Below are 142,752 nucleotides of genomic sequence, written 5' to 3'. Positions count from 1 at the left end.
TGTGAAAGTGCTGGTGAGGGGAAGGAGCTCCTGCCCAACCCCTCACGGAAAGTGGGGAGGTTTGGTGTACGAGAATCCCCAAACCCAACAAACCCCACATGTCCCAGAGCATGAGGTGGTTGTGTGGCCTGGCCCTGGCCACCCAGGGCTCTGTGGGGATGGAGCTCTCTCCTGGGAGAGGATGGGAATCACTTTCAGCTGATTTATAAAGGTTTTTGTTGTTCCTTCTGTGGGATGTTCCTTTCTGTGTGTGCCATCAGTGATGCTAAGTTTAATTTAGAAAAAACTTGGGCTCAGGTTTCCTTGCTTTGTCAGTAACAGAATTTAAAATCTGCTGGTGAAAAAATCCCACCCAACCCCAAAACCCCAGGCCACCCCTGCCTCTGGTTTGCTTTTGGTGCCTTGAGAAGGCTGACCTAGAACAGAGGCTGGATAGAGTTAAAGAATAAAGAAGGGATTTATTAAAAGGATCTCCTCCATGAATCCACCTTGGGCAGCACAAGAACTTAGCCAGGGCTGCACCCAAGATGAACCAAAATGGGCACAAAATGAACTCAAAATGGTCACAAAATGCACAACTGGTCACAAGGTCTCACACTTTTGTAAGTTCCAGTTCATTTGCAAATTGCAGTTCATTGTCCAATTCCAGCTTTAGTCCATCCAGTGCCATCCTGCTTGTTTTTCTCTCTTCAGCCCACGTTGTTTGTGCTCTTGGGCCTGAGATTTGGATCATTTGTCCTTGGTCCCCAGCTGGAGCAGGAATTGTTTTGTCTCCCTGCTCTGTGCACAGAGCTCGCCATCCCTTAATGTGAAGCTCCGACCCACACACTAAAGCAGCACAGAATCTGAAAAATATAAAAGCTAAACCTGAGGCATCACTTTCCTCTGTCACCAGAGGGCCAAGCAGGACTCTGTGCTGAGCTCCCTCCCTGCCTGATTTTTTTACTCCTCCTGTCCCTAAACCCCTCCCCACCCTCCATCTGGAGCTATTGTGCAAACCACCCCAGCTCAGGGCTGGAAACACCTCGTGGGCTTCAAGGACAGGCACTTGTCCCTTGGCTGCTGGGCTGAGGGTTATTATGAATGAGAAGCTTGACTAGGCCAATATTCAAGCAGCAATCAATTTATTATTTAATATGGTAAAGTATGAGCAATACAGCGCTGGGTACAGTGGGGGAAGTTTTCCCTCCAACTGCACACCGATAATTGATGGTTACAGGTATTTATAGGGGTACTCATCAGCTTTCTCAGCAGTTCCTATTTCCAGTTTTTACTCATCAGCAGTTTCTATTTCCCAATTTTTACGTCACAATTCTATACACTATTGTGATTTAGTTTTTCTCAGGATGTATCTCAAAGGAGTATCCCCAGATGGTGACAGTCCAGTTTCTGAAAGAAGAAAGACGAATCCCATCTGGTGGAGTCCAGCTCCCCAGATGTGGATCCACCTTTTAATTACAGAGACTATAAATCTCATAACAGTGATGTCCAGCTTCTCTTGGTTGAAACCATAAATCCTTGAGGTGATGTTCATCTTCCTTTCTCAAGCTGTTTTTCTCTGCTTTATTAAGGTGTGAGATAAGCATGTTTCCTTTATATATATTCCAAAGCTATAGTTTCAAGGATACAAGTAATATTCTAAAATTATACTTCTAAAGGTTATTATTGCAGAGCCGTTTATGGATTAAATGCAAGCGAAAAGCAACATCCTTAAAGCTTTAATTCCAATGCTCCTAAATCAAGCAGGGTTAATTGCAAACAAAAGAGAGGTTCAAAGGCCTTTTTCCATGCTTTACTTTCCTCAATTATTAGAATTCACAACTGTCCCACGGTCAATCTCCACACATATCGCAATCACAAATACACACGTTGTCTGTATGTACCTGACACGAAGCACAGCTTTGTGTTTCACAGGGTGGCAAAGCAAGGAGGGGTGGCCGTGCCATTGCTGCTGCCATGCCTGGACATGGATCTGCCTGTGGAGAGCCTGGTTCAAGCATGGCTTAAAGAAAGAGGCCATGAAGGTATACAGCTGATGGGAAAGTAAAAGGCAGCTGTAAAGCGGCAGTTCCCAGGCTTGATTTTGTAAACAATTAGGCTCTCAAGCACCACTTTATAAACAATAAGATTCTCAGACAGTCTTCCCATAACAGGCAAAACATTCTGTCCTTGGGCTCTCTGGGAACAGATAGCTGCTCTGGGAACAGATATGAAGGTTTTGAGAACTTTTCATATCACAGTGAGAACGCTGGTCCTGTTTTCAATAAACAAACCACAGGTATTGTAAAACAAAAGGAGGGGTTAGAGTTTTCTCTGTAACCTATCGTGAGCTCGAATTTTGCAATATGCATGAAGTTAATTAACACTGTTATATAAAGTGGCTGATTTGGTCAATAAATCGGAGTCGACGCTGATCAACAACAAGATGGGTCGTCTCCCTTTGCTTTCAACATCTGCCCAGGCTCCCTGTGTCCCCTCAGTGCCCCTCAGCTCCTTTTAGTGAGGAAAAGCCTGTCCTGGCTCCAGCTGTGGCTGTCCTGGCTGCTGGTGAGGAGCTCACATGTGGGATTTGTGCTCAGAGGGATTTGTGCCAACAAAATTTGTGCTGCCCTGGCTGAGGGGAAAAGCAAAGGCCTTGATGTTTTCTGGATCTGATGTTTTGTGGACATCTGGAGCTGGGGGATCCCAGCCTGGCTCCAGGGCTGCCCTGCTCGCATTTTCAGGCTGTTTCTTTGAGGACAGCCAGGCTTTCTGTGCTGCTCTGTGGCTCTCTCTGTACCTCTGGGCCTCTCTCTGTGCCTCTGGGGCTCTCCCTGTGCCTCTGGGAGCCCCTTGGGCAGGGGGAATCAGCCACTGGCTCTGGTTGAGCCAGCCCAGCCTCTCCTTGCACCTTGGCCTTGGCCTCCACCCACCATCTCTGGGCTCACCCCGATGTGGGGGTGTCCCAGTAGTCCCTGGAAACCCAAATCTGGGTTCTGCATGGGGCTGCAGCCTCCCCGATGCTAAGCAGAGGGGATTATCCCATGTGGGGGTGTCCTAGTAGTTCCTGGAAACCCAAATCTGGATTCTGCATGGGGGTACAGCCTCCCCAGTGCCAAGCAGAGGGGATTATCCCCTCTCCCAGCCCTTGCATGTGCAACACATCTCCTGTGTCCTGAGTGCAGCCCGAGGGCCAGGTGTGGCATCACCCTTCCCAAAAGTGGCCCAGCCTGCCCAGGAGGAGAGGAGAGGCTCAGGAGGTGGGGCAGGGGCTGGGGAAATAAGGGGGCAAGAGCCCACAGCTTGTTCAGAGAGGCTCGAAGGGGAACGGGCATTCTGGGAGAGGAAGGACCTCTGACGGACCAGGAAAGGCTCTTCAGGCTTCCTGCAAGCCCAGGAGGGAGATGAAGGTGAGCCTGGAGGCCAGAAGCTGCTTGTGAGGGTATGGGGACCCCAGACCTGGCCTAGCCCCTGTTCCCTGTGGGCATTCCTGCCCACACCCTTGTGGGGTCTGGCTTTGGGGCATTCTGGGGACAAGGAGAAACTCTGTGCACCTCACAGCCTGTCCCTGCTCTGGTGGCAGCAGGGGACACCAGGGACAGGGTGAGCACTGCAGGGAGCCACGGCCTGAAGGTCCTGAGCTGGGCTAGGGAGGGATTTTGGGGAGATCCCCCCATCATCATCCTTCAGGGTGGTGGGAAGGAGCAGGTGACCTCAGAGAGTCACTGGAATATTCCATAACATTATTCCAGGACCCTCAGAAGGTCACTGGAATATTCCATAATATTATTCCAGGACCCTCAGAAGGTCACTGGAATATTCCATAATATTATTCCAGGACCCTCAGAAGGTCACTGGAATATTCCATAACATTATTCCAGGACCCTCAGAGGGTCACTGGAATAATGTTAAATGCCCAGGCTGTAGTAGCAGAGAAGCTGAGGGAGAAGACTCTCATCATTTCTGTCCATATCATCATTTCTGCTGGGTCCTTTTCTTCCTAGGTCAGCTTGAAGATTAAGCCCTCTTTGCTCTCTGGCACTTCTCAGCAGGGTTTTTGTTCTCTTTTCTCGAAGGAATGCCCAACTTTGCCTGGCCTGGTGCTGCCTGAAGGGTCAGCCAGGGCAGGGAACTCCTCACCCAGCATTTTGCCACCTCTCTGTAGCTGTCACCAGACCCCCTCCTTCCTCCAGGACCTGGGCTGGGTGTGGGGAACAGCACCCAAAAGCTCCATAATTAAATAGAGCCCTTGCAAAGTGCCTCATCCTGCTCTTTATGCCAGCATTTAAACCCAGGAAAAATCCCAATGAATGATTCTGCTGGTGAAAACAACAACAGATGTGTGTCTATTTTCAACTGACAGAGGAAATATTTTGCTCAAACCACCCCAAATCAGGGTAAGCAGGAGGCTGGGGTGGAGATGGAGACCCCAAAGGTCCCTTGCCACCACCACTGCTCTCCTGGCAAGAGGAGAGGTGGAGGGGCTGGAAAATCTGCTTAAAGGGGCTCATGGACTCCTGGGGGGCTGATTGTCCCCCTGCCATGGGAGATTTGCTGTGCACCCTTTGGATTTCCCCTCTTGGGATGTCCACACTGACAAAATCCAGCCAGTGTCTCAGGCAAGTGGCATTTCTTCCTCCTCTCCTGAGATTTGTCCCTTTCTTTTCAACCCAGCCCTGGTGCTGACATGCAGAGCTGACCCTTTAGCTACACCTGGAAATCCAGGATGAGCAGCCTGCCTGGCACCCCCAGAGCAGAGACAAAGCAGCTGGAACCCCTCTGCCGAGGAATGCCAAAAATGCTGTCCCAGCTGGAGAGGACACCACAGGACCTGTGTGTTCCCAGCGGTGGGGACACGTCCCAAACTTTGGGATGTGGCTTTTGGGGTGCAGTGTCTGAACCCCTGAGCTGTGTGGCTGGGCAGGGCCAGGCAGGTGTTGATGGACAAGTCCCAGCCTCTCTGGGTGTTTTTATAAGCCAAGGACTGGTTCCCTCAGTGCCACCAACCCCAACTGACTGCACGGAGAGCCTGAAGCAGAGGGTCAGGTTGGTGTTCTCCTGTTCTCCTGTTCTCCTGTTCTCCTGTTCTCCTGTTCTTCTCTTCTCCTATTCTCCTGTTCTCCTGTTCTTCTATTCTTCTGCTCTCCTGTTCTCCTGTTCTTCCATTCTCCTGTTCTCCTGTTCTTCTGTTCTTCTATTCTCCTGTTTTCCTGTTCTTTTGTTCATCTATTCTCCTGTTCTCCTGTTCTTCTATTCTCCTATTCTCCTGTTCTATTCTCCTATTCTTCTGCTCTCCTGTTCTCCTGTTCTTCCATTCTCCTGTTCTCCTGTTCTCCTGTTCTACTGTTCTTCTGTTCTCCTGTTCTCCTTCTAGCCCAGGCTATTGCTGAAAGGAAGGATCCCAGCTGAGTTGAGAGGCCACTTATTATAACTAATAACTTCCAGCTAATACCTTAGTTATTGCCACTCCAGCTGAGCTTTTGATGCATGGAGAACTTGGTGGTTAGGCATTTTCCTGGGTATCCATCCATTTTGGCTCTGTGAAAGGGATGAGGAAGGGGCTGGGTTGCTTTACCCGGGGGAGCAGCAGCTTTGAGGATGAGCTCTGCTCTCCTCCATCCTGGCTCCCCATGCCCAGGGATTCATCCTTCCTTCTCTGCCACATCTTGGGATACCAGGAGGAGTTGCTTCTGTCACTGTATTTCCTTTTTAAGATATCGATGAAATCAATACCTTACCTTTGAAAGCTGCTTCTATCTCTCAGCAGAATGAAGCTAAATAATAAAGAGTGTGTAACATTTATATTGCAGTTATAAGACAGAATGCTTGAGGTTTATTGCCCAGGAAGGATTTTCATCCTTCCCACCTCACTTAGAAAGTCCTTTCTTTTTCCTGTAGAGCTGACTGCATGTGTAGATATCTCATTTTCCAGACTGTACATCAGTAAAAATGTGTGAGGGCTCTGCTGGCCATGGAGCAGGGGAAGGTTCCCTTGCACATGGTGAAGGGCAGATCTAAGGGAGATGGATAATTGTGGGGGTCCCAGTTGTTGGTTTCTCTGGATCTGGACTGAAGGCACTTGAGACAGTAGTTCATGTTCAGACTCAGGTGTTTATTATTTCTTATCAGTAAAACAGTCTCACTGCTGTGAGTTCAGCAGCTTTTCATTAGAAGGCACCAAATGGCCAACAATCTCTTGGTACAAAGTCTTTTAAAACTAAACTGTCAATTAAGAGCTGACCCCTGGATTATTTTCCCTTTTAACCCAATAACTGATCCCACAGAGCTGCCATGGGGACTTTTCCACCCAATTACAAAATGCCACCCAAACCCATGGAGAAGGAGGAAGAAGCAGCATGAAGAAGAAACCCAGGATGACACCCTGTGCCCCCCATCTTGCTTCCATCCACAGCACACTAAAAATCCCAAACCCTAAATTTCTTACCAATTCTTCAGTTTCTTATTTCTTACTCTCTATAATCTGTTTCACACTTTTGTGTGTTCCAGTCTATCTTGAAGTCCAGGAAACTTTCTCCATGAATGAGAGTCAAAGTCAGTGCTGCCCTGGGGGTCAGGGCACCCCAGAGCAGACAGAGAAACATTCCCAGTGCTCTGGGTTTCCACAGACAGAATGGGGACAGAATCTGGCAGGGATTTGCCACCTCTCTGGACAGCCCCAAGGGAAAAAAGCTCTTTCCTAAGTGACCAGCTCAGCCTGGGGATGCAATTGGTGTGAAACTCCTGTGGGTTTAGCAACAAGCAAACAGCACTGAGGATCACATTGTTCTACCTGGCATCTCCTGATTCCTGAGCAGGCCTGGCTTCTCCATCCCCTGTAAGCCTCAGTGCTCACTGAAGTGGTGATTTCAGCAATTGGCCAGGCTCTGATGTCTGTGGGCAACTAAGCTGGGAGAGGAGCTGGCCGCTGCAGCTCCTGCTTTCCTGCTCTCCTTTCCATCTTCATTCCACATTCAGGCTGAGGGGCTACAGGACTAATATCGCCTAAAAGAGGTGATTTGCACTGAGTCCAGCCTGAAGTTGTGGGGTTGGGCAGCTGGGCAGGACAAAGGGAGATCAGGTTTAGTGATGTGGCTTGCCTGGGGGATCAAAGAGCAATCCAACCTCTCCTTCCCTCAGCCATCTCAGCAATTTAAACCCAGGACGTCCCTTCTCACTTGCATGTGGAGATGGAGGCACTGAGGTGCTGCTGGTGGGCTTGAGTTGGCACTTTGTGTTTGAGTGAGAGGGAGTTTTTGCTGTGGCCTGTGATGGTGTTCACAGGGGTTTTTGGATGAGGGAAGAGATGGAGATCTGACTCCATGTTTCAGAAGGCTTGATTTATTATTTTATGATATATATTACATTAAAACTATACTAAAAGAATAGAAGAAGAGGTTTCATCTCAGAAGACTAGCTAAGCTAAGAATAGAAAAGAAGGATAACAAAGGCAGCTGTCTCGGACTCTCTCTCTGAGCCAGCTGGGCTGTGATTGGCCATTAATTATAAACATCCAAGATGGGCCAATCACAGATGCACCTGTTGCATTCCACAGCAGCAGATAATCAATGTTTACATTTTGTTCCTGAGGCCTCTCAGCTTCTCAGGAGGAAAAATCCTAAAGAAAGGATTTTTCATAAAAGATGTCTGTGACAGTGGCCCACACGGAGCTCTGCTGTTTTCCTGAGCAGCCCAGGAAAACTTTCCATGCAGTAAGGCTGCTGGGAAAACACACTCTGGGAGGCAGAGAGCCACCTTTAGCTCCTGCAGCAGGATCAGCAGGGAACTGGGCTTTGCTGGATGTGCCCTGAGTCTGGAATGCCTCGGGCTGGGCACTCCAGGAGCACGTGGCAAGGGGCTGTAAAGCATCCAAGGCAGGGATGGAGCTCTGGCATGACCCCTCCTGCTTGGGGAAGCATTCTTCTCCTGAAATGCTTTTCCTGAAAGCTCAAGGATTTCCCTGATGCTTTTCCCAGGCAGGGGGTGGTGGGAGGCTGCTTGTCCCACACTTACAGCTGCACTAGATGACAATGGCCAGCAAGAGGGGCTTGGGGTGGGCTCCAAACTGCACAAGGGGTGGCAGACACCCGCTCCCTGTGGCAGGATCAGGCTTTGGCTGTCCCAAAGGGTTCCTGGAGCGCTCACAGCCTTGTTATCCCCCAGGTGCTGCAGGTGGGTGAGATGTGGCTGCTGCTGGTGGCCCTGTGCCTGGCCCAGGGGCTGGAAGATGCCATCCCAGATGATGAATTCTTCCACAACCCAGAGACGTTCATGAACATTGTAAGTGCTGGGGGAGCACCTCACTTCTCCATGGGCATGCCCAAAATCCTTCCAGCTGGGACCAGCTGGGCTCACCCCTTCCCTGCATCTGCACCTGGCCTCTCTGGGGGGTTTGGGGCATCAATAATCTCCCATATTTTCATTGCTGGCACTCACCCCATGCCCTCAGCTTGAGCTTGGCCTCTCCCTGCTCTCCCTGTGATTCCTTTGGGCGCAGGTGACACCAGGGACACCACGTGGGCGGCGGCAGTGGGGGAAGCTGAGGCAGGCCCAGGGCTCTGGGTCACCCTCTGCCCTCACGCCCCTGTCCCTGCAGAGCGAGAAGATCCTTTACCATGGCTATCCCAGCGAGGAGTACGAGGTGATGACAGAGGATGGCTACTTCCTGAGCCTCAACAGGATTCCCCATGGCAAGGAGGGCACCAGGCTCTCAGGTGGGCTCAGCCTCACCCAGGGGACACCAGCTGTGACCCTGGCCCTCCTGACAAGAGGAATGCCTGTGCCTCCAGGCATGGCTTGGGCAGCTGGGAGAGGGATGAGGAGCTTCTTCCTGTCTGCCTTCAGGAGCTCAGCATTGTGTTGTGACCAGCAAAGCCCCCAAAGTGGGTCTTTCCCTGCAGCAAAACCCTGCTCCAAGGCTCAGGCTCAGGGCCTGGGGTGGCAAAAGCTCCCCAAACACAAAAAAGCACCAGCATAACCAGGGAAATAAGGGGAGAAGGGAATTTTTAATGTGCAGCTTGCATGAAACAGTACCAAGGTGTTACAGTGGTGTTTTATTTCTATGTGGGAAAGGTGTCTCTGAAATATGAGTCTCCTTGAGCCAGGTCTCACAAGCTCTTGGAGATCTATTTCACACCCAAGATAGCTCAGCTACCTTAGAAGGCATAAAATCAGCAGGATGGCTTCTGTGGCAGTGTAGGAAACAAGAAGGTCTGAATAAAAGGCAAAATAACAAAACTCTTTACAGAGAAAAACTGAGCCAGGTGCCCGAGGTTCTTGTTACTGGTAAAACACCTCACAAAAGAGATTTGTTTCTTTGTTCTCTTCTTTTTCTAGTGAATTGCTCAGGTGGGACTTTTGGCTCCTGTCCAACTGGCTATCCTTAAGTTTGAGCTGAAGCCCCCCAGATCCTATGAGGTGTTTTTTCACCTAATTGAGGAGAGAAACTTCTGGCCTTATTTCCTTTTTGAGGGGACAAAGGATGATTTTGTCACTCCATCAACAAGGAGCACATTCCTTCTTCTGCCAACTACCTCCCATCTCCTCCTTCAGGAGCCAGGACCCCCGTGCTGATAGTGCATGGGTTTTGCCTGGATGGTGGTGACTGGGTGGACAACTTACCTGAGAACAGCCTGGCCTTCATCCTGGCGGACGCGGGATATGACGTTTGGATCGGGAACAACCGCGGCAGCAGCTGGTCCCGCCGGCACCGCAACCTCTCCACGGCCTCCGAGGAGTTCTGGGACTTCAGGTCAGGGCCACCAAGGGCAGCTGGGCTGCAGGGCTGCCAGCGCTGAGACCCTGGTGGGGTGGGTGAATGGGAGGTAGGAATCTCCTCCAGGCTCTCCCTTTGCCGCGCAGCTTCCACGAGATGGCCGTGTACGACCTGCCGGCCATGGTGGGCTTCATCCTGATGCAAACGGAGCAGAAGCAGCTGTTCTACGTTGGCCACGCTCAGGGCAGCTCCCTGGGTGAGTGATACCAATGTCCATCTGTCTTGGTTTGGAAAGACAGGAGTCTGCTAAGGAAGGCAGGAGCCTCCCCTGAAATGGAGAATGTAAACCCTCCCCACCCCTCCAAATTGCTATAAATTTTAAATTAAGGGGCTCTCAGGCAAAAAAAAAAAAATATATAGGAGCAGGAAATAACAGTTCTTTAATAGGGAAAAGGGAAAAAATAAAGGATAAAATAAACAATGCAGTACACCAGAACAACACTGACAGAGTCAGAACCCAACCTGACACCCTGTGGGGTGTTGGTAGCAGTCCAATTGGAAATGTGGCTGCAGCCCTCCTGCAGTGTCAGGGGTGGTTCTGTTGGAGCAAGGGGAATCTGTAGAGAAGGATGTATTCTTCCTCTGAAGATCCAGTGGAAGAAGAGACAGCTGCTGTTCCTCTGGGAAATCCAGTGGAGAAAGCCGTGCTGCTGTCTCAAAAACCTCTGGATTATATCTGGGTAGCAATGCTTGGCTCCTCCCTCTGGGCAGAGCATCTCCCAATGGGATGTTATAGTTCTTATCAGCCATGCAGTGACATTCAATAGTCTGTTATCAGCAGATGTCCCCTCCCGAGGGAGGTGTGAATGTGGTCACTCAAAGAGAGAGATAAAGCAAACTGCCCACTTGACAAAGGTAATCTGCCATACAGATGGTAATAGAAAACAACTTGCATTGCAACTTTCAACACCATCCCAAAATGGACTCTGCTGGGAGCTGCTGTCCCCTCCTGCCTTCCCAGCCTTGTGCATGGGAGGGGTTTGCCACATCCTGCCCATCCATCCTGGGCTGTGCTGGCATCCAGGAGCATTTTTTGTTCAAAAAAACCCTCAAACACAAGGCCTGGGGTAAGCTGGGGTTGTGTTGTTCTCTCATGCTGCTTTTCAGGTTTCATAGCGTTTTCCAGCTTGCCACAACTGGCCAAGAAAATCAAACTCTTCTTTGCCTTGGCTCCCGTGTACACCTTCCGCCACGTCCGGGGCCCTGTGTTAAAGCTGGCCTTCCAACCAGACCTGCTGCTCAAGGTACAGGAGGTGTTTCTGGGTGGTTACTGCCAAAATCCAGGAATTTCTGGCAATTCCTGCCCTGTGTTACAGCTAGCCTTCCTACCAGACCTGCTGCTCAAGGTACAGGAGGTGTTTCTGGGTGGTTACTGCCAAAATCCAGGGATTTCTGGCAATTCCTGTCCCCTGCATTACCACTGTGTGCTGCTCCTGCACCTGCGGCAGGCCTTGGAGCTCCTAGCACCATTCCTGACATTCCCTCGTGCTCCTGCAGGAGATATTTGGAACCAGAGAGCTGGTTCTGGTGCCAAGGAAGGAGAAGCTGTTCCTGGTTCACAAGTGCAGCAGGCCAATGGAAGCTGAAGTGTGTGCTGACAGCATCTTCCTGGTCGGAGGCTTTGACAGGAACAACTTGAACATGGTGGGTGCACCAGGCTCTCCAGGTCACAGCCCTCTCTCGTTTTCCTATACACCTGGAGATGTCTAATGAGGCACAGCAATGAGTATAAACCTCCAAAATAAGGTGTGAGAGGCAGTGGTTATTTGGAGATTCCCTGCAGTGGTGTGGGGGTGTTAAACCCAATGGAGTCTTCGGTAAGAGAAAATCGCTTGTGGTCTTTGCTCTTAGGAAAGGAAACTCCTGCCTCATTTTTGGCTGGCACACAACAGGTTTACAGAAGAAAATAACCAAAGAATGACTAGATCAGTTGCATTTCCATTTTAAGTGTATTTCCATTGATTAAGTGGCTTACCTTTGGAAGCTGCTTCTAGCTCTGAGCAGAATAAAGCTGCTGAAGAATAAAGAGTGTATAACAATTATATTGCAGTTATAAGACAGAATGCTTGAGGTTTTTTGCCCAGATGGATTTTCATCCTTCCCAACTGACTTACAAAATACTTTCTTTTTCCTGTAGAGCCGACTGGACGTGTACCTATCTCATTTTCCAGACTATACATCAGTAAAAAATCTTGTGCACTGGGGACAGGTAGAGATTCTGATTTTATAAGTATTTTAACTTTCTTTTAATCTGTGAACGTGGTATTTTCAAATGCTGCTGGAAACAGGTAAAGGAAGTGGAATCAAAGAGATAAAAGGGATTTTTAAGCTGCTGCTTTTTAACCAAGGTGTCCCAAAAGGTGTGTCTGTCTGGGGAGGCTGGTCCAGGATGTTACCTGGATTAATTCTTTGCTTCTGCCTTCCAGACTGCAAAAACTGCCGAGTTCAAGCAGTTTGACTATGGGCTGAGAAACATGGAGAAGTACAACCAGGTGAAGGGGCTGGCTGGGATGGGGATGGGGGAGCACACCCCACCCACCAGAGCCCCAGGTAACAGGAGTGCTTTCCCCCTGCCAGCTGAGGCCTCCCTCTTACGAGATCGAGGGCATGCTGGTGCCAGTGGCCGTGTGGAGCGGGGGGCACGACTGGGTGACCCCCCATAAGGAGACCGAGCGCTTGCTGTCCCGCCTCACCCACGTTGTGCACCACGAGCACTTCCCCGACTGGAACCACTTCGACCACCACTGGGGCCTGAACGCCCCCCAGCGCATGTACCAGCGGATGGTGGCCATGATGGAGGAGAATCCATGAACCCATCCATGCATCCATCCATGGTTCCATCCATCAGTCCATCCATCAATCTGTTGATGAACCCATCCATGAATCCATCCATTAACCCATCCATGAATCCATTGATGAACCCATCCATGAATCCATCCCTGAACCCATTCCTGGATCCATCCATGGATCCGTCCATGAATCCATCCATCCATCAATCCATCCACAGATCCATTTATCAATCCATCCATGGATCCATCCACAAATGCATCCATCAATCCATTGATGAACCCATCTATAAATCCATCCATTAACCCATCCATGAATCCATCAATGAACCCATTCATGAATCCATCCACGAATCCATCCATCAGTCCATCCATGAATCCAATCATCAATCAACCCCTCCATGAATTCATCCATGAATCCATCCATTGACGAATCCATCCATCGATGCCTCCATCAGTCCCTCCATGAATTCATCCATAAATCCATCCATGAATCCATCCATCCATCCATTCATCAATCCATCCATCCATCAATGCATCCATCAACCCATCAATGAACCCATACATCCATGAATCCATCCATAAATCCATCCATGAATCCACCCAGCCATGAATCCATCCATTAATCTAATCCATGAATCCATGAGTCCGTCCATCCATCCATCCATCCATCCATCCATCCATCCATCCATCCATCCATCCATCCATCCATCCATCCATCCATCCCTGTGCTGCCCCAGGATGGAGGAGCTGCCTGTTCCCATGTGCCTTGGGGCACGGGGTTTGAGTGAGGGATGCTCTGCTTAAAAATGTCCCCTGTTCCCCTGTCCCCGTGTCCCACACTGCATGGCTTTTAAATGCACTGCTGTGATTTCTGCCCGCCCCTGTGTCTGTAGAGATTATTGCAATAAAGTCTTGCATCACAGCCAAGCTCCAGCCCATGGCTTGCAGGAGATCTGCTGTGTTGGGGTTTTCTTTCCAGCTTTTCTTTCCAGCTCACGGCAATCCAGGAGTGAAATTTTACTCCAGGAATCGAGCACGTGCTATGGTTTGTGGGTTCAGGCACAGGAGGGGAGGGAAGTGACCTTGTGACAGCCACTGGTGGAGAGAGGGCACATCTGGCCCAGGGGGCTCTGAGCTGGGCACAGGAGCAGGAGATTCTCCTCACCAGATCCTCCTCACTGTGCAGAGTGGAGTTGAAACCTGGTGATTTGCTGGTGATGAAATGTGCAAGGAAAGGCTGAGCCCTTTCTCACCTCACAAATCCACCCAACTATCCCTCTCCAATCACACGGCTTCTTGCCAAGCTTTTCTTGCTCGTCCTGTTTAGCTCCTTACTGTTGAAATTAAAAAGAAAGTCATGACTAGAGGAGTGAATTTCAGCCACTCTATTTACCCTGGAGAGGTTGACTCGCTGCTGATTCTCTGGAATCAAAGCTACAATCTTTTTTCCCTACACTTGTGCTGCATTAAACAGGGCAGGAATTGGTAGTGCCATGACTGAGTTTCAGGTTCTGGGGACATCTGGCAAAGCCGAGCATCTCACTTTCCGGGTTCCACCTTACCAGCAGGACTACTCAGAGAAAACCCCTGCAACACCCAAATGCCAGCTTGTAGGAGCAGAGCAGCCCAGCACCAGGATGGATGAGCCCTCTGCAGGTGCCTCTCACCTTGCCAGGGATGGGAATGGCAGAGTATTGCCAGAGTTGACACCAGAAATTTCATCTGCATCACCAGGGCATCCTTGGTGTGGCCCAGTGACCAGGACTGAGCTATTTCTACCTTGTCACTCTGGAGAAAAACCTCAGTGTGAAAACCTGACCAGGTGGATGATGTGAAACAGCAACTCAAGTTTTTCCAAGGAACAGGCACCAGCATCTCCCCACCTCCCCAGTGACTGCCCAGCCAGCAGAGTCGCCCATCAGCTGTGGTGGGCATGTGTAGGAACGTGGTTTCTGTTGATGCAGTGACAAAACTGTCTTTTGTCTCTTCAAAAAGGAAAGAAGCTTAGAAGTTTCTCTTTTTGATTAGTGAAAAAGCTGCTTCACAGGCTCAGGGGACTTCACCTCAAACTTAAGGATAGCTAATTGGACAGAAGGTAAAAAGTCTTGTTTGGGCAATTTCCTAGAAAAAGAAGTGAACAAAGAAGCTAATTGGTTTTGTGAGGTGTTTTATGAGGAGCAAGAACCTCTGGTACCTGCCTCGGTTTTTCTCTGCTTGTTATTTTGCCTTTTATTAAACCTTTTTGTTCCCAACACTACCACAGAAGCTATCCTGCTGATTTTCATGCCTCCAAAGGTAGTTGAGCTATCTTAGGTGTGTTATAAACCTCCAAGAGTCTATGAGACCTAGCTCAAAGAGGCTACTCTAACAGACATGCTCATTATAGCAGCCCCATCTATTTATTACACGGGATTCACTTATTCTGTTTATTGCAAATTATTTATGACAGAGCCACCTTTCTGTTGCATGTGCTGGCCAGCAGCTGTGTGTGGGGTTGTGCAGGATTCTGCCTGCAAGTCCCTGCACGTGGCAGAAGACACCCACAGCAGAAGGTTTTAGGACCTCCAATCCAAAGAAAATAAAAATGCTGACGGTCCGGGTGGATTAAACCTCAGCGGGATTAATTTGCAGCCTCTGCATCCCCCGCCTTTTAATAGAGAGATAAATATGTTTAAAGGATAAAGCACTGCTCTCTAACCCAAACTGACGTCAGCTGAGCAGCTTGTGGGGCTGCAAAGCTGGGCTCAGGGCATCCATCCTCCTAAGGAGGCATCTGGTGGTGCCACCAGCACCAGCACCAGCCCCACCAGGGTCTCTGCACAACACCGAGCCCACCAGGGCTCTGCAGAGATGTCCCAACCCCTGACCTGCATCTGGAGAGGGAAAGGAGAAGGATTGAAGCCAATCTGTCAGTGCATTGCCTAATAACAGGTTGGCAGAGGTGAGGAGTTGGCACAGGGCGCCGGAGGCTGCTGCCAGCGATTTGCAACACAATGCTGGGGCTGCTGAGGGTGGGTCACACCCACGATCCGGGCTGCGCCTTCGGACAACACCTCCAGCGCCTGCTCCAGGTGAAATAACGCCAGGCTCCTGTTATTCCACCCACAAAACTCTGAGGACCTGGAGCCCCGGCCACTGTTTCAAATTTCTTTCACAAAAGAATCAGAGGAGCTCAGCAGCCAAGGGCCAGCAGGCCTGGGTGTCACTGGTGCCACATCAAACCTGGCTCACTGTGCCAGGAGCCCACGAGCCTGGTGGCAAATGGCTCTTTATTTGTTTGTTTATTAAGCTTTTAATTTGGGGACGTGTTTGCCTGCCAGCCAAGGGACAAACGTGCTGGCTCAGCAGGCTGGGGAGTCTGGCATGGCACAGCCTTTCCCACCAGGACAGCAGGGAATGACAGCGGGACATGGAATGAGAGGGGACAGTGGGATGTCCTCATGGGATGATAGAGGACAATGGAATGAGAGGGGACATGGGATGTCCTCATGGGATGGCAGGGGACAATGGAATGAGAGGGGACATGGGATGTCCTCATGGGATGGCAGGGGACAATGGAATGACAGGGGACATGGGATGTCCTCATGGGATGACAGGGGACAATGGAATGAGAGGGGACATGGGATGTCCTCATGGGATGGCAGGGGACATGGAATGACAGGGGACATGGGATGTCCTCATGGGATGGCAGGGGACATGGGATGACAAGGCACAATGGAATGACAGGGGATAATGGGATGACAGGGGACATGGGATGACAGGGGACAATGGAATGTCCTCATGGAATGACAGAGGACATGGGATGACAGGGGACAATGGAATGACAGAGGACAGTGGAATGACAGAGGGCAATGGAATGTCCTCATGGAATGTCAGGGGACATAGAATGTCCTCATGGGATGACAGGGGACAGTGGAATGTCAGGGGACAATGGAATGTCCTCTCCCCGTGCAGGGTGGCGATGGCCTCGGGGCAGTGCCAATGTCCCCTGAGGTCCCTGGTGCCCTCCCAGTGCTCCCAGCAAGGGACAACGGGCCAGACAGGGCAGCTGGGCAGGAGCAGGGTGGCAGCCCGTGGTGGCAGTGGCACAGGACCTCTCCCAGGAGCAGTGGTGGGGACAGGTCCTGGTCCCCTCATCCAGCTGGGATAGGACCATCGGGATGCCAGGCACTGCTGGAAAACAGCACACAGGAAAACCCTGCCTGGGAATTTGGGAATTTTGGTGTCTCCCAGCTGGTAGCAGGGGCAGGGAAGGCTGTGTCACCCCTCTGTACCTTCCTGACCCCAGGGCACAATTTGGGTGTTCTTGACTCGTTTATTTCTGCACCTTCTGGGTGCTGCCATGTGCCACGAGTCTCATCTGCAAATGTCTCCCGCTGCTGGCAGCTGGTTTATTTTCATTTCAGCCAGGATTTGGGTCACAGCTTTGTTTCAGGGTTTTGAAAGGGAAAGAAAATATTTAGGCACAGGGGAAAAAACAAAGCAATCAAGGAAAAGCCCTTTTGTCCCCATGGCAAAATACCAAGTGAAGCCACATTTAAAATATTTTTTTTTTTGGCTTTGGGCAAATTGTTTCTGCAGAACTGGCAAGAGACTTAAAAAAAAAAGAAAAGAAAAAAGCTGTGTTTAAACAGGATTGACTTAAGCAAGAATTTGCACTACAGAAAGATGCTTAGAGAATCTCCTAAAGGCAGAAAAGCAAACAATATCCAAATCCAATAATCTGATCACCCGATAAAATTCACAAGCAATTTTCTTAGCAGAGAGAAGAGTATTTACTGGAAATGGATGGACTTGAGCAAACTGAATAAACAGATTAGGTGAAGAGCATTACCTAAAAAGACCATTTTACAGAAAGCTTCTTGGAATGAGGCAGAAACTACAGATATAGGAAAAAAAGGGGTGAAAAAAGAAATAAATCATGAGTTATTTACTCCAACCAATGTGGCTGCGTAATACTCCAGGAAACTGTAAAGAATGCAAGATTCTTTTCATAAGTAAATGCCATTAGATTTTCATTTTGCTTGCTGGCTTTGCCCTTCAGAGGAGAAAGGCTTAGACAGGACAACGAGGGAAGCAGCAGGGGCACAAACACGTCGTGGGCGAGAGGCACCCTGGGAAGGTTCCCCCAAAGCCACTGCAGGGGAGAGCAAGGACAGCACAGGGACACCCAGCAGCAGGGAGGGAGCTCTGTCCTGCACTTCTGCCAAATTTTAGCCAGGAATTATTTTATATAGTAATACACCGACAATAGAAATATTATATTATATTATATTATATTATATTATATTATATTATATTATATTATATTATATTATATTATATTATATTATATTATATTATATTATATTATATTATATTATATTATATTATATCCAATATATATGATATATGATATATTATATATTATATGTTGTGTATTATGCTATTGATTATAATTTATTGTATTATATAATATATGACAATATAATATATATTAATATGATGTATATAATATACTATATATATAATAATATATAATATATTTTATCTTAATATATTATATATTAATATGCATTAGTTATATACATTATATAATATAGTACATATCTATTAATATATGTACTATATATTATAAGATATTATATCTTAACTATATTAAATTATATATTATATTAAACTATTATATAATAATATATATTATACAATATATTATATTTAAAATATGATATTATATGATATAATAATATAATAATATAATTTAATGTATTTTATAATATATAATACAATATTAGAATATAATAGATAATTATATAATGTACATAATATAATATATATAATATGATAATATATGATAATATATTATCTTAATATATTATATACATTCTGTATAATATACATAAATATAATGCTACATATATAATTATATAATATATATTAATATAGGTACTATATATTATATTATAATAGATACTATTATAAAATATATTATTATAATATATTTTTATAATAAATTATTATATATTGTTTTATTATATGATAGCATATATAATCTATAATACAATGTATTATAATATTATATATATAATATAATATAATATAATATAATATAATATAATATAATATAATATAATATAATATAATATAATATAATATAATATAATATAATATAATATAATATAATATAATATAATATAATATAATATGATATAAATAACCCACAGCAACACTTGGAATGACTGCTCTCCCCCAAAATTATTTCTTCACCTCCCACAAGCCTCTGACTGATCTACTCTGCTTTTCAGGGTGATGGATATCTTCCAGGGAATTTTAAAGAAAACTTGACAGACTGAAAATCTGACTGTACTCCAGTGCATGGTTTTGAGCAGTTCCTCCATGAAATATTGCTTTGCCTCACAGCTGGATTCTCCCTCCCTGAAAGAAGCTGATTCTTCTGGTGCTTGCAACACTGACATATTTATTGAGATTTTCTGATGGGCCTCAGGATTTTGGCTGATAGAAGCACCCAAATTTTTTATTGCTATAAAACGACTGCCCTTCATTCAGGCTAAATAAAATAACCATCAACGCATCACAGCACCTCTGAGATCACTGATCAGTCTTATTACCACAACCTCTCAGATAAACCCTAAGATAAGCACTTTATGAAAACCCTTAAGCCCCTTTTTATTTGGATTTTACACATTCACCACCAGAATCACACACTGGGCTGTCTGACTGGAAATTTCTCTTCAGGATTTATTCATTTCTCACCCCTCAGTCACGGAAAGGAAAAAAAATAATGCCCAAACCCAGCAACATTAAAAATGTGATTAATTACAATTTTATTGAATTCAAAACCACTAGGACTGCTTTTTTCTAGGGACATGTCCTTCTAGTACCTGAAGGGAGAAAGATGGAAAGAAACTATTTACAAGGGATGGAGGGACGGGACACAGGGAATGGGTTCCCAGTGCCAGAGGGCAGGGCTGGATGGGATATTGGGAATTAGGAATTGTTCCCTGTCAGGGTGGGCAGGCCCTGGCACAAGGTGCCCAGAGCAGCTGTGGCTGTCCCTGGATCCCTGGCAGTGCCCAAGGCCAGGCTGGACTTTGGGGCTTGGAGCAGCCTGGGACGGTGGAAGGTGGATGGGCTTTGAGGTCCCTTCCCACCCAAAACAATCTGGGGTCCTAATTCTGATGTTTTTCACCACAGATCTGTTGGGTGTCTTATCCACCTTGATGGTTTTAGGCATAAGAGTGGCAGACCTGAGACAGCCACAATGAGCTTTGTGTCACTGATGAAGGCACAAAAAAACCCCCAAAAAACAAAAAACTCAAAACAAAACCAAACAAACAAAAAAAAAACTCCTCCGAAACCAAACCAAACAAAAAAAGGAAAAAAAGGAAAAAAAAAGTGAAAAAAGGGGAAAAAGGGGGAAAGAAGGGGAAAAAGAAGGGGAAAAAAGAAGGGAAAAGAAGAAGGGAAAAGAAGGAAAATAAGAAAAGGCAATGCAGTGTCAGCCAGGAATGGCATGAAGGCTCCTCTCCCCACCCTGTCACTACTCCAGTTAAAAGCTGAACATTTTAATCAACTATATTCAGGTGGTCCAAACAGAGATTAAAAAAAAAAAACTTTCAAAAGATTCAAAAAATTCAAAAGATTGAAAAGAAATTTCAAAATCCTGCGGAGGCAACACTAAAAATAAAAAACGTATCAGGCAGAACCAGCATCTTTAGGGGTGCTTCTTCATGATGTCCAGGATTTCGCGGTACAGAACCTCGTTGGCGTCGAGGCCCAGCACGAAGTCCATGTGGTTCCAGTGGGGGATGAGCTTGTGGTGCACCAGGTTCCTGACCTGGGGCAGCAGCAGCGCCGTGTCCCGCGGGTCGGCCAGGCAGTCCCGGCCCGCGTTCCAGATGGCCGTGGGCACCTCCATGTCCTGCACGTCGTAGAACGGGGCCCCGGTCTGGGAGCACAGGGAAAAGGGATTCGCAAAGAGGAGATGGAAAAGGGGCTTCACAAGGAGCAAAGGGAAAAGCGGTGTCACAAGGAGCAGATGGAAAAGGAGCTTCACAAGGAGGAGTTGGAAAACGGGCTTCACAAAGAGGAGATAGATGGAAAAGTGGCTTCATGAGGAGAAAGATGGAAAAGTGGCTTCACAAGGAGGAGATGGAAAAGCAGTGTCATAAGGAGGAGGTAGAAAAGGGGCTTCACAAAATGGAGAGGGAAAAGGGGCTGCAGAAGGAGGGGAGGGAAAAGGGGCTTCAAAAAGAGCAGAGGGAACAGTGGGTTCAAAAAGAGGAGATGGAAAAGCGGCTTCACAAAGAGCAGATGGAAAAGGGGCTTCAGAAGGAGGAGATGGTGAAGGGGCTTCAAAAGGAGCAGATGAAAAAGTGGTTTGACAAAGAGGAGTGGGAAAAGGGGCTTCACAAAGTGGAGATGGAAAAGGAGCTTCACAAGGAAGAGATGCAAAAGGGGCTTCACAAAATGGAGAGGGAGAAGGGATTTCACAAGGAGCAGATGGAAAAGGGGCTTCACAAGGAGGAGAGGGAAAAGCGGCTTCACAAAGTGGAGAGGGAAAAGGGGCTTCACAAAGTGCAGAGGGAAGAGTGGATTCACAAGAGGGAGATGGAAATGTGGCTTAACATGTAGGAGATGGAAAAGGGGCTTCAGAAAATGGAGAGGGAAAAGGGGTTTCACAAAGAGGAAAGAGAAAAGGGGCTTCAAAAAGTGGAGATGGAAAAGGGGCTTCACAAGGAGGAGATAGATGGAAAAATGGCTTCACAATGAGGAGATGGAAAAGGGGCTTCAAAAGGAGGAGACAGATGGAAAAGGGGCTTCACAAGGAGAAGATAGATGGAAAAGGGCCTTGACAAAGTGGAGGTGGAAAAGGGGCTTGATAAACAGGAGATGGAAAAGGGGCTTCACAAAGTGGAGGTGGAAAAGGGGCTTGACAACGTGGAAAGGGAAAAGGGGCTTCATAAAGAGGAGAGGGAAATGTGGCTTCCCAAGGAGGGGATGGAAAAGGGGCTTCACAAACAGAAGATGGAAAAGGGGCTGCACAAAGGACAGATGGAAAAAGGGCTTCATGAAATGGAGAGGGAAAAGGGGCTTCACAAGGAGGAGATGGAAGAGGGGCTTCACAAAATGGTGATGAAAAAGGGGCTTCACAAAGTGGAGGTGGAAAAGGGGCTTCACAAAGAGGAGAAAGAAAAGTGGCCTCATGAGGAGCAGATAGATGGAAAAGGGACATGACAACAATAAGATCAATGGAAAAGTGGCTTCACAAAGGAGAGGGAAAAGGGGCTTCACAAAGAGGAGATGGAAAAGGGGCTTCAGAAGGAGGGGATGGATGGAAAAGTGGCTTGACAAGGAGAAGATAGGTGGAAGATGGACAAGTGGCTTCACAAGGGGAAGATGGAGAAGGGGCTTCAGAAGGAGGAGAAGAAAAAGGGGCTTCACAAAGTGGAGAGGGAAAAGGGGCTTCACAAGGAGGAGATGGAAAAGCAGCGTCATAAGGAGGAGATGGAAAAGGGGATTCACAAAGTGGAGAGGGAAAAGTGGCTTCACAAGGAGAAGATGGAGAAGGGGCTTCATAAGAGGAGATGAAAAGGGGGCTTCATAAGAGGAGATGGATGGAAAAGGGGCTTCACAAGGAGCAGAGCAGAGGGTAAAAGGGCTTAAAAAAGAGGAGATGGAGAAGGGGCTTCAAAAGGACCAGATGGAAAAGGGCTTGACAAGGAGGAGAGGGAAAAGCAGCTTCAAAAAGAGCTGTTAGATGGAAAAGTGGCTTCACAAGGAGAAGATAGATGGAAAAGGGGCTTCACAAAGTGGAGATGGAAAAAGGGCTTCATAAAGAGGAGAGGGAAAAGGGGCTTCACAAGAGGAGAGTGAAGAGGGGCTTCCCAAAGAGGAGATGTTGCTGGAGTGCAACAAACTGTGCACTGTTGCTACTTTTTGGGAAGAGGGGGGAATGAAAACTGGAACTCCTTTCTTCTAGAAAGGAGAGGAACTACAGTAGAGATGCAGCATAACCTTACATGCTATGATTTAGCGAGGCAATTTAATTAAAATTAATTAGAGAATTGGTTCTGCTGGGCTAGAAATTCTAGTTCTGATTCTACAGATGGTTTGGATAAGAAGGCAGAACTTCGGCTGCCCTGGTTTAGTGCTGTTGGATCATCCTGACCTCCACAGGTCCCTCCCAAAGTTCTTTGTGGTGACACTTCCCCAGCACTTCCTTCAGCGACACCAGGGAGGTGTTTGGAAGCAAGTTTTTTGAATTAAAACATTTCTGGAGGGTTGGTGTCAGCTCCACACCCTGAGGATTTGCCATGAGGTGATTTGCCAGCAGCATCTCTCATTACCTGCAGTGTAATTATTCCAGTTAAGAAGCATACTGCTTTCTGAATGATACATTTTGTTTAAGGAATAAAAAAAGTTTTTTATTTTTCTTTTTCTTTTTTTTTTTCCTGTTCCAAGGCTTAACCACTATTTCAGAGAAGAAATTTTTCCTACTATTCAGCCCAGTATAACTTGCGACCATTTCCCCTTATCCTATGGAAAGTGGAAAGTCTAATTTAAAGTGTTTTATTCCATCTAAAATATATTTGCAAAATCGAGTTGAGAATGGAAAATGCTGTTGTTCCAAGCAGAGATCCTGACTTCCAGTTTGTGAAGGGAGGAATACATTAAGGGGAGACAGAGCAGGCATGGATGGGAAGAGAACAAGGAAAGGGAAGGCCGCAGGAAGCACCTCACCTGTCTGTAGTGAAGGCTGTTGTACATGTGCCCCCCATCAAAAGCTCTCAGTGCCCCACCGTGGACTCCCTGCAGCAAATTCAGACGTGCAGTGCTCTGAGTGAAGTCACAGCTCTCTGGGGGTGCACTCAACCCTCAAAAGTCTACCCTCAAAAGTTAGCTTTCATCACTGAACTGGCAGTGACTCACAGGCCTGGCCCTAGGCCCAGCACAAGTAATTATTGTCATGAATTTGGACAAATGGGCAGAGATTATGTTTCTAATGCTTGTGGATAACACCAGGATGGGAAGAAATGAAAATGGTCTGGAAAATGGGTTTAGAACTCTAAGTATTCCTTGTGGGCTGGAGAGTGGGCCTGAAATGGCACGGTCAGAGATGGAAGGAGCCTCTGAGCATCTCTTGTCTAATCGGAACAGGACCAACAGCAATACAAGGTCAAGGTGGCCTCATCCCTCCACTGGGCAGCAGCACTTCAGAAAATGGGATGTGTGCTCTTGCTGCAAACCCCCCAAAGTCCTTTTGGGGTCCCTGAGCAGGAATCCCACACACGGAAGGAGCTGTGCCCTGAGCACAGCCCGTGGCACACACCTCAGAGAAGGCAAACAGACAATCTACCAAAAATGTGCAAATTTTTAGCTTGGGGAAGAGAAAAGGAGTGCAGCAGAGCACAACTGCCGTGTCAAAGGGCTCTGGTGGTGACTGTTCTCATGCTCACAAAGGGAAGAAGGAGAAATAATCAGCTTTATCAGTAATGAGCTTAATTGGCTGCTGTCCAGATGCCACTAATGGTGGCAGTCGGGTCCAGTCTGACCACTAATGGCACTTGGGCTGCAGGGCTGGGGCTGGTTTGAAACAAGAGCCCTGGGATGTGCCTGCTGTGGCTGCAGGGCCCTCAGCTCCATGACAGATCCACCACTCTGGCTCCAAAACCCGCCAAGTGTTTTATGGAGGGGTGGAAACAAAACCCACCAAAGACCTGGCCGAGGTGTGTCTTGCAGCCAGCAGCACAGCAGGCTGCCCACAAGGGACCAGGGACACTCTGTGGGGCATGGAGGGCGGCTGGGGAGGTTTACCTGCAGCCAGTGGATGATGTTCTGCACGGAGGAGCCCGCCGGGTTGTGCCCCATGTACACATCGAACCGGCTCTGCAAGGACATCAGCACATCCCACATTTCACCTGGCCCTGCAGAACAGGGCATGGCCAAGGCTTTGGCCCTCAGGAGGACCCTCTGCAGGTCCATTCCCACGTACCATGTTTGTGTTCTTCCAGTTGAACCCGAAAATTGAAGCCAGGATGTGCTTGCAGACCTTGGAGCAGGAGCAGAACCTGGAGAGGACCACCTCCCCCAGGGCAGTGTGGGGCAGGAACTCCCTCGTGCCAAAGAGCTCCTGTAAAATCCCAAATCTGCTATCAAATAGGAAGTCTGGTCATGCTTTTCCCCAAAGCACTACTTTACAACTTCTATTTTATCCCCCCATTAAGGTTGCCCATAGTGAAGCATCCCTCGCACCCCATTAAATGATTCAGCTCCTTGTTTCTTATGGGCATGATCTCCTACATCCATTAATGCTCTTGTGTTAAATGCTAGGGCTCAATTCACAGCCTCTGCATCAGTTTTATTCACCAGAATAATTCATTTTAGGGAGTGAATTCAGGACAGCACTGAAAGGTTCTGCAGTGAGATGTGTTTTCCTTCATAATAAAACAGAGTGCAGAGCTCCCCTCTCTCTAAATGACTTGAAATACTCCATAGATAATCTCACAATCCCCATAAAAAAACCATTTTGGCTGTGCAGAACATAGTGCAGACCAACCTTAAGCCCAGAGTCAGAAAAGACTGAGAGTTTTCTAAATGGGCTCTGAGAAAATATCACCGTGGTCACAGGCGAAAGAGCAATGAACACCTTGATTTTCTGAGCCAGCTCAGGCATAGTGGAAAAAGCTATAAAACCTGGTGGGGGGGGAAAAAAAAGTAGAAAAAAAAAGGTTTAGACTTTTTTAGTCTTTCAAGGCAGTCATGCACATAGTTTAATTTCAGTGAGTAATTTTACTAATCTGAGAGGGGATGTTGACTTCTCGTGCTGCCATCAGCAGGACACACTCACCTATGGTGGTGCCTTGGGAATGGCCAATGTAATAGAGCTGTTTCTGTCCTGTTTTCTGCTCAATGAAGCTGATCATGGCTGGGAGATCATATTTAGCCATCTCATCAAAGCTGCAGAAAGAAGAGGAGATGTCCTGCTGAGAGGGGCAGCATCAGCAAACCACTAAACCAGCAGGAGGACAGGGCTGCCCCACAAAACTCTTCATCCTACTGAGTTTTCACTCAGAATAATTGGATGAGCTTCACTCCAGCCTGGTTCACTCATCCCCCCAGCTGGAGCAGCGTGACCCTGACAGAATTCAGCTGTTTATGAGACCCTAAACCCCGCCCATTTACCTGAAAGCCCAGAACTCATCCTGTGTGGTGGTCAGCACCTGGTGCCTCCTGGACCAGGTGTTCCCTCTGCTGTTTCCTATCCAGACATCGTAGCCAGCATCTGCCAGGATGAAGCCCAGGCTGTTGTTGGCCAAGTTGGCGAGCCAGATGCTGCCTTCTGCAAGGAGACCATGCTGCAGGAGTGCCACGGGCCTCACACCTGCAAGACAGGCAGCATCATGACTCTCCTCATTTTTAATGATGTTTGTCACCTTTTGAAACGGTTTGTAAAGTGTTATCCCCATGGCAGCCAAAATCCGTGGAGGTTTGTGTTGGTGTTCCTCTAGATTTCATTTTAAAATTCACCATTATCTTGGACTTTATCCCCAGAATCTCTGGGGGTGTTGGCAGAACTTGGTGTTGGCAGAACTTGGGCTGCCCAGGCAGCTCTGTGGGCAAATGTGGAGGAGCCTGGGGATGTGACAGGAAAAATGCAATTTTCATTTAGATAGAATGATCTAAATAGGATCTAACCACTCACAGGACAAGAGGATCCCCCGGGAGAACCAAACCAGTCTGTTCATCCATCAAATGGCAGCAGGAGCACATTTTGGGAGCCAGGCTCTGGAGAGAGCCCCAGGTGTGCCACCAGGGATTGCAGACTGATATTCAATGCTCAGGGGTCCATGAGGGGTGAGGAAACATCCCTGGCAAGGCATCAGCCTTCCTGGCAAATTCTGATCCATCAAAACCGATGCCAAGCCACAGGGAGCCCTGAAAACCCTCTTGCACAAGCCCTGCTATCCCAGTGAGTGCTCAAGGTGTGTGTGTGTGTCCTGTGTGGCATCAGTTTTACCTTGGCACCCAGAATTCCCTTTGCCATGAGGAATTCTGTTCAGCTGAAGGATGTAGCCATCTTCTGTCACCACGTCATACTCCTCGCTGGGGTACCCCCAGAAGGAGATCATTTCACTCTGCAACAAGAAGAAAGCCAATAATTGCCAGAACCCAGGACATCCCTCTGGCTGTCCTGAGCAGCCAAGACCCCTGCCAGGGGGCTCAGAGACCCTGGAACAGAGCCCAAAATGCCTGTGTGGTTTTGATTATGACCCATGGAGCAAGGTACCGACCGTAGATGAAGATCTGCAAGCCACACAAATTAAGTAGAATGACAGTGAATTTATCATGGGGTAAAAAAGTAGATTTTGGGGTTTCTAGAATGGAGGTTCAGGGGGCAAGATGGAGGGATCTGGGTGCATCCAGCCTTTCTCCTTCTTCTTCTTGGCCTCCATCTTCTGCTGTGATGGTGGCACTTTTAGATTGGTTTAGAGTGGAAGCTCAGAGTCTAACATAGGTGATAGGTATTGGGAAGTAATTGTAAACCTTGTATCTGTAGTTTTTAGTATAAAAAGATAACACCACCCCAGGGGCAGGCAGAGTGTCTCTGACTGTCTTGCTGAGCAGACCTCAGCTGGACAGCAGAAAATATTTTATAGATACGAAACAATAAACAACCTTGAGAATGAGAACTGAAGAGCTCTGATTCCTTCTTCAAGTGCCAGGCTGGGAAAAGAGACTTTCTAACACATCTCAGGGTCACTGTGACCAGCAAGAGGCCCCGAGAAAAAATTGTTGCAGTAATGTAGAAAAATCATAGAGAAAGGCTCCATGAAATCAAGCCTGCTCTCCTGGAATCAGTGGCTGGCCTGGTCAAAGCCAGCATTGTGCAAGTGCCCATGGGAAAGCAATCCTGGTGTGAGCAGTTAATGAACATAACAAGCTATTCTTACGTAAAAAACAAATTCCACCTGTAAAAACTGTTTTTACACTGCTAGATAGAAAAATTAAAAGTATCACTCACAAACTTCCCTGCACTTAGACACTGAGAGTTTGAGTGACCAGTCAATACAGAATAACAATTTGTTAATGACCAATAAAAGCAATAATTGGCAAGAAAGCTCCTGACCAATTGGTGTCCCACACAAGGTCTGTAAAACTGTATAAAAAGGAATTATATCCATAAAGAATAACCTTTTTCCCACCATGAGGAAAATGGAGTAATATATGATTTATTCCTATAAGTAATAATGTTTTCAAGGCTCCTGCGAGGAAATCCCTGAATGTGATATTTCACTGTAATTTTTTAAATGGTGGCTGTTTCCTGGACACTTCCCACCTCCTCTCCAACGCCATCATACTCACAATGTTCATCCTTGCCTCTGGATTCTTGGGATATGGGGAATTCAACAAGCATTCCCCGGCTGCCATCCCATGGAGCACGGAGAGCAGAGCCAGAGCCAGCCACATCCTCGCTGCGCCTGGAACAACACAGCCACACACTCAGTGCCAGGGGCAGCAGGGCAGGGAAACACCCCAGGCGGGACCCAGCCTCAGCCTGGTGCCCTGGGTGACCATCAAAAGCATTAATGACCATGGGGTGGCTCAGGGAGCACATCTCAGCAGGGATAATTCCAGGGAGGTGGGACAGACTTTCAGGAATTCCTGTAAGACGTGAGGCAGCAAACCTTGTGGTGCTGTACGCACCACTGGGAACTGCAAAGGGTTAAAATCACAGAATCACAGAATGGTTTGGGCTCATTCCAGCCCCCTGAGGTTGCTCAAACCTCAATAAAATTGAGCCATTCCAATACACAGAGGATGTCGGGTGTTGTATGTCCTGTCAGTGACCATGCAGTGCCACTGCTCCAGTCTCCCTTCCAGCAAAGGGACAGCTCTGTCCCATCACCCTGCTGTCTGCAGCACCTGTTAACACTCCAAACCCCAGGAGGGACAGAGAGGATGAATAAATTCCAGCACTGCCTTCCCTCCTTAAAAAGAAATAAAATAATGAGAAGAAAATCTCTAACTGCTTGCCCTTCTCCTTGAGCATGGTGTAAAAGACAAGAATTGGTTACATTTCATTCAGAGAAGGACATTTTGGAGTGCAAATCTATATGCAAAATGGGGAGAGATGTATCTTCCAGCAGATCTAGACATCCCTTAGTGATACTGGATTTAACACAGCTTAAAAAAACCCCTCATTCAATGTGCTGGAGAGTGCAGCTGCCACAGGAGCAAGCTTTGCACGCAGTTATGGGCAGGAGGCATCACAGACAGGCACTGAAAGCTCTGGCCAGCATTGCTCCCTCCAACAACCACAACGTTGGACACCACAAGAAAAATTGGGCTGGAGCAGCCTCTAGAACTGAGCCAGCAAATGAGATTTAGGTGCCCTGTTCTGAGGGCTGGAAGTGCCATGAGTGGTAAGTGCTGTTCACAGGCAAGTTTAGAATGCTTTTCCCCGTCCAGGGGACCTGTCCACTGTCCTTTCCCCTGTCCAGGCTCTAGCCATGCTTTCCCCACACTCACCTGTCCAGAAGTGAAGGCAGCCAGCCCAGCTGAGAGGTGGCACAGCTCCTGCAGGAGGTGACAGGGATGTGTCAGCCCCTGGAGAGGATGGGCAGAGCAGGGAGAGATGCCCGGCCTGGAGGAGATGGAGATGTGGCAGTGCCACAGGATGGGTTCTGTCCCCTGGCTGGGGCACAGAGACAGCCCTATTTGAACTGGCTGCAGGGTGGGGTGGCAAGTGTAAACACCCTGGGATGCAGGGCATATTCATCATTAGGTAACAGCACAGTTTAGAAAGTGCAATTCCCCAGAATTTGTTTGTGGAGGCCGGTTAAATATTGTTTAGGCAGAGTTTGGAGGTGATTTCCATTGAGTGGCTTAATTGGTGTTGCTGAAGAAAGTTTCCAGCACCCCATTTCAATGGTGGTTTTATTTATTTGTTACAAGAGACATAATTAGGTTATTGATTTCCCGTCGCTGTGGTGTAGAAATGAAATGATGATGCTTCTTGTTATACAAAGGTGCCACATGTGAGATGGAGATTAAATCCCAGGCAACAGACTGAAAACATCTGTTCTGGGTCGGGCTGGGATGGAGCTCCCTTTGCTCAGGGATGGGCCCCTGCCCAGCTGCCATAGCAACACTCCATACCTTGTCTATCGCGACCCAGTTTTCCACTTCTGCTCTCCCAGTTCCCTCCACCTGCCCCACTTTGGGCTGGGGATGGAGCTGTGCCAGCCCACCACAACATCCCTGCTCCTCACACCCTTGCAGGAAGGTATGAGGAGCACCTGAGTGCCCGGTCCTGCCAACAGGGAGAGTTCTCCCAGGGCTGGGGCTGCCTCCTGCCCTTCTTTCCTAGATTGTTTTGCTGTGGGAATCGCGGTGAAAGGTCAGTAGGGGAAGGTGTCTCCTGTCTGTCAGCCTGGAACGGGCCTGAGAGGTGTCCAGCTAGGTCTGTCAGTTTGTCCCACTTCTATAAACACACACTAGAGCAGGGGGTTGTCATTTAGAGGTTTGGAGGTGAAGGGTTGTCGCAGACATCTTTTATGAAAAATCCTTTCCTTGGGATTTTTCCTCCTGAGAAGCTGAGAGGCCTCAGGAACAAAATGGAAACATTGATTATCTGCTGCTGTGGAATGCAACAAGTGGATCTGTGATTGGCCCATGTTGGTTATTTCTAATTAATGACCAATCACAGCCAAGCTGGCTCAGACAGAGAGTCTGAGCCACAAGCCTTTGTTATCATTCCTTCCCATTCTATTCTTAGCTGGCCTTCTGATGAAATCCTTTCTTCTATTCTTTTAGAATAGTTTTAATGTAATATATATCATAAAATAATACATCAAGCCTTCTGAAACATGGAGTCAGATCCTCGTCTCTTCCCTCATCCTGAGACCCCTGTGAACACCGTCACAAAGGGTGACTTTGGTTTTGGGGTACTGAAGCTGAGTAAGACATCTCTGGCTTCCACCTCCTGAGGAAACAGAACTTGGAAATCTGCACTACAGGGAAAGGGCAGAGCAGCTCTGGCCATACTCATCTGGAGGCACTGGAAGGGGCAAGATGAAGGCTGTGCCCAAAACAGTCCTGCAGCACTTGGAGAGCAGGACATTGCCACAGCTCTTATAAGATGCTCCAGCCTCTTGAGAGTCATGTGCAGCTCCTGCTGAAGCACCACCACTGCAGAGACTGGATGGGATTGATGCCTCAGGTTTAGCTTGTATAGTTTTTAAATTCTGTGCTGCTTTAGAGAGTAAGTCCAGGCTTCACATTGAGGGATGGTGAGCTCTGTGCACAGAGCAGGGAGAAAAAACAATTCCTTCTCTAGCTGGGGACCAAGGACAAATGATCCAAATCTCAGGCCCAAGAGCACAAACAACAGTGGAATGAAGAGAGAAAAACAAGAAGGATGGGACTGCATAACGTGAAGTTATAATTGGACAATTAACTCCAATATGCAAATGGAGCAGAACTGATCAAAGTGACAGACCCCATGACCAGGTGTCCATTTTGTGCCCATTTTGGTTCACCTTGGGTGCAGCCCTGGCTGGGCTCTTGTGCTGCCCAAGGTGGATCCATGGAGGAGATCCTTTTAATAAATCCCTACTTTATTCTGTAACTGTCTGGCCTCTGTTCTAGCTCAGCCTTCACAAGATATAAGGATCAAGGAGAGCCCCTCAAACTTCCCTGCATGGCCAGACCCAGCAAACTCAGCTCCATCCACCTCCTGCTGCAGGTCACCGACAGCTCCTCAGCCTCTGTGGAGCTCACCATCCTCACATCCCTCTCACCAGGCATTCCACACTGGACACAGCATCCAGATGTCACCTCCCCTGGCAGGGCTGACACCAGCCTGGTGCCCCTTGCCCTCTCCTGTGGCCCAGGCTGGGGTTCTCCATCCTTGCAGGGCGAGCACACTGCTGGCTCGTGCCCAGGGTGGTGCCTGCCACCCTGCCCAGCTCCTTTCCAGTAAGGCTGTTGTGCCACAGCTCCTAATCTGTGTCCTCATCCAGGGCCACCTGCCACCCGCACATACTTGAGGTGGGTGTTTGGCCCGAGAGCAGGAACGTGTCACGCATCCAGGGGTTCTCACCCAGCTCCTGCAGCCCTCTCTTGCACCACCCCTGCTTTCCTTGCTGCCAGTCCCCACCTGCTCATCAGGTGAGCACGGAGCTTTTTCCATTGCAGTGGAAACTTCAGCACTACCCATCATGCTCAAGTTTAAATCATGGAGTTTTCTACAAAATTACTGCCAGGGATTCTGTCTGAATTCTTGGTGTTCCTCTTTTTAGCGTAATAATGTCTTAATACTGTTCTGAGTCTAACAGGTGTTAGAAAGGATTTAAAGGAGATGATGGGGAAGGGTTTGGAGGGTCACACAGGGGCTGGCTGAGGTCATTTGGTTTGTTCAGCTGAAGCAGAACATGCTGAGATCAGACCTCACCAAGGGCTGCAGCTTCTTCTCTCTGGGACAGGGACAGGACCAGGGAATGGCTGGAGCTGGGCCAAGGGATGTTTAGGTTGGATTTCAGGGCAAGGTTCTTCCCCTAGAGGTGCTGGGCACTGCCCAGGCTCCCCAGGGAATGGGCACAGCCCTGAGGCTGCCAGAGCTCCAGCAGGGTGGGATTGTTGGGGTGACCAAGAGCTGGACCAGCTCGGGATATTCCATGGTTCTGTGACTCTGTGACTGCTTTCCTGCCTGCTTCCACATCTGAGAGACTCTGCTGAGCTGGCAGTGACAATCCAGGTGACCCCTCAGAGCCACCAACCATTCCCAAGCACATCTCCCACACAGAACCATCCCGTGGCCAGTGGGCCAGGTATTTATGAGGTTTGAGAAATCTCTGTGGTGACAAATGGTGGTGGCAATCCCCTGCCCAGCCAGGCAGAAGTGCAACCCCACGGGTCCTCTGAGGAGAAACAGCATTCTGAATGATATGTACATTTAATTAATATGTAGAATAAGCAAACAAAAAAAAAGTATAATAAGAATATCTTTAAATTACTAAATCTTCTCCTGCTTTCACCTTTATACCTTCCACATCAAAAAGTCAGGCTTCAGTTATAAAGTGTATTTCAGTGAGAGAACCTCTTTAAAGAAAGCAATCCATAATGATGAAAGACATAACCAAATTTCAACTGATAAAACAGCCCTTCCTGGGCCTGCAAGCAGAGATATTTTAGACCATTTAGAAAAGGAAGCGTTAGTGAACAAGTTCTTGTATTGAAGTGACATGTGACACATAAATGTCTCACATTTAGTAGAGAAGAAATGGAAACTAAACTGAGAATCTGGAGGGAGGGAACAGGACAAGGTGCCAACCCTGCAGGAGGTGCTGAGGAGGGGACACAAATCCTGAGGCTTCTTTTTGGGAGGTAACAGTGTGGAGAAGAGAAAACCTCCCACAAATGGGAACCCACACCTGTAAACTCTCACAGGTTGGATGCTCAGTTATACAATATTTTATTTATTTTTCTTTAAAGAAGTGCCAAACTGAGCACATCTCCTCCATGAAGGCCCCATAACACATGGGGAGGGGAGACAGGGGCTCCCACCTCTCTCCAGGAAAAGCCTATTAAACAACACCGTCACTCTGATTTTTTAAGATTTTCTAAGCCTTCCGATGTTTTACATTTTTGTAACAAACTTTCTGACACACTTCATGTAAATAACTTATTATTTTGCATTATTTTATGGAAGAGAAAAATTTAATAAACTGTCAGTTCGTCCAGTGTCATTGGAGAGGTGACACTTTCACCCTCCAATCTATTGTCACTTTTAGAAATCTATAAATGTTAGAGTCAGAAATTAAAAAGTCTCTTTTACCTTTGTGAAAAATGTGTATTTTATGATTGGCTTTTTGCAAATATTAAAATGAATATTATATGTGTTGTGTTAGGAAGCAATGCTGTATTAATTCTCTTAAGTAGTGTGGTAAATATAGTTTTAGGTTGTAACAAAATGTTAAAATAGAAATTATGCTGTGTAGGATGCTTTTTTAAAGAAAGGACTGGCAGCAAGATAGCAGCCACAGGACACCTGAATCTTTCAGAGAAAAATAATTTTTTGCTCCATTATCAGGAGAGACGAACTTTTTCCTGCTTCGAAGGAGCTGTCAGGATTCAGAGGAAGAAGCTGACACTGCCCAGACAGAATCCTGAGTTTGAATGGAATTTATGCATCATGGATGAGGTGTAGGAATATGCAACAGGCTGTTGCTTTTAAGGGTTAATCCTCTGTTAACGTGGGTCCTTTTACAGGCTTATTTTGCCCAGAAAAAGGTACCCGGATGTCCATAACTCTTTGTTTCTATTGTCTCATATCGTCCTAATTCAAATTATGCAAATTATTATTACTCTAATTGTATTAAAATTTTTATAATTCTTTTATTGCTATTAAATTTTTAAAATTTTAAAAAGAAGTGATTTTTCACACCTTGAGAAGAGCAGCGTGCGCGCTGTGTCGCGTTGTTTCGTGTCACAGCGCCTGCCCTGAGGTCGGCTCGGAGCTCCCTCTGGAGAGGAGCATCCCCAGCGCTGCAGCGCCTCACGCCTCTCTGCTGATAACACCTGTGCCAGAAGTGTCGCCTCCTGGTGTCCCCCATTCCACAGCCATCCTGTCACACGGTTTCTGGAGCATCTCCTCCCAGCCCCGCAGCTGGGCAAGGGGAGCAGCCCGGATCCTCCCCGGAGCTGCCCACTCTCGGGGCTCTGGGGACGGGAGGATGTTTTCCTGGGGCAGTGTCACCGCACAGTGTCACCACGCGGTGTCACCACGCAGTGTCACCACGCAGTGTCACCACCCCCCAGCCCTCTTCGCTCCGGGCACAGCGCCCCGCTGTCCTCACAGCCAGGCGTTGGGGGCGATCCAGCTGCACCTTCTGGAAGGTGTCACAGTGTCACACCGCCCCAGCGCCTGCTGGGTGGCACCTCCAGGTGGGCAGGGTTTGTCACACACAGGGGAGTGTGACATAGGTGTGTGTGTGACACAGGGCGGTGTGACACAGGTGTGTGTGTGACACAGGGGCGTCTCTGTGTGTACAGGTGTGTGTGACACAGGTGTGTGTGTGACACAGGGGCGTCTCTGTGTGTACAGGTGTGTGTGACACAGGTGTGTGTGTGATACGGGTGTGTGTGACACGGGTGTGTGTGACACGGGTGTGTGTGACAGAGGGGTGTGTGACACCGGTGTGTGTAACACAGGTGTGTGTGACACAGGTGTGTGTGTCACAGGTGTGTGTGTGACACAGGTGTGTGTTACACAGGGGTGTGTGACACAGGGGTGTGTGTAAAACAGGTGTGTGTGTGACACGGGTGTGTGTGTAACACAGGTGTGTGCGTGACACAGGGGTGTGTGTGACACGGGTGTGTGTGTGACACAGGTGTGTGTGTGACACAGGTGTGTGTGACACGGGTGTGTGTGTAACACAGGGGTGTGTGTAACACTGGGGTGTGTGACACAGAGGTGTCTGCGTGTGTATAGGTGTGTGCACCAGGCAGGCTCGCACGTACGGGTCTGGTGTGTGTGTACAGGTGTGTGTGCGTGTGTACAGGTGTGCACATACAGGTGTGTGCCCAGCCCAGCTGTGCCCATACAGAAGTGTCAGTGCAGATGTGTGCCCAGGTGTGTACACCCAGCCCAGCTGTGTCCATACAGAGGTGACAGTCCAGATGTGTGCCCAGCACAGATGTGTCTGTACAGAGGTGCACGCCCTGTCCAGGTCTCTCTGCGGTTTCCCGCGCGCACCCGTGCCGCCTGTGGGCGTGGCCTTTCCCCGCTCCGCCCATGGGCGTGGCTCGCACCGGGGACGCGCAGCGGCGCAGAGGCCCCGCCCACCGCGGGGCGTGTCCTGGGGCGTGTCCTTGTCCGTGTCCGGGGCGTGTCCTGGGGCGTGCCCGTGTCCGTGTCCGGGGCGTGCCGGTGCCGCTGTCGCTGTCGGTGTCCGGTGCCGGTGCCGGTGCCGGTGCGGCGGCCATGGCGCGGGTGCTGGTGGTGGGCGCGGGGCTGACGGGCGCGGCGGGCGCGGCGCTGCTGCGCGGGGCCCCGCGGGGACAGCTGGCCGTGTGGGACAAGGCGCGGGGCGCAGGTGGGTCCGGCGGGCCGGGGCTGGGAGGGAAACCGGGCCTGGCGTGTCTGGTGTGGTATCTTGTGTGGTGTGGTGTGTGTCGCGAGTGTCGCGGCGGTCTGTGACCCGCTGTCGCGCAGGGGGCCGCATGAGCACGACCCGCTCCGATCACGGTAGCGCCGACCTGGGCGCGCAGTTCGTCACCTGCGAGCCGGAGCTGGCGGGGCCGCGGCTCAGGTGAGACCCGCCCCATCCCATCCCATCCCATCCCTCCTCCATCTCGCCCTCATCCCGCTCCATTCCGTCCCCCTCCCATCCCCATCCCGCCCCATCCATCCTGCCCTATCCTGCTTCATCCCGCCCCATCCATCCCGCCCCATCCATTCCTCCCTATCCCGCTCCATCCCGCCCCCATTCCGCCCCATCTATCCCGCCCCCATCTCGCTCCATCCCACTCCATCCATCCCACTCCATCCATCCCATCCTCATCCCGCCCCATCCATCCCGCCCCCATCCCTCCTCCATCCCGCCCCCTCCCATCCTCATCCCGCCCCATCCATCCCGCCCCCATCCCTCCTCCATCCCGCCCCCTCCCATCCTCATCCCGCCCCATCTCGCCCCATCCATCCCGCCCTATCCCGCCCCCATCCCGCCCCAGCGCTTCGTTCCGCCTCCATCCCGCCCGTCCCGAGGTGTCGCAGGGGTTGGTGGCCCGTGGGGACACTTAGGGACCCCGCTGCTGGCGCACAGCTGCTTTAACCCCCGTCATACCCAGACCCCCGCAGCCGCTCCCTCTCTGCCCTCCCTGCGGGATTTAGGGCAGGAATGCAGGGGTGAAAACCGGGAAACTTCGCGTGGGTTGGGATGAAAGGTGTAGGGGTACCGTGGGGAAGGGGACGGAGGTGTTGCAGCGCTCTGAAAATGCAGAATTTTGCCTGGAAAGCAGCGAAAAGGCAGGAAAGCAGCGTTTCAGGCACCTGGAATACTCCTGCGCTCCTCAGTGGCTTTGGAGTTCGTGGTGATGTTAAGAGATTTAGGGAACCGCTGTGTATTCCTCTGCCTCCGGGTCTAGCTGCTGAAAGTTCCATCACAGATAGCTTTGCTGTCAGGTAAAAGGCCAGGCCCAATGCAATTAGCAAGGTAATTTGTTTTTTTTATTGCTGCATTTATGCATAACCTGCCTTGAAACGCAGCCTGTTAAAATTCAGGCTGGTCTTAACTTCGATTGTGAGAAACGGAGCCAGTTTTCATGTGTATTTCCGTGCATTCATCTGTGCGTGTCTCAACCCATTTCCTTGTGGATTTCTCAACCCATTTCCTTGTGGATTTGTCCCTTTCTAGCTTCTACGAGGAGCTTGTCACCCACGGCATCCTGAAGCCACTGACGGCTCCCGTGGAGGGGCTGGTGGAGAGAGAAGGCTCCCGCAATTTCGTGGCACCCCAGGGCATCTCCTCGGTTGTCAAGTACTACTTGGAGCAGTCAGGTAATGCCTTTGGGTGCCCTCGTGTGAAGGGAAAGGTTTTAATGGCTGTGTTTTTGGCGGTGCCTTTGGGATTTACATCCCTGGTGAGGATGTTTGTGTTCCTGGTTGGTTTATGTGTGCCTGGAAGTCGCTTGGGTGGATGAACGTGTCTGTGAGCTCGGTGAATTTCTATGTCCTGCAGGTATAAAAGTCTTTATGCAAATAGAACATCTGATGTGTAACTGGGGGCAAAAGGGTGAGCAACACCCTGTGTTTTGGGGGAAGGATGTGAGCCTGCTGGGTGGAGCAGGAAAATGAGTTTAAACTTTCTAACTACTACCTTGGATGGAAAATAAGTTAAAACTTTCTAACTACTACCTTAGATGTCATGTGCCACAACCACATGTACAGTTCAATGACTAATTTAAGCCTGTTTAGCAAAGTTTGAGCCATGAGAGCAGTCAAACTGTGATCCCTTTATGCAATTGTTTTAATTTTTATTTTTAATCAGCTGATTGTTTTAAAACCCTGATCTTGCAAATAACTAGCTATAATCGCAGTGGGAAGCCATTCCCCCTTGTCCCCTTTGCAATAACTCTCTCTGTGTGCATTTTCCCTGTGGAATTCCCTGCTCTGAGGTATTTATCTGCTGCTTTTTCCCCCATCCAGGTGCAGACGTGTCCTATGAGCAGCACGTAACTCACATTTCCCTGCGGGATGGCAGGTGGGAAGTCTCCAGGAAAGCTGGGCCCCCGGAGCAGTTTGATGTGGTAATTCTCAGCATGCCTGTCCCACAGATTCTCCAGCTGCAGGGTGACATTGTCAACAGTAAGTTCAGCCCTCAGCATGGCAGGTGTTGAATTTAAAATAGCATCTGAGCATCTTGTGAAGCAAAAAAATAACACTCAGCAGTCTGAGCTGCTTAACTATTCCATCAGGACAGGCTGGAGAATGATAAGAGGTGGGTAATTTCAAGGCCATGTATGTAACACTTTGACAGCATAAAATATCTAAATGGATGAGTCAGTTTTGAATCTGATCTTTGATTTTTTTTTGCTGACTTCCAAAGCAGGGCTTGTCTTTGTGCAGCTTGCAAATAGTTACTGAATTGCACAGGTTTTCTTGGGCATTTCTATAAAGAGAAGTGTCTTCATTGCAACCTCTGATTTTAAGCTTTGAGCCTAAATGGGTAAATATTCTGTGAGAACAGGATTTCTCTGCTGGTTGCTGTTTTATGAGGCCTCCCATTTACCCTGGAAAATAATGGTGAGTTTGGCCCAGGTGAGGTGGTCTGGTTAATAGTGAAAGAAATTTAAATGAAATAAGAAATAGCATAGAAAATTAGAAATAAAAATAGAAGAGGTGTAGAGGGAGTGTTTTTTTTTTCAGAGCCTTCCCAAGGTTCTGCTGTCTGCACCTCAAGGCCTTGCTGAGCTGGCACTGATGTCTTTGCAAATCGTTTTTCTTGCGGTAATTAAATAGTTTCTTGTCCAGAAAGCAGGCAGCTCCCCTTCAGAAGGTGTAATTAAGGTGAACAGCTCATTTCACTTGCTCTTGGGAGAGCTGGAGCTGCCAGATGCTTCCCACAGCATCCTCTCTTCATAATCTCTGTAAGTGCAGGGTTGACTTCTCTCTGAGGGAATCCAGCAAGTTTTGTCTTCTCCTCCCCTTCTTCCTGTTTCTCTTCCCCTGTCTGCCTGTTCCCTGGGTGAGCCCAGCTTCCAGATGTCCATCCAGCTGTTAATTCTGCATCTCAGGCTGCAGGACTGACGGACATCTCTGACTCCCCCTGCCCCAGAGCTCCTTGGCATTGGCATGGATGCCACGGGCATCTTTACCCCTGGTTCTTTATGCTAAGAGCTGAGTGGGGGTAAGAGCAGATGAGGAGGGTGTTTCAGAGCCTGAGCAGGGTGCACTTTCAGCTCTGTTTTGGCTTGCAGAGGCTCGGGTGCATCGCTGTGTGTAAATCTCAGGGATGTTTTGGTTGTTTGTCAGAGAGCCGAGTTTTGCTGGCAGAGGAGGGAGCTTTCCATGGATTCACCTCGCCTGGCATTTAAGGTGCAATTTCCTGTCAGCTGCTGGAAGGAATAGGTGTTCTCTCCCTTCCACACTGACACTTTTTAGTCATTTTTATGCTCTGCTTTCCCAAATCCAGGGGCAGAAATCGGATTCTTGCAGGAGCCATGTTTGTGCGCTCCCTCCCGGTAGCGATTCCAGCTGCTCCTGGAAGGGGAGGTCCCTGCTGCCTGTTGGAACTTCCCTGTGGCTGTCACTGCGGGTGACAGGGCTCTCTTGCTGCCCTGGGATGGAGCAGGAGATGTGCAGAGCTGGAGGAAGGGGAGGGCTTCCCCCTGTGTGGCCAGCCAAGGGTCTCGTGTGGCCACTCATGGCTTAAAGGTGTCAGGAAAATTAATCCACAAACACCAGAGGTTTATGTCCAAAAAGGAGACAGAGGAGTGCTTTTACTTTATTCCAATAAAGGGAGAGACCATGGGGCATTCCCCTGGGATCTCTCAGATTTCTGGAGGACACAGCTTCCTTTTTATTATTGCTGACAGGGGGGTTATTTACAGACCACGGAGGGGACAGGGCTGCTGGGAACGTGCCTTGAGCTGTTTTGTTTTCCAGCATCAGCCTCATTACATGGTTATGACAATGGGAAGATGCCAGCAGCTCACATCCCAGGCAGCAGATCCAGAACTAAATGTTACAACTCACTTTATAAGCTTCTTGACCAATCACACAAAGCAAAAGCACATTGACAGTAGTTCCATCCAACCACTATAAGCACAGGTACCTTTGGTTAAAACAATTCTTGCTTATTTCAAATACAATACCTGCTTGTAAGCCTTAAAACACAACACACAGAGCTCCATTATTAAGCTTTAACCTTCCTAATATCTTGCTAGATAAACTTTTCTGCAGCTTAGGGAGTTATTCTAGACAAGTGTTAATACACAGACCGTTATCCTATTTGTCCTTACTTTTCTACAATCTAAATAATTTTTCTGCTGACCAATCTCATGGCTGCTGCTTAGCTCTAATCACAGTTCTGGTGTCTCTGGGGCCTGCCTTTTGCAGCTTTCCCAAAACCCTCTGATTTTGTGGATTCCCACATTTATCCCAATTTCCCAGCCACATTTCCCTCTGAAAGTGGTCACAGTCAGGATTGTGAGCCCGGATCTGGATACTGAGAGTGTAAAGGTGGAGGAAATGCAGCTGAATGAAAGATTGATTACCTAGTACAAAATTGAAACTCAAAAAACCAAGAAGTTAATGTTACAGCTGAACTCTCTGCTGGAGTATGTCTGTAATAATAACTGAAGAAAACCACCAAACTGGCAATCTGGATTTAAAAAAAAAACCAAACCAAACATATGAGTACTTAAGAAACAAAAATACAGGATCCTGAAGAGACACGTGTCTTGTAAATGATCATATAAAGAAACAGTAAAACACATGAAAGCTGGCTGTAAATACTACAACAATACCTTAATAATAATTCTTACCATAAAAATCCGAGAACTCACATTATATAATCAATTTATTAACAGGAAGTGTGTGAAGGGATTAAGACGAGCTTTTCAAAGTATTCATATAACATTAACAACAATCATTATTTATCAGTATTACTTATAAAAACCAAAAATAACAAAGGTTACAAACCCAATACCAACAATCCCTAAAACTCAGAACCCCATTACCTGAGGTATTTGAGAGGTACAGACTTCCCAGAATGCCTGATCCCAAAGATTTCCCTCTAATGTATAACCCTCCCTTTTAATGTTTAATGTTTAATTTAATGTTTTAATGTTTAATTCTTATGGATTTTAGGGGTTTTTTGCCCATTTCTGAGGTACTTGAGAGGTTCAGACTCCCTGATACGCCTGATACCAAATATTTCCCTCTAATATATAACCCTCCCCTTTAACTTTTAATTCTTATGGAATTTAGGGGTTTTTCTTCCCCATTGTTTCTTTCATCTTTCATACCTAATTTCATTTATCAGCCCACCTAATGTTTATTTGTAAAAGCAAATCTCTTTTTCCATTCATCAATCAGTGGGATCCTTCCCATTGTTTCTTTTATCTCCCAGTGCTGGTTTTACCTACCAGCAGACCCACAGCTTGTTTGTAATGACAAATCCCTCATTCCTCTCAAAGGAAAAGGGACAGGATTTGGGAATATTCCCTGCTGCTCTGGAAGGCCCTTATTTTATAGAAGAGGGATTCTGGAGCTAAATAATTTACCATGCTGGAATTCACCATTTTCCTGTTTGAGGGAGGAGGTCTTTTGCCCCCCAGTGTGTTTTTTTTTTTTTTTTTTTTAACAATTTTCACTTATTTACACCATATTTGGAAAATTAATATTTTGAAACAACCCCTCAAATTTCACATTGCTATAAAATATCAATTTCACATTGATATTTTTTGTGTCCTTTAACCTCTTAGATGAGCCTGAACATGATGTCCTTGTGAAGCTGTGTGTGTTTAGGAGGAGACAGAATTAAGTGGCCTTTGGCAACCTAAAATTACCATTTTGTATGGGCTGTGTGAGAAATGAATGCTCCAGATTTACTTCTCTTGTGAGGGAAAAGCCAAGTCTTAGATTAATGGAGAAGGTAGTGTGTAATTTAAAAAAAATAGATATAAAATAAATAATGCAATAAATGGTGTGTGTCTATAATATAACATAATATAATATAATATAATATAATATAATATAATATAATATAATATAATATAATATAATATAATATAATATAATATAATATAATATAATATAATATAATATAATATAATATAATATAATATAATATAATATAATGTAATGTAATGTAATGTAATGTAATATAATATAATATAATATATACATATATTAATATTATTTAAAATAGATATAAAATAAATAATGTAATAAACAGCGTGTGGTTTTACATATGTGTATATATATATATATATATATATAAATATATATATTATATATATATAATTCACCTTAATTTTCAACCTTTATTCATTCTTTCTACAATTATCACACCCAAATAGATGCTAATTATACAGTTGCATATTTATTTGCATAATTATTTGCATATTTAGCAGCAGCAGAGGCATAATTATTTCCAGCATGATTTCCAGTAGCTGCTGGATAAAGGGTTAACTCCTTGCAACATGTTTGGAACAACAATAGGTGGCAGCAATCAAATGATGTTTGGGACATTCAGCTTGAAGAACTAAATTAAATTCACTGCACTGATTTGGGCTTTATGTGTTCTGGTAGTAAATACTGGGGTTGTGCAGCAGATAAAAGGGAAATGAATAAATGTTTCTGAGGTTTGTGATGTCAGTTCATGGAAAGGAATAAATTTACTTAAAAGTAGGATCTTGGCAAATTAAAGGACAAGATTTTGCAAATTGTTCATTGTCCAACAGTATTTCAAAGGTGCTGGGCTGTTACACAGGCTGCTGATGTTAGAAAAATCCTGGATTTATAGCCCAGATTCCATATGATCACTGAGCAGTGTAGTTATTTCTGTGCATTTTCATATCAGCTGGAGAAGCCTTCTTATCAGTTCTGTTTTTTAGTTTAAGGCATTTGGCAACATGGCAATTTAGGGTAGCAGCGATTTGCAGTAGGTTTTTTTATTTTATTTTTTTATTTGTGTGTTCAGAATGTTTTCATTATGTTGCTTTCCTTGGAATTTCAAATTACAGTTCTGCATGTTTAAGCTGCTAATAAAACAGGATGGCTTGGCTTTTGTTTCCAGCCTGACCTATTTTTTTTTTTCCCTTTTCCATCTGTGTGAATGTCCCACATGTTTTAAATAATACAAGCTGATGAGAAGATACAAGTGAAACAGGGCTGCATTTGTGTGGGAAGGCTTTATAATGTGAGTTAGGAAAGCACAAAACCCTGATAATTTTTCACGAGTCACAAGTCCTTGCTGAGTGAATGTGTTTATTTTTGGATAGCACCACGATAAATTCGGAATTCTGTGGTTCCAGTTCCAAGCAATCCGAGCAGGGCTTATCCAGCTTGGAGCTCTCATTACCTAACAGATCTGAAATGTCCACTGTAAACATGTACACTGATTTGTTAGTTGCTTATCAAGGAGCTGAGGCCTCAATGTGGAAATATTTGGGCTTTTTTGGAAACATATTTGGAGGAGTTCTTGGTTGGGCTCCTTTTAAAACCTGGAGAGCCCCCAGTGCTGCCTGAGGCTGTGCAGGGGAAGGGTCAGTGGTGAATTTGGGGAATCCCTGGCATGGGGGTGTCAAAGACAATATTGGGGCTGCAGCAGGATGTGGAGTATCCGTCCCTGAGCAGGAAACGCTCCTGTCCTGCTTGGATTTGGGGCAGGATTCACCCCTGGGCACTAAGGGTGAGTGCAGTGCCAGGCTGCCCATGCCTGTGTCCCTCTGCTGCTGCCAGCTCTGCCCCAAACCTTGCCCAGCAGCGTTTTAGACCCTCCTGAGAGGAGATCCCACCATTCCAGCAGGGAGATGGAGATTTCTGGCATGAAATTCCTGAATGGTTTGGGTTGGGAGGACCTTAAAAACCATTGTGCCATGGGCAGGGACACCTTCCACTGTCCCAGGCTGCTCCAAGCCCCAAAATCCAGCCTGGCCTTGGGCACTGCCAGGGATCCAGGGGCAGCCACAGCTGTGCCAGGGCCTGACCACCCTCTCAGGGAACAATTCCTAATTCCCAATATCCCATCTAACCCTGCTTTCTTCCAGTTTGAAGCCATTCCCCCCTGTCCAGGCCCGTGTAATGTCTCCATCTTTTTTGTCGGCTCCTTCAGGCCCTGCAAGGCCTCAATTTGGTCACCTCAAGGTTTCTCCTCTCCAGGCTGAACAATCCCAGCTCTCCCAGCAGAGCTGCTCCATCCCTCAGACCACCTCCATGGCCCTCCTTTTGGGAGGTTGTTTTGTTTTGGTTTTGGTTTTGGGAGGTCTTTTTTGTTGTTATTGTCCATTCCATGGCCCTCCTCTTGGGGGGTTGTTTTGCTGTGGTTTTGGGAGGTCGTTTTTGTTGGTTTTGTCCATTCCATGTCAAGGATTTGGGATTTTGTCAAGGGTTTTGCCCTTGGGATGGTGTGGCAGGCGTGAGGGAGGCAGGAAGGAGAAGGTGGCGCTGCACACGTGGGGAGTGTCTGAGGAGGAGCAGGTGCCACCAGAAGCTCTGTGCCAGCCCTCAAAGCAGGGCACAGCTCCTCTGGGCTCACTGCAGCTCGGGTAGAGCCTCTCTGAGGGAGTACTGCTAAAAATAAAGGCTGCCAGAGCTGGAATTGCACATCAGGAGAAGAAAAAAAAAAAAATATCAAAGTAGGCCGTGTGTGTTCTTCAGTGTGTGTTTGGCTCAGCCTGTTTTTAGGTGGGTTTTTTAATATCTACAGTGATTATAATGTTATAATGGGCTTATCCTGCAGTTATTGAGCACATTGGAAACCTGGTCTTGTTTCAGGTGTTTTTAAAAATATTTACAGTGATTATAATGAGCATATTGTGCAGTTGTTGAGCACATTGGAAACCTGGTCGTCCTTTAGGTGTTTTTTTTAATATTTACAGTGATTCTAATGGGTTTATTCTGCAGTTATGGAGCACATTGGAAACCTGGTCTGCTTTTAGGTTTTTTTAAAAATATCTACAGTGGTTATAATGGGTTATCCTGCAGGTATTGAGCACATTGGAAACCTGGTCTTCTTTTAGGTGTTTTTTAAAATATCTATATTGATTATAATGGGTGTATTCTGTAGTTATGGAGCACATTGGAAACCTGGTCTTCTTTTAGTTTTTTGGTTTTTTTTTTAATAGCTACAGTGATTCTAATGGGCTTGTCCTGCAGTTTTTGAGCACATTGGAAACCTGGTCTTCTTTTAGGTGTTTTGTAAAATATTTACAGTGATTCTAATGGGCTTATCCTGCAGTTATGGGGCACATTGGAAACCTGGTCTCCTTTTAGGTGTTTTTTAAAATATCTACATTGATTATAATGGGTTTATTCTGCAGTTATTGAGCACATTGGAAACCTAGTCTTCTTTTAGGTGTTTTTTGAAATATTTACAGTGATTATAATCATCTTATCCTGCGCTTATTTGGCACATTGGAAACCTGGTCTTCTTTTAGGTGTTTTTTAAAATATCTACAGTGCTTGTAATAGTTTATTCTGCAGTTATGGAGCACATTGGAAACCTGTCAAACACACTGATGCCAGTGGCCCTCTCCATGTGGGGAGTGTGGGGAAGAAACCCCACGTGTGTGAGCAGAGAGGAGGCCTGGAAAGGAGAGTGAAATCCAATCTGTGTTAGATAAAGGGCTGCTCTGCATTTTGGTGTTGTCAGCTGAGGCTGCCTGCCTTGGGTGGAGAGCTGAAAGTCTTTATTTGACAGATGTCAGGGTAAAACAGAAGGAAAACCAGATGCAATGTGCTGGAAGAGGAAAATATGCAGCTTCTTCTCTCCAGGCTTGGTTCCCCCTCCATGGCTGCCCATCCTTTGACCAGACCAGGGTACCAGCACTTCAGAAAGTCACCTTGCAGAGAAAGTGAGTCCTGTTCTGTCACAGCGTCCCCGTGCAGTGCCTGGGGACGTGGCAGAAGCATTTTCTCCAGCAGTCCCTGCCCCAGCTCCAGCTGCAGCAGCACAGCTGGCTGTGGCACCTCAGACACACTCCCCCCACCCTTTCTCCCCCCAAAAAAGGGTGGGGGAGTTATTTTTAGCAGCCTCAGTGGTGTGATCCTCAGCTCACCATGTGGCCCACAGACTTGCTGGCACATCCTGCTCCTCCAGCAAGGGCAGGGAGCAGCTCAGGGGCTGGAGAGTGGCTGAGCCCTCTCAGTGAGTGCTGGTGATTCTGTGGTTTGGGTCCTGAGCTCAGCTTTCCTGTGCAGTCCCAGGAGGGATTTCAGAGCACCTGCACCTTAAACTGGCAGCAGATTGTGCTGATTTAGCTGGGCTGGTTTGGGAAAAAAAAAGGGGTTTTTTTTGTGTGCTGACACTTTCAAGTCTGCCTGATGTGGCTGTTTGTAATTCCTTAAACCTGGATGTGCTTCTCCTGCCACTGCAGCCTGGGCTGGCTTGGCAGGGTCCAGCAGCACCAGGGCTCTTGGTCACAGATTTATCTGATGCTTTTTTAGCTCTTTTGTGTCACTCCAATACCCAAAATAGAGAACGGGACCACAGACACATGGGATCAGCTGAAGGTGCACAAGGATCAGCCTTGTGCACAAAGTGGGGTTTTATTTTCTGGATAATAAAGGTGATGGTATTTGAGCACAGGACATACTTGGAACAGAACAAATAAATGCTCTGAAGTTTGTTTATCCCAACAATAAACACAGATACCTCTCAGTTTTTTCCCAGTCTTTGGTTCTCTCCAGGGGTTAGGCTCAGATGGAGAAATCTTTCCAAAGCTGCTTTTTCTGCCATGAGCCTAAAAGGAAGGGGGCTGGGGAAAAAAAAGTTCCTTGCCAAAAAATGAGACCAAACTGAGCAATTCTGAAACTTCTCTATTTGTGTCTTGTGGGACATGTGTTTAATGAGCTGCTGGTTTCTGTCCTGTAGGAGGCTGGGATGTGCTGTAAGATCTCATTCCTCAGGAAGTCCAGTTAGGGCAATTTTACCAGCCTTGAATTTTCAGATCCTGAATCTAAAATGATTCTTGGGTTTATTTTTTTTTTTTTTGAAAAATATATTTGGAAAAGCTCTCTCTGCTTTCCTATTACCAAACCTTCTGGGCACACTTGAGAGACAGAAATGTGCAAAGGTGACCACAGGCTGATTTGGACTTTACAGCCTTCTTTTTGATGTGAAATCTGCCACTCAAACTGTGGCTTTTATAGAGCTGCGAACCCTTGAAAAGTCTGGTGCAGGTTTGCAAGCAGTCCTTACATTTAATTGCTTGCTTTGGGATTTATTTATTTTTTAGTGCTGCAATCAAGTAGGCAGACTAAAGCCTTCACTGGACAATGTTTTTTTAAATGCATTCTCATAGTTTAGGCTGTGCCTCTGGACTGGATGGGGTTTTGTGGATTTCTAGAGGATTTTTTAATGGTTGCTGGCCACTCCCATCACTGTAATTGAGACCATTCTTTACAAAGATTATCTTTACCTCCCACGGACATGTCTGTGACCTTTTCAGTTATTTTTGCAGTCCACATCTGGATTAAAGCAGAGGAAAAATACTAATTTTAAACCTAATGAGGTTTTGGCTGCATTGAGTCAAACCTGAATTCTTTGTGGAGCCTGCTGTCAGCTTTCCCCAATTTCCAGGAATGTTGGTGTGCTCTTGGATTAAAGAAGCCTTAGGAATAACTCAGACACCTTTTGTAGAAATCAGAAATGATTTCCTGAGCCATCAGGTGAGATGTTACAGATGGTTTTGGGTTTACCTGTGCTGCCTTGAAAGCCTGAGTTCACTACTGGTGGCCTTGCTGCTCCTTAGGGTTTTAATTCCCTCCTCTCCCCACCTTGCCAGGGATGCTCAAAGCACTGTAACTATTAAAAAAATTATTTAAAAACAAACTCTGTTGAAGGGCTGGTGTAATTTAGGAAATGGTGTGATTGGCCACCTTTATCGACTCAGCTGATGAAGCACCTCCTGTTGCAGCAGGCGACTCTGCTGCCACAAATTATTTCAAGTTTAAAGAACCTTGCTAAAATGGATTAAAGCTATCTCTTCACTTGATTTATTCCACAGAACAAGGGACATGCAGATCAGGCTTCCCAGAGTCAGCACCAGGAGCCTCCAGTTCTATTCCCAAATTAATCCTTCAGAAATAGAGCTCTGCCAGGATGTGAGGCTCTGCACAGGCACAGAGGATGGGTGTGCACCTCTGCTTGAAGAAGGATTTACTGCTCCCTTCCCAGTGCATTTGTACTTTAGGGAGAACAGGCTGGATGCCTACGGAAATTCAGGAAAATAAATTTTATTCAGTGAACTGTGTGCAGGTTTAAGTGTCTCACAGGCTCTGGAGTGACTGCAGAACAACAAGGTTTGAAAAGCACAAAAGAAATAGATTTGCTGTCTGTTTCCCTGTCCATTACTCTCTGGCACCACAGTAGGAGGTGTGTTTAGGATCACTGATGAGAGACCTTTTCATATATTCTGATTTAAGCCATGCTGCTTGCAAAACCAGCATTCACATTTTCTAATGGGAATTATGCTCAAAACCAACTTAAAAGCAGGGAAAAATATTAACTCTGAAACAACCACCTGGTTTCAAGTCGCTGAATCACAGCTAGGATTTGTGCCCAAGTCCATGGAAAAGATGCATCCTTTCCCCTAAGACAGAATTTAGCAAAAACTGAGTTTTCTAGATGGAAGAAAACACCACATAATTCTTACTGAAACAAGGAAATTTGCCTCAAAATTGGGTTTTATGTGCAGATGAACATAGGTTTGAGAGGAATCTTAAAGTTCATCTCATCCCATGGGCAGGAGCTCCTTCCTCTATCCAGGTTTCTCCAAGCCCCATCCAGCCTGGCCTTGGACACACATTGTGAGAATTAAATACTGGGACCCTCACTGTAAGAATGAAATACTGATATTTTTTTGTCTTGTTACCTTTTCACAAGATGCTGGCCCTTTTCAGACATTTTGTGAGGCATCAGATAGTAAATGACACCTTTAGATGTCAGTGTAAGTCTGTTTGCCTCGGGCTGGTGCTGCAGGATCCTGGCCATGTCAGCATCGGCACATTTGGAAAGAGGTGAAATATAATATGATATATAATAAGATATAATAAGATATAATATAATATAATATAATATAATATAATATAATATAATATAATATAATATAATATAATATAATATAATATAATATAATATAATATAATATAATATAATATAATATAATATAATATAATATAATATATATTTTTCTTATACTTATTAATTATATATAATTATTAATTATATCTTGTATTATACAATTATTTCATATATAATTTAGATAATATATTATAATATATTTTATATAATATATCAATATAATAAATATAATAATATAAATAAAAATATAAATAAATACAAATATGTAAATGTATATAAATGTATATAAATATATAATAGATATAATTATTACACAATTACATAATATAATATATATACTATATATAATACATAATTATATTATATATAATATATAATTATATATCTATTACAATATATTATATATGATGTATCATATATTATTTTATTTATATAATTTATATATATATATATATATATATATATATATATATATATATATATATATATATATATATATATATATATATATATATATATATATATAAAGCTAATAAATTACATATATGTGGTGCTATCAGGATTTCTCCAGGAAGGCATCCCAGTCTCAATTTTTATTCTGCTTAAAATCCTGGGAGGGGCCATTGTTATGGCAGGCTTTCTAAACTTATATAATAATATAAATAGAAATAAATAGAAATATCTAAATTTATATAATATCATTATATAGTATACATATGATAATATTATTATATAATTATATATTACATAATGTGTTATATAGGATGTGTCTATTATATATATTATTTTATTATTATTATTTTAATATTGTATTTTAATGCATTTAATGTATTAATATATATTTGTATATAATGTTTATAACTAATAAATGACATATCTGTGCTGCTGTCAGAATCTTCCTGGAAGGCATCTCAGTCTCAATTTGTATTCTGCCTAAAATCCTGGGAGAGGCCATGGTTATGGCAGGCTTTCTAAACTTATATAATAATATAAATAAAAATATTTAAATTTATGTAATATATAATTATTACATAATTATATATTACATAATACACATATAATAACATGTTACACAATATTATTATTATATAATTGTATATTATATAATGTATAGGATATATCTACTATGTATATTATTTCATTATTTTTAATATAATTAATATAGGAATATATATTTTATATAGTATATATAACCAATAAATGACCCGTCTGTGGTGCTATCAGAGTTCTTCCAGGAAGGCATCCCAGTCTCAATTTGTATTCTGCTTAAAATCCTGGGAGTGCCCATGGTTATGTCAGGCTTTTTAAGCTCATATAATAATATAAATAAAAATATATAAATTTATGTAATATATAATTATTACATAATTATATATTATGTAATATATAATTGATATATTTATATACTATATAATATATTACCTATGGTGTATCTATTATCTACAGAATTTATTATTGTTTTAATATAATTATTATATTATGATATATATTTATATATAATAGGCCGTAGTTATGGCAGGCTTTTAAAACTTATATGATAATATAAATAAAAATATATAAATGTATACAATATATAATTATTACATAATTATAGTTATGTAATATACATATGATATATATTATTTAATATTATATAATTATGTAATATATTATCTAGGCTGTATCTATTATATATTATTTTATTTTTATTTTATATAGTTAATATGTTAATATATATTTATATAATACAATTATTTATTTATATATAATATATATAACCAATGAATGACATATCTGTGGCGCTATCAGAATTATTCCAATAAGGCATCCCAGTCTCAATTTGTATTCTGCTTAAAATCCTGGTAGTGCCCATGGTTATGCCAGGCTTTTTAAGCTTCACTTCTCCAAGTTTTTGCCCCTTGGTTCAGAATTCCATGTGATTTTCCCAGCTCTGTCCTGCCTGTTGCTGACAGTCACGATGCCCTTGCTGCTTCAGGCCCTGAAACACCAGCAGGTGTTTGGAAAAAAAATGTAACACATCAGTTCTTTATTTTTTTTAAACCCTCAGGAGGAGGTGGAATGCCTCAGTAATCCCACAGGGAAGGGGTCTGACAGTTCCTTGGGAGCAGTTTGAGGCTTGTTTGGGAAAAAGTTTGGCTTTCATGTCTTGGAAGTGCTCAAAAAATTGTCAGAGTTTTGGATCCTATGTGGGATTTCCAGGTGGTTTGCTGGCCTGAACTGGGGTTTACATCAATGCTGATTTTAAGGGGTTTGGGTTTGTGTTTTTTAAGCTTGCATCAATCTTCTGCCAGAGGAGCTGTGCTGCTTATATCATATTATCATCATATCATCATATCATATCATATATCATATCATATCATATCATATCATATCATATCATATCATATCATATCATATCATATCATATCATATCATATCATATCTAATATATCATATCATATCATATTATGTGTTTACAGGCAATGAAAGACATTCTTACTTGGTGTACTTTAAATTAGAATTTGTTCTTTTCTGTTTCTTTTCTGTCATGTTTCCTTCAGCCAGAAATCCTATCTCCCTTTTTTTTGTTGTTTTTTTTTTTCTTGTATGTGTGTTATCTCTTATATTTTATTGTAAAGTCAAACATCAAGGTACTCAGTATTAATAACAATTTGTGGAGGTTTAAGCTTCAATTTTAAGTGAGGTTTAGTATCATTTTTTATCTTAATGGGATTTGCAAGGCAGATAAGTCTGGACAGTGTTTTATGACAGTATTTCTGCTTTATTTTTTTTTCTTTGTCCCATTTATCTATTAGAGTCAATAGTCACCTCCAATAAAGGCATAAGCAATTTTCCAAGAAGCAGCTCCTTGCAGCAGGAGGAGGGCAGAGTTTGGCTTTAGAATACAGCATTTGGTTTGATGCACTAATAGCAAGGATTTTTTAATTCCATCTGGTATCTTTTTTCAGCCTCTGGTAGGTTGCAGCTGATCTGTCAATAACTTTCAAGGAATCATATTTTTATTTTCCCCCCTCTCCACTGTGTGTCACATTTTGAGCATTAGGATTTGTTAGCTGTGCCTCCCCTTCTCACAGGCTAAAAAAAAAGGAGAGTGGAGATCCAGGTTTTTTAAGTTGTGCACTTGATTGCGTGTCTGATTTATGAAAGTTGGCAAAATCCTGGCAGAGGAGGGGCCAGTTGCAATCAGGTACAGCTTGTTTAATTTATCTGTGCTCCAGAACACGTGCTCTGCATGCTTGGCTGCGTGTCTAAACCCTTTGGAGAGTCCTGACAGCAGAGACAGGACTCAGAATGAAAGAATGTGTGATAAAACAAAAGAAATAAACCAGACAAGACACCCAGAACATGTGATCCACTCCAAGCCACATGAAACCGATTGTGGGTGAAGCATTACAAATGTACACAGATTTAATTTAATTTAGTTTTTATTATTTTAGCCATCTCTGGTAGTGATTATGCCTTAGGTAGATCTGAAAACCAGGCGAGGAAGGTGCTTGGAAAACAAGCAAAAATCCCTATTACTAATGGAAATTTAGTCATTAAACAACTTTTATCTGTCAGAGCTGTGGAGTGGGGCTGTGGTTTGCACAACAGAGCAGCCTCAGCTTGGGGGGGAAGTTTATTTTCCCTTTTATCAGTGAGCCTGGGGTTCAGTGCTGATCACACAGATGAGGGTTTGATGAGCACTCCTGAATACCCTGGCTCTTTACACTTTCCGGCTTGTTTTCCCAATATTCCTTTTTTTCCCATCATTCCACAACTGCAGCATTGGAAGGTGTTGCTTTTGGGTTTGCCCTTTTCCTTCAGAGCAACCTGAGCAGCAGCTGAGATGCCAAAGGATGGGAGGAAAAAAGGTAACACACTTTATATGTGTCCAAAATACCTAGTGCAGACCCAGGGAGGAAAGCTGCTCATGGCATAACCCAGAATGGGAAATTAAATATTATACAGAGAAATGAAAAAGTTCTGGCACTTCCCCTTTGCTGTGTTTTTGATCAGCAAAAGAAGATAGGAGGGGGAAATTAAGTGGTTTATCTTTGCTCCCCACGTTCCTGGATCAGCCTCCCTGTGTCTCCAAGGCAGGTGCTTGGACAGAAAATAAGGAATGGAAGAGAAGAACATGGGGTCAGTTATTTCTGTGGCATGACAGGCACATTTTGTAAAATGTTACAAAGAATTGACAGAATGGCTTGTTAAATTTCATAGCTGAGAGCCACACAGGGCATCACTGAAGTGTTAAATGTGAGGATAAACTACAGAATTTTCTAACCAGCTGTAGAATAAATCTGTTATTAAGAGGGTTTTTTTGCTAGAACAGTGGATTTGTGATTTTTTTGTTTGTTTGTTTCCTCCCCGTCATCATGAGATGATCTGGAAATCACTGAAGTTTCAGGCACTAAAACATCACAGGTACCAGTTGGCACCAATTCCCAACTGTTTCAAGAGGAGAAGCCAAATCACAGAATTCTTCTTAAAATTAAGTCTCTTGTGCACTCACCCTGCAGAATGAATAAAGAAATGAATGAAAAAAGAAATGAATTTTATCAGTTTCTCATCAAACCTTTCTATAAATGCGTTTGCAGTCCCTCAGCCCTGCACTGGGGCCGACCTGAGCAGGCAGCAAAAGGGGAGAGAGATGAAATTTTCCTTCTGGGAGCATATGGTTTTATTTAGAATGTGTTTCACAACTGTGACGTGCAGAGACAGGGTTTACTTGTGCTCCACACTCCCACTCACCCACTCTGCAAGGAAAACTGCACTCAGGATTTTAATAAAAACAGGAAGAGTGCATGGATGGAGGTGGAGATTTATTCCATCAAAGTGAGGCTAAGCATGGCTTCACTCAACCAAGAAAATTAACTTCTATTTTCTTTTTGTTTAACTTTTTTTAATTTTATTTTTATTTTTAATTTATATTAACTTTGATGTTTTGACACCCCCAGAGCATGCTGCTTTGCATGGCAGCAGGTGATTTCTGGGTGTAGAATAATGTGCTGTGTTTTCATCAGAAAATCCACTGGTGATGGCATGGGAATGCTTGGAGAGGAAGAGTGACAGAAATTATTCCAAACACAGATATTGCAGAAAAATCTGTCCTTGGATAAAGTTATAGCTGTCTTGTTTTTTCTGCCACGTGGTGTTCAACTCCAAGTGCTGATAAGCTGGGTCTGATCACCAAGTGCTGCATCTCTTGGTACTGCTAAAAACATCTTTTTTTAAAATTGATGGTTTAAAAGCTGTTTGTTCATGTTCCCCTTTCAGCCTCCTTTAACATTCATGCATGTGACAGAACTGGTGTAAAAAGGGAAGTACAAGTATTTCAAATATAGATGTTGGTCTTAAACCTGGCGACTTCTGTATGGTGACAATTTCAGTGTTGGGTCAGGGTGGTGGAGGCACAGGGTTTGTCCTGTACCTGTGTCCTTCCAGAGTATTCCAGTTCATAAATCCATTTATAAACAGAATAAATCTATTTCCAGATTTATTCCATGCAAAAGTGAATTTTCTCAGCTGTGACAGTCTCACACTCCTCTAGTTTTTCTGCAAATTTCTGTTTTATTTCCACTGAGTGCAGGGAAAGCAGAGTCTGCGCAGCTGATGTGGAGCAGGGTGCTGATCTGCAGCTGAGGGCATTCCCCAGGGAAGCCACTGGAGCTGCAGGCACATTCCAGACAGTGAATTTTTGCCACTTCCTGTGCAGAATGGACTCTTGTTTCTGCATGAGGACAAAACCCTTTGTTCTGCTGAGTCACACTCCAGAAGGACAGACAGCTACACCAGAGTTGACACGCTCTCTTTCTACTTCCACTTTTCACTCCGAACTTCTCCCCTCTGCCCGCTTCTGCCTTTTTTTTGGTGCTGCCCTGGGTTTTTTTTTTTTTTTTTTTTGGTTTGTTCTGGGTTTTTTGGGCTGTGGTGCAGCAGGCAGGTCTTTTCTGAGCTGAGCTCTTGTGGCTCTGTGGTTGCAGGGGTCACGTTTGCTGTCCCAGGTTCTGCTCCTTCCCCTTGGGAAAGAGGGAAGTGGGAGACAAAGCTCAGCTTTCCCAGCATCTCCCAAGGGGATGAGTAAAACCAAATTGTTCTTTTTGAGGTGCCTCCTGCCCTTGTTTGGTTGCCCTGAAATGCAGCTGACATGGGGACACACTATTATTACTATTAATAATACCATTAAAATATTATAATAATATTATTACTATTATTAATAATATTATTAGTTATTGATTGATCCTTAAAATTAAATAAAAATAAATCAAATATAAATATAATAATAATAACAATAATGATAATGATGATAATTATAAGATATACTATAAATAATATAATATACTATAATATACTATAATATACTATAATATACTATAATATACTATAATATAATATAATATAATATAATATAATATAATATAATATAATATAATATAATATAATATAATATAATATAATATAATATAATATAACATAACATAACATAATATAATATAATATAATATAATATAATATAATATAATATAATATAATATAATTATTCTTTATTATTATAATGTATTTATATTATTTATATATTTATTATATTATTATATAATAATATAATAACAATATACTATAGATAATAATAATAATAGTAATGGTATAATTAATATTACTACTAATAATATTAATTAGTATTATTAGTAATAGTATTAAATAGTATTATTAATAATACTATTAACAATAGTAATAATAATTATTTGATTGTATTAGCTTATAAAAAGCTACAAGAATGTAAAATTTGGTGCGTGATTGCTTGATGATTTGTGATCATGGTTTTGCAGAATGACTAAAGAAATGAGTGTGATTTGCAGATTGCAGATTGTTCCCAGAGGAGATTTTAATGGGATCTCGAGAAGGATTTATCAATTTCTGTTTGGAACTTCTGGCACCTCACCTTCTTTTGTTACAGTGGCTGCTTGCAGCTTTATAATCTTATGGGTTTAGCTCCAGGAAAATCTATACTTGGAGAAGGTTTTTCCCCATCAACATTATTAGTGGGGTTTAATTAGAATTACTGCTCAAAATACTGATGAAGTAAGCTGATTGAAGCTCCCTGAATCAAAAGACAAGGGTTAGGTTGGACAGCAATAAAAAAGCAAAGTTTTGTTCCTGTGGGAAGGTATTTTGAGCCTCTCTTTTGTCTCTCTGTCACTTAGAGCATATCCTCCACCAGAAGAGTGCACTGCGAGGTTTAGCTGCAATTTGGGTGTTTGTTTTACTCAAAAATTAATTTTTAAATTGAGTGCCTTCAATTGTCTGAGATTAAATTGGTAGGAGACAACTATGAATTCCTTTCATTATCTTGTGAGAAATTTGGTACATGAAAAAAAAAGCCCTCCAATAAAATTCAGGAACTATCCTGCAAATTAAAAAAAAATTAAAATGTCTCCACATAAAGAAGAAGAGGAAATAAAATATGGAATCCCTGAATCCCTGAATTCAGGAATAGAAGGAAGAAGTGAGATGCAGTCAGCAGAAAAAAAAAGGCTGGGTATTAAAATTGATGGAAAATTTGAGCAGCTGAAAAAAAACCCAGAAGGATTTGCCAGTGTGTGCTGGATATTTTCATGAATATGCAGCAATGCCTTCTCAGAACCCTGATGAAGTGGGGGTGAAAGAATCCTGGAAAAGTGTATTAAAAAAATAAATTAAATTTACTTTTAAAACTGTGCTGCAAAGAGAGGGAACCCTGGATCTGGTAGTTTGTGCAGCTCATCCTGCTCACAGTTAATTGCCAAATTTCCACTGACCCTTTTATCATAAGTAGATTTTGCCTCAGTTGTTTCTTCCCCCATAATGAGGTTTGAAGGGTGAAATTGCCTCTTTATCCTAGAAAGCCAAAAGAATGAGGGAAATGAGTTCTGCAGAGCTGCTGGGAATAGTGAGGGGATAAAAAAATCCAGCTGAAGGTGGGGACAAGAAAAAAATGTTGATTTTTTTTTTCTTTCCCCAAGTAGCTAAATTAAAGTCCAGAGGCTATGGACTCCAAAACCTGAATTGTCACAGCTCTGTAGGATTTCAGCCAGTTGGAAAGAAAAAGAAAGAAGAAGTGGTGGATGCCTGTGTAGCACAAAGTTTTAGCAAAGGGGAAGGTGATGCATCTATCAGCTTTGCAGAAGAGAGGGATAATTACTGTTAACCATCTCTTTTTTCCCTTTTATTTCCCCCCCTAACTGTTACTTGATTAACATAATCAAGTTACAGAGGGAGCAATTGCTCTCAATTAATCCTTGGTTTCCCAGTTACATCTTCTGCTTCATTCCTGATAAAGGTTGGTGATCCTCAAAGTGTTTCTGTTTTCTCAGTGCAGGATCTGCTGAAATAACAGAGGGGGATGACCCCCCAAAAAAGTTGATTTTTCCCCCTCCCTAGGAAAACAAGTAGCTAAATTAAAGTCTAGAAAATGTGGCCTCCAAAACCTGAATGCCACCTGTGTCACAGCTCTGCCTCCACAGACAGGATTTCAGCCAGTTGGAAAGAAAAAGAAAGTGATGGATGCCTGTGTAGAAAAAGGGTTTTAGCAAAGAGGAAGATGATGCATGTATCAAATTTACTGGTAACCATTTCTTTTTCCCTTTTATTTCCCCCCCTAACTGTTACTTGATTAACATAATCAAGTTACAGAGGGAGCAATTGCTCTCAATTAATCCTTGGTTTGCCAGTTACTTCTTCTGCTTCATTCCTGATAAAGGTTGGTGATCCTCAAAGTGTTTCTGTTTTCTCAGTGCAGGATCTGCTGAACTAACAGAGGGGATGACCCCAAAAAAGTGTTGATTTTTTTCCCCCCCTAGGAAAACAAGTAGCTAAATTAAAGTCTAGAAAATGTGGCCTCCAAAACCTGAATGCCGCCTGTGTCACAGCTCTGCCTCCACAGACAGGATTTCAGCCAGTTGGAAAGAAAAAGAAAGTGATGGATGCCTGTGTAGAAAAAGGGTTTTAGCAAAGAGGAAGATGATGCATGTATCAAATTTACTGGTAACCATTTCTTTTTCCCTTTTATTTCCCCCCCTAACTGTTACTTGATTAACATAATCAAGTTACAGAGGGAGCAATTGCTCTCAATTAATCCTTGGTTTGCCAGTTACATCTTCTGCTTCATTCCTGATAAAGGTTGGTGATCCTCAAAGTGTTTCTGTTTTCTCAGTGCAGGACCTGCTGAACTAACAGAGGGGATCACTCCTCTCAGCAGCATTGCCAAGCTTATACCCTGAAATGATCAAAGGCACAGCCACACAGTTATTTAAGATACCTTCATGTCTGAGAAGATTTAGCACTTTTATTTCTTGGCACAGTTCTAAACCTTCCCTAAAAAGACACTTCAGAGTAAATAAATTAAAAAAAAAAAAAAAAAGCTAATTTAGTAGGCTTGACAAAGCTGGTACAAAAGATGACACAGCTGTGAACTGATTTAAAAAATCCCTTTAAAAACAAAATGTGCACAGAGTTAATTCGGAATATTTACTAGGATGAGCCAGTCCCTTCTGTGTGAAAACTCCTAACGTGTCAGATTTTTTTTTTTTAATTTTTTTTTTTTTTTTTTTGTTTTCCACGTTGGTAAGGCAAGAACTCCCCATGCATTTCTTAATCAGCCTTGATCACTGCAAGGTTCCCAGTGCAGGCAGCTCTCCATCCCTGGGTCTTCCAGCACCCTCCTCCCCAGGGTTATTTTGATTTTGGCAAAATCACAGAGCCACGAGCTGGTTTGGGGTGGGAAGGATCTTAAAGACCATCCAGGAGTGGGATTCTTTGTCTTGGTGATGTTTGTCTGCACAGCAGTGGCATTTAATCAGGATTTAATCAGAATTTTAAACCCCCTCATTGACTGGGTTAGCACCCTCTACAGAGGAAAGATTTCTTGTTTTTCCAGCATGAACCTGGAGTTGGAGACCTTTCAGCCCCAAGTGAAATTCTCAGAACCTGAGGGACTGAGATTTATTTTTATTTATTTATTTTTTTCTTTGCTTTTACAATAGCTCCTGTTCAGTGAAATGCCTGTGCCAAGATACTGCCAGGAGCACTTATCTGTCCTCAACAGCAAACAAAAAGTGGAGGCGGAAGAGTGAAATAAAAAAAAATAAAATATATATTGTTCAGTCAAGATAGATTAATAGTGGTGCACACAAGTCACACTTCCTTGTGGGTTATATCAGTTCTTTGTATTTTTGTACAGGCTAAAAATGGCTTTCCTTGCCTTTTTATTTTATTTTATTTTTTTTTTCCCCGTTTGGGGAAACTGGATTGTGTGTTCCCTTTCTGTGGGAACAGTTGGTACCAAAAATGCTTCATTTTGCTGTGTGAAAATGTTCATTTCAGGGCAGTGTAAATGCTGTGCTTTGACTGAATTTCAGCACTTTGTGAGGATTTTTTTCAAATATGGTAGTGGAGAGCAGGTATGTCTAAGGAAGCATTTAATTCCTTTTATTTAGGTAATAAAAGAGGAGATGTGGACCTCTGGAAAGAGGAGCCATGGGAATAGAAGAAAATTAGGGAGAATAAATTCAGCTTTGTGTAAATTCAGTGTTTTTAATGCAGAGGGCTGCAAAGCACAGACACAGGATGAGGTTCTTGCTGGAGGAGTTAATTTGGATGTGTGTTGGCCTTCCAGATTTCCCCCACAATTCTGCATTTTCTCTGTTGTTTTCCAGCAGTTTAGGAAGTAAAGTGCTGTTCAAACAAAAAAGTAATATTAGTTCCCAAATCAAAATGCAAAGTTTTAAAAAAAATATAATTTTTAGCGTGTTCCATATATTGGGATTGGTAGAATAAAATTTAGCAAAGAGCAGAGTAAAGTAAAAATCAGTGCTGCACAGGTGTAGTGTCATATGTTTTATGTGTCAAATAGCCAGCCCTAAATTTTAGCATCCCTTTACAAATTAATTGTTCATTACCACACTGGGTTTTGTGCTCCAAAACATCCCAGTGCAGTTTACAGTGTGAGATGTGCATTCATTGCAGGGCACCTAAAACATCTCCCAAAAGCTAATTAATGAGTTGTAAATCTTTATGATGAACAAAAAACAAAACTGCCAGGTAGGAATTTTCTTTTTGTGGAGGCAATCCTTAATTTCCCTTTAAATACTCTGAATATTTCATTAGATTATTTACAGCGAAATGGAAACCTGCTGAGTTGTCATCAATAAAGTTCTTTTTTTTTTTTTTTCAAATTAGGAATGCTGGTAATTCAGACACTTCTAATGAGGGCTGATATCTCTGGTGCTATTTTTGGGAGGCATTTTGGCTGGCTGAAAGTGAGTGTGCAGAATTATCATTGTCATGCCAGCTCACCCCTGGCACTGGGGTTGGTGTCAGCACTTTCACTCGCTCGGGCTGCAGCTCTGAGTCACCGATTGTTTTAGGATTAGAAATCTTACACAGGGTTTGGAGAGGCTCTCCCTGGGATCTGTGACTTCCTCAAAGTGGTTTTAGGAGGATGGGGAGAATCTTCTGTGTCCCTGTGCACAACCAGCATTCTGGGAGCTCTGCAAAACCCATTTTCTGGGGTTTTTCTTGGTTTTTGGTGGGCTTTTTTTTTTTTTTTTTTTTTGTATGTGTGGTTTTAAATTTCTTTTTGGCATTTTTTTGTCTTGTTTTCTCTTTTTTCTTTTTGTTTTGTTTTGTTTTTTGGGGTTTTTATTCATCCCAGTTTATTCAGGACTCCCGCTGCCCAAGAACCCCAAAACATATTCTGCGAAATTTCCTCAGATTTTAATCAGCATTGTGTTATTTTTCATAATCTGGGAGGAATAAAAAGGGCAAATCCTGTCTGCTCTTTGCTAAATTTTATTCTGCCAATCCCAATATATGGAGCATGATAGAAATTGTATTTTTTAAAACTCTGTGTTTTGATTTGGAACTAATATTACTTTTTTTGTTTGAAAAAAAAAAAACAAAAAAAGTGATAGAGAAGGATCACTATCAGATTTATTCATGCAGCTTTTAAATAAAGGCTTGTTGGGGCAAAGAATGAGAACTTTGAGCTGCCTCACTGTTCCCTCCATCAGGTGTGCACAACTTGATATTAGCTTGGAAGTAGCAGCAATGTTATCTGGGAGGGCAGGACTTAAACTCCATTTTCAGTTGTATCTCTATTTATAATTAAAAAAAATTATTATTACTACTATTATTATTATTAAATTATAATAAATAATTATAAAAAATATATATTAAATATATAAACAAATAAAATAAATATAAAAATAAAATAATAAATCCTATAAAAATATATACGACTATTGAATATATAGTAATATATAATATACATAATATAATATAATAATATTATATATTGTATTGTTATATATAATAATATTATATATTATATTGTTATTATATATAATATTGTTATATATAATATATAATTATAGGTTGAAAATATAATACATAATATACTGAATATATAATGTATATAATATATAATACATAATATACTGAATATATAATATATAATATGAATTATGAATATTTGTAAAAATCATTATAATTAGTAGTTATTGATAATATTAATATTATTAATTAATAGTATAATTGATGATTATAACGGTTTTAGATTATAATTTATAATAATTGATTATAGGTATTTATAAGGGTAATACATTAGTATTTATCCTTAAAATAATAATAACAATACAATCAAATTATTATTATTATTACAATTATTACTATTATATATTAATTATTAATTAATTGATATTTAAAACTTTAAAATTAAATAAATAAAAATTAAATTTAAAAATAAATACAGCAATAATAATGATAATAATTATAATGATGGTTATAATAATAGTAATAATAATAATAATAGCAATAATACTAATATGACAACCAAACTTTTGGACTGGCCTGGCAGTGTGGGGCAGGCACAACAGCCACTTGGCCACCTCCACCCTGGCTCTGTTTTCAGGAGTTTTTTTTGAAAACTCTGTAATTTCTTATTCAACATGAACACAGCTCACAGCCTTAAATCCGCTGCAGGGACCATGGAAGTTTTTTAAATGCAACTTTTTAATGCAAGTTTTTTATTTAATTTTAATGCAAGTTTTTTAAATCACAACTTCTCCACGGAGCAATCTGTGCAAAGCAAAAAAAAATTCTGTTTTTCTGGCTGAAATGAGAAAGAATAAATATGCAGAATTTGAGCGGCAGTATGGCTTTTATTTTCATTTTCTCTTTCTGAGGTGCTCCTTGCACTGCCTTCTCTCACTGGACAACCCCAAATTTAAAAACCCTTTGTGTTTGGGGGGAGATTTGCATAAATTTGTGGTGTTTTATTTTCTGTTGGTTGTGCTGGGGGAAGTTTGCATCCCTGGGAATGCCGGGCTGAGGGAGCAGAGGCCGGGAATAGTTTGGTTACTGCGTGAGGCTGGGATCTGCCGTGCAGAAAACGACCTGGAACCTCCCAAACTCCAGCTTGGGGTTGTTATTGCAGTGCACCAAGCTCTGAAGGCTCAGCAGCAATGAACCCATCATGTGTGGTTTTGCCTTATCAAAGATGGATGTGACTTTGTGAACTTTGAAAGAACACGCACACACACGCCAGGCAAGGCTTTGCTGCGCTATCACAGCCTGGTTGTGCTGTTTATTCTTCTGTGCTATTTATTCTTTTGTGCTATTTATTGTTTGCCTGGCTGTGCATTTTGCCCTTTGTGTGTGTTTAGTTCTTTCATGTCCCCTTTTTGAGGAGCTCCCACTCAGAAGCGCAGACATCAGGGCTTTAGAGAATGGCTCTCTGTCCCTGCAGTGCTGTCTTCCAGAAAAGCTGGGAGGAATTAGACATGCAGCTCCTGTGGAATGGAAATTGGGCTCTTGATATTTAATAAACAGGGATTTGCTTATCATATAAAAAGTAGGAGAGTGCTCGTTGTTTTCATTTATACTCCTAAGTTGCCTGAGATTTGGAATTACTATTTTTTTTAATACAGCTTTTATCTAGGCTGTGAAATGTCCCATTAAAATGTTCATTAATGTTTCTTTTCTGGAGCCCCATTGGATAAACATGAGCAAATGTTTGGTTCTGTCTGTTTTTACAAGTGACTTTGATCATTTCACAATTCCTGCAGTTTTCCCCTGAGCTAACTTTGTATCAGTCAAATTTCTTTCTAATTACAGAATTCCTCTCAAGGAAACACACGAGACCTTCTTTTGTCTGTTGGTTGTGTGGAAAATTGGAGAGAGAATAGGGCACTCAGGCAAAAAAAAAAAAAAAGGCATTCTTGGGCCAGGTAGGTTTATTAATTGTATTTATCATAAAAATCTAACCAAGCTTTTTGAGTGGCATGATATTTATATATATATAATATATTACATATATTATATATATATTTATATATATATATATATATATACACAGATATATATACACATAATATAAACGATATATATAATATATAAAAATATATATGTTATATATGTTATATATAATGTATATAATATATTATATGTATTATATTATATTATATTATATTATATTATATTATATTATATTATATTATATTATATTATATTATATTATATTATATTATATTATATTATATTATATTATATATTATTTATATATATAATATTATATATAATTTATTATATATATATAAAAGAATATAAGAGCCACTTGGCCGCCTCCACTCTAGCAAATCCACAAAAATTCAAAGTGATGGGAAGCAAGCTGGGACCAGTGCAGTGCTGAGAGCCCATGCTCAGACAAGGTTATTTTTTCAGTTCTGTTCCCATTTTACACACCAGAATTCATCAGTGGGACAGGGAGATTTGGTATGTTCTTAAATATATGATGTCACCAAACGTAATGGGAATAAATGTGTATTTCACTGCCAGGCTTTGTGGGGAGACTGATAAATGGAAAAGGAAAATCTCGTGGCTGGCTGAAGAGCTGGCCCTCCTTAGCCATTCCAAAGCAGTGGAATTACTTCATTTTCTCAGTAAATCTTAATTGTTTGATCCTTGTTCTGTGCCTCTTGCTGTGTCATCTGATGAATGCCATGAATTAAATATAGTACATTCATTTAAACCACCCACAAATAGTCCTTCCTCCCTATCTCAGCCCAGCCAGCTTTAAAAATAAGAGCTATGTGCTTTTATTTACCACATCCTGCACCGCATGACACTTCCAAGGATGGAACCAAGGAGAGCACATTGCAGTGCTGTTCCATGAATGGAAATCAGATTACAGATTAGAAAGCCCAGAGGGACCACTCTGACCAGATAAAACATTGCCCTGGAGGCCACAGGACTGTTTTAATTGGGGCCAATCTAGAAAGGAACATCCAGTTTTGGCACAAACACTTCCAGTGATGGATGAGCCAGAGGATGCTTGGTACATTCGAGTGGGGATCGCTCTGGTTTGTGATTTTTCAGCTTTTTGGGAAGGGCAAGGGGTCTCTTCCATTCCTTGCCTTTGATAAATTTATCTCCCCCTTTAAATCCTGCCTTGAGAGAGGCCTGGGTTTAGCAGGCCTTGCTGGGCTTGCAAGTGGAAAGTGCTCTGGTGAGTGTTTGCTTCCCAGATTTCTGCAATCCCTGTGGGACCGAGCTGTTCCTTGGCCTCCTCTGCGTGGGCTGGACAGAGCTCAGCCCATCAGCTTTTCATCTGCAGCGCTGCTTCCAAAGCTCCTCCTGTGTCCCCACCAGGGCTCCTTGCTCTGCCTCCCTCTCCCTGGATTTAAAGATTTATTTACTGGAAAAACCCGAATTTAAATCATTCAAGGTCTATTTCTATGTCTGCTTTTCCTCTGGTATTATCCCCGCTGTCCTGATGGTTTTTTGGGGGGAAACCAAGAAGTTGGTCTTATTCTTACAAAAAGAAATTGGTGATGTGGCCATTTGAGGAAATTAAGAGGAGGCTGTGCCTGTTATGTACCCTGGAAATAAAAACACAAAGAAAACACAATCTCTTTGAAGAATTTTCATCCTCATCCTCTTCCTCCCAGCAGGCTCGTGGCACAGCCAGCATTCCTTAAACCTGGAGGCAGAAACCCCCTTTCTTCCCTCCTCCCGTGCACTTTGTTTTGTTTTATTTGTTTTGTTTTGTTTTGTTTTGTTTTCTTTTTAATCCAGAGTTAAAGAATCACCTTAAATTCTGAGCTGCTTTGGCCATATATGTAAAATTAAGTATTTTTTTTTAATTAAAAATATTAAAAATGGAATATTTTCTGTGCTGGTGAGAGGAGCTGAAGGACATGGAGCAATCAGGAGGCAAACTCAGTGACACTGAGGATGTGGCCAGGATCCCTGGCTGGCCCTGCAGGATCTTCCCACAGTTTCCCCAGGGACAGGCAAGTTCTTCTGCAATGAACAGAACTGAGTGGGAAAGAAAAAATCCTGCTTGCCTCGGGGTAAGGAACTGTGGGATTAAACCTAGACCCAGGGAGGGGAGGCTCTGTGCTCTGGGAACATTCCTGCTTGGGATAGGTGCCCTCAGTGTCAATAAATATATATTTATATTTATATCCCAGTGCTCGGTGTGTTTTACACACAGATTCTGAATTTCTCTGATAGAAGGGTGCTGAGGTGCTTTTTACATTTATCAGACTCTCTCAATCTTGATCCATTTTGCCAGCATATATCAAATTCTTGTCATAAAGCATCGTTTTTCCCCTTTTTTTAGAATTTTTTTTTTTTCCTGATGAGCAGGTGATTCTCTGATTTACTTTGGGTAGAACTTGGAATCTCAAGCTGTGGGCAAAACTGGAGGGAAGGCTGCAGAAGGAGGGGAGGCTCTGGGAACATTCCGGCTTGGGATGGGTGCCCTCAGTGTGTTTTACACAGATTCTGAATTTCTGGGGTGCTGAGGTGCTTTTTACATTTACCAGACTCTCTATCTTGATCCATTTTGCCAGCATATAACAAATTCTTGTCATAATCCATCATTTTATCCCCTTTTTTAAAATTTTTTTTTCCTGATGAGCAGGTGATTCTCTGATTTACTTTGGGTAAAACTTGGGCTCTGAAGGTATGGTCAAAACTGGAGGGAAGGCTGCAGAAGAAGGGGAGGCTCTGGGAACATTCCTGCTTGGAATAGGTGCCCTCAGTGTGTTTTACACAGATTCTGAATTTCTGGGGTGCTGAGGTGCTTTTTACATTTACCAAACTCTCAGTCTTGATCCATTTTGCCAGCATATACCAAATTCTTGTCATCATTTTTCCCCTTTTTTTAAAATATTTTTTTCCTGATGAGCAGGTGATTCTCTGATTTACTTTGAGCAAAACTTGTGCTCTGAAGCTGTGGGCAAAACTGCCTTTAGTGAGTCCAGGATATTTCAATGAAAATCATGACATATTGCTGACATGGGATCTTAATTCTTCACGATCTCTTTGAGCCAAATCTGAGTTAAACCTCAGACCTCAAAGTCTGGTTTAAAATCCCTCTTTAACTTTGCAGTGATTCCGTGGCATGGCAGGAGGTGCGCGCACCTTGGAGCTGCAGTTCCAGGGATCCCATCCCAGGGAAAAGGGAGGGTGGGATGGCAGGGAAGCCCCCCATGGGCAGGGCAGGGGGTGCCTGGTGTTCTCTGCAGAGCCCATTTGTTGCGGAGGCAGCTCTGCTGTTGTGGCGCCTGCTTTCATTAGGGCTCTGACAGTATTTCCATAATAAACCATGTTTTAAAAGGGTTTATTACTCAACTGTAAAATCTGCTGCAGGCTGGGACTTGGGCTAGGGAAGCTTCATTCTTTAAGTGTTTTCTGAACTTGAAAAGCTATTTTTTTTAAAAATAGTGTAGCTGCAAAGAAGTCTTTCTTTGATCATATAGATGAACTCTTTATTTATAAAAATAAGCGTTTGCAGTCCTGTAAACAATTGGAGTGGCTGGTGTTGACTGCATTGCTTGGGGTATTTTTAACCATGAAATATCCATGATGGTCATTCTGTAATTTGAATACTGATGTATCTGATTGTGTGTGTGTGTGTGTGTGTGATGAAAAGTAAAAAGCCTCACTTAGGGCTGGGGCTTTTTGAATTTCTGCCTGGTCAGAACCTTCCTGTAAATCACCACAAGTGTAGGAAGGGACAGTGTGTTAATGCCAAGCAAAACTGCAACTTCTCCACATGTTTAGGATGCACTTGTCCTGCTGTGCTCTGTTTTCAGCCAAAGGCCAGAGTCAGAATAACATCTTTTAATGAGGGAAGTGCATTATGGATGAGCTAACAGAGCAGAGCAGGACATGGTTTTTGGAAAGAATTTGTTTCCAGATAACTGGACAGGATTTCTTTGTTGTGTTATGTGGGTTTTTTGGTTGATCTGGTTTTTTTCTGGTCAATCAGGTGAGAAAATCCCTTCAGTGTCCTGCAGAAAGGACTGAGCTGTAATTCATTTTCCCTTCTGAATCTCTTCAGAGATTTCTGTAGGACCAGAACCTGTGCTCTGAGACACAACAAGGTTTTCCTGGTGTTTTCATTCCTCCAGAAGAAGTTTCCTCTTTTGGGGTTGGCTGTTTAAGTTGAAAAGCTCTGCTGTTACTTACCATGAATGTGATAACATTTAGCTGCTTATTCTGGATTATATTTAGGCATACACAACTTGATCCAAGGAAGAGACCTAATACCCTGGAAGCCTGGACCACTTACTTAATGGGTTTCTGTGGCCTTTGTGACAATCCTGAGTTCCACAGAATGAAGGGATTTGTCAAAAATAAGTAGTTTTCAATCCTAGTTATTGAGACTGGGCCTTCAAGAGTTGTTTTTTTATTTTTGGCAGTTTTTATCTGAGAGCTTTGATTGTATCATGCAGCTATTCAAAACTGGAAATGCTGTTTTTACAGCTATCATGATAGTATTTTTTCATGTGGTTACAGTGGTATCAGTTTTATTCTGCAGCAACTGGGGGATTTGGTTTTGGTATGATTTTTGTTGGGGTTTCTTTAATCCAGAGTTAAAGAGCCACCTTAAACACTGAGCTGCTTTGACCATGTCTGGAAAATTAAATATTGTATTTTCTGTGCTAGTGAGAGGAGTTGAGGGGAATGAAAAAGTCAGAAGGGAAAGATGGTCAGTGCTCCCAATGCTCCAGTGCTCCCAGTGCTCCCAGTGCTCCCAGTGTTCCCAATGCTCCCAATGCTCTGAATGCTCCCAGTGTTCCCAATGCTCCCAGTGCTCCCAGTGCTCCCAGTGCTCCCAATGCTCCCAGTGTTCCCAGTGTTCCCAGTGCTCCCAGTGCTCCCAGTGCTCCCAGTGCTCTCAGTTCCTCCAGTGCTCCCAATGCTCCCAGTGCTTCCAATGCTCCCAGTGTTCCCAGTGCTCCCAGTGCTCTGAATGCTCCCAGTGCTCCCAGTGCTCCCAATGCTCCCAGTGTTCCCAGTGCTCCCAGTGCTCCCAGTGCTCCCAGTGCTCCCAGTGCTTCCAATGCTCCCAGTGCTCCCAGTGCTCCCAGTGCTTCCAATGCTCCCAGTGCTCCCAATGCTCCCAGTGCTTCCAATGCTCCCAGTGTTCCCAGTGCTCCCAGTGCTCTCAGTTCCCCCAGTGCTCCCAGTGTTCCCAGTGCTCCCAGTGCTCCCAGTGTTCCCAATGCTCCCAGTACTCCCAGTGCTCCCAGTGCTTCCAGTGCTCCCAATGCTCCCAGTGCTCCCAGTGCTCCCAGTGTTCCCAGTGCTCCCAGTGCTCTCAGTTCCCCCAGTGCTCCCAGTGCTCCCAGTGCTCCCAGTGCTCCCAGTGCTCCCAGTGCTCTGAATGCTCCCAGTGTTCCCAGTGCTCCCAGTGCTCTCAGTTCCCCCAGTGCTCCCAGTGCTCCCAGTGTTCGCAGTACTCCCAGTGCTCTCAGTTCCTCCAGTGCTCCCAGTGCTCCCAGTGCTCCCAGTGCTTCCAATGCTCCCAGTGTTCCCAGTGCTCCCAGTGCTCTGAATGCTCCCAGTGCTCCCAATGCTCCCAGTGTTCCCAATGCTCCCAGTGCTCCCAGTGCTCCCAGTGCTTCCAATGCTCCCAGTGCTCCCAATGCTCCCAGTGCTCCCAATGCTCCCAGTGTTCCCAGTGCTCCCAGTGCTCTCAGTTCCCCCAGTGCTCCCAGTGTTCCCAGTGCTCCCAGTGCTCCCAGTGTTCCCAATGCTCCCAGTAGTCCCAGTGCTCCCAGTGCTTCCAGTGCTCCCAATGCTCCCAGTGCTCCCAGTGCTCCCAGTGTTCCCAGTGCTCCCAGTGCTCTCAGTTCCCCCAGTGCTCCCAGTGCTCCCAGTGCTCCCAGTGCTCTCAGTTCCCCCAGTGCTCCCAATGCTCCCAGTGCTCCCAGTGCTCCCAGTGCTCTCAGTTCCCCCAGTGCTCCCAGTGCTCCCAATGCTCCCAGTGCTCCCAGTGCCCTTAGTGCTCCCAGTGCTCCCAGTGCTCCCAGTGCTCTCAGTTCCTCCAGTGCTCCCAATGCTCCCAGTGCTCCCAGTGCTTCCAATGCTCCCAGTGTTCCCAGTGCTCCCAGTGCTCTGAATGCTCCCAGTGCTCCCAATGCTCCCAGTGTTCCCAATGCTCCCAGTGCTCCCAGTGCTCCCAGTGCTCCCAGTGCTTCCAGTGCTCCCAATGCTCCCAGTGCTCCCAATGCTCCCAGTGTTCCCAGTGCTCTCAGTTCCCCCAGTGCTCCCAGTGTTCCCAGTGCTCCCAGTGCTCCCAGTGTTCCCAATGCTCCCAGTACTCCCAGTGCTCCCAGTGCTTCCAGTGCTCCCAATGCTCCCAGTGCTCCCAGTGTTCCCAGTGCTCCCAGTGCTCTCAGTTCCCCCAGTGTTCCCAGTGTTCCCAGTGCTCCCAGTGCTCCCAATGCTCCCAGTGCTCCCAATGCTCCCAGTGTTCCCAGTGCTCCCAGTGCTCCCAGTGCTCCCAGTGCTCTCAGTTCCCCCAGTGCTCCCAGTGCTCCCAGTGCTCCCAGTGCTCTCAGTTCACCCAGTGCTCCCAGTGCTCCCAATGCTCCCAGTGCTCCCAGTGCTCCCAGTGCTCTCAGTTCCCCCAGTGCTCCCAGTGCTCCCAATGCTCCCAGTGCTCCCAGTGCCCTTAGTGCTCCCAGTGCTCCCAGTGCTCTCAGTTCCTCCAGTGCTCCCAATGCTCCCAGTGCTCCCAGTGCTTCCAATGCTCCCAGTGTTCCCAATGCTCCCAGTGCTCCCAGTGCTCCCAGTGCTCCCAGTGCTTCCAGTGCTCCCAATGCTCCCAGTGCTCCCAATGCTCCCAGTGTTCCCAGTGCTCCCAGTGCTCTCAGTTCCCCCAGTGCTCCCAGTGTTCCCAGTGCTCCCAGTGCTCCCAGTGTTCCCAATGCTCCCAGTACTCCCAGTGCTCCCAGTGCTTCCAGTGCTCCCAATGCTCCCAGTGTTCCCAGTGCTCCCAGTGCTCTCAGTTCCCCCAGTGCTCCCAGTGCTCCCAGTGCTCCCAATGCTCCCAGTGCTCCCAATGCTCCCAATGCTCCCAGTGTTCCCAGTGCTCCCAGTGCTCTCAGTTCCCCCAGTGCTCCCAGTGCTCCCAGTGCTCCCAATGCTCCCAGTGCTCCCAATGCTCCCAGTGCTCCCAGTGTTCCCAGTGCTCCCAGTGCTCTGAATGCTCCCAGTGTTCCCAGTGCTCCCTGTGCTCCCAGTGCCCTCAGTGCTCCCAGTGCTCCCAGTGCTCTCAGTTCCCCCAGTGCTCCCAGTGCTCCCAGTGTTCCCAGTGCTCCCAGTGCTCTCAGTTCCTCCAGTGCTCCCAGTGCTCCCAGTGCTCCCAGTGCTCTGAATGCTCCCAGTGCTCCCAATGCTCCCAGTGTTCCCAATGCTCCCAGTGCTCCCAGTGCTCCCAGTGCTTCCAATGCTCCCAGTGCTCCCAATGCTCCCAGTGCTCCCAATGCTCCCAGTGTTCCCAGTGCTCCCAGTGCTCTCAGTTCCCCCAGTGCTCCCAGTGTTCCCAGTGCTCCCAGTGCTCCCAGTGTTCCCAATGCTCCCAGTACTCCCAGTGCTCCCAGTGCTTCCAGTGCTCCCAATGCTCCCAGTGCTCCCAGTGCTCCCAGTGTTCCCAGTGCTCCCAGTGCTCTCAGTTCCCCCAGTGCTCCGAGTGCTCCCAGTGCTCCCAGTGCTCCCAATGCTCCCAAGTGCTCCCAATGCTCCCAGTGTTCCCAGTGCTCCCAGTGCTCTGAATGCTCCCAGTGTTCCCAGTGCTCCCAGTGCCCTCAGTGCTCCCAGTGCTCCCAGTGCTCCCAGTGCTCTCAGTTCCCCCAGTGCTCCCAGTGCTCCCAATGCTCCCAGTGCTCCCAGTGCCCTTAGTGCTCCCAGTGCTCCCAGTGTTCCCAGTGCTCCCAGTGCTCTCAGTTCCTCCAGTGCTCCCAATGCTCCCAGTGCTCCCAGTGCTTCCAATGCTCCCAGTGTTCCCAATGCTCCCAGTGCTCCCAGTGCTCCCAGTGCTCCCAGTGCTTCCAGTGCTCCCAATGCTCCCAGTGTTCCCAGTGCTCCCAGTGCTCTCAGTTCCCCCAGTGCTCCCAGTGTTCCCAGTGCTCCCAGTGCTCACAGTGCCCTCAGTGCTCCCAGTGCTCCCAGTGCTCCCAGTGCTCTCAGTTCCCCCAGTGCTCCCAGTGCTCCCAGTGCTCCCAATGCTCCCAGTGCTCCCAGTGCCCTTAGTGCTCCCAGTGCTCCCAGTGCTCCCAGTGTTCCCAGTGCTCCCAGTGCTCTCAGTTCCTCCAGTGCTCCCAATGCTCCCAGTGCTCCCAGTGCTTCCAATGCTCCCAGTGTTCCCAATGCTCCCAGTGCTCCCAGTGCTCCCAGTGCTCCCAGTGCTTCCAGTGCTCCCAATGCTCCCAGTGCTCCCAATGCTCCCAGTGTTCCCAGTGCTCCCAGTGCTCTCAGTTCCCCCAGTGCTCCCAGTGTTCCCAGTGCTCCCAGTGCTCCCAGTGTTCCCAATGCTCCCAGTACTCCCAGTGCTCCCAGTGCTTCCAGTGCTCCCAATGCTCCCAGTGCTCCCAGTGTTCCCAGTGCTCCCAGTGCTCTCAGTTCCCCCAGTGCTCCCAGTGCTCCCAGTGCTCCCAGTGCTCCCAATGCTCCCAGTGCTCCCAATGCTCCCAGTGTTCCCAGTGCTCCCAGTGCTCTGAATGCTCCCAGTGTTCCCAGTGCTCCCAGTGCCCTCAGTGCTCCCAGTGCTCCCAGTGCTCCCAGTGCTCTCAGTTCCCCCAGTGCTCCCAGTGCTCCCAATGCTCCCAGTGCTCCCAGTGCCCTTAGTGCTCCCAGTGCTCCCAGTGTTCCCAGTGCTCCCAGTGCTCTCAGTTCCTCCAGTGCTCCCAATGCTCCCTGTGCTCCCAGTGCTTCCAATGCTCCCAGTGTTCCCAATGCTCCCAGTACTCCCAGTGCTCCCAGTGCTCCCAGTGCTTCCAGTGCTCCCAATGCTCCCAGTGCTCCCAATGCTCCCAGTGCTCCCAATGCTCCCAGTGTTCCCAGTGCTCCCAGTGCTCTCAGTTCCCCCAGTGCTCCCAGTGCTCCCAATGCTCCCAGTGCTCCCAGTGTTCCCAGTGCCCTTAGTGCTCCCAGTGTTCCCAGTGCTCCCAGTGCTCTCAGTTCCCCCAGTGTTCCCAGTGCTCCCAGTGCTCTGAATGCTCCCAGTGTTCCCTGTGCTCCCAGTGCTCCCAGTGCTCCCAATGCTCTGAATGCTTCCAATTTTCCCAGTTCTCCCAGTGCTCCCAGTTCTCCCAGTGCCTCCTGCCTTGTCTGTCCTGCCTGCAGCTCTCTGTGCCTGGCTCAGCCCCTGGCCAGCCCATCAAGGCTGTGATGTCTCTGTATTATATTATATATGTCATATAAATACATTGTTATATATTGTATATATACATGAGGGATGGATCTCTGTGTTTCCTGCTGTGCTGCAGGAAGGACCAGAATTGCTGACAGGGCTGAGGGAGTCCCTGGGCTACCTTAGGCTGGGGATGTTCTGTTTGGGTCTTGGCTCACATCCAGGCTGGGGAAGGAGAGATGGTGCTCCCCCCAAGCCTGCAGGGTAAAGAACTACTTCTTGATATCTAATCTAAACCTAATATCTACTTTCAACCTTCCCTTCTTCACTTGAGGCCATTCCCCCTTGTCCTGTTACTCCATTCCCATAGGAAAAGTCCTTTCCCAGCTCTCTCTGGGATATGGCAGGAGAGACTTTGCACAGGTCTCACAGATGGTTTAAAGTTTGGAAGATTGTTCAGTCAGTGTCTTTTCCCTGCCCTCCACAGGCCATCCCTTCCTTCCCATTCTGAGTGGAGCCTGGTCTCTCAGGTGACAATAAATCACATTCAGGGTTTGCAGAAACCCTCAAAGATGGAACACCTGGTAGTGAACCACCTGTTTCTGAAAACTTTCCTTTCCAGTTGTTGCCTCTTGAAGTGTTTTTCTGATCCTCTTAGAGGTGGGAATTCTCTGTCCAGAGAAGTGCTGAGCCTCCTTAATTATCCCATCTCCCAGACATCTTTTTTTCCTGCAGCTCCTTTTTAAGGTCAGAATTTGTCATTTCAGGATGAAATTTAAGCTCCAGCTTCTTTTGCTACTCCAGCTTCCTGCATGGAAGGTACAGATCCTGCAGGGCTGCCCACTTTGTGCCATTAGCAACTTCCCATTGACATTTACTTAATTGTTTGTGCACTTTTTAAAATTTCTTACCCATCTCTGCAGGAGCCCACTAAAAATACCCACTGGCAGCTCCTCACCCATTTCACAAGATCAGAGAATCACAGGATGGTTGGGTTGGAAGGGACCTTAAAAATCATCCCCCTACCATGGGGCAGGGACACTTTCCACAAGAACTGGTTGCTCTGTTCAAGCTGGCCTTGAAAATTTTTGCATTTATTGTGTTTTTAGTGTACCTTAGCATCTCTGAGCTCCTGGTGGGCCTGAATAATTTTCCAGGTTGGGTTGTGTGTTGTCTCAGCCTTTTCTGAAAAGGTGGAATGAGCTCTGAGCTTGCTTGGGGCTGAGCATTCAGTTACAGAATACAGCAGTTTTTTAGGTTATTATAGGGACTTTCAACTATTCTGCTTTTGATGGAGAGATGTGTTATGGTTCTGCTGTTCAGAAGAGTAAATAAAACCCACAGAGCATATCTGGGAGGAGAGCAGCATCTCTCTGGGTGCTTCTTTTCAGCAGTGGCAGTGGAAATCTTTAAAGAGACTTTCAGGCCTTCTGCACCGGCCAAGGCAACTGGAATTCTTGAAGTGTGTAACCCAAAATAAAACTCCTTGCCAGTTCAGTAAGGGGAGCCATCCCATTGTTCCTGCTGAGTTCAGGGAGACAGAACATCTGGCAGAAGTGCCTGTTAATCCCAGTTATTATGTGAGCCTTCCTTCTGGGCTGCCTCTCTCTGGAAACCTCAGTTCTGTGTTTTCCTCCTTTAGTTGGGTTTCCCTTGATTCATCTTTCACTTGCTTTTTGCAAACTGTTCCTTAAAAGTTTGACACTTTTCCTTATTTTCCTTGAACTTTTTTTATTTGAAAATCTGTTGCCCCTACTCTGTTTTCTGTTGTCTTTTCCTCCTGTCCTGTTGCCTTGCATTTAATGTTATTTTTCCTCTGCACAAACTGCCTTGGTTTTCTCATCTGCCCTTTTGCTTCTTTCCCTGCTCCTTTATCCAGTCCCAGTTTTTTCCCTTTTCTCTCACTTTGTATCCACTTCAGATTCTTCTGCTGCTGGAACACAGCAGAAATTATGTTTTTCCCCTCTCCCTTGCCCTTTTAGTTACTGAAATATGCACATAAGAATTCAAATGGGCTTCTAAAAATAGCAGAAGGATAAAACTGTTTGTTTCAGCTTTTCAGTCTTTGCTTTATTAGAACTTCTGGCAGGAAGGGCTCAGAAAGTCTAGAACTAATTCAGCTGCAGGGAACAAAAAAAAAAAAAAAAAAAAAAAAGGCAAAAAAAGAGCAGCAAAATAAAACCTAGAAAGAAATCTGGCCACAACTTATTTGATTAAAAACCACCCAGAATAAAACAAAAGCGCCAAGTTTCGTGTGTGCTCTGTGTCAGTGTGGCATGTGTGATCCCAAGTGGCATTTTATACCCCTGATTTCTGTCTCTTGATTTCTCTGAGGAGGTTTATTGTGTTTTTTCACAGTTCTGGTAGCTCCTATGAAACCCAGCAGAACTTGGTGTGGGTTCAAAAAAGGAAAGGTTTGTCAGGGCCATTCTTAGAGGAGATGAGAGTCATGTAAAGGGTGAAAGATCTGATGGATGAGAATTTCTTCCTGCAGGAAATGTCTGTCCAGACTGGCATTTTGCATTGTCCAAAACCTTCTTCTTCCCCAGCAAGAGGATTTGCTTTGTAAGACTGCTGAGATAATTCTCAGATGAAAGCAAATGGATTTGATTTTTTTTTTATTATTATCATCCTGTACACAATGTTATGAATGTTAGACTTTAAATTCCATCCAAATTTGGATCTGTAGATGTTTGTGAGGTGATTATAAAGATCCCCAGCCCTGAGATGCTCCAGTGTTATGTGGCTTTATCTCAGGATGAGGATCCCTGAAATCGTGTGTCCCAGATTCTCCTGGACTAATTATTACAGTGCAGAAACCTCCTAAAAATAAACTTTCTCATTAGCTACCAGGTTTTATAACAACTTTTCTCTTCAGTAAAGTTGTATTTTCCTCTTGGAAGAATACACTTTATGGCTTTATTTCCTTCCCCTTAACTCCCTGAAATACTAGTAAGGCAGAAAGGCACAAAAATAAAGTGTTTGGGGTGAATTAAAGGATGGGACAGGGAACTTTTGATTAGATAGATAGATAGATAGATAGATAGATAGATAGATAGATAGATAGATAGATAGATAGATAGATAGATAGACATATAGATATAGATATATCTATATAGATATATATGTATTTATATATAGATATGTGATTATATATTATAATATATATATGAGATTATATATTATAATATATATATGAGATTATATATAAATCTTTATGTATAATCATATATATGTATGATTATATATAACGACAATCACAAAAAGCTTCTAGTGCCAGGTGGTGGAGTTCTGAGTTTGTATGTGTATATATATATATATAATATATTAAAATATATATTTATTTATATATATAATATATAAATGTTCTGTTTGTATATATACTACATATAAATATATAAATTTATATATTATATATATTTATATAAAAAAATATATGTGATTACATATAAATCTTTATATATAATCATATATATGTATGATTATAAATAAAGACAATCACAAAAAGCTTCTAGTGCCAGGTAGTGGAGTTCTGTGTTTGTGTGTGTATATATATATATATATATATGTATATGTATATATATATATAAAATATGTATTTATTTATGTGTATAAATGTTCTGTTTTTATATATATTATATATAAATATATATTAATATAAAAATATATAAATATAATCACAAAAAGCTTCTAGTGCCAGGTAGTGGAGTTCTGTGTTTATATATATAATTTTTAATGTGTGTATATAATATATAAATGTTCTGTGTTTGTATACATTATAAATATAAATATAAATATAAATATAAATATAAATATAAATATAAATATAAATATAAATATAAATATAAATATAAATATAAATATAAATATAAATATAAATATAAATATAAATGTATTATTTTTTTATAGATATATAAAGATATAGAAAGATATAGAAAGATAATCACAAAAAGCTGCTAGTGCCGGGTAGTGGAGTCCTGTGTTTGCACAGGCAGAGTTGTGGTGGATTGTATGAAGCAAATCTTTATTTTCTCTGGTGATGAGGAGGGAAATGAGTGTCTTTGCCTTGTGTCACCTCTCTGCCTTTTCCCCCTTTTTCTTCCCTTTAAACTTGCTGCCCCTCCCTCCTGCTTGTCTTACAGGTGTTGACCAGCCAGACTGAGTTCTCTTGGCTCTGTCCTAGCAGGATGAGAATTTACCCTCTGAAATCATTTGTATGCCTCTGGAAGCTTGAAAGCCTCATTGGGAGTTTAAATTACATTTAAATGGATTCAGTGTTTCAGCTCATGATGAGATTTCTCCCAACAGTAGAAAATCACAGACTTCCTCCAAATATAATTTAGGGTTTTTTTTTTTTTTTTTTTATTGCAAATATTTGTGTGTGATTTGTCATGAATTTTCTAGCACCACTGGCATGTCCCTGTGCCAGTGCCTTTCCCCCTTTCTCACTGGTGACTTTGTCATCCTGATCCTTTTGTCTTTTACACATTCCACAGCAGGTGGAATGAATGAGCAGTGGGATTTGGTATTTAGTGAGGTTTCAGCTCACCCATCCAAGGGAGAGCACAGAACTTCATCAGATGGGGAAAAATATTCTTGCTGCAGCTCTGCCCTCCTGGGGGCTTCAGGAATAGAATAATGAGTTGGAAAGGACCTTAAATAAAGTCCATTCAGTGCCACCCCTGCCATGGCAGGGACACCTTCCACTGTCCCAGGCTGCTCCAGCCTGGCCTTGGGCACTGCCAGGGATCCAGGGGCAGCCACAGCTGTGCCAGGGCCTGCCCACCCTGCCAGGGAACAATTCCTAATTCCCAATATCCCATCCAGCCCTGCTTTATTCCAGTTTGAAGCCATTCCCCCTTGTCCAGGCGCTTGTAATGAGTCTCCTTCTTTTTTGTTGGCTCCTCCAAGCACTGGAAGGTCACAATTTGGTCACCCCAAAGCTTCTCCTCTCCAGCTGAACAATCCCAGCTCTCCCAGCCTTTCACACTAAAAAACCCCTTTTCAAACCCCTTTTCAAACGCCTTTTCTCTTTGGGATTTGTTTTGTGCAGCATTTTTTTCCCCTTTCTTTGCTTTCATACTGCTCTGTGCTTTCCTGTGGTGGAAGCAGGATAGATTGGACAGCTGATAAGGTATTTCCTGTCAGGAATCACCTCCATAAAGGGGATCATTCTTTGCAGATTTAATGAAAGAAAACCATACTAAATTCTGGGTTTTTTTGTACCATCATGGCTTGCATCTCTTGGAGAAGTCAGGTGTCCAACTTACTTCAAGGTATTGCAAATTTACTAATCAGGTTTTAATTCAAGCACAGAACGTTATAAACCACCAAACACTTTTCTGATGCATCTATCTGAAGAGACCATAAATGTCTTACTGTTAAGTAACCAAAAAAGCATTCAAGACTTGTCCTACTCCTAATTTGTTAATTTTTTGTCTAAACTAGTTCCAAAGGGAGGATCTGGGCCATATATAAATATAGGAATAAATAATATTTATATATTTATTTATATATAATATAAATATAAATATAAATACATATATAAATACTTTATATATAATACATAATAATATTTATATATTTGTTTATATAATTATATAAATAATTATTTTATATTGACATATAAATATATTAATATATGAATATATTAATATATTAATAAATTAATATAATAATATATAAATATATTAATATATAAATAATAGGAATCCGAACAGGAAGAGGATGGTCTAAGATTTGCCCCAGTACTTCAAGGTATTGCAAAATCCCCATCAGCATCACTGAGGTTCTGCTCGGGAGGGGATGGAAATGGGCAGAGCTGGTAGAGGACCCATCTGAGGATGGTAAAATACAGAGACATCTGTATTTTAGAGAATCTGTAAAATACAGATGGTAAAATACAATGCTTACAAAACAACAACAAAAAAAACAATTCAAGACTTGTCTTACTCTTAATTTGTTAATTTTCTGTCTAAGCCAGATCAAAAGGGAGGATCTGGGGCATATATAAATATAGGAATAAATAATATTTATATATTTACATATATAAATATATTTATAAATATTTTTATTTATTTTTATATATAAAATATATAAATATATAAAAATATATAAACAATAGGATTCTGAACAGGAAGAGGATGGTATAAGGTTTGCCCCAGTACTTCAAGGTATTGCAAAATCCCCACCAGCATCACTAAGATTCTGCTCAGGAGAGGGTGGAAATGAGCAGAGCTGGTAGAGGACCCATCTGAGGATGGTAAAACACAGAGACAACTCCAGGCCAAACCCCTGGAAGGAGGAGAAGCAGCCTGGAAGCATTTCAGCTAAATTGTGTGACAGATAGAAGCTCACAGTCATTAATAATATCAAAAAAAAGGGAGGCTGTTTATGATGAATTGAGAAAACAAAGCTTAATGCTGAGAATGAGCAGTAGGACAGACATCCAGAAATTCCCTACAGATGTGCAAGGTCATTCAGCTCCCCAGCAAGCATTTTTCTTAACTAAGTGAGGCAGCAGACAGACCCTTCAGTATTTACCACAGCCTTTCCTTAGCAGTAAAATCCTCATGGGAAGCACAGCTGGACAGCCAGGGAGGAGGGGATGGCAGCAAACCCCTTCTTGGCTGTGCCTTCCTCTCCAGCTCTGCCTTTCCAAAAGCAGAGGTCCAACTAGAGGTAGTACTGAAAGTTACTAGTCTGGCCTGAATGGGGGGGAAAATCCCCTACAAGTCACCCCAAGGGGCTTCTTTTCAAAGTTAAATGCAATTTCTTTGACTTTTTATGTGCACAGCTCTACCCTGTACTCCTTCCTTGTGCATCCTCCTGGTAATGAACCAGATGCACTTTAAAAAGTGAAGAAAATATGTTAATATCTCCTCTTAAGTGGAAATTTCCAGAGGCCAGCTGAATCCTTCCTCAATAATTAATGCCTGAAAGCATTTTCCTCCAGTTCTTATTTAAATGGAAATAGCTTTGGTGTCTGATATTGTGGAGCTGCACTGCACTGCCTGGTATTGCTTTACAGGGGAAGGTGTTCCAGGGGAAACAGGGAAGGGTTTCCAGGAGTCTGCCTTCCCTGGGACCTTGTGGGAGAATCCCAGTTGCTGTGTCCCAGCCCTACAGGAACCACAAACATCAGGCAGATCTAATTCAATTTATTGATGTGTTTCTTCTGCCTGAGTCACAGCGCGGAGCAATAATCCAACCTCTTGCTTGGTTGCCTTGAAAAGCTTTTAATGCTATTTCAGCAACTGGTAGAATATTCAAAGAAAATAAATCCTCCTGGCTTTATTATTCAGCTCAATGCTGTGTGTACAGTAGGTGAAGAAGTTATTTGCTAAATGTTTTATGATGGTGATTATGTAAGTAATGAGCTTTTACGTTTTGGCACCAGAGAGTACCAGAACTGCGTGGAGTACTTTGGAACTTGATGTAGGAAGGAAGCTTAATTTGCAAATTAATCCAGTTTCATCTTCCTGCTGTGCCCTGTCATTACAGAGGACTTAGAGGAGCTTCCTTCCTACATCAAGTTACAGAGTAACTTCTGCAAATTAATTTGCAGATTAATCCGGGGGAAATGTGACAATGAGTTTTATTTTTTACAGCCAGGCTTTTCCAAGTCTCTTACCTCAAAGGTAAGGTCTTAGATCTATGTAGAGATCCCTGAATAAATCAGATTTTCTTAAAGATGTCTTTGGTTTCTGTCAACATCCAGCTACAGGAATTAGTGGGCTCTGTGAGAATAACACACTAAAAATGTGGTTTTGTATGGAAATAGATTTGCAGTCCTGCTAATCTGCCATGTGTATCATCTGCATCTCCCTCTGAATGCTTACAAAGCAGGAACTGGAGTGTACACATGCATTTTGTTTTTTATTTGAGCCTTTATTTTTTATTTGAGCTTTATTGACTAATTTCTCAGGGTTCTTTCTGAGTGAATCTAATTTCCAGGCATGCCCAAAATCTCCTGGAAAATTCTGGGGTTCTTAATTCCTTGCTGGAAGGAGTTACTCTGTACTGGAGGCTGCGCAGCCAAACCAAACTGGAAGAAATTTCTGAAATGTGGGCATTTTGAACCATGACAGGACTGGCTTCCTTTCCCCAGGCAGGTTGTGCTGTAACCACAGGAAGGGTTTGGGTGGTGAGAAACACTCAGTTATTGTCTTCTCCTTTAGTTCTGCTTGCTTATAAATGTCACATCCTGTTCTTCCCAGGGTGGAAGCTTAGCAGAGGTTCACATTTTCAACTTGTCATTAATTTTGGATCAAAACCATGGCTGCAATAACCCCCAGGGAGCTGCATTTCCATGCTGTGGTGTGTGGGCATTGCACGACCAGATTTTGGGTTGAGATTCAGCCTCTGCCCTCACAGCTCAGCCTTCCCAATAACCAGGCTGAAGAGTTATTTTTTTCATGAATACACACACAAGGAAATGTGAATGTGATGTCAGCATGTGCATTAAACCCACCTGAGAGTGAGCATGCTGGCTGGAGAGAGCAGTGTGGGGCTGTGTGTAATGCAGGGTAAAAATATGGAACTGGGGATGAGGGATAGTGGTTTGCCAAATTTGAAAATTGAATTGTCTGTTAAAAGCAACAAAAAATATTATTGCTTTGCCAAATTTAAAAATTGAATTGTGTATTAAAAGTAACAAAAATATGATGGCTTTGGAGATCGGACCTGTTTTGTTGTTTTGTTTTTTTTTAAGTATGAGTTGAGCATTGAAGTGTTTGGCGAAGATGCCACTGAGTTTCTCCCCTAGTTCCTCATCCCTCCTCTTTTCTTTTTTATTTTTTTTTTCCCATCCTCCAGGAGACAGGAGTGGGTGGCTCCCAGCCCCTGTGCCAGCTTTGCCCCCTGTTCTAGGAAAGGTGCAGTTCCATTTCTCTGGTGGTTCAGAACTTGAACTCGTGTGGTTGTGCAGGAGATGAATGGAAATGTTTCTTGTGAAAATGCAAGGTTTTAGTTTAATACTGAGTGAGATACTGAGGACAAGGAACAATGGCCATAAACAGAGGGAGTTCCACCTCAACAGGAGGCAGAACTTTTTTCCATGAGGGTGGCAGAGCTGCCCAGGGAAGGTATGGGGTCTCCCTCTCTGGATTCATCCCAGTCTCACCTGGAGGTGCTGCTGTGTCACCTGCTCCAGGTGATCCTGTCTGCACTGGATCATCTCCAGAGGTCCCTTCAGCCCCACCTCTCCTGTGATTCTGTGAATTCCTAATCATCCCATCCAGAGCAGCTGATGGACAGTTACCCAAGCTTAGTTCTCAAAATAAGAACTTCATTAAAAAAACTCAGTTGTGCTGCCTTTTTCTCCCCCAGCATCTCTTCCTTTTCATCATCTATATTTCTAAATGTGCCTTTCCTTCATGTGCCACAGACTTGAGATAACAAAGCTTTGTGCCAAGTGAGCCAGGGCTGCTGTGATTTGAAGTAATTATTTGGTAATTAATCGTTTTTGTTGCACACACACACACAGAGGTGAGCAGGATTATTCCAGCAGTGGGAAGAAAATCACAGCAATAACTGCATTTAGTGACCATTTCAGTGCAGACATAGCCATGGCCGGCTTTAACTGTTACACTGCCTTTTTAAATATAAAAAAAAAAAAAACAACCCAACAAACTTCTGAGCTGTTTGATAAGGAAGCTGGATTAGAAGTGGAGCCTTTCTCATAACCTCTGCTCCCTCCCACGCAGAGCAGCAGCAGGAATGGGCTGCGGCCAGCGCGGTGGTGGCACAGGGCCAGTGGCATGGCCACTGCTGAGGGCCTGGCCTGCAGGGCCTGTCCTCTGTCCCCACACAGCTGCAGAGCTCAGGGCAGCAGCTCCTGCCTCTGGAGAGCAGCGGGAGAGGTCCCTGCTGGGCAAGGAGAGGTGCCCATCCAAGCAGGCTTTGGTGTGTGCATGAATGCTGTGATAATGTGCCAGCCCAAGTCACCTCCTGAGCAGAGCTGTGACGTTAAACTGTCCCTGCAGATACCATCTGAGCTGGCCATTCTGCTGGGTGAATCTCAGCCTGATACCTGAGCTGAAAATATCTTTGCAGCCGTTTAACCACAGTTTCCTTTTCAGCTTTCAGAGCGGTGGTGGTCACTGGGCACTCACAGATGCCCTGCCACCAGCAGGGTCTGGGTGATGTGTGGGGATTTGCTGCAACTAAAATCTTAAGCAAAGCAGGCTAAGGAAGCCACAAAACCTCTTGGGGCACAGGGTCAGTGGTGGGGTTGTTGAGGGCATAGCTGTGAGAGAGGCAGGCGGTCACTGAAATAAAATGGGAGAAGAAATGAAGAAGGTGGAGGAAGCTGCAGGGTGGCTAGGCAGTGACAAAGTCACAAAGTTCAAGCCAGGCCCTAATGCTATTCCCATCAAAATGGAATTATTAGAATAAGAAATTTTAAGAAGTGAAAGAAGTTAGGCTGAAAAAGAGCCATCTTCTCCTGAAGTAAAAAGTCCAGCATCCTCATATTTTGCAGTTTTTACAGCACTTTCATTCCTTCAAAGTACTGCCAAAGGGTTTTTTTTATCCTTACTGCTTTGGTGGCTGGTCATGTCTATTAGCTCTAGATTTAGTCACCTTGGCAATACCTTAATAAGTGATTTTGAGCATTCTAGGCAGTGGCTGCTGTGCACTAAAGCAGAAGATAGTTCTGGCTGTTTGTCACCCTTTTTTGGAGCTGCTGATTGTCAGGATGCAAAATCCCCTCTGCCACTCAGCTGGTGAGACAAAATGAGGCTTTTCCCTCTCATCCCTGGAAGCCTTTAAAGCAGGATCTTGGTTTCTTTGCCCAAATTTGCCCACACACCCTTGGGGTCATGCAGGAGCTGGCTCCTGGCGTGCCAGCTGAGCTCTGATGTCATGGGGTGACTTCATGGGGACACGGTCCCCACAAGCTTTTAGCAGTGCTGAATTAGCAATAGTGAAACTTTCCAAAACAAGTGGTGTTTCAAATACCTCTCACATGGCAGCATCTGGTGTTCCCTGCAGTCCTGACGTGGTTTCAGCCCCCTGAGTCCTGCACTGAGCCTTGGTGGTTCTTGCCCAAAGGTGCAGCAGGGAGCCCAGTCCTTGCTGGATTCTGTGAGAATTGCCAGGAGCTGGTGGTGAGGGATGCAGCTGTGCCTCTCTGCAGAGCAGGGTGTCTGCCCAGTGCCAGAGGGCAGGGAAGGATGGGATATTGGGAATTAGGAATTGTTCCTAGCAGGGTGGGCAGGCCCTGGCACAGCTGTGGCTGCCCCTGGATCCCTGGCAGTGCCCAAGGCCAGGCTGGATGGAGCTTGGGATGGTGGAAGGTGTCCCTGCCATGGCAGAGATGATTTTTAAGGTCCCTTCCAACACAAAGCAGTCTGTGATTCCGTGATGTTGCAACCTCCTCCTGCGCTTTCTGGCAGAAAAGAGCAAAGAGCCCAGGGTGAAACCTTGATGAGCCCAGTCAGTTCCAGGCTGTTTTAGCACAGCTGGGTTTATTTTTACCTCCCTGGCTCTGTGTGGGAGGCTGGGCTCCCTCCTGCATGGCACGGTGCCGTGCTCCCAGCCTGCCAGCTCTGGCCTTGGCCCTGGTGGCATCTCTGTGTCCTCTCCTTCCCACAGCACCAGCGAGGCAGCGAGGTGACATTAAAGCCCTGGAACAGCAGATAAAAGGCCCTGGCTGTATTTATTGAGTGTTACAGATAAGTAATCCACTCTGCTGTCAGTGTCTGCAGAAACAGCAAATAAAGTATACATGGCCCTTGCTTTGATGTGATGAAATCTCCAGAGGACACTCACTTCAGTGGCTCACAGTGCAGCTGGAGCTGAGTCTTACAGTGGAAAATACAAGATTTTCATGTCTTCATGCATTGCTTTAAAAATATCACTATGGCTCTATGCTGGGCAATACTGTGTTCTGAAAGCTTGGGTTGTTTTGTTGTTTTTTATTTCCAAAATGTTATTAAAATCATCGTAACCGTTTTTGTTGGAAGGGGAAAAGTTAATAGTTATTTTGTGGTTTCATACCCAGCGTTAAAACAACAGTCTGGTTTTCATTTGAACCAATAAAAGTATGGAAATTCAAAATGAAGGTTCTCTCCATGTCCTTAGATCAACTTGTTGGCCTTGCTGAAATGCATAATGGATGGAGCAGGGGAAAAACCTCAATCCTACAACTCTTAGCTTTGTTTTTGCACATAGCTCAGCTTTTTTTGTAGCTGCTGGATTTCAAATTTGACGTCACTTTCTTGCCTGTCTTCTCAAGCTATAAAAACTTCCTCCATTTGGTAAATGTGCAGCTGCTCAGAACCCAGTGAACCACAGACCTTTTTTTTAAGAACCTAAGCAGTAGCGAAGGAAATTAGTTGGCAAACACAAGTCAGTAATTGAATTAATGCACTTTCAAATTTTGGGGTGTAACTCTGACTGCTGGGGATGATGGGTTTTAGTCAGTTCTGGTTTTTGGTGTGGTCAGAAAGAGACCAGAGGCACAGCTGGGGCACAGAGAACCCCAGGCAGCCCCAGGGGAGCAGCCCTGGGATGGGGTGCTGGGGGATCCCCATGCCCAAGGATGCCCTGATGTGGCCCCAGTGACCTGGGACAGCTGCCCTGAGCCTGGCCAGGGCTCCAGGGCCCTCCTGCTGCCAGCCTGCAGGTTCACTCCCAGCTCTGGCTTAGCCTGGGACAGGGCAGGGCCGGGTCGGCAGGAGCGTTTTTTCACAGAAAGGGTGCTCAGACCTTGGCAGGAGCTTTGGTGTCCCCATCCTGCAGGTGTCCCAGGAAGGGCTGGAGGTGGCACTCAGTGCTCTGGGCTGGGGACAAGGTGGACACTGGGCACAGGATGGGCTCCATGGGCTGGCAGGGATTTTCCAGCCTCAAGGATCCTGTTTGAGCTCCTCTGGGGTTCATGTGTCACCAGGTGAGCAGCCTGTCACTGTCCCCAAACACCTGCAGGTGCTGGGTACTGCAGCCTGTCCTCAGCCTGGCTGTTATCCATCTCCCCAAGGCTTGGAAAAGTCACTTCTTCCCCAAGCTGTTCCTTCCCTGGCCATGGGAATGAGCTGCCCTGGCTGGTTACAGCCCTTGGGTCTGGGAGGTTTCAGCTCTGGAGCTGCCTCCCGTCCTTTTTCTCCCCTGTCCTGGCCTGCCCAGCTGGGCTGGTGTCCTTCCATCCTGCACTTCCCCATCATCCCCTGGCCAAGCACCACCTTCAGGGGCCTGTTTACACCTGACAAAATCTCAGTTTATCCTCAATCCAGCTATCCAGCATCCATCCTTGTTGCAGTGTGGTGTAATCTCCTGTTTCAGTTATCCTGGTTCTTTCCCCAGGTGTGCCAACAACCTCTCCCATCCCCTCCCTTGCCCCTGCTGAGTGCTGCCCCTCAATCTTGGCATTCCAGAAAGGGGCTGTGTGATCAGCAAAGTTCAAAAGATTCCTCTCAGTCCTGGAGGGACTTTGGGCCATCCAGGTGTCATTTGTCCCCTGAGACTTCACCCCCCTTACCTGGTTGGTGGGATCCCTACCCCTTCCCTCCCCCTCTCCCCGGGGTTAAAACACCTGCAACCACGCGGTTCTTGGTTCTGTTGGAGCCGTTGCTGCATTCTGAGGCCTGAGTGCTAGGAATAAAGCTCTGGATCCAAACCCTCCAGCAGAACCCGACTCCTTTTTCCTTCACCATCCCCTAAAGCCTTTCCACCAGAGGTAAACCTGAGCTCCTGCTTGCCTGGACTTGTCCCAAGCACCCAGCTGCAGCATCCAGCCAGCCAAAGGTGTCTCTGAGGTGAAACCACCACACACCCAGCCAGCCAAAGGTGTCTCTGAGGTGAAACCACCACAGCTGCCACCCTTGGTCAAGCAGCAAGGGTCAGATGAGCCCAGGCACGTTCCATTCGGCAATATTGGGATTTAATTCCAATAGTTTGGCGCCCAACGTGGGGCTGTTCAACCCCAGAGACATCCTGGTGACCTCTGACACCTCCTGAAGGCAGCTCCATAAGGACATGGTGGCTCTCAAAGCAGGTGCTGCAGAGTCAGCTGGCCACCCCAGCTCTGGCAGCACTGAGTGTTGTGAAGGTTGTACCTGCTCAGGGGTTCCCTGTAATAAACCTGGAGCAGATTCCCACCCTGAGGAGCAGAGAAGCTCAGCTCCATTGCATGGAATTTGGAGGAGGTCTTGTTTATGTTCCTTTCCCCAGGGGAAAAGGAGTAGCCAGAGCAACCTGGACAAAGTGTGGTGCTCTAGATGGGATTTTACTTTACATTTGCTTGCTTATAGGACTTTTCTATTCTTTTGGAGCACAGCAAGGATGTGCAATGCAGTGTGGTTATTTGTGGTGGCTGTAAGAAGGTGGTGATGGACATTTGGGAGCCCAGCTGGGCCCAGCTCCTTCCTGAGAAGGGACAGAGGGAGGGTTCTGTGTGGGATCTGTCCCCTGGGCTGGGTTTATGTGTCCAGCAGCAGCTCTGTGCCCTGGCTCAGCTGGGACAAGCCCCAGGGAAATCTCTGCTGCTGCTTGGAGGAGAGCCCTGGATGTTCCTGGGTGCTGGCACCACGTTAAGCTCAGGAATTTAGGCCAGGGAACACTTCCAGCAGGGAGGGATGGGCAAGGTCCTCTCCTTCTGGCATCCTTTCCTCCAGGGCAGCCCTCCAGCCTGCCCCACAGCCCTGCTTAATCCCTGCCTCCCCTCCAAGCCAAGAAATCCATCCCCATGAATGTGAATCCATCCCCCTGTCCTGAGGGCGGCAGGAGCTGCAGGGAAGCTGTGGAAGAGGATGGAGGCGAGACAGGCCTGAGGAGCCTGGGTCAGCCTTTGAGCAGCACAGAAATTTGGGATGGAAGCCAGAGCCCTGCCATGGGTGTGCCAGGCTGCTCTGGGCCTTTGGCATGGCACCCAGGAGCCCTGGGTGGGTCCCAGGGGAGGAAGAAAGCGGAGTGACCTTGGGGTAAATCCTTCTTGGGAAGATCTGAGTGCAGGGTGAGAGGCAGCTGCACCCCTCAGCTCCTTCTCAGAGGGAGAACTGGAGAGGCAAAGGGAGCTTCTTCAAAGCCCTTCATGCTCAGCCAGTCCTGCTTCCTCCACCACCACCTACAGATGCCTGTTTCTCCTCCTTTCCTCTCCCCAGGTTTTGTGCCTTGGTCAGTGCTTCTTTCTGCTCTCTCAATTTCTCTGTTCCCCAGCAAATTTATGGGGAAAATGTGTGAAAAAACACCCCAAGTTTTTTCAGGTTTTTTTCCCCTTGGAGACATTTCAGGGTGGGTTTCTGGTGGGATTTGAAGTGGAATCTTGTGACAGTGTTCACAGGGGCTCTTGGATTGGGGAAGAGACGAGGATCTGACTCCATGTTTCAGAAGGCTGATTTATTATTTTATGATATATATTAATTAAAGCTATACTAAAAGAATAGAAGAAAAGGTTTCATCAGAAGGCTAGCTAAGAATAGAATAGGAAGGAAAGATAAAGGGTTGTGGCTTGGGCTCTGTGTCCAAGCCAGCTGACTGTGATTGGCCATTAATTACAAAAAACCAACATGGGCCAATCACAGATCCACCTGTTGCATTCCACAGCAGCAGATAATCAATGTTTACATTTTGTACCTGAGGCCCCTCAGCTCCTCAGGAGGAAAAATGCTAAGGAAATGATTTTTCATAAAGATGCCTGTGACAGAATCTGACTTGTGATCCTCTGGTGTGCTGGGCATTAGATCAGGCTGGTGGGGGAGACCCACCAGGAGCCCCTCAGCTGGGAGAGCTGGCAGGATACAATCCTGTGCCATGACTTTGGTGAGCCTGCCCCATTGTGGGGTGAGCTGTTCCTTTCTTCATGCAACATCAGCTGAGCTGTTGTCTCTGCATGTGCTGCTCCAGCTCCAGGAGCCTTGGACATCCGTCCAGTCACAGGAGGAGAGACATGGGACTGAACTCCACAATTGGCCAAGCTGGTGGATTTCCCTGTGGCATGAAATTAAATAGTATTTGAATGCTCACCGTGGGGCTAATGCTTCTTTGTGCAGCTTTTTATGAAGATTACAAAATTGCAGCAAAAAAGCAGATCTTGCTGTAATTAGAAGATAGAAGAGTTAATCATAGGGAGGAATTAGGATTCATGCTTGCTCTGAAATTTTCCAAACTGCTTTAAAATTCCTTCAGCTGAAGGAGCTGAACTTCACTACAAACCTTTTGTAGGCTGAAGTGTGGTTTTCTTCATTCATTTGAATTGCAGCACAGAAGTCACAGGGCTCTTCTCCCCAGAGGTTCAAGAGGCTCTGAGTTCATTTTGTTGATATGTGAAATCATTTTGGTACTTGTCGAGCCATAGGACCATTTACTTGATGTCCTTGAGGCAACCCAAGCATTTTATTGCTGTTTATTCACCCTTTGAGATAAAATTTGAAGCAAAAAGTCACCAAAATCATCAAAATTTCAAGTTAGAAGGGAGAGCTGGGTGATGAACCCCCAGCAGCTGGGGGAGGGACACACTCCACATAATGCACCATTAAAACTTCATGAAGAGGTGTCCCAGAAAAAGAAAAAAAAAAAAAAACAAAACAAACAAAAAAAAACCCCAAACCAGAAAAAAACTACAAAGCACTGGGCTTAATATTAAATTCTTAGTTTTAGCAGTCTGGTCATTTTCAGGAAGGAATAATCAGCTTAACCGCAGCATTCCCATATTTAATGTTCTGAGCGGAGAGGGATTGTCTGATTTCCTTTTCCCTTTTTTTATTTTTTTTTTTTTCCTCTCTTTTCACAGTAATTAATGAAAGTCAAAAGCAGCAACTGGAATCTGTGAGCTACTCATCCCGTTATGCCCTGGGACTGTTTTATGAGGCTGGCACGGGGATTGGAGTCCCCTGGGCCGCTCGCTACATCGCCGATAATCCCTGCGTGCGCTTCATCTCCATCGATAACAAGAAGCGCAATATAGGTCAGTGCTCCCATTATTCCCCTTAAACACAGCCACAATGGAGGGTGCAGAGCATGAGAAATGCTGTTTAATTGAGTGTTGCTGCTCTGAACAGAGGCAGTGTTTAACTCCAGTGTTCAACTCCCGGCCGCGGCGGATGGCGTTTCATGTCGCCTTTGGCCTGTAATGAAGCACACAATGAGAGCGGGCTGGCCCTCAGAAAATCAGCCCCCAGCACATGGTTTATGTTACTGCCTTTATGAGACCGGTGTCAGGGGATTGGAGACATCAAAATGTTGCTATTCCAGGAAAGAGCTGGGGTTCCTTTGTTTAAACACTGGTCTGTGCACTCGCCCGTTTGTCTCCCGTCACCCAGCTCCTGCTCTCTCCTCACGGCTTGGAAGCAAGAATGACTTTGGGTAATTGGAGCTGCTCAGCCCAGTTCAGAGTTGGCCAGGCTGCTTTTGTGACCACGGAGAGCCCCTGAAATGGCGGCACGTGCTTTGTGGGGCTTGGAGAGTATGCCCCCAAGACAGACCCTTCTCCTGTCTTTCTGGAGGATGGCAGCTGGGGAAGTGTGTGTTTTATTTATTAAATGTGTTTCACCTGCCAGGAGTGGGGTAGCATAGAATAGCTCAAGAAAAAACACTTGCAGACCAATCAGAGTAACAGAATCCAGCATGGTTTGGCTTGTGAGGGACCTTAAAGACACAAAGTTCCACCCCCTGCCATAGGCAGGGACAACTTCCACCATCCAGCCTGGCCTTGGGCACTGCCAGGGATCCAGGGGCAGCCACAGCTGCTCTGGGCACCCTGTGCCAGGGCCTGCCCACCCTCTCAGGGAACAATTCCTAATTCCCACTATCCCATCCTTCCCTGCCCTCTGGCACTGGGAACCCATTCCTGCTTGTCCTGTCCCTCCATCCCTTGTCCCCAGTCCCTCCCCAGCTCTCCCAGAGCCACTTTAGGCCCGGGAAGAGGCTCTAAGATCTCTCCAGAGCTTTCCTTTCTCCAGGCAGAACACTCCCAGCTCACTCAGCCTTTCCTTGTAGGAGAGATTCTCCCTCCCTCTGTGCAAGGACAAATTTGTTGTTTACCGTAAGAATTTAGCCTGTTGATCTGACAAAAGAGAAGAATGGCTGGACTGGCCAAAATAAAGATGCAGACGCCCTGATGTGCTTTCTCCAGCAGGGACTTAGGTGAATATGTGAAAAAAGAGCCTAAGGAAAGCCAAATAATAGAGAGTGATCTTTTTTCCTCTGGCATTGTCTCCTTGTTACTGACAGCGTTCAGCTGGAGATTTTCTTGCATCTGAGATTCTGTTTCCATTGTTGTGTTCAATGAAAAATACCTGATAGTTAATAGCACCTGCTGATATTATCCTTACCATTGTCAAGCAGGAATTCACCCATACTTTCCCCACTTCTCTGCACATGTGGTCTCAAAGCCCCAGCACCAAGAACAGCAAATATGGAACTGTGATGGAATTATCAAACAGCTTTGCTGTCTCCAGATGCAATTGAACCAAGAACAAAGCAATTATTTGGGGCATATTGTTGACAAATACATAGAAAGTACCAGAACATCAGTGTTGACACATACCTTTCTCACTGAAAATTTCCCTTGAATTGTGGGACAGTTCTGTTTATATGAGCAAATTTTTCCAAGAAGAACAAATTGTGTGTGTGTGTCTCTTCCTAGGAGACAGGCTTTAGACAGCACAGGCAAGGGAGGTTGAGTGTGAAATTTATTTACATGTGAAGTCCTGCAATGAAAACACATGAATAAAAAGTTCCTTTATGCTTCTTTTAGCACATATGCAAGTATTTTGCATCTGCATTTTTCTTCCTGTGCTTTTAAGTGTCCTGCAGAAGATTTCAGTGGGAGGCACAGGAGCACCTCTCTGTCCCTTTTAACTCCACACCACTCATCACCTTCCCACTCCTTCGTTCTTCAACCTTGATTATTTGGACTCATTTGAAGAAGAGGATGGTGACAACCAGAAAGTAAACATTCAGAGCAAGCAGAATTGCTGGGTGAGGCAGCTGAGATCTTCCAGGGCAGTCATCATTCCCTAAAAGCCATCACTTTCTCCAGTTGTTTCTTCACCTGATGTTCCAACAATAAATGGAGGCTTATCTCACCCTCACTGCCTCTTCAAATAGTAGGTTTTTAATAAACAGCCTTGAACAGCAGAGATCCAGAGAAAATAACTAGGTGGTAGTTGTTCCCTGCAGGAGGTGTGGAGCTGGATGATCCTCAGTCCATTTTATGATTCTATGGTCCCGTGAGCTTTCTGCTGAGGGACTGATATAACATCTCCCTAAAGCAGCTAGTCCAGCCCTCAAAGGCCAGCAGCAAAGGCTGTTGGAAGCCCAGAGTGTCCTTGTCACTTGTGTGAGATGTGGCAGTCCCTGCCTCGACTCAGTAAAGCAGAGACATCCAACTCGTGGGCGTTGCACCAGTGAAACCCAAACCGGCCTTGTTGCTGTCATCACGCAGGGTTTGATAAAGCAATTATCCCTGATGCCTCAATTCCTGGTGTAACCAGGAGCCTCCAGGAGGGAAGGCTTTTCCCAGCAGCTGAGGATCCCAGCTGCTGTGGGCAGAATCCCATGCCTGCCTGCAGAGGTGATGTTACGTAAGGGAGAGCCCACCAGAAGCGTGTGCTGAATTCCCCGTGTGGCGTGCATGAATATTAAACACTTTGTGGGATTGGCTGCCTCAAACACCCCATCCATATTTATACCAGGTCGGGGGGGACAGTGGGAATTCTCCAGCATCAATTATTTCTGGAATACTGCAGTCTTTGCATCTCTCTGCATTCCAGGAGGACTAAAGATAGATGACACATCAAAGGGGAAGTGGTTCCTTTCTTTTGCTCCAGGATTGTGGGGTTATGTAATTTAAAGGGAAGATCTGCCTTGCAGGTTTTTTGGCATTGTATAATTCCTGGCTATCCTCTTCAATTTTGAAATAGAGATTCCTTTCCTTCCTGAAATAAGAATTTTTAGGAAGATGAAGGAGTTAAAGAACTATTTAAGTTCTTGCCTTGCTACGCAGCTGGTTGTGTTGTAATCCTCTGCCAGCCCTGCCTGCCTTTTAGAAAAATAATCAGAAACTGTTGGTAAGGCTAATGAAATGCTGAGTTTCTGAATATGAAAAAGTTAGTGCCATTCTTTCCATGACTCCTCCCAAATGTGCCTTCTCACGGAGTAGATTTTATTCCAGGGAGAATATAGGACCTTAGGAACCACAGGAATTTCTGAGGATAATGGGGAAGCTTGCTGGCCCTCTTCCCAAGCAGCAGCATGGCGTTGTGAAAGTGACCCTCCCCCTCTCTTGCTTTCTAGGTTAGTAAAGTTAATCACTGCTCATTTTTAACTTTTAGGTAGGGTTTATGAGGCCTGCACATTGACTTCTCTGTTGGCACCGTGTGAAGCCTCCCAGGGAGCAGGGATGCAGTTCCAGCCTGTCTGGAGGTGTCCATCTCTGCCGCTCTCCATGCTGCCCCAGCAGCATTCCCTTCTTCCAGAGTTTGTTTGATGTGGAAAAACCCTTCCCCTCCTGCTACCCTGGACTAGAATGGGGTTCAGATGGCAAAACACAGCTCCCCAGGAAGCTTAGAAATCCCCGAGGGTCAGGAAACAAAAGCACTGCGGTTTTTATCGGGATCCGTTACGGCTCCAGGTTTTGGGCAGGAACGTGAGAAAAATACACAATGCTGTTCCCCTAAAATGAGGAGAACACTCCTGTGGGAGATGTGTGCCTGTCACATCCATGGACAGTTTTCTGCTGGAGACCAGGTTGTGACCCTTGGATGACCCCTGGACACTCCAACAAATCCGTTTTGGAAAGCTGGAATGTGTCACCTTCCCAGAGGGGATCTTGAGGATCTGGTTTCTTCAGTGGCAGAGCAGAGATAAGGAGTTCACCAAGCTTGGTGCCTAACAGCCAGAATGATCAGCAAGTGTTCAAGCACCTCTTTCTTTGTGTATTCCTGGGTCAGAAAACACTGGTTTGCTGAAAATAAAATCTTCTTCTGAGAATGTGCTAGTCCAAACAAAGGTCTAACCAGGAGAGGCTTCCCAAGGAGGGATTTGAGGGAATCACTTGATTGAACAACCAGCTCAGCTGAAATGCAGCATAACCCACATCGTGTCCTGCTCCATCCTCCTCATTGGGGCACCCAAAAATCCCCTAATCAGGCAAATTCTCTGGCTGCTGGTTGTTAGGCTGTCTGTAAGGTGACAAGCCAACATGCCAAGGGGACAGGAATCATCTGCTGCAGAGAACAAAGCCTGGCCCTTTCCAAGTCTGCTGGGATCAATGTCAGCACTTGAGCTATGATTTCATAGATGAGAGCAAATTTTTCTGATAGGACAAAGGCTGATGGTTTTAAACTGAGGGAGGGTCGATTTAGATGAGATAAAACCACCAGTTTTTTTACAGTTAGGCCCTGGCACAGATTGCCCAGAGAAGCTGTGGCTGCCCCAGGATCCCTGGAAGTGTCCAAGGCCAGGCTGTTGCAGAGATTCTCCTCCCTGACTTGTGTTCTCATTCCATGTGCTTTTTCCCCATCTGGAAGAACAGAGTGGTACCACAGATATTTTTGCTCTTACTGACTCCCAGGCCAGAGGCACAATTGTCAGCACGTGTGGAAGGCAGATGTGAAAGAGCAATGCTTCAAAAGCACCTCTCCTCTTTCTTCCTTTCTTTCTTGCAGAGTCTGCTGAAATTGGGCCCTCAGTGGTGGTGCACACCACTGTGTCCTTTGGCAGCGAGCACCTGGACTCAGACCCCGCCGAGGTGCAGCAGATCATCCTCAGCCACCTGCAGAGGGTTGTGCCCTCCCTGCCTGAACCCAGCAGCATCAAGTGCCACAGATGGAGATACTCCCAGGTACTCAGCTGGGAGGACCTGCTGGGGACCTCATTTTCCATCCTCAGGGAGCAAGAGGAGAGGGGATGGTTGCTCAGCATCCATAACAAATTCCTCCAGGCAGCCACGAGCAGCATCCAGGGCTGGCCAGCACAGCCAGGTCACTTTTAGCCATTTTTTAACATCTTTGGCCTGGCTCAGCAGTGAGTTGTGCAGCTCTCCTGGTAAGCAGGGGTAGGAGCAGTGTACAGGAAGGAAGTAAATCCCACGTAATTCGGTGGGATTTTCGCTGGTATTTAAAAATCATGACTCAAATACATCTCTGTGCATCCAAAAGTACGTGGTATTATTAGCAAAATTCCCACCCTGCCACAGAAAAGCAGAAGTACAGACGAACTAATTGTTGTTATTTGATTTGGCCCAGCTCAGTTTAACAGAATGTTTTGCAAAATGTATTTAAAAGTAACCTACCTAAGGGTAATAATAGCAAAATGTGCATATTTTGCAGTCTTCTTTTAAAAATCCAAGGAAATTGTTGGTGATTTCCTAAAGTACTGGAGTGTATCTCCATGTTTACCCAAAGCCTCTCAAGTTAATTTACATTGGTGAATTTCAACGTGGAGGTGGATGCAAAATATTTACTTTTAAAGCAGTCCCCTAAATTTTTTTCCTTTTTTGAAGTTGCTGTGGATGGCTGTTGTGGAGTCTGCTCATACCCCTTGATCTGCATCCAATTTGGGAACCTGGTCTGGTTAGCACAAAGTTTATTTTTCTGCAAGTAAAGTTCTGGTGGATTGCAAAAGCAACCTCAGCACTGGTATTAATACTTATATAAAACCTACAAAAGTTGTGGTGTGTTCTCTAAGTTCCTCTTTATCAGTTCAGGGGAGAGTTGGATCCATGTGGCACTCACATCCTCTGAAAAAATTCCTTTGCCCAGGAATTTTCTCCTGGGAAGCTGAGAAGCCTCAAAGAAAAGGAAAACAATTCTTATCTCATTTGCTTCTCCTGTGTTTTGCTCGTGTAGAATGTATTTAAAAATTGTTTACCCAAAAGTAATTATCTAATTAAATTCTGGTGTGACTTGTTTTAACTCATTAGCCAATTACAGCCAAGCTGTGTCGGGACTCTAAAAAGAGTCCCAAGTTTTCATTATTATCTTTTTAACATTCAGTAAATATATTTTTCTGTATTCTTTAGCATCGTATAATATAATATAATATAATATAATATAATATAATATAATATAATATAATATAATATAATATAATATAATATAATATAATATAATATAATATAATATAATATAATATAATATAATATAATATAATATAATATAATATAATATAATATAATATAAATGTAATTATATTATATGTAATTCTATAATATATAATAATATATGTAATTATAAATATTATATAATATTCTTTAATATAATATAGTTTTTATATATTTTATGTTCTTTAATATAATAAAGTAATAAATTAACCTTCTAAAAACCCTAAAATGAAATGCATCATTCCTGCCTTTGTCAGGGTAGTCCCTGCAAATACAATATATCCAGCTCTGGAAAGGGCTCCCAAACCCCATCCAATCCCTGCTGCCAGCCAGGGCTCCGAGTCCAGCAGCTGCTGGTGCCACAAGAGGAATTATCAGCAGCCTGTAATTTGGTGGATGAATGTCAATATGTCTTAGGTTGCAGATAAGTCCGTGTAGGTCAGACCCGTTATCTCGATAAAGAGATCTCTAAAGCCACCCTGTAAAATAATCACTGCCTAAATGAAATATCTGGGGCAGAGCTCCCTCTTTCTCCTAAAGCTCTCTTTACTTTCAATTATAATAAGCTGTTGCCACAGAGGCCAAGGGAACTGATAAGATGGGTGCCTGTTTCCCCTGACTCTTTTAGTTGGGATTTATCCTACTCGTTAATTAAATCCGGCTGTAACATCCTTCACATGGCCAAACACAATCCTGGGATTAAAATGCAGACATTACAATTATCCATGGCAGATGAGGGATTAGGACTTCCAAAATTCTACTGACACTACTTAGCAGCACAGCTGCAGCTCTGGATCCCCTTTGCTCTAATTATGGGGAAGGCACCATTAGCATTCAGAGCCAGCAGCTTCCCAACCCACCGTGTGCCTTTGGCACAGTCACTTTATATGGAATTGCTGAGGCTGGAAAACACCTCCGAGATCTTTGACCAAATATCAGGAAGGGGTAGGAGTTGTTTGGTACAGCCAGCACCAAATAAACACTGGGTAGCCAAAGAGAGAGGACACTCAAAAAAGACTTTTTCTGCCATGTCTTTCTGCATTGTTTGTACTCAACTCGATCAGTGAGAAAAATTCAGGAATAAATTAAGTACTGGTTTAAAACTGGTCTGAGGGAGAAGCTCTGGATTTGCCATACCTGGATAGAGTCCTCTGTTCAGCTGAATAAAGGGTGAGGGGTTACAATTCCTTGGAAGCTGACAGTCCCATGAGGAGACACAGCAATGGCTTACTGGGTGGAAATCCATGGAATGATCAAAAGAAATTTGTAAGAGTATCATGCTTTTTTAGTAGGTTGGACAGCAGCAGCAATTTCTGCATGCAAAGGGTGCTCAGGCCTTGGCAGGGGCTGCCCAGGGAGCTTTGCAGTGCCCAGCCCTGCAGGTGTCCCAGGCAGGGCTGGAGGTGGCACTCAGTGCTCTGGGCTGGGCACAAGGTGGGCACTGGGCACAGCTGGGACTCCAGGGGCTGGCAGGGATTTTCCAGCCTCAGGGATCCTGGGGTTCTGTGATCCTGAGACAGGAGGTTGAACCTGTCTGGGATTTTGCAAGCCCCACTTTGTTGATGTGAGATCACCCTCACAACTTTTCGGATCTCAGACAAGTCATGTCTACTGAGAATCACAGAATCACAGAATCACAGAATTTCAAGACTGGAAGAGACCTATAAGATCATCTAGTCCAGCCGATGTTCTAACTGTTCAACTAGATCATGGCAGCAAGTGCCACATCTGTACAGTTTCTAAATTTCCACACACAATCAAGTTTTACTCTAATTATTCATCTCCCAGAAGTAAATATTTTACTGTGGTGCTTTGATGGTTAATGTTTGGATCTTTTGGAGTGGGAGGCCAGGCTGGACAGCGCTTGGAGCTCCCTGGGATAGTGGAAGGTCCCTGCCCATGGCAGAGATGATTTTTAAGGTCCCTTCCAACCCAAACCATCCTGTGGTTCTGTGATGTGCTTCTCAGGAACTCAGATCTTTCTGTGTGTGTGAAATTCAGGTAAATGAAATACTTCTCTCCCCACTCCCTTTATGTTTGTCATTCTCAGGTCACCAGAGCTGTGCCCAATTGTCCAGGACAGATGATTCTTCACACTCAGCCTCTCCTGATCTGTGGGGGTGATGGATTCACTCGTTCCAACTTTGATGGCTGCATAGAGTCTGCCATGAGCCTTGCAGAGGCTGTGAAGCCTCATTTACAACAATTTCAAACTCAGGCTGCTAAAATTCCTCTAGATTAATTATGAATTTTTGCCATGATGGATCGAATTTGAGTTTAACATCAACATCATCTTGCAAGAAACAAATAAAGGAAAATGTATCGGCGCCCTGGAATAATTATTGGGATGGAATTAAATTGAATTTTCCAGGATCTGTGCTCAGAGTGGTTGCTTTGATTAAAATAAGACTTTCCCTGGCTGTAGGCAGAGGCACAGAGCTCCAGCACTCTTGCCAGGTCTCCTGATACTTTTACAGCCCATGAAAATTATGTCAAGGAGAGGAGCCTGACTTGAAGCAGCACAAAAATCCATGAAGCTGCAGAGTTTATTCACTGGAAACTCCTTATTTTCTCCTTGTTCTAGTGACAGGACAAGGAGAATGCCTTCCTACTTCAGAGGGCAGGGCTGAATGGGACATTGGGAATTAGGGTGGTCAGGGTGGGCAGGCCCTGGATCCCTGGAAGTGTCCAAGGCCAGGCTGGAATTTGGGGCTTGGAGCAGCCTGGGACAGTGGAAGGTGTCCCTGCTCATGGCAGGGGTGGCACTGGATGGGCTCAGAAATTACTCAGAAGTTAACCAAGAAAAAAATTATTTATTCTAAATTGCATTTTAACTTGCTCTTCCTCTTCAGTCACATGTCACAAGTCTAGTACCTCTCTACCGCAGCACTGAAAATAAAATACAGCAGACAGGATTTAAACCATTAGGGGAGTACAATTCAGCCTCTGTTTTTCTTATTTTATCTCTTCATTTCACCCAAATCTGACGTCCTGTGTCACACCAGCTGACCACTGTGATTTACTGCTGCCTTTGGCCATTTCTTGTGGAGTATTTTAAGTGACACTAAGAATTTAAGACTTGTTAATTTTAAAAGTAGGCAGAAAACTGGATGTGAGGCGTGCTTGGCTCAATGGTTGCTCTCTGAAGGGCTGTGATGCTCTTTCAGGGGCTTTGTATCAGCAGCAGCAGTGACAGACCAGTGCAGATGTCTCTGACTTTTTCTTTCACCAATCTCTCAGCTTTGGTCGCCCTGATGCCTCAAAGTACCCAAATCACAGATTCAGAGATGGTTTTTGAGTCATGGGATTTTCAATTTGGAGCTTTTTCAAGTCCTGGTGAGTCTCAAATTGCTCCTTCCTCATATCTCAGAATCAATGGGGTGGAAAAATCCCTGCCAGCCCATGATGCCCACCTTGTCCCCAGCCCAGAGCACTGAGTGCCACCTCCAGCCCTGCCTGGGACACCTGCAGGGCTGGGCACTGCAAAGCTCCCTGGGCAGCCCCTGCCAAGGCCTGAGCACCCTTTGCATGCAGAAATTTTCCTGACAATATCATGCCAGGCTACCAATTCTGCAGCATCCCTCCAGTTAAGATGATTTAGGTAAAACCTGCTTGGTTTTACCTGTTTGTTTGTTTGTTTGTTTGTTTGTTTTTTAAGGTGGAGAGGAAGAGTTGTTGGATGTGTTCCTCTGGGCAGCAGGAATGCTGGGAGCAGGGAGATGTGGAATTCCCATACAGGGTGATGTTTCAAAGAGCCCTCTGTATCCAGAAGGGTGGCAACAGAAAAGACTTGTCTGGTTGATTTCCTGGGATTTCCCCTGATTTTTGATTAAGTGGCAGATCCATCCATTCCAGCCTCTCTCTGCTTGTTCCCAGACAAGGGGGATGGCTCTGTCTGCTCTCATCTGTGCCATGAGCACTGCCTGAAGTGGGGCTGGAGCCTCCCAGCTCCCGGACCACGATGTCCTTGTGTTCCTCATCACAAGGAAAGGCAGGGCCATGGGTTCCCAAAGCCCTCCAGCTCCCAGCTGTGGTAATTTCCACCAGGGAGCATCCCATGGCAGGGCTGGCCTGTGGCACCCTGTGCAGCCACTGCTCTTACTCTGGGATCAGGGAATATGGGAACAGGGCTGCAATGTATGGATCTGCCATCAAAAGTCACATCCATGCAGGGAAAATCCCAGGAAATCAACCAGACAAATCTCTTCTGTCTCCAGAGACTCAGGCCGTGGTTTTGCGCAAGCATATGAAAATAATTTAAGAGATTAATTTAGTTTTGGAGACTTGGGGGTTTTTGTGTTGAGTTTTTTTTTTTTTTTAATTATTTTTAAAAGTCAGCTGCAGGTGGGAGGTGCTGCCCAGCTGAAAGCACCCCTGTGACCACATTTCCTCTGGGTGGAGGGGCAGCCTTGTGCTGGTGCAGCCCCAGACTCAAAGCAGAGTCTGCTGCTGCAGTGCCACCAGCGTGGGGTGTGACACTGCCAGAGGAGCTTCCTCCTTGGGTCAGTGCAAGGAAGAGGAACCTGGCCCTGTGCCACCCTGGCTGTGTCTGGGTCACCATCCCCAGGTGGCACTGAGGGCTCTGGGGCTGCCTGGGCCAGGGCAGCGTGTGCTGGGCTGCAAATGCCAGAGTGCCCAGCTCCAAGGGATGGGGACAGGGCACAGGGAGGCTGTGACAGACCCAGCTGCTCCCAGGGGAGGACCATGGCACTCTGTGAGCACCTTGAGCCCCCGTGCAGAGATTTCCCCGGAGCCAGAGCCGGTTTTGCCTCTAATCCATCCCCTGGCTCAGCTGTGCTGTCCCTAAGCTGCTTTGTGAGGCAGAGCTGAAATCCCAGAGCCTTCTGCTGCTGCTGTGCCCTGATCACTGCAGCTCCTCCCTGGCATCATCCTCCTTGGGATTTGTGCTTCATTCCCACTCTCAGGTGGCACCTCCAGGATCAGCCCCACGGGCACAGAGCAGCCCCTTTGCTGAGGAGGAGGAGGAAGGAGAGTGACTGGCTTCATCTTCAAGAAGCTCCGAGTAAAATTTCTCCCCTGGAGGTAAATAAATTGAAACAGGGGGAGAGTTATGGCTTGTGGAATCCAAAATGCAAGGAGCTCTCAGAAATTTGTAAGGCCAAGCTTGGAATTGAACACAGGATTTTATCTGAGACCTTAGAAAAGGCTTCCAAACTTAGGTGCTAGAAGGGAGAATTTGGATTTGTAGTTTAAAGAAGAGACACATTAACTAAAAAGAAGAAAGTTTAGAGTCTTAAAGATATAAAAATAGAAGTAGTTACAAAGGTAAACAAGAAGTTTAGAACGCAGTACTGTACGTTTGTGTGTCTTAACATGATTGGCTAAGAAAGCTTACACTGTAACATGAGTCCATAAGACAAAATATTTAAAGATTAAGTAAAAAACGTAAATATCCTTGTTTTATTAGTCAATAAATCCTTAAGAAGTCTTATAACTAGGGGTCTTATGACCTTGTAAACCATACAATAAATATGTGAGCCAAACTCACCCTTCCTATTTATGTAAAAGAAGTAAACTACATCATCAAAACCAATTCAGAAGCCCCATCCCTAACTCATTCAAAAATCCCCATAATGTCTCAACCCCAGTGGAGAAATTTCGTGTTGGGTAAAGGGGGTGCAGGGCAGATTACTGTCTTCTTGGAGGCTGTGGTGATGCTTGGAAAGGCTTGTCCTTTCCCAATTTTCATCCCACAGAAAAAAACCCAGCCAGGTGAGTATGGCTGTCCCTCATCCTTGAACATCTGGGGAAGGGTTTTTAGTGCTGAGGGCTCAACCCCAGTGGAGAAGTTTCATATTGGGTAAAGGGATGCAGGACAATTGCTGTCATCTTGGAGGCTGTGGTAATGAAACCCCTGGAGACCCTTGGAAAGGCTCCTGGTCCTTTCCCAGTTTTCTTCCCATGGAAAAACCCAGCTGGGTGTGTGTGGCTGTCACAATGTCTCAGGTTGACTATATGATGCTTTTATTTCCAATCGTCTTCTTCTGTTTATGCTCTCCAACATTTGCCCTGAACCAGGGCACACCCTCACCCCTGAACATCTGGGGAAGGGTTTTTAGTGCTGAGGGCTCGCATGGGTTGAGCACTGCCTCAACCCCAGTGGAGAAATTTTGTGTTGGGTAAAGGGGTGCAGGGTAGGATGCTGTCATCTTGGAGGCTGTGGTGATGAACCCCCTGGAGACCCTTGGAAAGGCTTCTGGTCCTTTCCCAATTTTCATCCCAATTTTCATCCCAGCCAGGTGTGTGTGGCTGTCCCTCATCCCCGAACATCTGGGGAAGGGTTTTTAGTGCCAGGGGCTCACATGGGTTGAACCAGTGTTCAGGAGAAATTTTGTGTTGGGTTAACGGGGTGCAGGACAGGATGCTGTCTTCTTGGGGGTTGTGGTGATGAAACCCCTGGAGACCCTTGGAAAGCCTTGTGCTTCTTGTCCTTTACCAATTTTCATCCCACCTGGGTGTTTGTGGCTGTCACTCATCCCTGAACATTTGGGGAAAGGTTTTTAGTGATGAGGGCTCAACCCCAGTGAAGAAATTTCATGTGCAGGGCAAGTTGCTGTCATCTTGGAGGTTGTGGTGATGAAACCCCCGGAGACCCTTGGAAAACCTCGTGCTTCTTGTCCATTCCCAATTTTCATCCCAGCCAGGTGTGTGTGGCTGTCTCTCATCCCTGAACATCTAGGGAAGGGTTTTTAGTGCTGAGGGCTTGCATGGTTGAGCACTGGCTCAACCCCAGTGGAGAAATTTCATGTGCAGGACAGGTTGCTGTCGTTTTGGAGGCTGTGGTGATGAAACCCCTGGAGACCCCTGGGAAGTCTTCTCATCCTTTCCCAGTTTTCACCCCATGGATGGGTGTCTGTCCCTCATCCCTGAACACCTGGGGAAGGGTTCTCAGTGCCGAGGACTTGCATGGTTGAGACAGTGTTTAACCCAGTGGAGAAGTTTCGTGTAAAGGGGTGCAGGACAGGTTGCTGTCATCTTGGAGGCTGTGGTGATGCTTGGAAAGGCTTCTTGTCCTTTCCCAATTTTCATCCCACGGAAAAACCCAGCTGGGTGTGTGTGTGTCTGTCCCTCATCCCCGAAGCTCTGGGGAAGGGTTTTCAGTGCTGAGGGCTCTCAGCCAGCCCCGTGCGAGCCGCGCTGTGGGAAAACGAGCCCGTTCCGCTGTTCCCCCGCCGCCCGACCGCCGGGCCGGTCACGGGGCCGCTGCGGTGAACCGCAGCTCAGCGTGACATTATCTGCCGTGCTCAGGGCTGCAGCCCAGCCCCGCGGCACCTCCTCCCTCACCTGTGCCGGGCCCGACATCCTTCCTTTCTCAGCGCTATCAGCCGCTCGCATCTCCCCCGTGCCGCGGGCTGCGCACCGAGGGCTCCCTGCGGGGATGCGAGCGCCGCGGGCAGGGGTTTGACCGTGCTTTTTCAGAACAGATCTGGGGGAAAATGGGTTTAAAAAAGTAAATAAATAAATAAAACGTGGTGGGCAGTCAGAGCTGGATATAGGTCAGCCTCTGTCCTGGCAGCTGGCTCCCGAGCCAGAGCGCAGGGAAAGGGGATGAGCTGGAGGGAGAGGAGGGGAAGGGCCACTCTCCCTGTGCTGTCGGATTATGTGCTTTTCTGACCCAGAGATGGGGCAGCTTATTCTTTTATTCTTTATTCTATTATTCTATTAAACTTTTCATTCTATTTTTAGTCCTATGAGAAGAGTGAGACGATACAGATGTTATCATTCACACCATCACAATCAGAAACTGTTTCTGTATCTTTTACAATACACTATAAGTGTTTCTTATCTCTCGATCAGCTTTAGCTGCACTATGCTGTAAATACCTTAAAACTAATCATCTAAAATTACCCCTCGTAAATCGTTTACAAAATATGTTTCATAATTTTATTTCTCTAAAGTATCTAGTCTTATTTAGAAAACTACCTTTAAAAACTGGATTTCTAGCACTATTCCTCTCTTAACAACACCTATCCTATTCCATGACATTTCTAAGCCAGCATTTCTTATCTCAAAGTTGACATATGAGCCTTCTGTTAAGTTTTTAAAATTTTCTATAAATCCATTCCCCACACTTCTCCACCTTTTCCATAGCAGAAAATCCCGGCTCAGCACCTCGAATTTAGCCAGTTCCCGTTTGCAGCAAAGCATTCACACATTCCCCGGCATGGGAGGGATGGAGCCTCGGGAACACGCCGGGACAAAGGGATTTTTGTTCTCGAGCTGCTCCCAGATGTGATGCTGCAATAGCCACGGGCTGTGCGCGGGTGTTGCTCTGTCCAGGGAGAGCTGGAGCGAGTCTGGTCCAAATCAGGTCATCAGCACCCCTCATCCCGGTCATTTGGGGTTTGCTGCCTCCCTCAGCGCACCTGGGTAGTGCAAATCCCACTTTCCTTTGATTTAAGGGCAGTCCTGGGGGCCAGCTTGGGAATGCAAGCTGCAGGCACAGCAGGATGGGAGCAAATGTAAATAATCCCTGTTACACATCCCAGCCCCAGGCGGTCCCTGGCCATTGCCAAGGGACTCACCAAAGGATTTTTGAGCAGCTCTGGGTTGGGGAGAAGCCCAGGGTTTCTGCCCCATCTCATTTCCACCCCTGCTCCGTGTGCTGGAAGTGAAGCAGCAAATGAAAGGGACCCATCTGCACATGGTCCTTGACTGAGCCTTTATCCACCCATGCTCTGGGGGGATTTCCTTTAGGTGTCCTGGGCTTTTCCCTCAGAACTTAACTCACAGGTAGGATTGATGCTGAGCGAGCAGCTCAGCTCCAGAGAGAGGAGTTTGGTCAGGCAGGGAGAATTTCAGGAACGGTTCATGCCCCAGCCACATGGTCAAGTGATCCTTGGTCAAGGAGGGGACATAATTTGGAGGAGTGTATTCTTCTTTGCTCAAATCTGCCTAAAAATAGGTGAATTTTCCTTTTGTGAACTTGTCTTCTTCTCTCCTTCTTGTCTGCAAGTATTATTTTTTAATTTGGTCAGTAAAAGAACGACCATTTTTGTATGGATAATTTAAAAAAAATAAATTTGCTTCTGATTTTCCCTGGAGGTCATAAATGGAGATGAAAATCCCGAACCATATTTGCTGCTGCAGTGTACACACAGAAGGCTTCATGTGGGGGTGCTCAGCCTGGCCTGGGTCCAGGTAGTCATTTTGAGAGGAATAAGACATCCAACTCCTAAACTAGTGAGAAAAACAGAGCTGGGACACTGTAAGGCAGATTTTCTGCCTGCATCTGTAAGCACAGGGTGCTAAAGAAATCCCTGCTTCCAGAGGGTTAATTTTGGCTCCCTCTGCCTCACTTTATTCTTTGAATAATGAAATTAGTTGTTCCAGAGCCTTTTGAAGGGCTGAGCTGAGCCTTCTTGCAGAACAATACACGCTGTGCTCTCGATGTGAGTGCCCTTATGGTGAACTTTGAGCTACACATCTGCTATAAAGAAGTAACTCTTATTCCCACTTGGCCACGGCTGGGGAAGGATTCCAGCTCCATCCACGCCTCGGCACAGCTCTGTTTGCTCCATGCAGGCCTGGCCTGGGAGCAGAGGGGTAGGAACCATTTGGAAAGCTCGTTAGAACGCCCCGGCACGTTCGGCGCTTTCCCCGGAGCGAGGAGAGCTGGAGAGGAGCCCTGCAGGAGCTCAGCACACGACTGAGCTCCAGCCCACAGCCAGAAAAGCTCCTTAAACCTGGCATCAGCTTCCCAGCTGGGCAAGGAGGCTGCCCCAGCAATTCCCTCAGAGGGCTTTTGGGTGGTGTTTAGAGAACCCCAGAATCCCCGAGCTTGGAAAAGCCCTCCCTGCCCATGGAGTCCCAATGCCCACCTTGTCCCCAGCCCAGAGCCACCTCCAGCCCTTCCTTGGACACCTCCAGCCCTTCCTGGGACACCTCCAGCCCTTCCTTGGACACCTCCAGGGATGGGGACTCCAAAGCTCCCTGGGCAGCCCCTGCCAAGGCCTGGAACTGAATTCCAAAATGGAATGATAGAACTGGGATTGTGGGTGTGGAGTTTGAATAGAAGTGTGAGATATCACATGGTGGGAAACTTAGAGTTTAAGGTTTTAGAATACAGTAATATATATAAACAAGATGGAGGTTTCAGGGCAGAGGCTGATCCTTCTTCTTCACCTTCTTCTTCACCTTCTTCTCCATGGGTTTGGGTGGTTTTGTGTAATTGGATAAAAAAGTTCACATTGCAGGCCATGGGTGGTTGGGTATTGGGTTAAAAGCAAAAATAATTCAGGTGTCATTTCTTAAGTTTATCCTTAAAAGGGCTTGGGGAGAGAGAGATGGAGCTCCATTTTTAGTTTGTCAGAGTGAAGTGCTGTAGAACTCAGGGTTTGTGAGACTGTGACATAGATAAGAACTAATTCACCCTTTGCATGCAGAAATTGCTGCTGCTGTCCCAGCTGAGCCTCCCCTGGCCCAGCCTGAGGCCCTTTCCCCTTGTCCTGTCCCTGTTCCCTGACAGCACAGCCCGACCCCCCCTGGCTGTCCCCTCCTGGCAGGGAGTTGTGCAGAGCCACAAGGGCCCCCTGAGCCTCCTTTGCTCCAGGCTCAGCCCCTTGCCAGCTCCCTCACTTTATAACAAAGCTGGTCCTGCAGGACTCACTTTTCCTGCTCCCTTTGTTCTCCCTGCTGCTGGGGCTGAGGGATGCCCAGGATGGGCAGTGAGGGTGGCAGGCCCTGGCACAGGGCGACCAGACAAGCTGTGGCACCCTGGATCTCTGGAAGTTTCCAAGGCTTGGAGCAGCCTGGGATAGTGGAAGGTGTCCCTGTCCATGGCAGAGGTTGGAGTGAGACAGGCCCCTTATCTTTGTTAACCAGAAAAAGCAGGACAAAGGTGTAGGAAGGAGACTGAAATGGTGAGAGCACAAGGGTGTGGTGGCATCTCCCTGGAGACCCTGGTTCTCAAATGGACATGCCATGTGTTAGTTATTGCAGGCAGCACTGAAGGTATCAGTGAAAACCACCAGTGGCAAAACAAGTGGTAAGCTGTGGGTGTCACAGTGTCACCTTTAGCATCACCAGGTGTCTGTGTGGGATGATTCATGCAGTCACAGTGCCTTGGTCACACGAGGTGTTAGATCAGATGGTTTCTCACACCATCTCATGGAGTTCAACACGAAAAAAGACAAATTCTGTTGCTTCTTCCTCCTTAGCTTTTAGGGTTGCTGATGGCTGTGGGTCAGAATTGTCTCATTTGAAATGATTTTACCCTTATCCTCTCAGCTCCTCTTCTTCATGCTGGTGCCACCTCCATCCCACATCAGCATCCCTCTACACCAGCAGTGGGAGGTGCTGTGCCCAAAATTGAGGTCTTCTCTCCAAAACCAGCCCTTGACCACAGGTTTCTTATCCAAGCCCCTAAATTTGAACTTGTTGAGTGGAAGCCATGATGGAGAGCACAGAAACACAGATTTGGGGCAGTTCATTCCTCTGGAATCAGGGACTGTTTTATTTCCCTCACATATTGCAAGAGGAGCAGCTTGGGTTCATCCCAGGATGCTGAGGAAGGGTAAAACCAGGATTTCATGCAGTGCTTGATTCATTCCTGTGTCTTTTTCTTAATGGGACTGACTGCAGCTTGAAGCAGCAGGACTTGACAGGCCTTTTGTCCCTGCCCTGACGAGCCCACGGAACTCAGTAATTCCCTCTTCACCACACGGCCGGGAAACTGCTTCATAATCTTCTTTTCCCAAGCAATATAGGCCAAGCATCCTGATCCTTTCCTTTTCAGCCTGGATCATGGTGGAGATGCTGGACATGGCTGCAGGATCCTGTAATCCCCTGGGATGTCCAGGAGCATGCAGCCTGTGCTCTACAAGAATCAGACCCGTGCCTGTGGCATTCACATTTTCTGGAAAAATACTTTTGCCCAGGATTTTTCTCCTGGGGAGCTGAGAAGCCTCAGAGAAAAAGGACAACAAATTCTTATCTTATTTTCTTCTCCTATGTTGTGCTCACATGTGGAATGTGTTTGGAGATTGTTTACCCACAGGTGATTGTGTCACTGGATTCTGGTGCGAGTTGTTTTGACTCTTTGGCCAGTTGGGGCCAAGCAGTGTTGAGACTCTGGAAAGAGTCACAAGTTTTCATTATTATCTTTTTAACCTTCTGTAAGTATCCTTTCTGTATTCTTTAGTATCGTTTAGTATAGATTTCTTTAATATAATGTAGTATCATAAAATAATAAATTATCCTTCTGAGAACATGGAGTCAGATTCATCGTTCCTTCCTCATGTGGGGAACCCCACAAATACAACACATGCCCAAATCAGAATCCTCTGCTGCAGCACCTGCCCAGAGACCTGGCTTTGAAGGGCAGGACCTAAAGGGGCTCAAGGAGAAAAGAAAACAGGCTCTGAAATTTTGGAAATGAATTTGCGATGCCCGGGTAATGGTTAAGAGTTCTGTGTCATCCATAACTGAAGCCCCCTTGTTCCTTCCTAGTGAACCCAGCCCCAACAAGGACTCACTAGAATGAAACCTGCCTCAAACTGGGGGAGGGGGGAAAAAATAAAAGAGCGTGGAGGACTTGTTTTGAAGTCACCAGCTCAGAACCTCTTTGGGCTCAAAGGGTGCAAAACTTAGGCAGCATCACCCGATCCGCTCCGCTGATGTTTGAGCAAAGCAACCAAGTGGGGTCCTTTTCTCTGGTGGAAAAACCACTGGAGAAGATGGCTGCCGTGGAAAAGCAGAGTTATTGCCCAACACGGAAACGCTTCCTGATCTGTTTACTAATATTTGGTGCTCCTTTCTGGATGGTGTTCAAACCCAAATCCAACCGCCCGCGTCAGCAACTTCCTGCCCTCCTCCCCACCCTCAGCGCCTGCACCCGGGGGAGCAGCAGGGATGGGAAGAGCTGGTGAGAGGCCAGGAGGGAATTGGGCTGTTGTTTCCATCTGGCAGGAGCTGTCCCAGCGAGGCTGGCGCCAGGAGGGGCTCAGGGACAGCCCAGAGGCGTTTGTGGCCTGCCATGGTCCCAGGCCATGGCAGGAGGGCAGGGACAGGCCCGGCCTGCCCAGCCCCTCGGGCAACCCAGGGCCGTGCCAGGCCGGCTCCTAATGGCAAATAAATGGGATCTCACAATTGTGTCTTTATGATGGGGATGTTTACAGCTGTCCCAGGCTGTGGGGGAGGGATGGGAGCTCCCGAAAGGTCAGCACGGCTCATGGGGCTGCTGTAACCCTGTGACTGCAGCAGGCCTGGGCTGCCTGCTGGGCCAGCCATCCCCACACAGCCTCAGCAGCACTCCACCTGCCTCCTGCTCTTTGCTGAGGGCAGGAGCTATGCTAAAAACGGGGCTTTTTGCCTTTTACTTTCTCTGCAGGTTCGTCTGTGTTTGAGGTTTCAGCGTTTTCCTATCTGGCGATAAAGCAGTGGGATCTGGGGTTTTACTTCCATGCTCTGCTTGGATCATAAAATTACAGGTGAAGAGAATGGTTTGGGTTGGAAGGGAACTTAAAGACCGTCCAGTTCCTCCCCCTGCCATGTCAGGGACACCTTCCACTGTCCCAGGCTGCTCCAAGCCCCAAAATCCAGCCTGGCCTTGGGCACTGCCAGGGATTCAGGGGCAGCCACAGCTGCTCTGGGCACCCTGTGCCAGGGCCTGCCCACCCTGCTAGGGAACAATTCCTAATTCCCAATATCCCATCTAACCCTGCCTTTGGAGGTGGGAAGCCATTCCCTGTGTCCTGTCCCTCCAGTCCTTCTCCAGCCTCCCTGTGTCCCTTCATGCCCTGGAAGGAGCTGTGGTGTCTCCCCACACCCTTCTCACAGCCCCAGCTCTCCAGCCTGGCTCCACAGGGGAGGTGCTCCAGCCCCCTCAGCAGCTCGGTGCCTTCTCTGGACCTGCTCCAAACAGCTTCACGTCCTTCTTGGAACACCAGAACTGTGCATAGGAACTTCCCTGCCCATTCACGCTCCTCAAGGGAGATCTGCCTCTGAATACCCACCCTGAGCACTGCTCAGGAGGGCAGACACCCATCTCAAGTCCACTTAAGTTCAAGTCCACACCACTGGGCAGATCCATCCTAATCCAACCTGCCAGATGAGCAAAGAGCAGCATTTTGCCAGGGACACTCATTGCTCCACAGGTATCAGTTCTTCCAGGGCAGCTCCCAGTTTCAATGGCTTCATGTCTCTGTTAAATAAATTAAAGTTCACTATGTTCATCTCATTTTCTAATTTATTTGTGGCAGAAATCAGCATTGAGTCCCCACAGAAATTGTTTACTTTGCTGTTGTCAGTAGAAACTAAAGGTCAAACAATCAGAGCCGAGCCCGTGGTTCTCAGTATCTGTTTATAATTTTGCTGATGAGTATTAATAAAAATATTTGTTTGGCCAAGGAGGCTTCATGGCTGAAACAAAGGTGGCCATGTAGTTGAGAAGTGGGGTAAAATAAAACAAGCCTCCACTCAGCAGAAAGCACAAGCTGAGGGAGAATTCACAATTGCAGTCACCTCCTAAATCCATCTACTCTGATCAAGGTGGGTATTTTCCCCTACAGCTGCATCCCAGCCAGGCTGAGGCACCACAGTCCTCACAACAGTATCTGTGATCCCTCCAGCTACTTGGGCAGCTCTTTACACCTTTAAAAACACATCTGTGCAGGGTCCATTGTAGCTTTTTAATGAGAGAAGGGCAAAGGAATACACTTGGGGACTTTGAAAGTAGCCCTATCTGGCACAACAAACAGTTTTCTCTGGCTTCCAAACTTTCCATTTACAAGAGTTTTGGATATATGGCATAAGCAAGGCTTGGGGGTTTTTCTCTTTTGTTCCTGTGTGTTAGATTCTGGTTTCCTTGGGGAGGAAATTGAGGGAAGGGAGGTAAAATCTCAGGAGTCAAAAGAGGGTTGTACTTTTTAGATGCACTCCACCTGGTTCCATCTCTGCCAGATCATGCCCAGGCTTCCAAGCAGTCTGTACCAAAGCAGAATCCTTCCTTCCTTGTGTGAGTTGGATTAGAAAAGACAGGCTCTAGGATTTAGGAAATGAATTTGTGATGCCTGGGTAATGGTTAAGAGCTCTGTGTCATCCATAATTGAAGCCCACTTGTCCCTTCCCAGTGAAGAACAGAGATTGTTGTGCTGAGGCTCAATCAATACCAGCCACCCAGTCTAAACAAGGACTCACTGGAATGAAACCTGCCTCAAACTGGGGGAGGGGAAAAAAAAAAAAAAAGAGCGTGGAGGTCTCGTTTTGCAGTCACCTGCTCAGAACCTCTTTGGGTTCAAAGGGTGCAAAACTTGAGCAGCATCACCCGATCCGCTCCGTTAGCACGGGGCTGTGAGTAATTCCGAAACCCTCACCTCTGAGGTGGAGCCAAGTGACACAAAGTGAATCACCCACAAGCCCAGGACCCTCTTCTGCTGGCAAAAGAAGCTGAGAACACGTTGCAAGTGGCACAGGTTTCTCTGCTTATTCAGCATGTTGGTTTACTTGGCTTTTATCCTGCCAACATTGCTCCGTGGTTGGATCCTGAGGCAGCCTGTGAGTAGTTCTTTTACTCAGAAACCTGGTGGCACCTGAAACAGAATGGTTTGGGGGAGTTGAGTTTTTCCATCCCTCAGTCTCTGAACTCTGGGCTTCATCATCAGGTGCTCAGCTTGAATGAGGATGTAAAGCAGAAATCACTTGCTCATCACATCCGTGCTCAAGAGGGAAGGTCTCTTTGATTTCCTGTGCCAGGAGAGCGTGACAATGTCTGCATTGTTGCAGATCCCCTGAGGCCATACCCTGCCTTGAACTCTGCCCAAAAAACCCGGGGAGAGGTGTAGGAACAAGGGAAACATGAAAACAGGGAAATTTCACCTGGGGGCTCTTGCGGCTTCTTTTGCTGCTCAGGGGTTTTATGAAGTGGGTCATTTTGGAAGCCATCAGCACTCTGCTCATTCATTAACTCATTCATCACCCTTTTAAACTCACAGAAACTCCTCACATCCCCAAAACCAGGGGACTCTGCCGGGGAAATGTGTGTCCTGAGAGCAGCACCCTTCTCCTGCCCAGTCTGAGCCTGTCTCCAGCTGAAGTTGGTGCCACCTGCTACACTCCAATTTCTTACAGCAGGACAGTCATAGGCAACTTGGCTTAAAAAGCTCCTCCTACAGAAGCCATTCCAGTTCTTCCATCCTTCCCCAAGCTTTCCCAGCTCTGTTTCCTCCCTTCTGAGCTGGGGAGACTAAAACTGCTCCCAGGGCATGGTGGATTTGTGCTGCAGCATCGTGGTGCTCTCCCTTCCTTTGCTGGTGATTCCTCACAGCATTTTGGCTTCTTTTGGATGGTCCTGAGCAATGGACTGGTTCTTTCCAGAGACCATCTGTCTTGGTTTGAAAGACAGGTGTCTGCTAAGGAAGGCAGGAGGCTCTCCTGAAACGGAAAATGTAAACTCCCTCCCTCACAATTATTATAGTTTTGAAATTAAGGGGCTCCCGTGCAAGATATGGAAATAGGAATAACAGTTCTTTACTAGGAAAATTAAAATACAGATGCAATAGTACAAAAAGATAAACAGAGCCAGACCATGCCCTGCCCCCTGTGTGCCAGGGGGGTGTCCCAGCCCCATCCCAGGGGGGCTCAGCCCTCCTGCAGTGCCAGCTGTGGCTCTGTGCAGCAGGGATCCTGCACAAGGGGGGAGTTTTCCTCTGCAGCTCCAGGGCTGCTGCAGATGGGCCTGGGCTCCCTCTGGCCATGCAGGGCAGCAGAAAGCTGCTCCTCTGGCAATGCAGGGGGCAAAGGCTGCTGTGGGGTCCCAAAGCTCAGATTGGATCCAGGTAGGAATGCTTGGCTCCTCCCCTGGGCGGAGCATCTCCCCATGGGATGGTGGGATTGGATCAGCCCTGCAGGGACACTCACTGGCCATGGACAGGAGATAATTAATAATTAATGGCCCATGAACAGCAGAGGTCTCCTGGAGGGGATTGGGTGTGGAAGAGATAAAGAAAACTGCCCAGGTAACAGAAGAGAACTGCCCTCTGGCAGTGGGAAGCCATCCCCCCTTGTCACTCCATCACTTCTAAAGGATCTCTCTCCATGCTTCTTGCAGCTCCTTCAGGCCACAGTTTGGTCACCCCAGAGCTTCTCCTGTCCAGGTGAGCCCCCCCAGCTGTGCCAGCCTTTCCTCCCAGCAGAGCTGCTCCATCCCTCTGCCCATGCTGGTGCCTCCCCTGGGCTCTCTGCAGCAGCTCCAGGTTCCTCCTGTGAAACATCCCCTGTTTTAACCCCAAGGTTTCCCCTGGCAGGGCAGTGTTACTCCAAAGGAAAGGGCTCACTCAGAAATCAGTAATTTTACTTCCATTGTGCCATTATTCTGACATTCCACCAGCTGAGGGTTCCTCAGCAGCCTGGGGTGCTCTGCAGGCTGGGGTTGGGGCTGAGAGGAAAAAACCTCCCCCTCTCCTCCTCCCTGTGAAAACCCCCTCATGAGAATGATTATAAAATCAAGGTCATGACACAGGTGTGTCTGAGAAACCCTCTCAAGTGATGGGGTGGGGAAAGGCAGCAGTCAGGGCTTGCTAGATCAGCAAGCTCTGCCCTTGCCTGCAAGGTGAGCAGGCCACAGAGAGGAATCAGGTCTGTAGCACAGCTTTGAGCAGAGAACTGCTCCACTTTTAGGCGAGAAAAATGACTCTGCAAAACTCAACCAACGAGCAATGGAAACTAAACTTCAGCTTTTTGGGTTCCCACACTTCATAAAATGTATCTTGTGGGGGGGGGGGGGGTGATGGTTTGTGAGAATGAAGAAACGCTTCCCATCAGCTTCTGCTTGTCATGGAGGGTTTTCAATATCAGTTATTGAAACACACCCTCAAGGGCAGGAGCAGCTTGCCCAGGAGCCTGGGGGGTTGGAGGAGATCTGCACCCAGATGTTCCTCTGCCCCTGCAGAAGCTGATACCATTTTGCAGCCTGGCACCATCAGCTAAGGGAGGTTTTTTATAATTCCTAGATGGGGCTTAGAGCTTGGACCACCAGCAGTGGTGGTCTGCAGTCTGTTTCCTTCACCTGGGTTTTCTTCAGCTGATGCTAAAGAGGACTCTGACTCTAAATCAATGGATTTATGGCCATGGAGTCTTCCTGACAGGATTTTTTTATCTCCCCTATATCCTCTTTATCCTGTGCTCTGAGGCATTCACAGGATGAGGACAGGTGGGACAATGTCTACACTCATTCTCTATCAGGTCATTTTTAATTAAAAGCAATTTGTTTTGGGTGTTTCCAGAGTAGGAGCCAGACCTGCCTTTACTTATAATGGGATAATACTCAACAATTCACCAACCCAGATAAGCAGTGTGATAAATAAAATATAATGATAAATAAAAAAAAAAACACGATAAATGAAATATCGTTAAATAAAAAAATCATGAAATAAAAAATATAATTATAAATAAAATATTATAAAAAATAAATTAATGGATATTTTGAGAGATGGCAAAGGTTGGCAACCCTCAGATCACAGGATCAAGACAACCTCAGTTTGTGGCATAAATCTCCATCCCTAGCTGGAACTGGGCCTGATTTTGGAAAACAAGTGTCCTTCCCTGGGGGGTTGGTCTGGGTTTATTCTTCTATCAAACACTTTTAATAAAAAAAACCAAAAAACAAAAACAAAAACTGAGCCTTTTTTCTCTCTTACAGGATCCATGAATGCCTCATATGGCCAATAAATGCAGATTCTTCCTAACCACAAACACCACCTGTAATTTTTGCTTGTTGTAGCTGTGGCCAGATGTTGGCATCTGTCACACATCTCTGTATGCCCCTGGAAATCAGGCACTCTCCTCTTCCCAGCCTCTCTGAGAACCTCAGCACCCTGACTCACCCTGAAGGGGAGGAAGGGAAAAAAAGAATGGGAAGAACACAAAGCAACTGCTTGTAACATTTTATTTCTCCTGGATCCAGTGAAAGGGAAAGAGAATTTAGAGAGTGAAGACAATAGAGATCTAATAGTGATGTTGAAGTGCTATTTCTCCTTGGATTTTTCTGGAGTCTGTGGTTTTGGTTCAAGCCACTGTTGGGAGGAGCTCTGAGAGCCAAACAACTGAAGGTAGAAATAAAAGCCAGAGGTGAAGGTTTCTTTGGAAACCAAAGAAATCTCTCTAGATTTCAGCTCTCAAAAAAAGAAATCTCTCTAGATTTCAGCTCTCAAAAATTTGTCAGAGCTCAGAGCACAAGAGGCAGGTGGTTTTCTGCAAGGGTGTGCCCACAAATAGCCCGAACACACACCCCTCCCTGAAAGTAAAGAAGATCAGTGAAAGATCATCTCATTCTAAACCCCTGCTGTGAACAGGAACCCTTTCCAATAAACTGTCCAGCCTGGCCTTGGGCACTGCCAGGGATCCAGGTGCATCCCTGGGCACCCTGTGCCAGGGCCTCAGCACCCCCACAGGGAAGGGTATTTTTCTAATTTCAACTCTAAACCTCCCCTCTTTCAGTGTGAAGCTGCTCCCCCTTGTCCTATTGCTTCACATTCTTGTAAATAGTTGTGTGGTCTCTACTCCAGACAGCCCAAACCATGAGCTGCTGATCCTTCAGGTGTGACTTGGCTTGGCACAAACCCCTGATGCAGGCAGGCTACTCTGCCATCACCTCCAAGAATATTCCCAAGCATCACCACTCTGCTGCCAGGGAATTTAGGATCAAGGAGTCCAAATCTAGAAAGCAAATGAAGGTTGGAGCTGAGATCCTTTGCTGAGTTAGAGCTGATATCACCATAATTGTGGTTTTCCATGCAGGGGGCTGCAAGGGAAGGAAGGAGTGAGAGACATGAAGGGGGACAGGCAGAGCTGGAGCACCGCTGATGCCTTGGGAAGGCTGGCCTAGAACAGAGGCTGGACAGAGTTAAAGAATAAAGCAGGGATTTATTAAAAGGATCTCCTCCATGGATCCACCTTGGGCAGCACAAGAGCCCAGCCAGGGCTGCACCCAAGGTGAACCAAAATGGGCACAAAATGGACACCTGGTCGTGGGATCTGTCACTTTTATCAGTTCTGCTCCATTTGCATATTGGAGTTAATTGTCCAATTCCAGCTTTAGGTTATGCAGTCCCATCCTGCTTGTTTTTCTCTCCTCAGCTCACATTGTTTGTGCTCTTGGGCCTGAGATTTGTGTGGTGGTGTTTACAGGGGTCCCAGGATGAGGAAAGAGACAAGAATCTTGACTCCATGTTTCAGAAGGATGATTTATTATTTTATGATACATATTATATTAAAAGAAAATTGCATATTAAAACTATGCTAAAAGAATAGAAGAAAGGATTTCATCAGAAGGCTTGAAAGGAATAGAATGGAATGATAACAAAAGCTTGTGAATCTCAGAGAGTCCAAGCCAGCTGACTGTGATTTGCCATTAATTAGAAACAACCAACATGGGCCAATCACAGATGCATCTGTTGCATTCCACAGCAGCAGATAATTATTGTTTTCTTTTCCTCTGAGGCTTCTCAGCTTCTCAGGAGAAGAAATCCTAGCAAAAGGATTTTTCATAAAATACATCCATGACAATTTGGATCCTTGGTCCCCAGCTAGAGAAGGAATTGTTTTGTCTCCCTACTCTGTGAAGAGTAGGGAGACAAATCCATCCCTTAATGTGAAGCTCAGACCCACACACTAAAGCAGCACAGAATCTGAAAAATATAGAAGTTAAATATAAAAATTTAAAAGTTAAAACAAAAAGGCATCACCACCAGGGTTTGTAGTGAGGATGAGGGTCCTGCTGGGCACTCCCCATCAGCAGCACCATCCCCAGCAAAGCCCCCAGCTCTGTGCCAGCAGGCAAAACAGTCACCACCACACCCCCCATCCCATTCCCTCCTGAATCATCCTTCCCTGAGCATTCCAAGGGGAGCTGCTGTGCTGCCAGCCCTTGGATCTGGGGAATCCAGGTGGCACAGCCAGATCCAGGGGAGTGGTGCCAGCTGCAGGCTGTGCCCAGGGCTGTCAGCACCACCTCCAGACACGGAGAGCTCCAGGAAAGCTCCTGAGCCTCAGCCAAGCAGGATGGGCTCCAAGCTCCTCATCCATAACACTGGGAAAGGTAGCTCGCCCTCCCTGAGCCAAAAATGGAAAGGATTAGCACATTTTTCATCCCCCAGAGGGAACAGGAGACTGTTTTACCTCTGGAAAATGAGTTGTAATCACTGACTGCTTCCTAAGGGATCACGTTGCCCAGAAGTGGTTTTTGGGAGGGATCCCCATCCGAGCACTCCATGAATAATTCCCCAAATGCACAGAGCCAGCACAGCAATCCCACCCCCAGCACTTCCAGGAGGTGACATTTTGCCAGGAAACACAGTGCTGGGGAAGCTGATAACTTGTGCTGGGCTCTCCACAGCTCCCAAAAGAGGAGCTGGCCCTGGAGAAGCAGCTGGCACAGGGCACCACAGCGGCAGCCCCTGATGCCAAGGGGATCTCCAGAGCTCATTTCCTTAATCAGCCATGCCTTTGTGCCACCCTGGGATCACAGCTGAGGGTGAGGTTGGGAGCCTGGGCAAAGTTCAGAGACAAAATGACCTTTGCAATACCAGCAGCACACCCAGGAATGGGGCAGGCAGTGAATATTTCCCCTTTCCACAGCTTCCTCTCTGCCCACAGCTTTTTTTTTTTGGTGGTTTTGTTGTGTTTTTTTTTTTTTTTTTTTTTTTTTTTTTTTTTTTTTTTTAATATCGGTTGTTTCAAACCCCAACACTAAAGAATTTCCCCCCAGTTTAAAAGCTACCCCTGAATGCAGGAAGCTGAAATTTGGCAGAAAAACTGGGATAAATTCCTCGAAACAGCTCCCTTTGAAAGATTTGGGAGTTCAAAGTTCCACATCAAGGCGTCACAGCACATTTTGCACCTATTCTGTTTTAAGAGCCCCATAAACGACATGCCGAGGGAGATTTCTCAGCACTTTACCTGTGATTCACCCTTTGGGCAGAGAAAGCCAAGTTTGCCCAATTTCTCTGGAGAGCACTGTGGCCATGCACTAGAACCTGCACCAAGGAGGTTTCCAGTGATATTTTTAATCTCATGTCCACAGCAACACCAACAGGATTGGGTACAAGCTCCTAAATCCCAATGAATGGGAAAATCCTCAAAAAATGAGCTCTAACCAACAATTAAAGCAAAGAAGAGAAGGTCTGGGTCTTTTCTGCCTTGGGGTGGGGCTGGTTTTATGCTGGGTTTTAGACTTGCCTGTAGGCCTTGAGTAATCAAAAATAGAACTGTAAATTCATCATCTGCTTTGTTCTGTGCAAGTAATTCTCTATTCACAGCTCACCCTCATCCTGCAGAGCAACTCACATGCTCTGGTTTGTTACGCCAGCATAGTCTAATTCCAGAGATCACAAAAATAATATTCCAAGTCTAATCCCAAAGAAAGGATTACCAGGGATCAAATCCATTATTTTGCAATAACTCCCTTTTATGTCTTTTTTTTTTTCCCATCAGCGATCAAAGCAAGTGGATTTCAGCTCTAAAAATGCTGCTGCTGCACAGCAGAAGAGATCCTTGCTCAAGGCACAAGGCTTAACATTTACTTGCTTTTTTTTTCCCTCCTCCTTTTTTTTTTTTTTTTTTTTTTTTTTTTTGCACAGTATCAAAGGAGATTTATTTTTTCCCCCTTGCCAAAAATAAAGTCTGGTCTAGATTCTCAGCTGCAGCTGAGAACACTGGGAAAGAAAGTAGCTACAGCCCGTTTTTTGCAGCTTCCTAATCTTGTAGGACAGTTTCTAATCTTCTCAAATTGTCAGCAGCCCATCAGAGCTGTTTGAGAGTCCAAGATGAAGGGAGAAGCTCTGGCCGTAGTGAGGGGAGATTTAGAGACCACCAAAAGGGTTTTCCCCGCTCTGAGCACAAGGGCAGGCTTAGCTCACCAGTTGCAGTGATTTTGGCATGGCTGTTGCCCCAGTTTGCTGTGTGACACAGGAGCCTTCAGCATCCCACTGCAGCACCCTCAGCCTCCTGTGTGCCATAAAACACAGCCAGAGCCACCAGCCCCAGCATTGCAGAGCTGCTTTCCTGGCTGCTGTGGGCAGAGGCAGCCACCTGCCCCCCTGCACCACATCCCATGCAAGACAAAAGCAATCCAAGCCTCCACCACGTGCCATGTGTGAATAGCACAAACTGGGCAAAGTTCTTGGAGCCCTGGCTGCTGAGGATTTCAGATTTTCTGTGCTGACAGGCTCTGACCCCCAAGAGAACGCTGCATTTGACCTGAGGCTGTGGAGAAGCTTCCAAAACTGAATAATAGAATTCAATTCTATCTGAATGAAGGGTAGAATTCAGTTCTTGCCATGATCTGGGATTGTGGGTGTGGAGTTTGAATAGAAGTGTGTAATATCACATGGTGGGAAACTCAGAGTTTAAGGTTTTAGACAAACACTGACCCCCAAGAGAATACTGCATTTGACTTGAGGCCATGGAGCTTCCAAAATGGAATGATAGAACTGGGATTGTGGGTGTGGAGTTTGAACAGAAGTGTGTGATATCACATGGTGGAAGAGTTAGTAGTTTAAGGTTTTAGAATGCAGTAATATATATAAACAAGATGGAGGTTTTAGGGCAGAGGCTGGTCCTTCTTCTTCTTTTCTTTCTCCTTCTTCACCTTCTTCTCCATGAGTTTGGGTGGTTTTGTGTAATTGGATAAAAAGTCCACATTGCAGGCCATGGGTGGTTGGGTATTGGGTTAGAACTAAAAATAATTCAGGTGTCATTTCTTAATTGGACAGTTTATCCTTAAAAGGCCTTGTAGAGAGAGAGATGGAGCTCCATTTTTAGTTTGTTACAGTGAAGCGCTGTAGAACTCAGGGTTTGTGAGGCTGTAACATGGATAAGAACTAATAAACATCTGAGTTCAAACAAGAAATACCGTCTCACACATTTAATCCTGACCTTGGCAGAAAAAAGAAGCAAAGAATCTGCACCTCCACTAAATGGGCCATATTTTCAGTCCTAATCTCAGACTGTTGGAATTAGCTCTGCTAAAGCCAACAGGATGATACAGGTCAGATCAATTCTGATGAAAAATTCAATTCTGGTTGTGCCATATGTGGCACTATAAAAAGGACTGAGCTGTACATATGGCTGGAGAAACAAACAGCACAAGTGCCCCCACACTGTGATGCCCTTTAGTCTTTCAGCACTTTCTACAGGGGCCACGATGAGAGGAGGGAAAGTGCCATCACTTGTCCTTGTAAAAAATCACCAGCCTTCAAATGCCCCTCTCCACCATCCTCCAAAGGAGCAGGAACCATCTCCTTGTGGAGGCTGCTTGGAGCACTGGGAGTATTTGAGGAGGTGGAGCTGGTCGGGCATGAAAATTTCCACCAAAATTTCAGTTTGGCATGAAAATTTCCACCAAAAGTTATAGAAACATTAAGGTTGGAAAAGAGCTTTATGATCGTCCAGGTCAACCATCAATCCAGAACCAGCAGCATTATAAAAAAACAGATTTCCCCAATATTTCCTAAAAAAAAATAAAATCTGCTTTGCTTCCCTAGGGATGCATCAAGTCCAGGGCTGAGACTTGAGAACACAACCTAAGAAGAAGAGTGCTGCCTGTGCTGCCCTTTTCCCAGGAATGTGGGCAAGTTTCTGTCCATCTCTGGGGAGAAGAAATTAAGCAAAACCTGCTGATTAATGCATCAGTCCTGCAAAGTCCAGCAGAATGGAAAATTTCCCACTCCACCCTTTGGAGTCACAGGAACCAGGCCTCTCAAGACAAAAAACAAAATGGGAGGAGGAGGAAGGTCTCAGTAAAGAGGAGATTGTGAAGGTTGTGCCATCATCCCTTGGAGCAGTGATTCCAAAGTAGGATGCACGAGATGATCCAAAGTGCAGCAGGAGGAAATGCCTGGATGGCAGTAGCACATTATGTAATTTATAAACACACACACAAGTGAAGTCCATGCTGAAAAATGTTTTTTGCACAGAGGGGAGCATAATAAAAAGAAGTTTGGAGACCACTGACCTGGAGGAATAGCCAGTCCCAGCTGGAATTTCAGCCCAAAACTCAGCTGGGGGAGGTTTTGGTGCCAGTCATAGGCTGCTTCCAGGGAGAAACAACGCGTCCCAAAATTCCCTTTCAGCCTCTAATGGAATAACCACCAGCGCTGCAACATGCAGCAAAAGCCTCTGAGAAGTTGCCATCAACTCATCACAAAAAAAAAACCAACGATAAAAAAAGCCCTCAGTGGATTGACCAGTGTTCAAAAATACATCCAAGGGATGCTCTTGCACGTCAGCCTGCTCTGGCACGCTCCTTCTGCACAGGCTTCCAGATGGTACATCTTTTAGCCCTTCCTTTATTTTAAGATGACAGCCTGAGGCACAGCAGGACCATCTCACTGCTTTATTTGAGAGCAGGGAAAAATGAAAGTTCTCCCAGCAAAAAAAGAGAAATTATTTTTTCTAAAATAATTGCAAGACAAATAATTCTCAGATTTCCTTTTATTCTTGTTATTCTTCCCCACGCAAGGCCACGGTTTTCAGAGAGGCCAGCTCAGCAGAGATTTCAAGGAGCCTCTTGGTGGTTGATAGTCCCTGTATTGCAGTCAGTGATTCACAGATTAATTTATTTTTTGAGTCTAAGTCATGCACTCCACACTGGACAACTTCAAGTGCAACCAAAGAAAGCCTATACACTATAGATCTATTTATTAGACAGTTTTCAAGGTTTTCCAAAAGGAATCTGTTAAAATGATTTCACACCCTCTTTCAGTTAAAAAAAAATAAAAAGAAATTAATTTCTCAGGGTTTGCTGTGGAATCAATCGAGTTCAGGAGGAAAACTTTAATCTTGATAATTATGTATGATTTAAGTGGGATACTATAGCAGGCTGGGGGAAAGGGTTGCATGTCCAGCAGGGCTGTGAATTGGACAAGCTGCTTTTCCTGCCACCATGTCTTGAAAAAAGGAGGGGAAAATCATCAAGAACAGCAGGCACATAGAGTAGGAATCCAACTGCTTCTTACCATTTCCCTCTTTCCTCTTTCCAAAGCCTGCCTGACGGCAAATCAGCAGAGGGGAGGGAAGGATCCCCCATCCCCAATGATGCCACCAGGTCCTGGCTGTCACCTTGGTGTGGCTCTCTCCCTCCAGAGATGTGCAGCTTCAGCACACACCCAACAAGTCCTACACCCCATAAATTAAAGAATCTGTTGGTTTGGGAACCCAGATTGAGGCCTGACCCTCCCTTGTGCCTCCTGGCCCTCCGTTGAGAGCCCATCCTTGGGAGATGCCAAGGGGAGCGACCTGAGTCAATCAGAAACACAAAGCCACTCAGCCTCCAAAAAAACCCCCGGATGGGAGTCAAACAACACAAGTTTTGAGGATTATTTTAGACTAAATTCTTCCTCAGGACATGATCTCTGAGGGTGAAAGCTTGGCCCCACCGAGGCCAAGAGCAAAACTCCTGCAGACCTCAGCAGGACCTGGCTCCCACCCAAAGCAAACTTTTCAAGTCTCAGTCAAGCTCTTCAGCTGCAGACGCTCATTTCTATTATTTCTGCAGCCTTTTTGTCTCACCAGAAGGATCCTTCCGCAGCGGCCATCCAAAAGCCGTTGACAAGACGGAAGAAATTTAATTTGCAGCTGAAAAAGAAGCCTATAAATTTGTTTTTTGTTTTCCCCAATTAGAATCAGTCTGTGACATGGTCTCCAAGCGTGGTGGTGTCAGTCTGGCTGGTGCAGGAGCCTGACAGCCCTCAAACCCTTTGGGGACTGGGATTATGCCCTGTTCTATTCCTGTTTTATTCTGTGATTCTAAAAGCTGGGAAAGCCAAGATGACCAACACATCCAGCAAACAGAACCCTTCCTGGTGTGTGTTTGATTTTATATTATTTAATGACCCAAACAGCCCCTCACCCTACAGGACCCCGAGCCTTCCAGGGACCACTGTAAAAGCAGTTATTATAAACACAAGCATTTTGATTTCAGGCCTGTTGCCTCTCCCTGTGCCAGCATTGTTTGTCATTCCCAGCAGAGCCAGGGCATTTTCTCCTCCCAGAGAAGAGCACTGTGACAATGATGCTGGAAGTGCTCGCTGCTTTGACGTTTGGAGCCACGGTAACGAGTAGAACATGGAGCCTCCACTTTACAACAAGTTCTGCCACTCCTGATGGTTTGTTTTGAAGCTCCTTTAAGGAAAACCAGGAGTTGCACCAGTCTCCATTCTTGCTGTCAGAAGGAAAGGTCCACGTGGCCACTGGGGATGGCTCAAAAACATGGCTCTGAGTGTGCCAAGAAGCTGGAAAACAAAGATCAGCCCATGCTGGAGGAGTTTTGTCCTTGGGGATCATCACCCTGGGGCTGGCAGGGATGAGGACCCATCTCACGCCAGCTCTGTGGCCTGTGACCTCATGGGCAGAGGTGACCACAGACAGACACCTCCTTCAACCAAGAAATCAATGCCAACCACCACAACGAGCCTCTCTCCCCTCTGCTCCCGGTGTTAAAATGCCAACAAGTTTTGTCAGAAGAGGAATTCCCCTCCCTCAACGCCACAGGTTCAGACCCCATCTCTTTACCAGAACCCCGAAATTTTCCCTGTATGCTGGCACTTATGGAATGGTTCTCAGCAGCCAGAAACCCAACAGGCTTTGGGAGGAAAGAAAATAAACCAGGTTTTGCTTCCACCTTCATCTCCTCTCGGCAGTCCCTGATATTTTTGTGCAAAGGGAGCAGGACCGCACCCTCCTCGTCCCTGTGGATGCCAAGTTGGTGACTTGCCACCTTCTTGGAGCCCACAGACCTCGGGCCTGCTCCGAGGAAGGAAGTCAGGCTCCAGCAGAGGCAACTGCACTGGACTTGCTCAAACATGCAGATTTCCAGGGCTCTCTGCTCCCACAGCCCAAAGGACATTGCAACACCATCCCCAAAGCCTGGCCTGCCAAAGCGGGAGCTGGTGTCCAGGTTAGATCCAGGCCACTGCAGGAAAATGGGAATTTTAGACCCTGGGAAATGCAGAGCTGCAAGAACAGGTAGAATTTTCTAAGATTATCCCACAGGACACTGGGGAATCTTGAGCTTTTATGTGGTTTTATTCAATCACATTTTTCAGGGAAAGGCTGAGAAAGTTGGGATTGTTCAGCCTGGAGAGGAGAAGCTTTGGAGTGACCAAATTGTGGCCTTGCAGGGCCTGAAGGAGCTACAGAAAACATGGAGAGAGACTCTGCAGAAGAGATGGAGTGCCAGGCCAAGAGGGAATGGCTTCCCAGTGCCAGAGGGCAGGGCTGGATGGGATATTGGGAATTAGGAATTGTTCCCTGGCAGGGTGGGCAGGCCCTGGCACAGGGTGCCCAGAGCAGCTGTGGCTGCCCCTGGATCCCTGGCAGTGCCCAAGGCCAGGCTGGATTTTGGGGCTGGAGCAGCCTGGGACAGTGGAAGGTGTCCCTGCCATGGCAGGGTGGCACTGGATGGGCTTTGAGGTCCCTTCCAACCCAAACCATTCTGGGATTCTTTGATTCTAAAAACCACAGGAACCACATCCAGCTGTTCCAAAACCCTTTGGATCCTCCAAGAGAGATGTGAGCAGGAGACAGCAGGACAAGATTGAAGACAGAGCTCCCGTAGACATAAATAAGTTTCTGCAAGATGGCCTGGATGCACAGGCCTAATTCTTGTTTTAGAGTGGTTCAAACAGCAGTTTGGCTCATTAAATAATATAAAATCAAACACACATCAGGAAAGGTTCTGTTTGCTGGATGTGTCGGTCATTTTGGCTTTCCCAGCTTTAGAGATTATCCTGAGCTGCAAGGGATTCATAGGGATCATTGATCACACTCCTGATCCCAACAATCCCACCCTGGGCATCCCTGGAGCAGTGTCCAAGCTCTCCTGCAGCTCTGGCAACCTCAGGGCTGTGCCCATTCCCTGGGGAGCCTGGGCAGTGCCAGCACCCTCTGGGGGAAGAGCCTTTCCCTGATCTCCACCCTAAACCTCCCCTGGAACAGCTCCAGCCATTCCCTGGGTCCTGTCTGTGGTTGCTGAGAACTGAAGAACCTCTGGGGAATGATCTGCTGCAAAGCTGCTTTGCCAGAGAGAGCATTTCACAGGCAAGTGCCTTCCCCAGCAGCCTCGAAGAACCAGCTGAGAGAGTCATGCAAGATTTCTCCTTCCTCCCTCTCTCCTCACCTCAGATCAACCCCGTGCACGGAGCCTTCAGCTGTGTGCTCATCTGTGAGTCACTGGTGGCACCTACACACGTGGAGACACCTGAAGCGAGCTCCAGCAGGGGCAGGCTCTGTGCTGCAGGGAGGACACCGTGTTCCCCGGGCTGGGGACATCTCCCTGCCCGGGCAGCTGCTGCTGCAGAGGCTGCTCCTCCTGCCATGGAGCCCAGAGAGCTCTGAGAAAGGAACCAGCCCCAAAGTGCCACCAGCAAAAGGAAAAGGAGGGAGGGGGGAAGGCAAAAATTAACAAGTGTACCAAATAAATAGAAATCACAGAACCACTGAGGCTGGAAAATCCCTGCCAGCCCCTGGAGTCCCAGCTGTGTCCGGTGCCCACCTTGTGCCCAGCCCAGAGCACTGAGTGCCACCTCCAGCCCTGCCTGGGACACCTGCAGGGCTGGGCACTGCAAAGCTCCCTGGGCAGCCCCTGCCAAGGCCTGAGCACCCTTTGCATGCAGAAATTGCTGCTGCTGTCCCAGCTGAGCCTCCCCTGGCCCAGCCTGAGGCCCTTTCCCCTTGTCCTGTCCCTGTTCCCTGGCAGCACAGCCCGACCCCCCCTGGCTGTCCCCTCCTGGCAGGGAGTTGTGCAGAGCCACAAGGGCCCCCTGAGCCTCCTTTGCTCCAGGCTCAGCCCCTTGCCAGCTCCCTCAGCCCCTTGCCAGCTCCCTCAGCTGCTCCTCATCACACATGTGCTCCAATCCCTCCAGCTTCAGCAGGGATGGATGGGATATTGGGAATTAGGAATTGTTCCCTGGCAGGGTGGGCAGGCCCTGGCACAGGGTGCCCAGAGCAGCTGTGGCTGCCCCTGGATCCCTGGCAGTGCCCAAGGCCAGGCTGGAGCAGCCTAGGATAGTGGAAGGTGTCCCTGCCCATGGCAGGGGTGGCACTGGGTGGGCTTTAAGGTCCTTTCCAGCCCAAACCATCCTGGGATTCCATGGTTCCATGTTAGCTCAGCTCAGAGGCATGTGTGTGCTCTACCAACCCCCAGACGCCCTGACAGGACCGCAAAATGAGCTTGAGAAACTTCAATAAGGGAGAAATGCAAGGTAACATCAGCCAGAGTTGGGATTTCTCTGGAGAGAACAGACATTTTCTCTGCTCACCATAAAACCAAACCAAACAAATGAACAAACAAAAAAACCCCAAAAAACCCAACCACAACAACATGAACCATAAAAGGTTATTTATGGGACACTCCTGAGGAGGATAAGAGCAGTTCACAAATCTCCAGAGAAGGCATCAGACCAACCCAACTACAAAACAAATGCCCAGGAGACCTGTGAGGACTGAGAACGGCCCCAGGTTAACAAACTCTCACACCAAAACAACCCACTGAATTCTAGTTAGAAGTCCCTCCCTTCTAGAAAGAGTCTATGCTTTTCCTTAACATGTTTATGATTTCAGGTATTTTGGAGGATTTTTTTTACACCAAAAATTTATGTGTATTAAAACTGAAGCTTTTCACAGAAGCCTATAGAAACAACCCTGATGCTTGGAAGCCTTCTGGGATGACACTTGAATTCCCCCTATTATTCAGCCCCTGGATCTGAACCCAGATTTTCCACCTTCAGTTTAATACCTGATCTGGGATATTGTCTCTCTGGGATCTCTTCTCTTCTTCCCAGACTGAGATACCCCCTCTTGAAGCCTGTGGTTGCATTTAAATTATTTGGCTTGGCAAGGTGAAATGACCCGGTGCTAGAGACATTTCCCTTCGCAGGATTTTCACATTGTGAGGCCTCTGATCACCACAGGGAAAGTTCCCAAAACCTTTTGGCTGGTGATCCTATTTCCAGTTTCACTTCCAAGCTTGTGGCCCCACTTCACAATCCCTTAGGCTCTGCTGTCATCTGCAGAGCGCTGTCAATCCCACCAGGCTCTGCACCTGATGCCTCAGGTTTAGATTTTATATTTTTCAGATTCTGTGTTGCTTTAGTGTGTGGGTCTGGGCTTCACACTAAGGGATGGTGAGCTCTGTGTGCAGAGCAGGGAGACAAAACAATTCCTGCTCTAGCTGGGGACCAAGGATCCAAATCTCAGGCCCAAGAGCACAAACAACAGCAGGATGAAGAGAGAAAAACAAGCAGGATGGGACTGCATGGGCTAAAGCTGGAACTGGACAATGAACTCCAAAATGCAAATGGAGCAGAATTTATTAAAGTGGGAGATTTCATGACCACTCCTCCATTTTGTGACCATTTTGGTTCATTTTGGGTTCATTTTGTGACCATTTTAGTTCATCTTGGGTGCATTTTGTGACCATTTTGGTTCACCTTGGGTGCAGCTCTGGCTGGGCTCTTGTGCTGCCCAAGGTGAATCCATGGAGGAGATCCTTTTAATAAATCCCTGCTTTATTCTTTAACTCTATCTGGCCTCTGTTCTAGGGCAGCCTTCTCAAGGCATCACTAGTACCAATATTAATTCCTTTGCACCCAGCCCAGGTTATAAGTGGTGTTTCTGGTCCCAGCCCTGCACCTTTGTGGTTTTCTCTCGCCGTGGCGTTTGCCCATCGTGCGTCACACGCGCAGCGCTGCACCCTGAGCACCTCAGCAAAGGTTTCACGAGCTCTCGTTTCCACATTCTTCTGGCCAGGGCACAAATTCTGGTTTGTGGTTTCAGATGAGCTCTCCAGCGTGTGACGTGAGCAGGCAACACCCACACTGCTCTCCAAGCAAAGCACTGGTGCTGAACCATGGAAATCCCAGGATGGTTTGGGTTGGGAGGGAACTTGAACTCATCCAGGGCCACCCCTGGCCTTCCACTGTCCCAGGCTGCTCCAAGCCCCATCCAGCCTGGCCTTGGGCACTGCCAGGAATCCAGGGGCAGCCCCAGCTGCTCTGGGCACCCTGTGCCAGGGCCTGCCCATGCTCCACATCTGTGATAAATTACTGCAAATTTAGTCCAACTGTTAAACACAGAAGGCAGTGCAGTCCATGTAATTCTCTCACCAGTGCACCCACTTCAACACCCTGCTAGATCACAATCTTACCCTGTATCTTTGTGGCCATCTCTTCTTTTGAGATTGCAACCAAGCAAAAAGAAAGAATTGCGTGCTCTGACTAACTCGTGTTTAATCTGGAAATCATTTTGCTCTTATGGCATGCAAGAAGTGTAACCTGCCCAAAAATGAGCTAGGTCCATGGGGGAGCATCTGCTCTGCTCCCTGGGTTAGGGAGGAATCAGTAGAAGACCACAGTGTCACCCTTGGAGCAGCTGGTGACAGCCTCTTTCTCTCTCCATGTGCTGCCCAAGGCAAGGCAACACCAGGTCTCCATTAGAAGATTCTCCCCTTGCTCAGCCTGGAGCTGAAGTTGTCCTCCCTGGTGGCTCTCTGGAGCTCCCACAGCACGCTCATCCTGCCTGGAGAGCAGCCATGCCTTCTTTCCCTAAATCCACAGGCAAACAACACCTTCCCCTACAACACCTTCCCATACAGCTCCTTAATCCAACCTGGCCAGGCAGCAGCAAATTTCAGCCTGGGAGCCCCAGGATGGGCTTGAGCAACCTCCCCACCATCAGAGTCTGCTCCTGGCACAGAATCAGAGCAGCTGTGGCATTTTCCTCTACCCAAGCGGAGAAAGGGGACAAAGATCACAAAGATCCCCTTGGTCTCTGCATGACCTGGGCTCTGTGCCCACCTTTCCTTCATGGACAGAGCTCTCCAGGTCTGTCCTGTGTGCTCACCAAGATGTGGAAGTGGAGCCCTCCAACCCTGCAGGGCCCATATGAAAAAATGCCTCCCAATTAGGGTATCCCCAATGAGGGAGGCTTGTCTCAGCCTGCTGAGATGAAACTCCCCACATCCTGATGTCTGCACAGGCAAAACTGCACAGAATGCCAGGCACAGCCTGTACTTGCACCCTCCAAACCCTCACATGAATGATGGGCAAGGTCATTCCCTGAGAACTGTGAAAAACATTGAACTAATATTTTTTTTTGTTTTGTTTTTTGGGGTTTTTTTCTCAGTAAATGATGCTGAAAGGAGCACTTGCCTGCCACAGGTACTTCCCCGTGGTGTTTAGACAAACGAAACAAGTGAGTGCAAGAAACAAACCCGCATCAGAAACAAACCCTGTCATTGCTTCATATTTTTGATCAAAAAGTTTTGTTTGCATTTCCCTCCCCACCACCCAAAAAAAAAAGAAATAGCCACCAGAAAGTTGCTGTGCCACACATTGCTGTTTTTCAGAGCCTGTTGGGTCTGTTTTACTCAGCCTAGGAACTAACAGCACACTTACTACAGGTTTGCACACAGGGCTGAGGCTGCAAAACTCACCTTTTTTGAAAAAAAAAAAAAATTATAACGAGAAGCTTAAGCTGAACCTTGAGGTTGCAAAAGTTTCAGTTATGCAAGCACACATTTCCTGGGTGTGAACATCTGACAGGCAGTAAATGAGGTAGAGAAGGAAGTTAATAAATGAGCACAACCAGCACAGTTGGAAAGTAAGTGGATTTGAAACTTTCTAAATAAAATCAGTCATTCAAAGCCCCGTGCTTGCAGCCAGCCCACGAGGCATCTCCACTCTACAGCTGTGCACAAATCCTTGCAGGCACCTCTGGCAGGCATGGCAAAGGGGGAAAAGGGCATTTACAGGTTCCTGGGATTCTGTGGAGGAGAAATTGGTGTTGCAGGGAGGATTTCCTTATGACCTGTTACCTGAAAATTTAACCCCCCGAACATTTACTCTTCCCTTGAAACAAAACCCTGGGCTGCTCTCCTTCCTCCCCATTCCCACAGGACCCCACACTGGACTGGCTCCAGTTTGCCTCTCTGGTACTGGGGGCACTAAAATGTTCCCAGGATCCAGATGTGGATCCCCATGATGAGCAGGGAGAATAATTTGAGCAACCTGGCCTAGGGGTGACATCCCTGGACAACATCCAGGGATGCCACCTCCTAGACCAGGTCTAATGGCATCCCTGCCATTTAGACCTTGAATATTCTTTAAGGTCTAAACCAGTCTGGGATTCCATGGCTCTGTGATTCCCCCCTGGGATCCCAAATACCTTCCAGCATCATCCTCCTCCCACCACCTCCCCATCCCTTTTTTTTTTGTCAATATTTCCCATGTGAGTCCCATGCCCTTGCCACCTTTCCCTGGGTGCACATCACCCCAGCCTGTCTGTAAAAAGTGGTGTCAGCTTTCCCTCTAAAGACAAACTCCTTTTGGGAGCATCTCAGTGGAATTGAGACCCGCAAGCTTCCTGGAGAGCAAGTCCAGTTTGAACCCTCAGTGCCAAAACCAAGCCAGAGGGATTTCGATTTTAGCAAACATTTTTAGCAAAGATTTTTGCTGCTGCCAGCCCATGATTTACTATAAATTTCCTGAATATTTTGTGATTTTTCTGTGTGTCCGTAGCTCTCCATGATTTTCCATCCCCTATCACCACTGTGTTGGAAAGGCAAACCCTTACTTTGCCCCAAATTCCCTCTGAGAGGAAATATTTCAGTGTGCTGGTTCAACAGTGAAGCTCTCAGTGCCTCAATTTGCTCCCTTTTATCAAATCCAGCAAAAAACTTATCACCATGGCCAAATCCACTCAAGAAAAAGTGAAAACAAACCAAGTCTCAGGAACTCCCCATCCCAAAACAACCACACGTCCATCATTAGTGGTTTGGGTGCTCCTGGGGAATCCCAGCTCAGCAAGGTCGTGCTCTGCCACTCCATGAGCTGGGTTTGATTTCACAAAGGGAGAACAGATTCCAGCAGGAATTTTAACCTCTTTGTGGGATATAAACCACAAATTGAAGTGCTGGCTTGATTTGTTATTACCTGGGACTGGAAAAGAGGGATTTGTCCCTTGGCTGGTTTTCCAGGAGAGGGGGATCTCCATCCTCAGGACTCACCTGCTGGAGATGCCAGGTCAGCATTAAGGGATCCTCCCTGCCCAATTTTTTTTTGTTTTGAGTGAAAAAACCATTTTTGATGGATTTGTTTATTGTTTGCTGTGCATAGTGAAGTTTATAGGGTATTATTATTAATATTATTATCATAATTAATGCATATAAATTTATTTTGTGAAGTTTTTTTCAGTTAAGGTGTGAAATTTTATTGTTTAAATAAGTTGTTTAATCATGATCCGTTATCTGCTTTAATTTGATTTGTTACATTTTTTTGTTTTTGAAGTAGTTTGTGGATGGATTCTGAATGGTTAGATTATATAAAAAATATATAATATAAATATATATTATCTATATATATATAAATAGATAATGTATATTATATATTAAAATTTTTATAGTTATATATACATATCATAGATATATTTGTATATAAATATATAATTTTTATATATAAATTATATATAAATATATTATATTATATTATATTTTGCATAATATATGATATATATTATATATTATATATTATATATTATATATTATATATTATATATTATATATTATATATTATATATTATATATTATATATTATATATTATATATTATATATTATATATTGTATATTGTATATTGTATATTGTATATTAATACTCCCTCCATCCCTCTCCAAAAGCTCCTCAGCCTTCTTCAGAGCTGCCAGGATCTCCTTGTCCAAAGCCAGAGGTGTTATTTGGGCTGGTTTCCATTCCAGTGGTGACATGGGAGTGTTCCAGTGTTTGCTCACAGGCTCCTCCACAGCCTCCCAAAGGAGACTTTTCTCACTTCAAAGGCCTCCAACACCTTCCTGATCAATTTATCCCACAATTTTTGGGTTGGAAGGGACCCTAAAGCCCACCCAGTGCCATCCCTGCCATGTCAGGGACACTTTCCACCATCCCAGGCTGCTCCAAGCCCCAAAGTCCAACCTGGCCTTGTGTGGGACCCAGGATATTCCTCTGGGCACCCTGGGTGATTTGAGATCCTGGCAAGAAGCTCAGAGTCAAAATTGCCAACTTTGTGTGAAGTTTTACGAGCCACAAGATTTTGAGTAGAATGATAGTTAATTTGTCTCAAGGTGAAAAAGTAGAGTTTTGGGGTTTTAGAATGGGAGTCCAAGAGGCAAGATGGAGGACTCTAGGTGTGTCTTGTCCTTCTTCTTCTCCTTCTTCTTGTCCTCCATCTTCTGCTGGGATGGTGACACTTTTTCATTGATTTAGAGCAAAGACAGACTGTCTAACATAAGTGATAGGTATTGAAAAATTATTGTAAATAAAGTACACATAGTTCGTAGTATAAAAAGTTAACACCACCCCAAAGGCACGGCCTGTACCACAACCTGACCTGCTGGACAGATCTCAGCAGGTCAGAGAAAGAATGGAATAAATAAGAAAAAATAAACAAAAAGTAAAACTGATGAATCTCAACTTCTTGTTTGAGGTCGCAGGGCTGAGAAAAAAAGACTTTCTGATACGCCAGAATTCATCTCAACCACAGAAACCCGAGAACCTTGGGCACTGCCAGGGATCCAGGGGCAGCCACAGCTGCTCTGGGCACCCTGTGCCAGGGCCTGCCCACCCTGCCAGGGAACAATTCCTAATTCCCAATATCCCATCCAGCCCTGCCCTCTGGCACTGGGAACCCATTCCCTGTGTCCTGGCTCTCCATCCCTTGTCCTGAGTCCCTCCCCAGCTCTCCTGTAGCTCCTTCAGGCCCTGCAAGGCCACAATTTGGTCACCCCAGAGCTTCTCCTGTCCAGGTGAGCCCCCCCAGCTGTGTCAGCCTTTCCTCCCAGCAGAGCTGCTCCATCCCTCTGCTCATCCTGGGCTCTCTCCTGGATCCCAGGCTCACCCAGCCCCAGCAGGAAACAATTCCTAATTCCCAACATCCCCAAGCAGTTTCTCCCTCCTGATGTCTGACCCCACTGCCATCCAGCACTCCCTATTTCCATTTCCATCTCCTGCAGGCTGTGATTTCCACTCTGAAGGCAACTCAAACCCTCTTGTGTTCCCCTCCACACCAGCCCAGCTTTTCTGCCAGCCCAGCCTTGCTGCCCAGGCCTTGGAGCTTCCCCTGGAACCTCCCTGAGCATTTCCCCACGAGCTGGGCCCAAGGAGCAGCGAATTCCTGCAGCAGTGCCCAGGCTCTCTTGGTGCCGAGCCCTCCTTTAATGGGTTTCATTTGCACTGGGAGACGTCCCGAGGTGGAATTACTGTCTACAACAGTTAGCAATTCCAAGAATATTTTATAATGCTGACAGCCTGCATCACCCTGGAGCCTGCCATGGTAAACATGGCCTCCCCTGCCCCTCTCCTGCAGATGGCAATTTAGGGGAGGTTTCGTGTTTGTTCTCGAGCCTGAGCCAAATTCCATTATTCCCTTTTTTTATTTTCCTGGAAGGACATTGACCTGCAGGCATTGGAGAGGGTTTTCTCCCTTCCTTCTCCACATTTCCAGTGGTTTGGTGACAGACTCTATTTGCAAGAAGCAGAATCCTGAAGGCCAAGTGCCTTTCTAGGCAGGGCTTTGAATACAGCAGGGGGACATCCCAGGAAAGCCATCCCTCCTGATCCAAATAATCCCAGGAAAACCATCCCTCCTGGTCCCAATAATCCCAGGAAAACCATCCCTCCTGACCTCAATAATGCCACTGGAAAGCCATCCCACCTGACCCCAATAATCCCAGGAAAGCCATCCCATCTGATCCCAATAATTCCAGGAAAACCATGCCTCCTGACCCCAATAATCCCAGGAAAGCCATCCCTCCTGATCCCAATAATCCCCGGAAAGCCATCCCATCTGATCCAAATAATTCCAGGAAAGCCATCGCATCTGATCCAAATAAAGCCATCCCTCCTGACCCAAATTATCCCAGGAAAGCCATCCCTCCTGACCCAAATAATCCCAGGAAAACCATCCCTCCTGGTCCCAAAAATCCCAGGAAAACCATTCCTCCTGACCCCAATAATGCCACTGGAAAGCCATCCCACCTGACCCAAATAATCCCAGGAAAGCCATCCCTCCTGGTCCCAATAATCCCAGGAAAGCCATCCCTCCTGACCCCAATAATCCCAGGAAAACCATCCCATCTGACCCCAATAATCCCAGGAAAGCCATCCCATCTGATCCCAATAATTCCAGGAAAACCATGCCTCCTGACCCCAATAATCCCAGGAAAGCCATCCCTCCTGATCCCAATAATCCCAGGAAAGCCATCCCATCTGATCCCAATAATTCCAGGAAAGCCATCACATCTGATCCAAATAAAGCCATCCCTCCTGACCCAAATTATCCCAGGAAAGCCATCCCTCCTGACCCAAATAATCCCAGGAAAACCATCCCTCCTGACCCAAATAAAGCCATCCCTCCTGACCCCAATAATCCCAGGAAAGCCATCCCTTCTGACCCCAATAATCCCAGGAAATCCAGCCCTCCTGACCCCAAGAAAACCATCCCACCTGACCCAAATAATCCCAACAAAGCCATCCCACCTGACCCCAGTAATTCCAGGGAAGCCATCCCATCTGACTCCAATAATCCCAGGAAAACCATCCCTCCTGTTCCCAATAATCCCAGGAAAACCATTCCACCTGATCCCAATAAAGCCATCCCATCTGACCCCAATAATCCCAGGCAAACCATCCCACCTGACCCCAATAATCCCAGGAAAACCATCCCACCTGACCCCAATAATGCAACTGGAAATCAATCCCTCTTGACCCCAATAATCCCAGGAAAGCCATCCCTCCTAGTCCCAATAATCCAAACAAAACCATCCCTCCCGACCCCAATAATCCCAGGAAAGCCATCCCACCTGGTTCCAATAATCCTGGCAATGTCATCTCACCTGACCCCAATAATCCCAGGAAAACCATTCCTCCTGATCCAAATAATCCCAGGACAGCACAGCCTTGCAGCACTGGCACCATGAGGCCCCACAGCTGGCATGTCATTGGGTAAATTTGGATTTGAGACCCCCAGCAGGCTCTTCTGCCCTAAATTATTCTCTGATTCTGAGCCCCATCCTCTCCTGCACTGGACAATTCACCAGATTATTCTTCTTGTTCTCTCCCTTCATGGGGGATGTGCCAAAACTCCTCAATAATTTAAAAATCATCTGATAATTTAAAAACCATCTGAAAACAACTGGTTTCCTAGAGATTTAAGGGGTCACAGTACTGTGGCACTGGGTGAAAAAATATTTTTGAAGGTGCCAGAGATTGTTTATTTAAAAAAACAAGTTAGACTTTAATAAATTCTTTCTCTTTCCAGGAAGAAAAACGTTTCACAAATTCTGACAGGCATTCCTTTTCCAGTGAAGATTCCTGCAAAATACAAATAGCACAACAAAGAGAGCTCCTAATTAATGGCAACAAAGAGCAGTTTGAAGGCTGCAGGAGCAGCAGTGGTGGCTTCTGCGAGATGATCAGCTCCAAGGGGTTTCATTTTCCTGCCTTTTCCCCCCACACCCTGCAGTGCCTTGGCTGGAGCCCATCCAGAGCATCCACAGCAGCTTCCAGGGACACTTGGGAAGAGCAGCATCGATTTTCACCCCCAAAAGAAGCATCTGCTCCAAGAGGCAGCACAGAGAGACTCCACATTCCTCCCCAAACCCCTTGCCTGACCGTGCCTTTGGTTACTGGGGATCCCTTAATTTCCCCGCAGTAATTAACACCAGCGCCACGGCCCGTGACGAACGAGGTGTGAGGATTTGTGGCTCCAGGAATAGCTGGGCAGGAATAGCAGCCAGACAGGAGATCCTGCCTCTTCCAGGGGGGATTTGTGCCTCACTGAAGTGGCTCCAGGCAAGTTAAGTCATTGCTGAATGACTTCAGGAGCAAAATGGGAGGAAAGTGTGGAAAGAACTGGATTTGGGGGGTGCAGGGGCATTAAGTAAATTGTACTAGAAGGTGATCCCAAATTCAGAGGGAGAAGGGCTCCTGCCAGGGCTGGCATTCACACACACACATCCTCCATGCTCCTCAGCCCCATCCAGGCTGTGCTTCCAGCTCGGGGAAGGAAACTGTCCTTAATCCACGAGGGCTGGGGGCCAGCAGGGCAGAGGCACTGATGGGCAGAGCAGATGCTGCTCCAATGCCTGCAGGAGGGCAGAGTGAGCAGGAGGGATCCAAGAGGGAAAGAGAGAAGCTCCAGAGGTGGGATTTGTGCTCCAGCCCCACCTCAGGAGGCATTTCCAGGAGAAACACTCCAAGGCTGCCCAGGGATGGGGACACACCTTGGTCCTGTGGATCCCTGTGAGCCCAGGGCCTTTGCCCCTGCTAACTGGGAAAACTCCAGCACAGACCCAAAAATCCACGGCCTCCACTGGCCTGCCCTGTGTTTACAGCTCAGCCTGGGCCAGGCATTCTCCTAAAAGCTCCCACAAAGCCCAGAGAGGAAGAGCAAGGAGCAATGGGAAAGCCCGGATATCTCCCACTCTTCCATGGTGGAGCAAGTCATGGCTTTCCTTGTGTGACCCACAGATGTGCATTCCCCAATTTCAGGTCCCAATGTGTGACCCACAGATGTGCATTCCCCAATTTTAGATCCTACTTTCTGACCCACCGATTATAATATTATGTTATGTTATATGTTATGTTATGTTATATGTTATGTTATGTTATGTTATATCACATCATATATCATATCATATTATATCACATCACATTATATTATATTATATTATATTATATTATATTATATTATATTATATTATATTATATTATATTATATTATATTATATTATATTATATTATATTATATTATATTATATTATATTATATTATATTATATTATATTATATCATATTATATTATATCATATCATATCATATCATATCATATCATATCATATCATATCATATTATATTATATTATATCATATTATATCATATTATATCATATTATATTATATTATATTATATTATATTATATTATATTATATTATATTATATTATATTATATTATATTATATTATATTATATTATATTATATTATATTATATTATATTATATATCAGATTGCATTCCCCAGTTTTAGGTCCCACTCTGTGACCCCCAAATGTGCATTCCCCAATTTTAGGTAGAATCCACTGAGCTAAAAGAGGTGGGAAGCTGGAAACCCCTTTGTTTTAATTTGCTTGATTTGTTTTGCTTTCTCCAGCCACCGAAATAATTTCATTTTTCCTTGAAAATCCATACTTGGCCTTGCTTAGGATAAACCCAATGTGGGCTGAGACTGAGGGAAGCAATCTGGGATGGGGGAAGGTGTCCCTGCCCATGGCAAGGGGTGGAATGGGATCAGCTTTAAGGTCCCTTCCAACCCAAACCATTCCATGATTTTATGCTTAAAAAAAAAAAAACCAAAAACCTAACAAACATAACAAAACTCAAGTCACAAAAATGAAGATCAACCAAAAGGAGGATAAAGGTTACAGCTGCAGTGAGGAAAACCTTTGGAAGAGCTGTTCATTTTCCATGACAGAGCAGCACATTGCCAATCAAGCATTAATCACCACAGCAAGAGTTCAGTTGAGGATTCTCCCCCAAGAGGGGGGACCAATGGGTCAAAACCTCTGCTTTTGGGCTTTTCAGAGGTTCCTCACCACAAAGAGACAGCTTGAGCCTCTTCACTGCAATGATTTCACTTTAAAATACCCTGGGAAGTCATTTAGATGTGAACAAGCCATGGAAAATGTTAGCCTGCTGGAGGACTTGGGAGAAAGACAACTGAAAACAGAAGTGGGAAACGGGGAAATTTCAGACTGTGGCTGCAACACCCCAGCACCAAGAGACTTATTTTTTAAAATATTATTATTATTATTATTATTACCAGTTTTACAAGCCACAATCAGTAAAGTTTGGCCATTTCATTTTCCCAGATGCCCACAAAAGTGAGTTTGAGCTCTCAGGAAAGAAGGAAAGCAGCCGTGCCAGGACACACAGAGGAATTCCAGCAGGGCCAGGCTGGACTTTGAGGACTTTGAGGAGCACCAACCCCACCACGCTCCTGCTGCTGGAGCTGCCTCCAGAGCAGCTGTTCAAACACACTGGGACATATGAGAGCAGCTCCAGCGAACTTCCTGCTCCAGCCCCACTTCAAAGTGTTCCTGAGGGTTCCCAGAGCAGAGCTGGCACAGGGCAGATCTGGAGGAGAGAGTTTTTTTGGGGTTCATTCACCACCGGCGCCAAACGCGCCCGATGTTCTCCAAGCGCTGGTTTTGTTTAAAAAGTGAGCAGGAAAAGTTCATCTACAGACCACTGTAACACAGGGCATCACCCATCACAGGGGAGGGAAGCAGCAAAACCCCAAATCAGCCAAATCCTTCCCTAAAGGGAGATCCAGGCTGGTCCTTCCCAGTAATGTTACCTCGGGATTCCAACTCCGTTTTACCTGCAAAGCCTAAAGCAATTTTGGGCATATTAAAGTCACAGAATCCCAGGATGGTGTGGGTTGACATGCACCCTCAAGACCCAAAATTCCACCCCTGCACCTTCCACTATCCCTGTCCAGCCTGGCCTTGGGCATCTCCAGGGATCCAGGGCAGCCACAATTCCTGGCAGTGCTTTGCTCACCCAGGGTCACCTCAAGCTCTGGAATGATGCTGAGTTTTCATCCAATCTCATTTTTTCTCCCCCATCAGACCTCAATCTCTGAATTTTAATCCAATCTTTTTTTTTCCTCCTTCCCCCAGTCTTGAGACATATGCTCCTGTGTTTATTTACCCGTTTGTTTTGATCTTTTTTTTTGTTTCCCTGCTCCAAGAGACATTTTCCCACATATCCACGTCTGCCTCCGCTCTGACACGCCAGGATCTCCATCACCATCCGCTTAAACTGGGAGGAGAGCACTAATGGATTCCTCCTGTCCCTGCCTGAAGCTCTGCCCCATCCCACACCACTCAGACCTATACAAACCCTTGCCATGCTTTGTTTGAATCATTTGATTCCCAGAATTTAAAAAAAAAAAAAAAAAAAAAAAAAAAGTTGTCAAGGCCAAAAATAGAACATTTTTCCGCTCTGCAGAACAAGCAGCAGCATTCCTGGGAATTCAGACAAATAGCATTGGTCAGGAGATGTCTCACAGACACCAGTGACATCCCAGAGCTGCTCTGGTGCCCTGGGAAGCAGGAAAGTGTTTGGGATCCCTCTGCCTCCCACTCTGGGGGTGAAATCAGAAGTGAGGAGCCTGTTTCTGATTTCCATGAGAAAGGGTGGCTGCTCTCCACAGGGACTTCTCAATTTGTTTATTTATTTTTTATTTTAAAGAGAAAATGCCTCCCGGCTAGAATGTGATGCTGTTTAGAGCACAAGCCTTCACTAAGCACAGTCAGCAACACCGATATTTTTACCAAGGTAAAAACAGCATTTTTGATTTCCTGTTAGAATATTTCATACAGTATCTCACCTGGCTGTATGCAACACAAGTTACCTATAAGAGTGATTCTATATATAATCGTGAATAAAACTGTATATAATTATGAAACCATGTTCAATGGGTTTTTTTTTGGAGGAAAAACTTTCAGGGAATTTTTTAGAGAACTTCAAATACTCAATTTGATCATGGTAGGTCCCTTCCAACTGAAAATACTCAGTTCTAGTCAATCAAAAATCACCCAATTTACAACTGAAAATACTCAGTTCTAGTCAGTCACAAATCACCCAATTTCCAACTGAAAATATTCAGTTCCAGTCCGTCACAAATCACCCAATTTGAATTTCACTAGGAGCTGCTCTCAGTTTAATTGAATTTGTTTTGCAACATGAGCTTGGGTTGCATCAAGGCAAACGGGGAGCTTTGTTTTCAAGGACATCTGCAGTGTTTGGGGATCCTTTGGGCTCTTTTCTGAGAGGGAGAGGAAGGGAAAATCCCAAATTTCACTGACCCTCAGCTACTCTGAAACCCCTGCAGGCAGGTTGGGTTCTCAGGAGAGCTGGAGACTGAATGGAGCGTAGAAAACCTCTGGCACGATTTGCACACCTTGGGCAGAGCCTCACAAGCACATGGCACAAATATCTCACCTTTGGAAGAGCAAAATCCTCCCCTGGCAGCTGGAGGGGGAAAAGGATCCCAGCTCTGAGCCAGGTGTGGGCACAGCTCCCACCTTTGGGCACAGCTCCCACCTTTGGGCACCGCTCCCACCTTTGGGCACCGCTCCCACCTTTGGGCATTGCCACGTCCCAGAGCAGGAGCAGCCTTGGAAACCTGGCCAGGAGAGCTCAGAGTGGCTCAGGCAGCTGTGCCTGGATAAACCCCTGTGGTTTCCAGCAGCACCAGGTCCCCTCAGGCCACTCTGGGGGATTTAATTCCCAAATAATCTCCTGCTGCATCAGCTCCCTTCGGCTGCAGGCAGTGCTCTGCACGCTCTGGTCCCTCCTCATCTGAGCTGAATCTGGGATAAAAAGTGGACTAGGAAATGCCTCCAAATGCCTCCTGAAAATATCTCCATTTACTGGGGAGAAAAAATAATTTCTCTTATTCTATTCTATAGACTTGCAGATCTTACAGCACAGCCTGGAACTCACTGCTGTTGAGCAGAACAGGTGAGGAATCTTTCCACCTTTCCAGCCCAGGATTTATTTTTCTTTTGATGGAGAGGGGAAAAAAAAAATCACTGATTTGGCAAGAGTTTCTCATGGGAAAACATCCATTTGAACAGGGATTTTCTGTGCAAGCAGAGGGGTCATTGACAGCGTGTCACAAGGAGAGGAGAAAAAAAAATTCAGCTCAGGCCACTTCTTTAGGGTCTAACTCATTAAATTATTAATGATGGTGTGCTACCAGGAATCCAGCTCAATCAAAAACAGCAAAGGGGAAGATGGGAAGGACACCAAAATTTGGGAAGTATAAATACCCTGTGGTGGGAGATCAGCAGGAATTGGAAGTGGCTTCGTTTTGGGGCCTTTGCTGCCACATCAAGAAGGACAAACCCTGTGCTCAACAGGCATGTCCATGGAGGAGAGAGCCAGGCTGCCGGCATTTCCTGGGGATTTGGGATTTGCTGTGGATCAGCACAGGGTTGATGCCCACAGGTGCTGGATTCAACCTCAAAGCCTTTCATGGCTTTTGATGGAAACCAGGTGTTTGTCACCTCCAGGCTGAAATGCTCCAATATCAGCATATTTGGGAAAAGAGGGAGGAAAAATAACCTTTAAAAAATATTCTGGAGCTCAAGCTGAGGATGCAGAGGTCAGAGCACAGGGGTGCAGCTGATTGCAGCCCCAGAGGGATAAATGTGGAGGTGAGCAGGGCGAGAGCAGCACAGGTGGCACTGAGGGGCTCTGCTTTCATTTCTTTGTGCTGCAAAGGCTGAAGGAAAACTTCATCTCTGGGAGACCACAGCTCAACCTGCACCGAGGCACAAATCAGAGTGGGACCACATCAGCTCGTGGTGGAAGACCACAGATCAGATAAAAGTCAGCTTCTGGCAGCAGCAGCTGGGACAGACAGACAGAAAAGCTGCAGCCCTGCTGAGACCAAAGTGTCCAGGCTGTGCAGAGCCTGCTTGCCAGAGCACTGAGCTCCTCTGGGGACACAGAGAGGAAAATCCCCACTGGGGCTTGGCCGAGTGTGACGGTGTTCACAGAGGTTCTTGGATGGGGAAAGAGATGAGGATCTGACTCTGTGTTTCAGAAGGCTTGATTTATTATTTTATGATATATATTACATTAAAACTATACTAAAGGAATACAAGAAAGGATTTCATCAGAAGGCTGGCTAAGAATAGAAAAAGAAAGAATAATAACAAAAGCTTGTGTCTCGGACAGAGTCCAAGCCAGCTGACTGTGATTGGCCATTAATTAGAAACAACCACATGAGACCAATCACAGACCCACCTGTTGCATGCCACAGCAGCAGATAATCAATGTTTACATTTTGTTCCTGAGGCCTCTCAGCTTCTCAGGAGGAAAAATCCTAAGGAAAGGATTTCTCATGGAAGATGTCTGTGACAGCTGACAGCTGGGAGCAGAGCACAAACATCACCCCTGTTCAGGACAGCCCTGAAGGGGGGATTAACCCTTCCCCAGCCACCTGCACGGTGCCACAGCCACACAAAAGGAATGGAAGCCTCGTCACCTCCCAAATGCAGCAAAGAGGGAGAAAACAGGTGAGGAGCGACTGACATGGGAGGTAAAAAATCCTTGTGAGGGATGAGCATGGATAAAGCAGCTCATTAATTCCAAATGCTCAACCAAGAGTTCCTGTCTCCCAATTAAACCACTTAATGGGCTTCAAAGAAAGGGAACACGTGCTGGAGATGCTGGAGATAGAAAGTGCTGACTTTGATCTCGTGATCTGAAATCCAACACAAAGAGGGCAGGGAGGGAAAGAGCTCCAGCAGTGAGGGCAGGGGCACTCACAGAATCACAGAATCAAAGAATCACAGAATTCACAAAATTAACAGAATTCACAAAATTCGCAGAATCCCAGAATCAGAATCACAGAATTCACAGAATTCACAGAATCACTGGGTTAGAAGAGACCTCCAAGATCATTGAGTCCAACCCGGAGGAGGAAGAAGAGGAGGATGATGATGATGATGATGATGAAGGGCTGTCCTTCCACTGCCTCTTGCAGCACAAGGACTGGGAGTGTGTGACAGAATTCAGGAGATGTTCCCTCACTTCCCTCAGCACCTTGTCCCAAGAGGATGCCCAGAGTTTCTGCATCAGTTTGAGGGGAAATGGGAGCAGTGCCTTGCAGATGAACGTGTTGGAGGCTGCTGAGCACAAAACCCATCCCAGGTTCAGGAGGTGGTTCTGGTTCCCTGGCCAGCAGCTGGTTCTGAGCTGCTCTCAGATGTGCATCCCCTGCTCTCACTCATCCCTGAGCAGTCAACCCCAGCCACAGGGCAGGACACCCATTTTGGTGAGCCAGAACCCCAAACAGCTGTGCAGTTACACACTTGTACATTCAAAACTGTCACTTTTACACTTTAAGGCTTTACAGCAAGACGCTGAGCTAAATAAAACCACAAAACCAACCACCCAAAGCAAGCACTCAGCATTGGGCCATTCAATTCCTCTCAGTTTCCCTTCAGATGTTGCTATGTGGACATTCAGCTCCTTTTCCCTCCCTCACACCGCCTGCTCCAGACTGCTCACCTCTCCCCTTGCCTGCAGTCC

General features: G+C 45.8%; 3 protein-coding genes across 7 annotated transcripts; 2 read left to right on the top strand and 1 right to left on the bottom strand.

The window, feature by feature from the left end:
- The first annotated feature begins 8,157 nt into the window (after positions 1-8,157).
- On the top strand, positions 8,158-12,562 carry LOC134421688 (putative lysosomal acid lipase/cholesteryl ester hydrolase). The gene is made up of 9 exons (XM_063162868.1): positions 8,158-8,256; positions 8,573-8,690; positions 9,529-9,727; positions 9,838-9,947; positions 10,859-10,995; positions 11,249-11,395; positions 11,889-11,960; positions 12,178-12,243; positions 12,329-12,562. The coding sequence occupies exons 1-9, from the start codon at positions 8,158-8,160 to the stop codon at positions 12,560-12,562; spliced, it is 1,182 nt and encodes a 393-aa protein (XP_063018938.1).
- A 7,522-nt stretch (positions 12,563-20,084) lies between these two features.
- Positions 20,085-29,253, bottom strand: LOC134422165 (lipase member K-like). The gene is made up of 10 exons (XM_063164102.1): positions 29,074-29,253; positions 27,907-28,022; positions 26,561-26,678; positions 25,726-25,924; positions 25,391-25,500; positions 25,100-25,236; positions 24,536-24,673; positions 24,358-24,429; positions 23,284-23,352; positions 20,085-20,488 (listed from the first exon to the last, which is right to left on the bottom strand). Exons 2-10 carry the CDS (start codon positions 28,009-28,011, stop codon positions 20,255-20,257), a joined length of 1,182 nt encoding a protein of 393 aa, XP_063020172.1. The 5' UTR covers positions 28,012-28,022; positions 29,074-29,253; the 3' UTR covers positions 20,085-20,254.
- Positions 29,254-35,530: 6,277 nt separating this feature from the next.
- RNLS (renalase, FAD dependent amine oxidase) lies at positions 35,531-121,486 on the top strand. Of its 5 annotated transcripts, XM_063164100.1 has the most exons (7): positions 35,531-35,642; positions 35,762-35,858; positions 36,963-37,105; positions 37,754-37,912; positions 89,264-89,437; positions 94,143-94,318; positions 97,629-97,951. In XM_063164100.1, the coding sequence occupies exons 1-7, from the start codon at positions 35,531-35,533 to the stop codon at positions 97,818-97,820; spliced, it is 1,053 nt and encodes a 350-aa protein (XP_063020170.1). In that variant the 3' UTR covers positions 97,821-97,951. The 5 variants fall into 5 exon arrangements, with proteins under 5 accessions (XP_063020170.1, XP_063020169.1, XP_063020167.1 ...); XM_063164099.1 differs by lacking the exons at positions 35,531-35,642; positions 97,629-97,951 and adding an exon at positions 120,079-121,486 and having other exon boundaries at positions 35,770-35,858; XM_063164097.1 differs by lacking the exons at positions 35,531-35,642; positions 97,629-97,951 and adding an exon at positions 108,930-109,777 and having other exon boundaries at positions 35,770-35,858.
- Positions 121,487-142,752: the final 21,266 nt, after the last annotated feature.

The sequence above is a fragment of the Melospiza melodia genome, chromosome 9 (assembly GCF_035770615.1).
Source record: "Melospiza melodia melodia isolate bMelMel2 chromosome 9, bMelMel2.pri, whole genome shotgun sequence".
Classification (NCBI taxonomy): domain Eukaryota; kingdom Metazoa; phylum Chordata; class Aves; order Passeriformes; family Passerellidae; genus Melospiza; species Melospiza melodia.
Note: the sequence above shows the minus strand (reverse complement) of the source record. Positions and strands in the feature narration are given on the sequence as shown.

Bases quoted from the DNA above. Each gene is read 5' to 3' on its own strand.
- LOC134422165 (XM_063164102.1), bottom strand. From the start codon at position 28,011: ATGTGGCTGGCTCTGGCTCTGCTCTCCGTGCTCCATGGGATGGCAGCC. The intron at 25,925-26,560 runs GTAAAACTGATG...CCTGTCTTGCAG, and splicing joins AGGGAATTCTGGGTGCCAAG to GTGTGAGGCCCGTGGCACTC. The intron at 25,237-25,390 runs GTGAGTGTGTCC...CCCCCCCACCAG, and splicing joins TTCCCAAGGCACCACCATAG to GTTTTATAGCTTTTTCCACT.
- LOC134421688 (XM_063162868.1), top strand. From the start codon at position 8,158: ATGTGGCTGCTGCTGGTGGCCCTGTGCCTGGCCCAGGGGCTGGAAGAT. The intron at 8,257-8,572 runs GTAAGTGCTGGG...CTGTCCCTGCAG, and splicing joins CAGAGACGTTCATGAACATT to AGCGAGAAGATCCTTTACCA. The intron at 9,728-9,837 runs GTCAGGGCCACC...TTTGCCGCGCAG, and splicing joins GAGGAGTTCTGGGACTTCAG to CTTCCACGAGATGGCCGTGT.
- RNLS (XM_063164100.1), top strand. From the start codon at position 35,531: ATGGCGCGGGTGCTGGTGGTGGGCGCGGGGCTGACGGGCGCGGCGGGC. The intron at 37,106-37,753 runs GTAATGCCTTTG...TCCCCCATCCAG, and splicing joins GTACTACTTGGAGCAGTCAG to GTGCAGACGTGTCCTATGAG. The intron at 89,438-94,142 runs GTCAGTGCTCCC...TCTTTCTTGCAG, and splicing joins TAACAAGAAGCGCAATATAG to AGTCTGCTGAAATTGGGCCC.